The 141010-nt window shown below is 45.6% G+C and overlaps 8 protein-coding genes and 1 long non-coding RNA gene across 24 annotated transcripts in view; 3 read left to right on the top strand and 6 right to left on the bottom strand.

Annotated features, from left to right (window-relative positions):
• Nucleotides 1–34970: 34970 nt before the first annotated feature.
• On the bottom strand, nucleotides 34971–35542 carry LOC120442629. The gene is made up of 3 exons (XR_005614830.1): nucleotides 35450–35542; nucleotides 35285–35376; nucleotides 34971–35202 (listed from the first exon to the last, which is right to left on the bottom strand). It is a non-coding gene; the product is annotated as an uncharacterized LOC120442629 (long non-coding RNA).
• A 7032-nt stretch (nucleotides 35543–42574) lies between these two features.
• iqgap3 (IQ motif containing GTPase activating protein 3) lies at nucleotides 42575–69497 on the bottom strand. Of its 2 annotated transcripts, none has more exons than XM_031749128.2 (38): nucleotides 69312–69497; nucleotides 67659–67746; nucleotides 67431–67587; nucleotides 67250–67327; nucleotides 67092–67168; nucleotides 66937–67004; nucleotides 66638–66751; nucleotides 66360–66538; nucleotides 66176–66257; nucleotides 65929–66092; nucleotides 65763–65850; nucleotides 65509–65672; nucleotides 55668–55828; nucleotides 55468–55583; nucleotides 55185–55348; nucleotides 54942–55032; nucleotides 54502–54669; nucleotides 54268–54410; nucleotides 53976–54146; nucleotides 53811–53894; nucleotides 53643–53714; nucleotides 49731–49800; nucleotides 49436–49644; nucleotides 49172–49324; nucleotides 48670–48833; nucleotides 48371–48595; nucleotides 48146–48286; nucleotides 47987–48071; nucleotides 47329–47561; nucleotides 47120–47252; nucleotides 46915–47017; nucleotides 46717–46840; nucleotides 46495–46582; nucleotides 44828–45040; nucleotides 44484–44644; nucleotides 43710–43835; nucleotides 43526–43634; nucleotides 42575–43417 (listed from the first exon to the last, which is right to left on the bottom strand). In XM_031749128.2, exons 1-38 carry the CDS (start codon nucleotides 69337–69339, stop codon nucleotides 43304–43306), a joined length of 4908 nt encoding a protein of 1635 aa, XP_031604988.1. In that variant the 5' UTR covers nucleotides 69340–69497; the 3' UTR covers nucleotides 42575–43303. The 2 variants fall into 2 exon arrangements, with proteins under 2 accessions (XP_031604988.1, XP_031604997.1); XM_031749137.2 differs by having other exon boundaries at nucleotides 66176–66254.
• Nucleotides 69498–69666: 169 nt separating this feature from the next.
• Nucleotides 69667–78507, top strand: LOC116327520 (tetratricopeptide repeat protein 24). Of its 9 annotated transcripts, XM_031749171.2 has the most exons (15): nucleotides 69667–69864; nucleotides 70151–70343; nucleotides 70424–70717; nucleotides 70793–70994; nucleotides 71546–71752; nucleotides 71899–72027; nucleotides 72124–72245; nucleotides 75056–75133; nucleotides 76126–76196; nucleotides 76263–76336; nucleotides 76432–76489; nucleotides 76576–76604; nucleotides 77555–77689; nucleotides 78003–78064; nucleotides 78178–78507. In XM_031749171.2, exons 2-14 carry the CDS (start codon nucleotides 70158–70160, stop codon nucleotides 78038–78040), a joined length of 1623 nt encoding a protein of 540 aa, XP_031605031.2. In that variant the 5' UTR covers nucleotides 69667–69864; nucleotides 70151–70157; the 3' UTR covers nucleotides 78041–78064; nucleotides 78178–78507. The 9 variants fall into 9 exon arrangements, 8 of the variants coding, with proteins under 8 accessions (XP_031605031.2, XP_039475435.1, XP_039475434.1 ...); XR_004200006.2 differs by lacking the exon at nucleotides 77555–77689 and having other exon boundaries at nucleotides 69712–69864; nucleotides 78003–78104; nucleotides 78178–78281; XM_039619501.1 differs by lacking the exons at nucleotides 77555–77689; nucleotides 78003–78064 and adding an exon at nucleotides 78065–78104 and having other exon boundaries at nucleotides 69712–69864; nucleotides 78197–78507.
• Nucleotides 78508–81148: 2641 nt separating this feature from the next.
• LOC116327576 (gonadotropin-releasing hormone II receptor-like) lies at nucleotides 81149–95263 on the top strand. Its single transcript, XM_031749190.2, has 3 exons — nucleotides 81149–81640; nucleotides 94309–94510; nucleotides 94618–95263. The coding sequence occupies exons 1-3, from the start codon at nucleotides 81164–81166 to the stop codon at nucleotides 95052–95054; spliced, it is 1116 nt and encodes a 371-aa protein (XP_031605050.1). The 5' UTR covers nucleotides 81149–81163; the 3' UTR covers nucleotides 95055–95263.
• Nucleotides 95264–101309: 6046 nt separating this feature from the next.
• On the bottom strand, nucleotides 101310–114411 carry LOC116327265 (immunoglobulin superfamily DCC subclass member 3-like). The gene is made up of 16 exons (XM_039619911.1): nucleotides 114344–114411; nucleotides 112375–112479; nucleotides 112147–112289; nucleotides 111759–112064; nucleotides 111510–111654; nucleotides 111299–111429; nucleotides 111001–111138; nucleotides 110749–110907; nucleotides 107132–107297; nucleotides 106788–107038; nucleotides 106382–106546; nucleotides 105513–105701; nucleotides 105322–105429; nucleotides 104915–105244; nucleotides 101581–101680; nucleotides 101310–101391 (listed from the first exon to the last, which is right to left on the bottom strand). Exons 1-14 carry the CDS (start codon nucleotides 114409–114411, stop codon nucleotides 105117–105119), a joined length of 2202 nt encoding a protein of 733 aa, XP_039475845.1. The 3' UTR covers nucleotides 101310–101391; nucleotides 101581–101680; nucleotides 104915–105116.
• Nucleotides 114412–119890: 5479 nt separating this feature from the next.
• Nucleotides 119891–123249, top strand: polr3glb (RNA polymerase III subunit GL b). 6 transcript variants are annotated; one of them, XM_031749208.2, is made up of 9 exons: nucleotides 119895–120226; nucleotides 120334–120497; nucleotides 120882–121033; nucleotides 121592–121721; nucleotides 121813–121902; nucleotides 122149–122205; nucleotides 122289–122377; nucleotides 122539–122658; nucleotides 122968–123248. In XM_031749208.2, exons 3-9 carry the CDS (start codon nucleotides 120929–120931, stop codon nucleotides 123052–123054), a joined length of 678 nt encoding a protein of 225 aa, XP_031605068.1. In that variant the 5' UTR covers nucleotides 119895–120226; nucleotides 120334–120497; nucleotides 120882–120928; the 3' UTR covers nucleotides 123055–123248. The 6 variants fall into 6 exon arrangements, with proteins under 6 accessions (XP_039476050.1, XP_039476051.1, XP_039476048.1 ...); XM_039620114.1 differs by lacking the exon at nucleotides 120334–120497 and having other exon boundaries at nucleotides 119893–120226; nucleotides 122968–123249; XM_031749213.2 differs by lacking the exon at nucleotides 120334–120497 and having other exon boundaries at nucleotides 119896–120098; nucleotides 122968–123247.
• Nucleotides 123250–123426: 177 nt separating this feature from the next.
• LOC116327614 (hereditary hemochromatosis protein homolog) lies at nucleotides 123427–125540 on the bottom strand (the record flags this gene model as incomplete). Its single annotated transcript, XM_031749243.2, has 1 exon — nucleotides 123427–125540. A coding segment is annotated over one exon (1026 nt), but the record flags the coding sequence as incomplete, so codon positions are not given.
• A 5639-nt stretch (nucleotides 125541–131179) lies between these two features.
• On the bottom strand, nucleotides 131180–133823 carry LOC116327623 (thioredoxin-interacting protein-like). The gene is made up of 7 exons (XM_031749255.2): nucleotides 133565–133823; nucleotides 132933–133008; nucleotides 132710–132857; nucleotides 132323–132535; nucleotides 132093–132239; nucleotides 131701–132003; nucleotides 131180–131564 (listed from the first exon to the last, which is right to left on the bottom strand). Exons 1-7 carry the CDS (start codon nucleotides 133821–133823, stop codon nucleotides 131517–131519), a joined length of 1194 nt encoding a protein of 397 aa, XP_031605115.1. The 3' UTR covers nucleotides 131180–131516.
• Nucleotides 133824–137169: 3346 nt separating this feature from the next.
• Nucleotides 137170–141010, bottom strand: part of bnipl (BCL2 interacting protein like) — a 15198-nt gene continuing 11357 nt past the window's right edge. For both annotated transcript variants that reach the window (XM_031749267.2, XM_039619002.1), the window contains exons 9-10: nucleotides 140799–140897; nucleotides 137170–137643 (exon numbers count right to left, since the gene is read on the bottom strand). In XM_031749267.2, coding sequence (XP_031605127.1) covers nucleotides 137619–137643; nucleotides 140799–140897 — 124 coding nt within the window. In that variant the 3' untranslated portion in view covers nucleotides 137170–137618. The remainder of the gene's footprint in view (nucleotides 137644–140798; nucleotides 140898–141010) is intronic.

Genomic DNA, 141010 nt, shown 5'->3' with positions numbered 1-141010 from the left:
ACAAACCGGTTCAGGAAATCACGGAGCACGTCGTTGACCAGGTTCTGAAAGACAGCGGGGGCATTGGTTAACCCAAACGGCATGACCAAATACTCAAAATGACCTAGGGGCGTATTGAAAGCCGTTTTCCATTCGTCCCCCTCCCTAATGCGGACAAGGTGGTAGGCATTTCGGAGATCCAGTTTGGTGAATATGGTGGCTCCATGGAGGGGTTCAAAGGCTGAGCTGATAAGGGGTAAAGGATATTTGTTTTTAATGGTGATTTCATTTAACCCTCTGTAGTCAATGCATGGACGGAGTGATTTATCTTTCTTTTCCACAAAAAAGAAGCCGGCGCCTACTGGAGAGGAGGATGGCCGGATGATACCTGCAGCTAGTGACTCGTGGATATACTTTTCCATCGACTCTCTTTCAGGTCTGGAGATGTTGAATAGCCGGCTAGAGGGAAGCGGAGCACCAGGTAGAAGGTCGATAGCGCAGTCATAAGGTCTGTGAGGTGGCAAAGATGATGCTTTGTCTTTACTGAAAACTTCCTGAAGGTCATGATACTCAGGTGGGACGAGGGTGAGATCGACCGGATCTGTGTCTGAGGTGTTAGTGTCAGGGGTACCTGGCGGTAGGGCGGACGTGAGGCAGTGAGCTAGACAAAAAAGGCTCCAACTAGCGATTTTACTCCCAGACCAGTCTATGTGAGGGTTGTGTTTCTTTAGCCAGGGGTAGCCTAGGATGAGTGGTGAATCGGGAGAGGAGGTGGTGAACAAAGTGATGGCTTCACGGTGGTTTCCAGAGGTGACGAGGGTTACCGGGTCAGCCTGATGGGTTATCTGAGAAAATATTTGATTGTTTAATGCAGTAACAGGGATGGCGTCTAGCGAGAGCTAAATCTATTAAATTTTGCTCCGCTCCGGAATCAACGAGAACGTGGAGAGGGTGAGAAACCTGATTTAGACAAAGGGTGACTGGTAGAATTAACCGGGGTTTGGAACTGAAAGAGGATCCGCCCACCTGTATCCCCGAAATTACCAGCGGGCCGAGTCTTTTGGCCGAACCGGGCACTGTGCTAACCTATGCTCCACTGAGCCGCAGTAAAAACACGCACCTGACCGGAGCCGTCGCTCTCTCTCCTCAGGTGTGAGACGAGAGCGGCCGATTTGCATAGGCTCCGGAGCGGCGTCCGTTTCTACGGAAACAGGGGCGGACGTGGACACTGGACGTGATGGCGGAGGAAGTGAAAAAGTACGAGGCGCGGGTTTCCGATGTGTATGACTCTTTTCAGCCTCCCTTTCCCTCAAACGATTATCTATCCTAAGGGAAAGGGAGACCAGGTCTTCAAAAGACTTGGGCTCATCGCGAGAAGCTAGCTGGTCTTTGAGCTCATTGCTTAAGGCGCGACGGAACACTCCCCGAAGGGCATGATCGGGCCAATCGGCCTCAGCGGCTGCGGTACGGAAGTCAATAATGAACTCTGCGACGCTCCGGCTCCCCTGCTGTAACCTTAGCAACCTTTCATCAGAACTGCCCTCAGATTCTGGATGAGTAAAGGTCTTTTTAAACTCACACAGAAAATCATCGTACGAGCAGGTTGGGAGTGGATGAGCCGACAGGTAAGCCTCAGCCCATAACAGTGCCTTGCCCTGAAGCTTAGCCACCAAATATGCTACCCGAGCAGAATCGCTAGCAAAAGAACGGGGAGAATGCGTGAATGCGAGAGAACATTTTAGTAGAAAGGCAGTACAGCGACCCTGCTCCCCGGAGTAAGGCTCGGGTTCTGGGAATGCAGCATCGCGGAAAACGGAGCCTGAAGGGGTTGGAGCTGGGGAAGACTGGGGAGGTTCGGCCACGGGTGCAGGAGACGCAGAGGATGGGTACGGAGCTGTGGAAAGAGCTGACTGAATTTCCTGCAGGGAAGCTAAGATCTTAGCCTGAGTCTCGCCTATGGCTTGGCACCGGGTGTCGAGGGCCTGCAACGCTTGCTCATGAGCCCCTAAAATGGCTCCCTGCTTGGAGACTGCTGCACGTACTGGGTCTGCTGAGTCCATTTTCTGGCCAGTTCGTACTGTCAGGTGACTTGGAGGAGAGAGACCTAATATTTAATAATCCACATTTCACTGTTTTACTCTTTGGTTCAGATGTGGATACTGTATTGTTCTTTCTTTGTGATTTTTTATGTTTAAGTTGTTTATTGCTGGTTTTTAGTTTGTTTTTTGTCTTTTTGGGAGCTGACACAGTCTCAATGGAGATGGGTTTTTGGGGGGGTAGCAGGAGGAGAGAAGCTGCAGAGAGGCGTGTAAGACTGCAACTCTGCTTCCTGGTCCCAACTCTGGATAGTCATATTATTTTTACTTATAAGAACAAGTAAAAAAGAATATTACCAAACATTATTGGAGCAAAATAGAAGTAACACACAAGAAACATGGAGGATATTAAATAGTATAATCAAAAAGGGCTCAAAAAATAAGAATTATCCAGACTATTTTAAAAAAAGATAAAGATATTGTGCTTGATAAAACTAAAGACATTGCAAATGAATTTAATGATTTCTTTGTAAATGTTGGCTTTAATTTAGCAAAAGAAATTCCAGAGTCAAGAAATAATAACGACCTAAATAAACATATTACTCAGAATGTGTCCTCCATGTTTATTGGTGCTGTAACTCATAGAGAAATAATTAACATTGTGAAAACATTTAAAAATAAAAAGTCCACTGACTGTTTTGGTATTGACATGATATTAGTTAAAAGTATTATAGAATATATAGTGAAACCTTTCGCATACATTTGTAATCTGTCCTTTCGAACCGTTTCCCTCAAAAATGAAAATAGCAAAAGTTATTCCAATCCATAAACACGGAGAGAGATGTCAGTTTACCAATTACAGGCCAATATCACTACTCCCACAGTTCTCAAAAATTTTAGAAAAGTTATTTGTTAATAGACTTGATAAATATATTGAGAAGTATAATCTCCTAAGTGATAACCAATATGGCTTTAGAGTGAAAAGGTCCACTTTGATGGCAGTGATGGAACTTGTAGAAGGGATATCTAATGCAATAGATAATAAGGAATATACTGTTGGTGTTTTTATAGACTTAAAAAAGGCGTTTGATACAATTGATCATTCTATATTAATGAATAAACTAGAGAGATATGGCATAAGATGGATAGCATACAAGTGGATGAAAAGTTACCTGGATGACAGATATCAATATGTCGAAATCAATAATGTAAAATCTAATCAGTTGAAGGTAACTTGTGGTGTTCCTCAGGGCTCTGTGCTGGGCCCTAAATTATTCATATATAAATGACATATGTAGTGTTTCCAAACTGTTAAAATGTGTATTGTTTGCTGATGATACCACTCTGTATTGCTCAGGTAAAAACCTACAACAGCTTCTGACTAGGGCTGCTCGATTATGGCAAAAATGATAATCACGATTATTTTCACTGAAATTGAGATCTCGATTATTTGACAATATTTATTTAACAATAACAATGTATTGAATAATGGCTTCAAAAAATAATATAAAATAGTGTGCAAATACTGATAACAGCGCAAATGTTTGCAATATAAAAAATAAATGAAAATGTAAACATCTATGTTTAGTGAACTTCAAAATACTGCACAATATTTGATCCACGCCTGACTCATGAACCCATAATGTTTCCCCAATGTTCCCTCAAATCTTTCATGTGTCTGAGCGAACACACAAACTCCCTGAGCGTCCCTTGGAGCACTGTGAGCGACATCAGACATGTGCACTGTGGTCACGCCAGCATCTAATCCATCCAAGTCACATGGTTTATTAAAATAATCAAATTACAGCATTTACATTTATGTTAGACTACTTTTAATTAACTGCTTTAGCCCACTTACAATGAAAATGTAAAAATCCTGTTCATGACCTGTGTAGGATGTTAACACTATTGGAAGTAAAATAACTTGAACTCCAATTTTGAAAACACAACTTTCTTTCTTTTCTTTTTTTTCATAAAGCTCTGACTTGTATTATGAGTCTGTGGTCTGGGAGAGAGTCTGTAACTCTCTGTCTGCAAAATACAGCATATAATGACCAATGCTGGGCAATTAATTATATAGTTACTACTTCAAAAAAGTAACTGAGTTTGGCAAACAACAAAGTTTTTTGCAGCTATTTTTTTTTTTAATGCAGCCAAGGCGTTTTTAAATAAACATTTCAAACTATTTACAGAACAATCAGCTGTTCTGCATCAAATCTGATGCCACACAAATTATTTGTGCCACTCCAAAAACTAATTTCTGTCCACTATGAGATAAAGGAGAACAACAGCCTGATACCTGCAGGCCTGACAACAGGAGATGTATCACTGCTGTAACACCTGTAACATTCAGCAGCCGCCTCATTGTTCTGACACACACAACAAAACTATTGACTACACTACACACTAACTACACACTAACTACACACTAACTACACACTAACTACACAAGATTTGCGCTAAACGTCTCAAATCTCTCACATCTCAGAACACCGCCGTCACTCCTAAAACTTCCCCCCGTTTCTTAACAACTAGATGCCACGTTGCCATATCATTTTTTGATTGGTCGACACGGTACTTTTTTCGACCAATAGGAAAGGGTGGGGGGTTTGGTTTTGTTTTTGCTCACAGGCGGAGAGCGCTTTCGAGCGTTTTTCTTATAAAACGCCGTTTTTACCGTTTCTTCCCGCAGTAAATATAAACAACGACAGTATTCAGGAAGAAAACCAGACATTGTATATATTTTTATCATAACTCTGGTTTTACGTGGCCGATCAACACAATTTAAAAACTGGTATAAAGTCCACACTTTTTCCGTCAATTGTTCCGTCTGTCCTGCTCACATCTCCAATGGTTGGACACGTTGTCACTAATGTGGCTTCACCGCACATCAGCCACGCCGCTTTGCCAGGTAAAACTCCGGTGTCGGCACATAAGGACGCTGTCATAGCCTGTCAACGACGTTGATTGGCTGCGTATATACGAATGTGAATCGCATTATTGGCTGGACTACAGGATAAGGTGGCATCGTTCTAATCTCATACAGGAGCAGCCAGTCACTCACTGACTAACACTGCAAAACAGAATTGTTAAAGTTTTAATTTTAATTTCAATTCAGGTTAGATTTTTTTTGTGCGCAACGCAGATTTTCTGTGCGCAGAGACCGTGCCAGCAGTGCGCAATTGCGCACGTGCGCAGCTTAGAGGGAACATTGGTTTCCACACCACTGAAGTCGTTTTACCTCTCTTTTCAACCAACGGCATTCTTTCTTCAGCAGCCATTATCCTCTCCTCTCCAAATAACTTCTGCTTAGCTTTCCGAGCTTTCCGAGCTTCCCTCGGGTCCTCTTAATTGTTGTGACGCATGTTCGAAACGCAGAGAGGTGCGCTCGATTTGCCACACGGAGCAGCGCGAGATTAAAGCACGAGGGAGGTGCTAATAATCGGCTCAGTAATTTTTAATGATCGTTGAAAACCCAGATCGTAATCGAGATTAAAATTCGATTAATTGAGCAGCCCTACTTCTGACTACAGTGGAAAAGGAGTTAAATATATTAAAAAACTGGTTTGATACAAATAAGTTATTGTTAAATATAAACAAAACAAAATTGATTATTTTTGGCACTAGACAAATGAAAAATGTATCTAAAATCAGGGTTAATGGAATTGAAATTGAAAGAGTGTACGAAAATAAATTTCTTGGAGTGATAATTGATGATAAGCTGAGCTGGAAGTCTCATATAAACCATGTGAAGACAAAAATGTCAAAAACCATTGCTATTCTCTACAAAACAAAGCATGTCCTGAACAAGAAATCATTATACACACTTTATTGTACTTTGTTGCTTCCATATTGTCTGGAGATAGCTGCATACCCCAGTAATGCATATAAAACAAATACTCTTCCTATTTTCAAGTTACAAAAAAGAGCTATAAGAATTATACATCAATCAAACTATATAGAACCAACTAACATTTTGTTTATTAATCTGAATACCCTGAAATTTTATGATTTAGTTGAATATAAAATGGCACAGATAATGTATAAAGCACAAAATAACTTTGCCGCAGTATTCAGAAGCTGTTTAAAGTCAGAGAGAGTCAATATGACTTAAGGGGAACAGATGTGTTTAAAAAAAACAAGATAAGGACAAACATAAAGCAGAGATGTGTTTCTGTTAGAGGAGTTAACCTGTGGAATAGTTATGACAGTGATTTAAAAAGGTGTAGTTCATTTTCCTTGTTTAAAAACATGTTTAAAAATAGAGTATTAGAAAAATATATTAATCAAGAATGAAAAGAGCAAAAATAATAATACTGAAACTCTTGATTGTTTTGCTTTGATGTAGTTACTTATCTAAGGTGGAAAGTTTTTTTGTTTTGTTTTGTTTTGTTTTGTTTGTTTGTTTGTTTGTTTTTGCTTTGCTTTGTTTTATTCGTTGCTTCGTGTACAGGAGCTGCATGCAAAAAGATATTTTGTTAAAAGGGTTGGCGTAATAAGATAATGCTTCAGCCAATACCTTTTGATTAGCCTTGTCTCATGATTTCTTGCTTTGTGGTAATCTTTATTCTGTATTCACTGAGATATTTGAATGCTAATCAATAAATCAATTTTAAAAAAAGAAAAAAAAAGATAGCTTGCACCCTACTTGAACATCGAGGTAAGTCCAGTAATGTCCTTATCACGTTAGAGTGTGTAATTCCAATTTAAATAGTGTTTTTCAAACAGCACAGTACAAATAGTACTTTGTAAACACTTTCAGATAAGACCTTTCTTAAAGTCTAATGAAAAAGATTCAGGAGAAGTATTTTCGGAAAAAATGTACTACTATTTTTTTATTATTCGAGAAATGATGTTTGAATAACAGCAAATGGCCATGAATGTGTTTTAGGGAACGCTGAGGTCTACTGCATTGTTTGCTGTATGTTAGATGCTGATGCAGACCGCAGCATGACTGAAATATTAAAAACAAAACACATAAGTCTTATTATCATTACTTGCTAATCATGTTTAAAATGTTATATAATAGTGTTACGGCCGGTCTAGGAAACCCGACCGCAACAGGAAGAGTGATCCATGCCCTGCTCGACCCCAAGCAGCACATCACACCATAATTAAAACATGAAATAGTTTATTTACAAACACGAAACGAAAAATGGGTTCACAGGAGTCACTCAGGCTTCGGGGTGGACCCACGCCAAAATAACAAACAAAAGGGAAACTAACTCAGAGGAGCGATTGCTTACCTAACAACAATCACTTACCTCCCTGACTAACTAAACATGAGAAAACTGTACCCAACTGAAAAGGCGATCCACCCCTACTTCCTCCTGGACCAGCAAAGCAACACAGGGCATGTCGCAGCCCCAGCCGGTTGGGGTAAAACCGAGGATGGATGATTGCCATCCTCAACCGTGCCGTCTTATACTCCGCCTCCAGAGCAGCATCCAGTCCTGGCGCACCATCTTCGGGATCCACCACTCCTGGAGGCGCACCTGCACACTCACATTTGCATGTCATAAACCCAACCCACGACGGCAGCCGTAACAATAGTATTTACCAAAAAGAATATGAGCTATTTATTTTTCCTTTCCAGGTGCCGTGTGATCTTTGCCAAAGATGGGCACATTTTGAATGTGCAAAATACAAGGAGCGCAACTGAGAATACAAATGCAAAAAATGTGAGGAAACAGGTAACAACTTCTAATAAAAACAGCTGTCTTTTCCTCTCCGTTTCTCCTTGTACTCTTTCAGTTAACATTAGATGAATGTGTGCTGGAAGCATGTTTTGATAGTGTGATTTGGCCATCAGAGCCTCCGACCTTTAGATATGTACAATGGAGGCATAAAAGCACTTCCAGCACAAGGCAGAGTAAATCGATTAGTTGATCAGTTATTAAGTCATGTACTAACAGAGACTTGGAAGAGAGAGACCTAATGTTTAATAATCCACATTTCACTGTTTTACTTTTTGGTGCTGTTGAGGATACTGTATTGTGTACATATAAAACTGATATAACTTTGGTTTAGAAACCTGCTATAGAAAACTGTTGCAGGAACTGCAAACAGCTTGTACTGGATCATTTTCATGGCTGATGTGCCAAAATATAAATAAATGTTTACCAAAAATGAAGCTCAAGTGAGTAAAAAGCCTTTCTTTGGGATAAATATAGAAAGACCAGCCTTAGTCAGACATTTCACTTGAAGGAGCAGGGATCCAGTGAAAAAAGCAGTAGGAATGAGTCAGACAACTGACGTCAGGGAAGACCCACCCCAGAGTTTATCTGCTACCAGCTTGACTCTCCTGAGCTCAGACATGCAGCAATCTTCATCAGCAGGGGCGGCATCGGGCACCGTGGTCATAGTTTTACGCCGGGACCAAGTTTATCCCATTTATCTGCATGTGAAAATGTTTGGTGTGTTAGTTCAGACTTCCTCTCAGCAGAAAGTTGAATGGTACTCATGGCCATTGATAAATGGTTTTTGATCAGTAGTTGTTGATCAATGGTCGTCACAATTTCCATATTAATGATCAAGGAACTGACCTCACAGCCCATTGTTCATTCAGTGGTGCTAGTTTCAGTCATTGAACAAATGTACTGTTTATAATGTTGGAAACCTGCAGAAGTCACTTCTTGATGAAACGTTTGTCCCACTGAAAATGCTATGTCTAGTCACGTATGTCGTCTTTGGCATCACTTGTTCTTACAAAGGTTGAATGAGCCAAAGGCTCTGAATGTTTCCTCTGAGACTTTATGTCTTCCTGCAGGTGATTCAGATCATGGTTGCTCTGACTGTCATGGTCTTTGGGATCCTGAGGGCAACACGGTCCAAAGGTCTGGTGTCTGATTCCTTGGTGTACATCTGGGGACCAGTGTTGGTGAGTATTATTGTAGGGTCTTTGAATTGAACTGAACTGAGTCAGCTAAGACTTCTTTCTGCTCTCTCTTTCAGTTCATCATAGCTGGATGTATGAACATATATGATGGGACTTCAGAGAGACGATCAGGAACTCATCTCTGTGATATCACCATACCTGTACTTCAGGTGAGTCTCTGCAAATTTGTAGTCCTGCTGGAACACACTGGAGTGAGGCTCGACCTGATTTTTCTCCAACTGAGGAAACAGAAATTTAACATTTAGTGTAATCTGACTGAAATCCAGTCAGTAAAAACAAACTGAGGCCATAGCTCATTGTGAATGTTTAGAGCCAAACAACTCAATAATATCACAGCTCAGTTAACAAAGTCAGTTCAGTCCCATAAATGCTGTATTTCACTTTCCAGTGACTGATTATTTTGGACCTCAGCTGCTGGAGATACACGGTCTGTTCTTCCTTGATCTTTCTGAGATGGTCTGATAGTCCATCCATTAGAGTTTCTTCAGAACTCTTACACTGTTACAGTGATTGCATGACCTGCTACCCACTCTAAAGTTTCAGTGGAAAGAAACACTTCATTTCCTAAACAGGCTCTAACCTGTGATGGAAAACAAACCAGATAAATGATACCTGAGTATGTCTGTAGACAAGGAGAGCAAACACATCCAGAGAAATGAGAGAAAAACTTAGAGTGTGATTAAGATTGTCAGATGAATATGACTTTATGGTCAATTCGTAAAGTCAAACTAGCCTGTGATCATGGAGTGATACCCCTGGACCCCAATCAGACCAGGAGTGACATGTTTAGAAATCTGCCCAAATTTATTAAACCCCCCAAAATATGACTATCCAGAGTTGGGACCAGGAAGCAGAGTTGCAGTCTTACACGCCTCTCTGCAGCTTCTCTCCTCCTGCTACCCCCCCCCCCCAAAACCCATCTCCATTGAGACTGTGTCAGCTCCCAAACAGACAAAAAAAAAACCTAAAAACCAGCAATAAACAACTTAAACATAAAAAAATCCCAAAGAAAGAACAATACAGTATCCACATCTGAACCAAAGAGTAAAACAGTGAAATGTGGATTATTAAATATTAGGTCTCTCTCCTCCAAGTCTCTGCACTGTAAAATGTAATATTGTGTTTAATTAAAAATATTAAATAGGCTGAACTCAATTTTTATCAATTTGTTATTAGAACTCAATTTAAATAAGTTACCAGTACTTTTTATGCAAAAAACACTGATAAACTCGATTAATTTGAGTTGTCCTAACTTAGAAAAACTAAGTAAGCTTGAAGTCTGCATGTTCACGGTGCATTTTTTATGGAATATGTTGAGCAAACCTGGAGAAGCGTCAGCTCAAGATATTATTGTTGTCATTGCTGTGGATCTTTACCTGATACACTGACTTGGTGAGTAAATGTTTACTGTTATTCAAACTGATTTTGTGGCTTCTCTTAGTTTAGCACCAGGTTTAAAATCTTGCTAGCTAGTTAGTGTTAGCCTAGCGTTGCTGCTGTCGCTGGGCTCATGTTACTTAAAAATTAACACCACAGCCTTAAAAACCTTACATAAAACTATGTCGGTGAAATTTTCTGTTGATTGTTTGAAATAAATAAGTGAGATAAGAGCCCAGACAAAATTCTTCGGAAGGTGCAGCCGTTAGGGGTGGGGTAGGTGTGGGATGTGGGGGGTGGATAACAGAGCTCTCCGAAAACGTGGAAGCACTTTTGCAAATATGTGATATTTTGATAAATTAAGTAGATATTTGAGCATTACATAGCTACATTGTCGCCTGAAAATATCTTAAAAGGTTATTTTGTGACCCAGAAAGGGTAGTCTGGGGAAAAGGAGGATCGCATTTGTCGCCGCGGTTGTCGGAGCCTGTGCGTACTTGTAAGCGCGGCAATGGCGGAGGAGCGCGGCTAAAAAACTTATTACTTTTTCTGGGTCACAAAATAAACTAGATACCACTGATTTCCTTTCCGATATCAAGTAAAATTCAGGGTGGTATCGACGATACTGATCCGATACCGATACTTTGTACAAAAACATGTTTTATTGTATTTCAAATTATAGCTTCATAATGATTACAGGACATCAGACTACTTGTTCATATTGCTTAAAAATGCAGAATTATCACATAGAAATAAAAAACCTGAAGTTGTGAATAGAGCAGGGCGATATGACCAAAAATATTTATCACGATATACATTTGAAAATTTGCAATAACGATATAACTGACGATATAATTGAAACTACACAAAATACTTTACAACTCCACAACTTTATTAGTGCAAAAAAAAACCCTCCCCAAAAAAAACATCAATGTATTTTCACTTAAACAAGCAGCTTTTTTATCTGCATTAAAGTTATATAAAAATGTAACAGTGCAAATTCCTGACAGTTTAACCAAAAGGCATTTCCAGTGGAAACTGGCCGACATATCCTGAGCATAACCATGTATAATATCCACAAAACTTAAAAAGAGGTTATACACACACAATACGGTAATATTATGTTGAAGCACAGTACGTATCACTCCGCGAGGCTCCTGCCTACGATAGCCGTAATGCTCCGACAATCCATCAAGTGGTGCGGCTTCGTAGCTTAGCAAAGTCGTAGTAAAACATTTGACAGATTTTCGAGCGCCGTGTACATAAAATCGTTTCGAGGTCAGTAAACACAACCAGAATTCATACATAAGGCACGCGGGATTATAAGGGGCACTGTAGATTTTCAGAAAAATCAAAGGATTGATTTTAAGTGCGCCGTATTTTCCAAACAACACGGTAATAACGACGGCCCGCTAGCATGCGCTACCAAAAATAGTGCTTTGTTGTGTATCTGACGGATGAAAGCTAAACCAGTTCCACACCATTGAAGTTGCAGCATTTTTACAAACCAGTTCTGGTTCATCTGTTTCATTCAACGATCCACTTTCGCTCTTCTCATTCTGCGTCGCCGCCATGCTTTTTCCTCCGTGTGCGTATGAAAACAAAGGCACTGCGCATGCGCGTTTTACCCATATTCTATCGCCATATTTCATTTTCTTATCGTTGCCCAACATTATACCAGTGTTACTGTGAACGGTATGATATGGCCCAGCCCTAATTGTGAAGTTTGAACACTTTGCCTGCCTGCAGCACTAAAGGACTCCGTCAGAGACGTCTGTCTCTCGCTTCCTTCCAAGCTTGCCAATCCGAATGAAATAGTTTCTTTTCACTGTGTTCCTGTTAATAATAAACTACAAATTGATCCCAGATTAGTACAATATCGATATTTTAATATGAGAATCGATTCTAGAACATAAATAACTGGTATCGGAGGAATCAATATTTCAATATCGATCCTCACACCACTACTGGTTACAGCCGGATGATTATGTTAGTTTAAATGAATCAACACCCCCGAGTCATTCTAACTACCAGAAACCTCGAAGCACAGGCCGAGGGGGCGGTGTGGCAGCAATTTTTCACACCAGCCTATTAATTAACGAAAGACCCAGACAGACTTTTAATTCATTTGAAAGCCTGATGCTTAGCCTCGTCCACCCCAGCTGTAAAACTCAGAAACCAGTCTTACTTGTTATCATCTATCGTCCACCTGGGCCTTACACAGAGTTTCTCTCTGATTTCTCAGACTTTTTATCTGATTTAGTGCTCAGCTCAGATAAAATAATTATTGTGGGTGATTTTAACATCCATGTAGATGCTAAAAATGACAGCCTCAACATGGCATTTAATCTGTTATTAGACTCAATTGGCGTCTCTCAAAATGTAAAAGAACCCACCCACCACTTTAATCACACTCTAGATCCTGTTTTAACTGTAAGGAGTAGGAGGATATTTTGCTGCTATTATTTGCTGCTATTTTTATAATCATCATTACCATTTCATGTTAATAGTGATGTTGCATTCAGAGGCATTCAGATGTTCAAATATATTGGTATCATATTAGCCTTTATTACAGGTTCAGTGAGAACCACTTTAAACTGTGGAGTTGAATCTATAACCCGAAATGCTTTTGAATCTATAATCTTAAATGTTTATATGCAGACTGCATTGTAAAAGAAAGGCCCTAACGTTGAGTATACTCTGTGCCAAAATGAGACAGGAAACTGCAGGCTGACAGGAAACGCCATGCTTTGCAAAAGTGAAACCAAAAGCAGAGTCTGAGTGCAAGTATTTTGAGCAGTTTATGAACAATCAGGTTATTCTTTATTATCTTTTATTCATTTATATCTTTTGATTAAGCTTTGAGTAGAGGTTCTTGATTAAAACATTTATTCAACATATTACATATATAGTTCCAGTTAGGTTATTACATGTAAGGATGAGCCTCTGTTCTGGTGAAAGGTCAGAAGTGCAACGGGTGAGATGAGAGAGCATTTAAGGACGAGACACACATACAGCTAGTGGGTTCAGTTGTAGGTGAAAGTTAAAGCATGCTTTGCTAGGGTTGCAGTTTTATGTTGGTGTACGTGACTGTTTGATGAAGAAGCAGGTGCACGATGTGAGAGCTGAGCTGGCTTGCGGGAAACCACTGGGGAGAAGATGGAAGCCAGTGTTCTTTTAATTGTGTCACGAGTTGTCAAATAGAACATATGTGGTTTTGAGTTGACGTATCCATGTAATTTACACAAGAGGGGGCGTTCTAATACCCCGATGTATAAAACTGTGTTCTGACGTTTTGGAGAGGAGATCTGATACTGTCTGGGTACAGATCTCCACACGCTGCGTGTGTTTCATTAAAATCTTCGTTGACTCCAACTGACAGAGTCAGTGTCTTATTCCGATCTCCACCATCTCTCTCTCCTCTAAAATGAACCTTAACATAACATATGGCATAGAAACTGAACATTTAACAGTATTTCCTGAAAACCCTCTGCTGTCTGATCATTTCCTGATAACATTTACATTTACAATAATTGATTACACAGCAGTGGAGAGTAGACTTTATCACAGTAGATGTCTTTCTGAAAGTGCTGTAACTAAGTTTAAGAATATAATCCACCCACTGTTATCATCTTCAATGCCCTGTACCAACATAGAGCAGAGCAGCTATCTGAACGCTACTCCAACAGAGGTCGATTAGATATAATAATTACTAGAGATGGACCGATCCGATATTACGTATCGGTATCGGTCCGATACTGACCTAAATTACTGGATCGGATATCGGCGAAAAATAAAAAATGTAATCCGATCCATTAAGTATCAAAAAAAGCATCTCACAAAACTTGCAACACGGCGTAACTCGGCTCATAACCGTAGCACGTTGCAGCAGTATGCCTCACACGATAGAGCGGCTGTGTGTATTTGTAGCCTCGCTACCAAACCAGCATTTCATCTCCGAGGAAGTTATCCCAGAGAGAAGTAAAGCAAGTGTGTAAGTTCATCTCTGAATGTTTGTAAAGCATTCCCACGTTAAGCTTAACAACCGATATATGGAGCGACTGCCTCTCTCTCTCCCTCACCTTCCTGCCGCTACTTCAATCGTGAAACTGCTTAATGATCAGCTGATCGGCTTTTCTGTCGCGAGTCCGTCTCTCTTCTTTGTTTTTGGCCCACTTTGCACCAGAAAGAGGAAACCAGCGGCTGAACAACAGCAGCACCTTTAAGCTTGATAAGCTGTTGTTAGAATTTATTTAATATTACTTTCTACACCAGGATCCTTTTCTACGTAGCTGACGGCTGGTAACTGTGCAGGGGCGGATCTAGCAAAGTGCAGCCAGGGGGGCCGATAGGGCATGAACAGGGAAAAGGGGGCACAAAGACATACTTTTCTTTCTTATTCTCATTTAAAATATGTAGCTTTTAATAAATAATTATCTGAATCTTACACCCAAAGTTTTAATCTGATGTAAAATGTATAGAAGTCCATTACTATATATAGTAACTCTTAAGTCTATATACCCTAGTAAGCTATAGTACTTTTTCCTTTGGGAAGGTACCATCTGTGAATTCTGCAATTCTGTTGAAGAAAGATGTTGAATCTATTTAATTATTCTTGAAAAATAATTTGTTTCTGTGCATTTTTTTCCACCCTGCATCAAATTAAAGTTGATTACATCGATTAAGCATCATGAGGTGGAGGGTGGGTGGTTCCCTATTTTTTTTTTTTTTTTTTTTTTTTTTTGCTGGGAGTTTGCAACCCTATTAGTTAGGTTGCTTAATATTTCTGCTAAGTACTCTTTAAAATACCAGAATAGGGAGGATGGAGCAGGTTTAAGTTTATTAGATTGATCAGTGTTGCTGAACTATGAAATATTTTGGGTGCAGTGTATTTTTTACACACAGGTATAACAGAATAGCTTTAGTGTTGTTGTTTATTTAAACTTGAGTATGAACTTATACAAAATGCAGCAAGATATTAAAAAAAACAGTTTTATTGATTAAAAAACACACTATATCAGATTCATATCGGTATCGGCAGATATCCAAATTTATGATATCGGTATCGGTATCGGACATAAAAAAGTGGTATCGTGCCATCTCTAATAATTACGCACACCCCACTTTGCAGTTATTTATTTGTAAAAAAAATTTGGAGTCATGTATGATTTTTGTTCCACTTCTCACGTGTACACCACTTTGTATTGGTCTTTCACCTGGAATTCCAATAACATTGTGGAAACGTTCAAGGGAGCTGAATACTTTTGCAAGCCACTGTATGCTGCAATAGACGTAGGCTGCCGGGGATTCCCATGATGCATTGAGTTTTTCCTTTCCAGTCACCTTTCTCACTCACTATGTGTTAATAGACCTCTCTGCATCGAATCATACCTGTTATTAATCTCTGTCTCTCTTCCACAGCATGTCTTTATCCTGTCTTCCTCACCCCAACCAATCACAGCAGATGGCCCCGCCCCTCCCTGATCCTGGTTCTGTTGGAGGTTTCTTCCTGTTAAAAGGGAGTTTTTCCTTCCCACTGTCACCAAAGTGCTTGCTCATAGGGGTCCCCTATGTGTCCCCTCTGTACAGGTTAAAAGCGTCGTGGCTTTAAATGTCGCCGCTGGCGGGGCTTCATTTGTTGCCGCACTCATCTTCTTCCTAGACGTATTTCAAACGGTGAGCTGCTTTTCTTTCATGTTGTACAAAATGAGAATGTGTATGTGGTGGGGGCATGGTCTGTGGTGCCGTGTGGACGCACCTGCACAGCATCTGCAGATCACGCCCGTGGTGTTAAATCACGGGGAAGCAGGGTTGAGAGGGTTGTTGTGGTGAGAAGTGCTCAATAAAATGTCTCAAACCACAGATCTGTGGTCCCGTTGTGCCTTATTCTCACCACAGTGTATTCAGAGCACAGGTGAATGTGGCATGTGAACCAGCTCCAGAGGTCTTTGGTTTCACCAGCTTGCGGTAGAAAAGAAACAGTTTCGAGTTTTTAGTTAAGGTGAGGAAACTTCAGCAGCCTGTTTTTCTCTCTTTCAGTTCAACGGTCCATTTTCAGGATTTTCAGCCATTCTGTGCTTGTTTGAGCTGACCTTGTGTGGCTTTTCTCTAGGAGTAGGGGACTCTAATGGCAGTTACAATCCCACATTTCAGGTGAGTCCATCTGCAGAGTCCTCCTCAGACCAGTGTGTACACCTGCCTAATAAATAATGAAGTTAATATTTATCTGTGTAGCCAATTTAATTAAAAAGATATGAAGTTTTTTTTAATAGTTTGATCTTAACATGCTTTATCTGAGGCACCCTCTCTGTTTATTCAAGTGCTAATTTATTTTTGCAGTATTCACTCACTGTGCCTTTAGGCATTTGCTAGCTTAACTTAGCCGTAGCCGACTCGCTAGCAGCATGGCCTCATTACCTGTCCCTCCTGCACTTTCCTGCTCATTATGTCAGATGTTTAGTTACTCCTCGGCTGCCTGATAGATTACATTTGCCCTTGTGTTGTCCTTGGGTCATTTTTGTCCCTGAGGACTACAGGCATATGGAAATCGGGAGGACATTGTGAGGGTTAATAAAATGGGACCAAACGGAGTAGCAAACTGAGATTAAACCTTTATCTCCATAAAACAAACAGTCCAAACACCACTGGATGACATCACAGTGGCTTCATCCATCTTTTACATACTAAACAAATTCACGTGTGATGAATTTAACCCTGTCCTCCCATAATGTCCTCCCGATTTCCAGTGTATGTGTGTATGAGGGTGGGAATGTACGTTTGTGTCTGTTTTTCTATGTTGATGTGTCAGGTCGCTTCTTAGACTCCACCAGATGTGTGGTCTCATGACCTCTGGATAACATCCAGAGGTCACCACACTTAGTGTTGTGTCACTCCTCGACCTACACAGCCACTTCCATGTCCATTAATGGCATCATGGGCCCCGGAACCACTGCTCCCAGGTCCACTGCCCTCGCTCTGACCCTCTCAAGCCGTCCTCTGGCTCAGGGAAGAGTCAACAACCTCAGGTGTTCGAAGAGGCGTTCTCACCCCCTTACCCCGGTGAAATCCCCCTTGCACTCGTCAGACACGTTGTCTGCTGTCCGTTCCTTTCTCTGTAAGAGACAGAAAACCAAAACACCTCCCTGCCTAATCTTCATAATCTAATGTTGTTATCCATTGTTCCTCTAGTGATTCAAAATCGGTTTAGCACATCATGTTCAGGACTTCCTGACCAGTGACTTATTCTAATCATAATCTATGTGTGTGTAAGCGTGTTTGCATTCACCCCTCTGCACTCAAAGCCAATACCTACAATATATCAGTCCGGACAATCACGCCGAACGAAGCTTATGACCTTCAAAAGACCGAGCGCCAACTCATCATGAGCACATTTGCAATGTGTGTATGAAAATTATTATCAAAACAAATCAACCATTTATACTTCTAACATTTGCCCCCTTTTCACAAAAATCATGTGTTTCCTTCAGCCTACCGTCCCACGGTCTCCTCTCCGGTGTGGTACTCAGCTTCTCGTGAACACAGGCATGTTATCTTCTAAACGCTATTCAGTTTATTTCAATAATTAATGCTTAAACATGGAAATAATGATTTATGCTTCTCACTAGTTCTCTAAAAAAGTCTGGGATCTTTTGGGTCATTATAAGCTTAAGTTTTACCATACCTAAATTATTAAACACACAAATAAAGTCATAAAAATTTTCATATAACCCTTGTTTGATGTTAAAAGTCAACTGCCCCCCCTTTTGACACACTCCCTTGTGTCAATTCATCCGAGCTAGAAAATTAAAAGAAAAGGTTAGTGACATCATATCTCAGAAAGTATCAGAATTCTCCTCTCCCGTGTCGTTGCTCCAGCCTTGTGTTCCTGTGCTAGGGAATGAAATCAATTTAGTTATCATATCATTTTGAACCAAGGTCCCAAGTCATTGGCAGGTGCCACCTGGGATAACCTCATGCCGGAGGACCCTTTCCCACGTCTGGAAAAGGGAGGGGGCTCCCACCCCTGAACTTTGGTGCAGTCCTAGGAGCCCCGCTCCCGTCCTAAGAAAATTTAATTAATTTGAAAACACCCCATAAAATCACACCAGCAATTCTATTGATGTCCAAGCCCGGCTTTATATTCAATTGAGACTTAACTGTCAACTTTCACCAATTACCTATCTTCTACGTGAGACTCGAACTCACTTTCACTGTTTTCCTTTTCCTTATTCACTTTACTCAATACTTGGGACTTGAACCCATTTAAAAACTTCCATTATCCTTATTTCAACTTCAACTTCTCATGAGATTTTCACCAAAATCAAAACAGACATTCACCAGTAATTTCAGTGAGCAGACTTTTAATTTTGTCAATGTTCAATTTGGCACACTTCGGAGATAATTCAACAGGTAGTGCCTCACCTTTTAGATGTGCCGGCTTGCCCACTCACTTCAGACCACTGGCTCGCGCCTGTCCGTTCGACCACCTCGGACTGTCCAAGCCTCCAGATTCAATTTCCACCCCAATACCACAGGACGAGCCCCCAAACTGTCACGAGTTCAAAATATTGGGGATGGATACAGGAGAAAAACCAAAATAACAACACTGGTCCGGCCGGGTCAAGTCAAACGATGATTTTAATGAACACACGTGTGGGAGATGAACACTGCACGCAGACAGCATAAGATCTCTCACCAAAAATCACACAACAATAGTTTTTATGAAAATCAGGGTATTGGAACGCCCCCTCATGCGTAAAGTAGGTACAATACAATCAATGTTGACAACTTTTAACACATTAAAAGAACATCTTCTTCTTCCCGAGGCCAGATCCTTCCCGGTAATCTTCTAACTCTGCTTATCCCCTGGAACAAACAGTCTCTCCTGCAAGCATAATCAAACAGCTACAAGGCCTTGCAAACTATTATTTAAATATTTGAACTCTCCCCTACACATGAGTCTAACTGCTGCTTGTATGTGTGCGTGTGTGCCTCGACCTCAGCATTCACTCTGTCTATAAGGACAGAGGCCAACTCTTCATGTGTGCAATAACCCAACTGAAACCATACATGTAATAAATGTTCTAATCAAATGCCACTACTCAAAGCTTAATAAAAGAATATAAATGAATAAAGGATAATGATGAATAACATGGTATATGTGTTTTGTAAGCATGTGCGGCCTTCTACGCTCTACGTCACTTCCCTCAATAGATCAGCCAGACATCCCGCTGACTGTAGCTTTTAACCCTTACCGACTTAAGCACAACTCCATAATAAGCACCAAGCGGTAATATGTATAAAGATGATCATGGTTACACCTGTAATGAAAGATTATATGATTATACCAACACCTGTAAATAGAAGATTAACATGAGGTTATAACAATCACTGTAATACAAACGTTAATGTAATGTCAATAGCTTCAATAAATGCTTTAATGCAACGCTTATTATATGATTCTAATGCAGTGACAAAATAACAGTTAAATATCCCTTCTCAGGGGCAATGCCGACAATGCATATCGTGCATTGTCGGTCTTGCATGCTGCTCAGTAACATTCAATGTTTATTATTTACTGTTACTTACAGTTATCTAGGTTGTTGCTGTGATTTCCCTACTGTTGTTCTCTTTTTTTTTCTTCCAGCAGGTGATCCAGTGGACATGTCTTTTCTCTCTATCCCCCTTCCCCTCTCCTTTTCCCGAACTTCTTTTGTCTTTGTCTTTCCCTTTACTATCCCCCTGTCATATCTGTTCCATTTGTAAAGTAAAAACTGAAAAGTAAAAACTAAAAGAAAAGAAAAGAAAAGAAAGAAGGAAAGTCCCCCAGCAGCCAGGGAAACAGGATGGCTGGGTGACGGTGAGGAGGAAGCATAGTCCTAAACAGAAGCCACAGGTACACCACCAACCTGTTCATGTGTCTAAGTGTTTTTCCCCACTTGGGAAAAGTCCCAGTTCATCCGCCAGGGGTCAAACTCTGGTAATGTGAAGCTAGAGACACCAGCAACCATAATCAGTTGTCTTCCAGGGGCCAGAGCAGGCGACATTGAGGGAAATTTGAAACTGCTGGCTAAGGGTAAACGTAAATTCAGTTAAATCATAATTCACGTCGGCAGTAATGACACCCGGTTACGCCAATCGGAGGTCACTAAAATCAATATTGAATCGGTGTGTAACTTTGCCAAAACAATGTCGGACTCTGTAGTTTTCTCTGCTCTCTGAGTGGTGTCCAAAAAAATGACATGGGCTTCATAGATACATGAAAAACTTTTGGGGTTTATTAAACCCCCCAAAATATGACTATCCAGAGATGGGACCAGGAAGCAGAGTTGCAGTCTTACACGCCTCTCTGCAGCTTCTCTCCTCCTGTTACCCCCCCAAAACTCCATCTCCATAGAGGCTGTGTCAGCTCCCAAACAGACAAAAAAAACAAACAAAAACAAACAACACAAATCCAAAAATTAGCAAAAAATGATTTAAACACACAGAAAAAAAATCACACAGAAAGAACAATATCTACAAATCCACAACTAAACCAAAGAATAAAACAGTGCAACTGTTGTTCCATGTATTATTGTAGGGTCTTTACCTTACAATATAAAGCACCTTGAGGCAACTGTTCTTGTGATAAGTTGCTATTTAAATAAACTCGAATTGTAAGGCCCGAGAACAAAAATGTAAATTTCACAGGGTAAACTTTATTCTTCTGGAAATCTTTGTATTTTTCATCTGAACAAAATACAAAAATCCTTTCCCATTAGAGATGTCACAGCACCACAAGCCACTTTAGACTGTGCTCCATTTTTATTTGAGGCACGAAACAAGGAGCACACTCCTGATAATGTCACGTTCAACCACCAGAACTAGCCGTTTCTTGTACTATTTTTTTCACACGTTTGTGATGCATCACGTTTCTGATGCTCTTGGACCCAAGTGTGCACAGGCCCTTGTGTGGGTTCCTCTATTCGGCCTAACAGGAAGTCAGTTGGGAGCTGGGGCTCTTGGCCAAACATAAGAAAATAGGGTGACTCATCTGTAGTTTGATGGATCGTGGTATTGTAGGCAAACGTAAGCTGCTGTAAATACATGGGCCAATGACGCTTTTGCTCAGGGGGCAAGGTTCTCAACAGATCATGCAAAGTCTGATTAAAACGCTCACAGTGGCCATTACCTTGTGGGTGGTATGGAGTGGTGCGAGTCTTTTCCACACCATATAACTGGCACAGCTGCTGAACTACTGCTCCTTCAAAACTCCTCCCCTGATCAGAGTGCATCCTAGAGGGGACACCAAAGTGATAAAACCACTCATAAACCAAAACACTACAGTAGTTGCCTTTTGATCCTTAGTAGAAATGGCCTGAGTGAACTTGAAAACACATAAGTAAGAATCAATACATTTTCACGGTCATCAACAGGGGTTCAAGGCATGAGAAATCAATTGCCAGAATCTGATTGGGCCTCGCAGCCATGAGGTTACCCATGGTTGTTTTAGGTTTGGGATAAACTGCTTTAGCCTGTGCACAACATTCACATTGCTGACAGTAATCCTGAACCTCTTTAAACATACCTGGCCAATAACACCTCTTGTGTATCAAGTCTGCAGTCCTGTCAGTTCCCTGGTGACCATGGTCATTATGCAAGCCATGTAAAACCTCATTCTTGAGACTCTGAGGGACCACTAATTGAAAAACCTACCGATAGAGGACCCCCTCCTTCTCTACCAGCTTCCTCAACTGGCGCAACATTTCTAGCACTGCTGCTGGCAAATCTCTCCTCTCCTGGCGAGTAGGTCAGAAAGCCACTAATCGTGGGGTCATCTCTCTGCAAGGTAGCAAGGTCTGCAAGTGAATGAGAGGGTAAAACCAAAATCATAGATTGGATTACTTGCTGGGGTGGTAAAACGGCACTATCGGGACAAAGCATCTGCATTGCCATTTATACGGCCTGGACGATACAATTTATTACCCAGCAAATATTCCCTAAATTTTTCAGTCATAGCCCATTTCCAGGCTAGGGATTCAAGTTTCATGGAGCTGTAGTTGGACATGCTACGCTCTGTGGGCTTTAGTTCTATAGCATAAGCTATAGGACGCACCTTGCCATGTGTTTGCTGTTGTGAAAGCACTGCACCCAGTGCAAAAATTAGCATAAGCCAATACCGGGGAATTCACCAACCGAGCCTTCAACTCTTGAAAGCTATTTTCACACTGCTCTGTCCAAACTTCCTGTAGTGCACATTTGGAGGGGCATTTGTGCTTAGTCCCAGCCAGCTCGGCCACCAGCTGGTGAAGCAGAGCAGCTAGGGATGCAAAACCTGGAACAAAGCGGCGATAGTAATTAGCAAACCCTAAGAATGACCTCAATTCAGCAACAGAGCTAGGAGTTTGCCAATTAGACACAGCAGATATTTTGTCTGGGTCCGTGGCTACCCTGTCCTTGGAGATCACATGCCCAAGGTACTTTACCTCTGTCTGCAGAAAACAGCATTTTTCCAACTTGGCCTTCAAGTTTTGTACCCGCAAGGTCTCCAGTACTGCTCCTAAGCGCTGAATATGCTCATCTACTGTGGTAGAGGAGACAATCAGATCATCCAGATACAACAACAATGATTGGTTATTCTGGGAACCAAACATTCGCTCCATCAATCTCTGAAAGGTGCTTGGTGCATTACAGAGGCCAAACTGCATGCGGTTGAACTCAAATAACCCGAAAGGAGTGCAGAAAGCAGTTTTCTTTTTGTCTGGCTCAGCAACAGGGACTTGATTGTAGCCACTAGCCAAGTCCATGGTGGAGAACCAGCATGCACCTGACAACACGTCTAAGGACTCCTCGATTCAGGGCAAGGGAAAAGCATCCTTCCTAGTCCTTAAGTTCAACAAACGGTAATCCACACAAAGCCTGATACTGGAGTCCTTCTTTCTTACTACCGCAATTGGAGATGCAAAAGGGCTACAACTTTCTCTGATCACCTGACTCTCCAACAGGTGTTGAATATGGGCTTTAACGCTCTCATACTCTGAAGGTGGAATGCGTCGATACCGCTGGCGGACTGGAGTCTCATCTAAGAGTGGGATCTCATGAGTAATTAAATTGGTACACCCCAAATCACCATCATGAGAAGAAAAAACATATTGGTAGTCACACAAGAGGGATCTTACCCTGTCCTGATCCTGTACAGTGAGGGCTGACAGATCAATTGCATCAATTGCAGTTTTCAGAGGGTTGGGTTCCACACTCTGAGTTGCCATGGTAACACATTTTTCCTCTCCCAAATCTTCCAACAGACTGGTCAAGCCATCCGATTGGCTGACAATTTCAACTTGGCACAAGGTGCCAAGCTGACTGCGAGGTGGCAAAATGGCCTCAGTTAATCCCACATTGGTAACAGGGATAAATGCAGTGCCACTGACCACTTGGACCAAAGCTGGAGAAGAAAGGAGACCATGAGGCAAACCGGCATCTAATGGTTCTAAAAGCGATGTTCCAGTGTGTGCTGAATGAAGGGGCTTTTCAACATATGGTAGGTACAAATTTTATTGTGCCTGCGGGGATGCAAAGTTTTCTTCTACCCTTAACTCTCACTGGGCCAATAACCTGTGCTTCGGGCTGTAGCTGGGCTGTATGGCAACGCTGCAACACCTGCTGCCAAGGATCTTCCTGCACTAAAGGAAGGTCAAAAAGAGCAGAGCCATGTTCCAAAAACAGCTCCCTATAACACTTGCTGATCACATTCATGCCAAGTACTCCACATATTTCTGAGATGGGGCTGGGCTCCAAAGGATCTCTAACAACTAACACACCACGCTTAGGTATTTGCCTCCCTAACACCTGGCAATCAAGCTCCGGGTAGACAACACAGGGAATATCTAGCACATTAGCTGCCTGTAACCGCAGCCAATGGCATGCTTTCAGTTTCTCTGGATCCCAGTTCTTAAAATGTTTGGCAAAAAAACTCTCCGTGATGGTAGTGGCCATGGACCCAGTGTCTAATAAACAGGAGACATCTACCCCTCCCATATTAATGGTAACCTTTGGACAGGATCCTACCAACTTGGGTGGGGGACCAGACTTTTGAGCACTGCAACTGTTGGAGCCAGTTATGTCCCCATCTGATATGTGGCTCAGCATAACAGAGGGTGCTAGTTTTCCGTCTGCATGGAAAACATGCCCTGACCAGATGAGCTCCTGCTAGGGGCCGTAGACTCAAAGGCAGTAGCCTTCTCATTATCTACCTTCTCATTATCACAGTCTTTAGCAAAATGGCCAGGTTTCTGACACCGTCTGCAAATAACCTGTCTTCCTCTCTGCGTGAACCTAGGTTTACTTGATGTATGGGCAACTCTCAACTCATGTGTAAGCTGATCAATCTGGGCCTGCTGCTGTTTTAACATTTCCTTAACCTCTGCTAATTCTGACCCAAAAGTATCTATTGGCACCCTTGCGTGTCCTGTATGCTGAATGCTGTATACTGACAGGACAGAATAAGTCCTGAACCTGGTTCTATTCCTACTCTGCCTTCCCACTCCCACCCGAGGGCTTCATCTCTTAAAGTATGGAGGTCATAATCTGGATGTTTGCGAACAAACCTTATAAGCTCGCGGCTCAAATTTCCATCCCTGACACACTCTACAAACTGATCAGAAAGCAGTCTAGCAGCCTCAGGAATTCGCCTCTCTGGACAACTTTGAATCATTTTATCCATGAGAGAGAACAATGCATGGGAGAATTCCCTCAATGACCCCTTCTTGCTGCCTTCTTGCATAAAAAGCTTCCTTAACAGCAATAAAAGACATGGGGCAACCATACTGGCTAAGGAGAATCTCAAGAATGCAATCTGGATCTTCTCTTACTTGCTAGGACCTATATTTTATTTCTTCACGAGCATCACCAGTCAAATGATCATAAATATAATAGGCTCTATCAATAGGGGCAAGTCTACGAGTGCGCATCACAGATTTTATTTCCTCCACCCAACTCTGCAGGGAACCTGTTAAAAACAAATCAACATATCACACACGTTAAAAGAGATGGCAACTCACACTGAACCCCAACTGGGCAAAACACTATAAACAGGCGAATCTTCAGTGCCGTCTTCACTCAGGCTCACCGCAGTGCATGCAAAAAGCGGCAAGACAAAAAAAGGATTGGTTTCCACACAGCGCCTTCACTGTCTGCAACGAAATCGATCGCTCACTCGATCAATAGATCGATATAAAAAAGGTAAAACACGGACTTCCGCTGAGCGCTCCAAGATGGCGGATTAACTTTTTGACCACTCCTGATCATAAGTGAGGAAAACTCCACAAACCCGATACAATAAACGTATTCACACTGACAATGATATACAATGTGTGGAGGCAGATGTAAAAAGACACAGGGGGGCTCCAAAAGTTACAGAGAGGCAAAAGACACCTTACAGGATGACGACAGCGACGGAGCTAGCATGAAGAGGAGCACGGAGCAAAGCGAGGAAAACGAGCTAACAATGGCTAAAGCAATACAAAATTTGAGCAATAACATCTGAGAGATGAGGAAAGAAATCAAAGAAGATCTGAATAACCTAAAGGCTGAAATGAACCAGAAGCTACAAGATGTCATCGTGGATATTCGTAATCATGCCACTAGGTCAACTGAAGCAGAACAACGTGTGAACGAACTTGAGACAGTGAATGTGGACCTGAGAGATGCGCTAATTCACTGTCTGGACCAGCAGAAAACTCTCCAGAACAAAGTCACGGACTTGGAAGGAAGATCGCGCCGCAACAACCTCCGTATATACGGAATTAAGGAAGGTGCTGAGGGGAATGATATGATGGCATTCATTAACAACTTTATAAAGAAAGAACTTGCCCTTCCCGAAGATGATGAGTTGCAGATTCGGCGCGCTCACCGATCACTGGGACCAAAGCCACAAGACATAGCAATTGCAAGGTCTATTGTGGTTAATTTCCAGAGGTATGACATATAAGACAAAATCCTGAGAGCAGCTTGGGCTAAGAAAATTTCGTATGAGGGCAAAACTATCATATTTACACACGACTTACCGACTGAGATTAACAACAAGCTCAAAGAATACAAGGACATTAAGAAGATCCTCAAAGAGCAAAAAATACGTTTCCAGACACCATACCCAGCTAAGATGAGAATTCACTGGGAGAGCGCTCCATGCCTGTACAAGAGTGCATCAGAAGCAGCAGAGGATATGAAGAAGCAGGGTTACGCTGTGGAGATGCCACGCTGCGGGGACTGGGAACAGGTTCTCACCCGAAGTGCACACTGGGAGAAAATGGATAGCTCACACTCCGAACGTGTCCGTGGAAGGCTTCGTGGATTTCTCAGACAACAAGTATAAACTATCTTGTGTTAAGCCTCACTGGACTAAGCAGCTAAAATACCTGTTTTTGCTCTGTAAGTACTGTTTCCTAATCTCATCCATCCATCCATCCATTCGCTTCCGCTTATCCTTTTCAGGGTCGCGGGGGGCGCTGGAGCCTATCCCAGCTGTCATAGGGCGAGAGGCGGGGTACGCCCTGGACAGGTCGCCAGTCTGTCACAGGGCTAACACACAGGGACGGACAACCATTTGCACTCACATTCACTCGCACATTTACACCTAGTGGCAATTTGGATTATCCAATTAACCTATCCCCACAAGCTGCATGTCTTTGGACGGTGGGAGGAAGCCGGAGTACCGGAGAGAACCCACGCAAACACGGGAGAACATGCAAACTCCACACAGAAAGACCCCGGCCTGATGGTGGAATTGAACTCAGGACCTTCTTGCTGTGCGGCAACAGTGCTAACCACCGTGCCACCGTGCTGCCTGTTTATTATAATAGAGGAAGAGGTGTTTAGCCTTTCTATTACATCTTATTTAGGATTTATAAAGAAATGCCTCTACCATATGCTGGGATTGTACGCATTGCTCCCATAACGTATTTACTTTTTACTTTATACCATTTTTTTTGTGTTAGACCTGTGTCATGTAAAATATGTTGATCAATGTTGATCAGGACTGAGAGAGAGAGATACTTAAAATGTTCAGAGACAAGAGAAAGCTGCTGGATGCAGCGATGGAGCTCCTACATATGGTAGGATTTTTTCTCCAATATTGTAAGAATGGACACTATAGAATGACGGGGCACTATAAAGCCCCAGGAGTGGAAGTCAAAGTTTTTGTGGTTATTTTGTTCTTATAGTTCTAACTATGTTCAGAGCGTCGACATAAGTGGTTGGAAATACCGGTATGAGTAACTGTGACTTTAGAGCAGCTTCATGGAATGTAAATGGACTTAACAACCCTGTTAAGAGGAGTGGAGTCATGTCTAAGATAAAGCGGGAAAAAATACAGATTATGTTTCTCCAAGAAACTCATTTATCTCAAGCAGAGCATGAGAAGTTAAAGAAGTTTGGATTCACAAATACATTTTACAGCTCTTTTAAAACAGGTAACAAAAGAGGAGTTGCGGTATTGATACACAACTCCCTACATTTCGAACTTACCAGACAAGTAAAGGATAATGAAGGCAGATATGTGTTAATTCAAGGTAAAATAGAGGGCAAAATGGTAACTCTTCTTTCAGTCTACTTACTACCAAATTATGATTTGAAATTTCTTAAGAAAATCCTTGAATTGATCTCCTCGGAGTCTCAGGGTGTGTTAATATGCGCAGGGGACTTTAATACAATCATGCATAAGGATGATACCTCTAATAATAAGAGGATAGTGACTTCACAGAGTAAATTGCTAAGAAAGGGCCTGGATGACTTGGGCTTATTGGATATTTGGCGAGAAATGCATCCAAAGCATAAAGATTTTACTTACTTTTCACCCCCCCCCATGCCGTATATTCAAGAATAGATCTTTTCTTTGTCTTTAGAAATGATAGACATATAAGAATATGTCAGACCATTCACCAATTTATCTAACAATTAACCTAGAGACTAGACCAAAAAAACTATATGGAGGCTAAATACAGGTCTACTTAACAATAAGACTATTATAAAAGAGATAAAAGCCGAACTAAAACATTTTCTAAAAATAAATGATAATGGACAGGTAAATCCTAATATTTATGGGACACCTTAAAGGCAGTTGTTAGGGGCAAATTTATATCACTAAGTGCAGCTCTGAAGAAAGCTAAGGAGAGCCAGCTAAATTGACTTGAAAATACATTAAAAGATTTAGAAAACAGACACAAAAAGACTCAATCTGACCAGACCTTGAAACAAATTCAGGAAATTAGTCCTTGATCCTCAAACTGGGAAATTACAAAGTGACCTGGAGGGAATTGACTTGGCATTCCAAACCTATTACAAAATGTTATAAACACAACCTGCACAAGCCAATACAGAAGATATAAAAATGTTTCTTAACTCATTAGATTTGCCATCAATTGGTGAGTGTCAAAATGAATGCCTAACCAAACAGATTCAGAAAGAAGAATTGGAAATGGCCTTAAAGAAACAAAAAAATAACAAAACACCAGGTACAGACGGCCTGCCGGCTGAGTGGTATAAAGCATTTGAGGTGGAGGTGCTTCCAGTTTTGCTAAGGTCATTGAACTGGACATTAGAGAATATGTCCACCCCTCCATCATGGTCTGAGGCAACAGTTATAACAATTAACAATTATACCTAAAGACGGTAAGAACAAAATGCTGTGCAGCTCATATAGGCCGATATCAGTCCTAAACCAAGATTATAAGCTTTACGCCTCAATTATATCTAATAGGCTAAACTCGTTCATCCCAGACTTGATTGATGAAGATCAAACTGGATTTGCTGGGGGCCGGCAAACCCAAGACAACATAAGATGCTCTCTCCACATAATCAATAATATAAGAGAAAATAATCATAAAACGGTACTAATTAGTCTGGACGCTGAAAAAGCCTTTGATTGCATCAGCTGGACGTATTTGTTTTTGGTCCTAGAAAGATTTGGTTTTGCTGAAAACTCCATTAACAGTATTAAGACATTATATTCAATGCCTACCGCGAGAGTCAAGATAAATGGACGAGTCACGGACCGTATAAAGTTGGAAAGATCTACTCGTCAAGGTTGTCCCTTGTCTCCGACTCTTTTCGCTCTTTACATTGAACCTTTAGCACAGGCAATAAGAGAAAATAATAGTATTCATGGGGTCATAGTTTCAAGAGAACACATAATAGCATTATATGCTGATGATGTCCTCTTGTACTTGTCAAATCCAGACCAGTCCATCCGGACCCTTTTAGATTTGCTGGGAAGTGTAGAAATGTTTAGCTTATTTTAGAGTTTAGACATGTAGGAATGTTTAGTTTGTTTTAGAGTTTAGAAATGTGTTAAGATAGAATGTAGAATTATGGTAGAGACACTGACACTGCCCTGGATATGAATAAAGGCCTGACTGTGTCATGAACTTAGGAGTAGATCTTAGGAGACCCTCCCCAGTTGAACTGTGAAAGTAAGACAAAGAGGAGTTAATGCTGAGTGGAAATTCCCCAGAGGATACCTGTGTGGGGGTCTCAACATTTAACTTGATAACTGTGGTCTGGAGGGGAGATGGTATTTATGGCCCCTAGGAAGAGACACACACCCACAGTGTTTTAACTGATATACTCACACATCCACATGCACACTCACTCACGTGCACTCACATAGACACGTGGGTACGTGCACACACAGGCACTCACGTGCAGGTGCATACACACACAGACAGAGTTTGGAGCACATTATGGGGATTTATGATGGGGTCGCCTCTATAAAGCTGGCTGTGACTAACAAAGGGGTGAAGATTGTTTCAGAGGGACACCGGCCTCGTCTTCCCTTCTAGAAGTGCATGCTTAAATGAAGATGAATAAAGATGAATAAAGATTTTGTAAAAATAACTACTGAGTTCCGGTGCCATCTTTGGATCCCTCGACGAATAAAAGAACCGGGGTAAAACTGATTTCGCAACAGAAGGTTTGTGATGTATTCTGGTTACAAACTCAACATGGGAAAAACACAAATTTTAAGTTTTAACTATAGCCCGTTGAGTGAAGTTAAAAAAAAAAAATTTCTGTTGATTGGTCTCTGAAAGCAATTAGATTTTAAGGAGCAGTGTTGGTCAAGTTACTTGAAAAAAGTAATCAGTTACTAATTACTGATTACTTCCCCCCAAAAGTAATCCCGTTACTTTACTGAATACTTATTTTCAAAAGTAATGAATTACTTAGTTACTTAGTTACTTTTTAAAAACACGATTTACAACCTGAATAGGTAATAAAGTTTAGTTGAACTAAATTCATGTTTCTCTTCTAATTTTCTTAAACTCAATAGTAATAAATCCGAGCTCCTCTTGGTAGGCACTAAATCAACATTATCCAGAACCAACAGTTTCTCTATTACTATCAATAACTCGCCGGTCTCCATTTCTTCCTCTGTGAAAAGTTTGGGTGTCATCCTCGACAGTACTCTATCTTTCAATTCACACATTAATAATGTCACTCGGTCTGCATATTTTCAATTGCGCAACATTAATCGTCTCCGTCCTTTTCTCACCTCACATGCCACTGCCATCCTTGTCCATAGCCTTGTTACTTCCCGGATTGATTATTGTAATTCACTTCTTTTTGGTCTTACTCAAAAATCCATCCATAAGCTTCAACGCATCCAGAACTCTGCTGCCCGTATCATCACCAGGACTCCTTCTATCCACCACATCACTCCTGTTCTGCAGCAGCTTCATTGGCTCCCGGTCAAGTATCGTATCAATTTCAAAATACTCTTGTACGCATTTAAAGCTATTCATCATCTCTCTCCTCCATATCTCTCTGATCTGGTTAACATCACCGCCCATCTCGTTGTCTCAGATCTTCTTCTTCCTTTTCACTCTCCGTCCCCTCCCCTGTCTTGTCACCATGGGGAGCAGGGCTTTCAGCTGCTCTGCTCCTCGACTCTGGAATTCCCTAGCTCCTGATTTAAGAAATATCTCTACCTTCTCTCTCTTTAAGTCCCAACTCAAAACCCACTTGTTCAAAATAGCTTATCCCACATAACCTCTCCACTCTGCTATTTTAAATTTGTTTATGTTTTATGATTGTGTAAACTCCTAGCTTTTATGTTGCTTTTTACTCTACTGTGTACAGCGGCCTTGAGTGTTTTGAAAGGCGCTTTCAAATAAAATGTATTATTATTATTATTATCTTTCAGCCCAATTCTACTTTTTGCATAATCCATCATACAAAATGTAATCAAATGGAAACGTCTCTTTTTAAAACTTTAAATCTTTTAACTTTATGCATCAAGCAAAAATTTAATTATATGCAACATTCTCTGACTGGAAGAAATTTGTTTAACATTTAAACCTATTTTCTTCACATTCCAGCACATAAAATAAAATATTTTTTTCTGTTTACACTCAGTAAAACACAGCAGAAAATAAATAAAATCAAAGACTCAGCGGTCCTGTTGCTCTATTTTCACCTGTAAAGCAGGACTGGGGTAGGCGGAGGTTTACCCTGGTGCAGGTGTGCCGCAGCGGTCAGTGGAAGAATCCGCGAGTTTCTCTGTGAGTTTCCCATTACGTCGTAGCGCACTCGCTGCTTGCTTGGAAGTTTAGGGGGTTTTTTTCACTGTAAAAAGAAGTTTTCTTCTCAAGCACAACGGACACTAATGTTTTTGTCACTTTTTATGGAATCAAACTCAAAGTAAGGTCAGTACTTCCACGCTTTAAACGCTGCACGCTCATACTCTCTCCCGCACTCGATATATGATCCATTGTTGATCTGCACACAGCTGTTGTCAGGAACGTCGCACTCGCTTACGTCACTGTCATGAGACACTCTCGCAAAAAATCACGGTTTTAGTAACGCAGTAACGCAGCGTTCCTACGTGAAAGTAACGGTAATCTAATTACTGTTTTTGCAATAGTAATCCCTTACATTACTCGTTTCTTGAAAAAAGTAATCAGATTACAGTAATGCGTTACAAGTAACGCGTTACTGCCCATCTCTGTTTAGGAGTATGGCTGACTAAATCGTTAGATGACTTGTATAAAAAAAACTTTGAGCCTGTGGTCAACACTTGTTTTTGATTTTAGTGCGAGAATGGAGGTCATTAAAATGTCTGTCCTACCCAGACTACTGTATCTGTTTATGTCTCTACCTATCAAAATCCCCAAATCTCAGTTCCATGACTGGGACAAACAAATATCTCGATTTATTTGGAGGGGGCGGAAACCTAGAATTAAATATAGCACATTATTAATCCATAAAGATAAAGGTGGCTTCTCCCTCCCTAGTGTAGGGTATAGGAATATTTTGCTGCTATTATTTGCTGCTATTTTTTATAATCATCATTACCATTTCATTAATAACAGTATTGATATTGCATTCAGATGTTCAAACATATTGGTATCATATTAGCCTTTATTAAAGGAGCAGTTATGACCACTTTAAACTGTTGAGTTGAATCTATAATCTTAAATGTTTATATGCAGACTGCATTGTAAAAGAAAGGCCCTAACGTTGAGTATACTCTGTGCCAAAATGAGACAGGAAACTACATGTTTGCTGGGCATGCTTTTGCAGGAAGTGAAACCGAAAGCAGAGTCTGTGTGCAAGTTATTTTGAGCAGGTTATAAATAACCAGGTTATTCTTTATTATCTTTATTCATTTATATCTTTTGATTAAGCTTTTAGTAGAGGTTCTTGATTAAAACATTTATTCAACATATTACCTATATAGTTCCAGTTAGGTTATTACATGTAAGGATGAGCCTCTGTTCTGGTGAAAGGTCAGAAGTGCAACGGGTGAGATGAGAGAGCATTTAAGGGCGAGACACACATACAGTTAGTGGGTTCGTTTATAGGTGAAAGTTTAATCATGTTTTGCTTGTGGCTGCAAAATTGTGCCTACGTAACATACGTGACAGTTTGTTGCAGAGCTGAGCTTGATGTTCCAGAGAGATAAGCGAGCGTCCGGTGACAACAGGAAGACACCTGGGATGGACGAGGCGATGTTCTTTTCAAACTGTGTTAAAAGTTGTCAACAGAACATTGGTGGTTTTGAAACTGATGCATGTACTGACGTAGAGAGGGCGTCATTAAAATTACCTCGATGATATAAAAGCATTGCTGTGTCATTGCTGGGCGGAGATCTGATGCTGTTTGCATACATCTCCCCACGCGTGCGTTTCATTAAAAATCATCGTTTGACTCCACCTGGCAGGGTCAGTGTGTTATTCCGATTTGCTCCATCTCTCCTTGACCTAAAATGAACCTTAACACTAGTCTCCGAGATTACTACCTTGCTGCTCAACTCAAAATAATTATACAATGGTGTGATGACACTTATGGGGCCCGATGGAAAGACATTGAGAATATGTGTGGGGTCATTCCAATACAAGCCTTGGTAGGAGATCAGAAGCTGGCAACAGCCTACCAGAAAGAACTGAACCCCTTTGCATCTTTTACATTGCTTATCTGGTTTGAGTTAGTGAAAGAACTAAATCTAAGGAACCACACTCAAGTACTTAAATGGGTGGTTTATGACTCTGAGTTTAAACCAAACCATTTGGATTTACAATTTAAGAACTGGTCACGTAAAGGCATTAATGTATACTGTAAAATACTGGATAAGAATGGCCTGCAAAGTTTTCAAACATTACAAGAAAAATATGAGCTAGGAAAAAGTGATTTTTTCAGATACCTACAATTACAGCAATATTTGTCCTCAAAAGTGACTAAAGAAATTAATACACAACCCAATGAAATAATTAATCTGATTTCACAAACATACTTTAAGGGATGCAAGTCAGTTATCTCTAAACTCTACCAGGGCATATTGAAAAGTAGGGAACTTAAACAGATTATATAAAGGAAAGATGGGAGAGAGAGTTGTCCTCAGTTATAACTTCTGAGCAATGGGACAACGTGTGAGACTGCTACTTCAACCTCATCCTCTGCATACTGGCGAGAAGTTAGTTGGAAAAACTTGGTGCGATTTTTCATAACACTAAAACAACAAACACGGGGAAATTCTTCATGCTGGAGGAGCTGTGGGGAAACTGTTGCAAACCATACCCACATATTCTGGTCGTGTCGAAAACTTTCTAAATTTTGGGAAGATGTTATATCAAAGATAGAACAGACTATAGGCTTTAAATCAAAACAACGGCCTGTCATAACATTTTATTTAGGAGACCTACCCGAAGAATTAACAAGCAATGACAAATATCTCCTGAAGATTCTTACTGCTGCAGCAAAAAAAAGCAATTACTCGTAAGTGGCTCTGTACTTACCCCCCTGTTCTGGACGACTGGTTGAGCGTTGTTGAGGAGATTCATAAAATGGAAAAACTTACCTTTTTGTTAAGGTTCCAAACTAATATTTATACCATAAAATGGGACAAGTGGTTGAAATCTATCCGAAATTAGAATGCGTTTTTTAAATTTATTTATTCTTTCTTTCTCCTGTCTGTGCCTACTCACATCTATATAAACTTCTGTATGCCTCTCCTAGGCTGCTCTTACATCTGTAGATGTGCTGTCAATTCATGAATATAAAGTCATGTTCTCACTACCAGAATTGCTTTGTGGGAAAAAGCTGTGCTTTTCAGTCGACTGCTTGTTTGGTTATTGTTGTTTTTGGTTGTTTGTTGTTTTCCTTTATGTAAAACCTTTATTAAAAACTAAGTAATAAAAAAGGAAAAAAAAAAAAGAAAAAGAAAAAAAAAAGGTAAAACACTAAAAGACAATCAATATCTGCGGTGTCTACTGATACACAACAATATAATAAAATAAAAAATAAAACAAATAAGGCAAACAAACTCAACAGCTGCCACAATCTGTTGAGTCACACCAGGTTAAAACAAATTAAAATACAGTGATGTGTCGGGTCCTTTGCCCACAGCCAGAAATCCACCCGGCAAAGCAGCAGCTCGGTACTCTGTAAATGAAAGCGGGAGATGACTTACACTGGACAGTAAAACACAGCACGAGTATCCCTCCAACTGTATTGTTTTAGTTACCTGTCCACAAGTTCACGTCACACCCTAATAAATATTGGTCAGTGGCGGTGGAGTCCACTACACGTTTCTCACAGGAACGCAATGTTTCCCACCTACAAGGGTGCAAATAACTTTAAATCTCTGCCAAACAGCCAGAAATCAAGTGGTACATTTTCTATGACCTACCGTTCTAACAGAAGGCTAGGGGGCCCGCATCAAGCTTTCATAAAAGAAGTTAAAAGTGCCAACTTGCCCAGCTTGGACCAAGCACTCACAGCTGCAGGTTTGCTCCAGAGAACACCTAATTGCCTACACCTGAGCTTATGAAAGGGACAAAAACCAGCTCCGCCTACCAGGGGCGGTTCCCAGACTCAGGTCTCACCTGTCACACAATTAATTACACTGCTAACATCTGCTACAGTTTGCAGACAGGTGCCATCGAGGGAAGATGACCCATCCTAAATCCATGTTACCAGTCAGCAAGCATTAATAGCATGCTAGTGTATTCTGATAAAAATCATCTTAATTAGGAGAAAAAGTGAAGGAAGAAGAGTGGTTTTATCCAGGCTGGAAATTAAAATCAAAATGTTTTGTCCAAAGGCACGTGGAATTCTTTATTTTACCCGTTTAGCTTCATTCGCATTCATTAAGTACTAGCTGAGAGTGTCCCCCTGCTGCAAACCTGACCTATGACTAAATTAATAAAGCTTTATAAGCTTTAAATTATTTTAGTGTCTAATAACTGATATTTTTGTTGTTTAGATGCCAGGTACCATCACAAACCAGCATGACGGAACTGCCTCAGTGACTGCACAGGGTCCTGCCACGTAGACTCTGCCCACATACCTGAACCCACCTGCAGCAATGGCTCTGCCCTGCCCTTATCCATAGCTCACATTTATTTGGTTCTTTTATCCAAGCTTTACACCAGTGACCGATAGTTCCGCTCAAAGGAGTGATTGGTCAACATCGTCAGTCATGTAATCGTCTTACTGTTGAATAATAATACTCCAGATTTACCTTTATGTTGCCGTGACACTTAAGGTGCTTTGCAGCTCTGAAAGATCCAAAGAATCAATAAACTGAAGCTGAAAAATTAATCCATGTATGGAGAGGTGTATCATCATCATCATTAATGTTGCTTACAGTTCAGTGCAGAGAGATCATTAGAAGGAATTGAACATGATTTATTTAAGTACAGAATTTAATTTGAGGTATTTGGTGGTTAGACACCAGCGGCCCATCACAGCAGAACAGAATCCCAGCGGCAATGACGATAAGTGAGAAAACAGAGGTCCAGAGAGCAAAGGCAGAATAGAGACTGAGCCTGCAACAAAGCTTGAGGGCCATCAGAGGCCAGGAGGGTGCAGAGACACTGAGATAAGACCAGTGTTGGTCAAGTTACTTGAAAAAAGTAATTAGTTACTGATTACTTCTCCAAAGATTTAATCACAACACTTTACTGATTATTTATTTTAAAAAGTAATTAGTTACTTAGTTACTTTTCAAAAACATGATACACAAACTGAATAGGTAATAACGCAATAGACCTTTCAGCCCACTTCTATTTTTTCTGCGTAATCCATCATATAACTATGATGGATAGTTATATGATGTAACTAATACCACAGTATTAGTTGCTGTTTACCGTCCACCTAAACAAATCTTTCTCACTGAAATCCTACTCTTATCTCCACTCCATACTACTGCTGTGTGATTTTAACATCCACATGGACAGAACATCGAATTCATCCACAAGAGATTTTATATCCTGTCTGGACAATTTTGGCTTACACCAATATATGGACGTTTCCTACACACTCCAAAGGACATATTTTGGATCTTGTTTGCTGTACTGGTGTCACTCCAAAGAACTATGCTGTATTGGACATGTGTAATGCTTCCACCTGGAAGAAAGTTACAAGCTGGCCATCGAAAACTCTGAAAAGGTGATGAAACATAACAAAACCAGATGTGATAAGAATGTCACTGCTTCACAGCTGAATGTTGGAGACAGAGTTATGGTGAGGAATTGTTAAGATTCAGAAGTTCTTTTATTGCTACCATATAATCTGCCTTATGATAAATGCATTAATAACATGTTTTACAGCATTATTTTATCAGTAATATTTCTTACAGGGTTCATATTGTATTGAAGATGTTTGTCATCACAGTGACCTTTCTAGTCACAGGTTTAGTTCATTTTATACACATTGCATATCTGTGCTTGTTTAGAGTTGATGTTCCGTCCAAGAGGGTTTTAAGCTTCACTGGTGAGAGTTTCCAGGTGATACATGTTGAGGGAAGATGAGAACATAGCAGGTTGATTGCATGCATGCTTACAATACACATAAATCTAGCAACAGGCCTGAGCGAAGGCCCAAGTGTCTTCTGCTTCTCTTTGAGACCTGCTGCACTTTAGTTTACTTAGTGATTGATGACGAGGGTCAATAATTAGCCCTTAGAGACCCTGAAGCTTGAAGGTTATTACCTTAAAAGGCAAGTGTTATAGAAAAGAGAAGTTATATGTCCGTTTATAGTTATTAAGATGTACAAGATGTACCCTTGTCTGTAAACAATGTATTTTTGACCTGTAATTGACGTACGTGGGGGCGTAAATCCTCTATGCTATAAAACCAGCATTCAGTGTATTTTTGTCAGAAGACTCATGCTGATATTTCTTCTCCTGTGTTAATAAACTCATCGTTTGATTGCACTTTTCTGGAGCCTCCGTCGTTTGTTTTCTGGTCTGCAGTTGATTGATCTCGCATCAGAATGTGCGGGTAAAAGGTGAAACACAAACTTGCAGATAAATGGGAATCATCTGTGTCCATTGTAGTAAAGAAAGCCGTCAATCTTCCTGTGTATACGGTCAGACCTGAAGGCCAAAACAAGCCCCTGAGAACCTCCGAGACCTCCTACTGCATGTGGGTATTTACCACCCTCTGAAAAGGAAATACTTACTCAGCAAAAGAGGAAACCGCCTGTGTTACCTGCGTCTCCTGTACATGATGATGATGATGAAGAAGAGAAGAACTCATCTCATACCTACCTGCTCCTTTCTCTGCTGAACCTGTCGCCTTCACAACAAGCAATGACAATCAATAAACCAATAACAAAACAAATCATTACCAGTACCGTGAAAGAGAGGAGTAATAATGAGATTACCAAAACAGAAAATGCTATTGCATGCTACATTTAGGCTGTTAATTCAGTTTCATTTTGTGGCAACCCTGAAAAAGACCTGCGTTTTATTGTTTTCTTTAGGACTTGTTCGGTAAAGCAGTTTCACCCCGGTTCTTTTTATTCCTCGGGCATCCAGAGACGGCACTGGACTCAGTAGTCATTTCATAAAACCTTAATTCATCTTCAGTTATGCATGCATCTTCTAGAAGGGGAGATGTGCCAGGCCGGTGTCCCTCTGCAGATCTTCACTTCTTTGTTACAACCAGTTTTATAGAAGCGACCCCATCATAAAACCCACATGGTGTGTTATAAACTCTGTGTTTGTGTATGTATGCGCGAGCACGTGAGTGAATGTGTGTGCGCGTACCTGTGCGTAGGTGTGAGTGCACGTGAGTGAGTGTGTGTGTCTCTATATATGTGACTTCCTGCCAGTCATAAAGAGGGCCATCTCCCCTCACCCAAGCTACACCAAATTCCTCTACAAAACATAGTTAACAGATTACAAGCACTGAGACCCCCACTCTGCATCCACTGGGCCATTATCCTCTTGTTGTCTTACTTTTACAGCTAAGCATGTGGAGAGTCTTCTGCAAACCTACTTCTAAGTTATGACAATTATGCACTTTTATTACATTCAGGGACAAGCATCAGCATCCCCCAACTGTAGCTTCCTGTCTCCTTTTATGACAGGCAGACCCCCAGTGTCCATAAATTCATTCAAGGGAATTGTGATATTCTGGAAATGGCCTCATACAGGGAATTCCACCTTGTGGATGTGAGTACCCTTAGCTTCCTGCACCTGTTCAGAGGCTAATGTTGACCGACTTGCTTTAGTCCAAAGAGCAGAACATTTTGCAATGCTACTCCTACCCGTCTTGGCCTTGGTGTCTGCACAGGAATTTAGATGTTTATCAAGATCGCTTGTTGGAATCAGGTTAATTGTGTAGGATGCACATCTGTAGTATGGAGGGAGGCTAAACTGTGCATCACCAGATGCGGTTGAGCTTCTATTACATTAGTAAAAGTCGGTTCCTCATCATCACCTTCGTCATTTTCAGATTCAGACTCCAGATCACAGAGCTGACATACTCTGAATGCGTTGGCAAAATTGGATGCATTATCCGTTACAGTGGCAACAACTTTAGCTTTTAGTCCATATGATAAATGGATTTCTTCAATCTCTGCTCTAATTACATCATCGGTATGGCTGCCTCTAATTCTCTTGCATGCTAGGGCAGCCTTGTTGCGCTGTAAAGTGGAGACCCATAAAACATTTATTATTTACCGTCCAGATGCCAGCAGTGGTGGAAACAAAGTTTACCTCTTCGAGTGTAGCCTTCAAGTTAGATTTCATTTGGTCGTATTTTCTCTCAGGGTATCCTACCAATTTCTTTCTCTGGGGCAGCTTGTCACCACTTTTAGTCGGCATTTTTTCTACGATGCGTCGCAATGATTCAGAATCTACAGTGCACGATCGTACTCTCTCTCTCTGTTGAGCCAACCATCCCTTTAACGTTAACTAGTAATGACTTCATGAACTTCTTCACAAATAGAATTTTTATCATTAGAGAAAAAATGACCAATAATCATCCCACAGATGTAATATTATCTACAGCTACTTTTAGTACCATCGATGTTAAGTTACTGTTTTTCTCCAATTGATCTTTCTGAGTTAACTTCAATAATTACTTCCTCCAAACCATCAACGTGTCTTTTAGACCCCATTCCTACAAAACTGCTCAAAGAAGTCCTGCCATTAATTAATTCTTCAGTCTTAAATGTAATCAGTTTTCAACACCATCGACCATAATATCCTATTAGAGTGATTAGAACATGCTGTAGGTATTACAGGTACGGCACTGCAGTGGTTTGTATCATATCTCAAATTCAAATTCAAATTTTATTTGTCACATACACAGTCATACACAGTACGATATGCAGTGAAATGCTTACACAACTGCTCGTGACCTAAGGAAAAAAGAAAAGGCTATGAATAAGATAGGAAATAAATATGAAAATTAAAAAGGGTAAATTTAACTAGGAAGGAATAAAATAAAATATATATATGAATTTGTTGAAAATAAAATAAAATAACTGTACAACACAAATTAGAATGAAGGGTAAATTTAGCTGGGAAGGAATAGATAAAATATGTATGAATTAAAGTTTAAAATAAAATAACTGTACAGCAAAATACACAATACACAGTATAGAAATATATAAGAATGTATGAAGAAATATAAATATATATACAATAACAGCAGCATTTTACAAGTATTAAATGGAAATGGAGAAATATAATGTCCAGTGTTGTGCAAACCACATTGTAGGTGTCTTGTGCAGTGCAAATATGCTTAAAGTGATTAAGTGTAAACAAAGTCCAGACTGTCCAGTGTGTGTGTGTAAGAACCATATGTGTGGGTCCGTTCTATGTGGTGGTGTGATGATTGAGAGACCGTATCGCCTGCGGGAAGAAGCTCCTCCTCAGTCTCTCTCTAATAGACTCCAATTTGTTCATGTAAATGGAGAGTCCTCTTCACACACTGAGGTCAATTATGGAGTTCCACAGGGTTCAGTGCTAGGACCAATTCTGTTTACATTATACATGCTTCCCTTAGGCAGCATCATTAGAAGACATAGTATACATTTTCACTGCTATGCAGATGACACGCAGCTCTATCTGTCCATGAAGCCAGGTAACACACACCAATGAGTTAAACTGCAGGAATGTCTTAAAGACATAAAGACCTGGATGGCCGCTAACTTTCTGCTTCTTAATTCAGATCAAACTGAGGTTATTGTACTCGGCCCTGAAAATCTTAGAAATATGGTATCTAAGCAGATTCTTACTCTGGATGGCATTACCTTGGCCTCCAGTAACACTGTGAGGAACCTTGGAGTCATTTTCACCCTGTCATCATGGTTCCAAATGGTTAGATGTCTTTAACGTCCTCCATTGAGATAGTTCCCAGGCACGCGACAAGCAATCCATTGTGTATCCGGCAACTAGGGATGGGTATCGTTTAGGTTTTATCTGATACTGATACTTGTCCAAACACCTCTCACGTTTAGCCGTTTTTTGTAAAAAGATAACAATGTTAGCCTTTTCTGCAGCTATAGGGCATATATGGTATGGCTCTTGGCTGGAAGCAGTGCTTAAACAATGGAAAAAACACAAACTTTGTCCAAAAACCTCTCATGTTTAACTGTTTCCCACTTTTTCTTTGGTCATTTTAGCCTTTTTGGCCAGGGTGAAGGGAGCATCTGCCATCAAACAAGAAGACAGCCGCATGTAACTACGACAGTGTTTGCTAGTTCATCTTACATGCATTAATGTAATAATGTGGTTAACCTACTCAACGTTAATTACACACGAACAACATTAAGCTACTCACGCAGAGAAGAACGGCTGCTGCTGCCATCATCATCCTCATCATTTCTGCTACACTGACAGGGCTAGGGGCCAGGACTTTACTCTTCGGGTTCTTGGGGGATGTTACTAACTCCGGGTCCGATAACAGGCACCACACCCGCAGTAGATGTGCACGGTGTGAGGTCTCGCAGCAAGCTATCAAATACGGCTTTTAAAAAAACGCTATGTGTCGCCAGGTGTTTCATCAGATTTGAGGTGTTACCTCCTTTGACAGTATCACAGTATCAGCTTAAAGCACTTGTTGCAGGCTGCTGAGTTTGCATCTTTTGCTGTGAAGTACAGCCAGACTTTTGACCGCTTCGCCTTGGGCATTTTTAATCTGTAGCTCTGCTCTAAAAGAGCGCATGTACCTGGGCCCGCCTACTACGCTTGCAAAGGTAAAATGATTGGCTAGAATCCAAAGTGTGTGACATCTCAGGAAAAAAAAGAAAAGAAAAAAAAAGCAATATTCAGCTTGTTTGTGGCCATCATCAGTTTTTATCGCGCGCGCACACACACACACACACACACACACACACACACACACACACACACACACACACACACACACACACACACACACACACACACACACACACACACACACACACACACACACACACACACACACACACACACACACACACACACACACACACACACACACACACACTTAGTCTTTTAACTTTTAAATTAAAAATAGAAATAATGACTGAAATGTTCAAGTTTATTTATTGTAGCAAAGACAAAAGAAGAAGGAAATGATAGGAAATATTTACAGGTATTGATCAGCTGGTATTGATTGGTCAAACCTCAGTGCAGCTAAACATTACAACCAGACAAGTGACCAATGAGCCACTACGGAGTCCTGAAAGGGTCAAACCTTTCAAAAGAAGATAGCTTAGTGTAGTTTGAATCCCGAGAAACAAACCAAGATAGGACAAAAACACTGACGCGTCACTCCTCCAAATTAAACTGAAACACACATGTTCCCATACAAAGAGAGACACTAAGGTAAGATGCCTCACTCTGCACCGCATCCAGATACTGTAGTGAGATATTAAAACAGGTGTAGGGAGAGGATGTCCCATTAAAGTGTTACAGAGAGGGAGACAGGCGACTCACTCTGCTTGATTAGTATCATACAAACATGCATAAAAATGTCACGTGAAATAAAAAAGAATCACTTTTGTTAAATTATACGGACATAAAAACAGACAGCACTGCAGACAGAGCACTAACTCAGTGATTACAGCACAGACAGGAGTGTATAGGGACGTCCCACTGAGCGAGATATAAAGTCAGTCAAATTTAGTGAGATTCAAAGATGCCTCAAAAGTTGCATCCTGATCATTTGGTATAAAACGCCGTTCAGTTTCCTGATTATAGACAGGAGTGTGGGATGAGGCCACGCCGCAGAAGCCGAGTGAGTGCCGCTCCTCTCACTTCTTGAAGAACTTCTTGTTGAGGAGGAAGATGAGGAGGTTCACATTGACTTTGGCCTTATTGAACATCTTCATCACAGCCACACCCTCATACTGCAGCTGCAGCAGGTCCTAACACACACACACACACACACACACACACACACACACACACACACGTTAAACTCGTATCACCTGGTTTATGTGGCCCAGTTCGACGTGGTCTGGCCTCGGTCCTACCTGGTATTTGAGCAGGAACTCCTCCATCTCCACGCCGAGAAATCGAGCTTTTACTTTGAAACTTCCTCTCTCGGGCCCGGCAGCAATCTCAAACATGACGTTCTTAAACCTGGAAACAGAGAGAACGTGAGCACGCGTCCTCGCCGCGTGTCATACATGTGCCGTCTGTGTGTTCCGCGCTCACTGCGTGACTGGCAGGTCTTCGATCTCCAGCAGAACGCCCTTCTCGTGCAGCCGGGTGGCGCTGTAGCTCAGAGCAGGAAGCTTGTTCCTCCCTTTGCCGTCTGCCACCTTCTGATTGGTCGATTTGCTGCAAGAACAAGCCAATCAGTGATGGACCTTACTGACAGGCCTATCGCCTCACTGACAGCATCGTGACGTGCACCTTCAGGACACAAGCGGTCTATGCACCTCTTTCCTGTTTCAGGAGCTGTTGGTGGATATTTAAGATCAGCTGATGGCAGGTCGGCGTGGATGCCGGCTCAGCTCGTGACGCCAACGCTCTTGGTGATGTTTGAACTTTTCATGCAAACATTCAGCTCGTACCTCAGCGAGCTTCTCTTCACTCAGATTTCGAACGCACAGTTTAAAGCTCTCGTATTCTGGCGCCTCTGATAGAGCTTCCTGTACCCGGGGCTCGTGGTCAACCTCGGCTCACCTGTTCCCGAATAACTTTATTTGTTTGTTGTACTTGAGTTTATCCCTTCTGTTGTTGATTGTGTGACAAACGTTTGTTCGTCCCACCCCAAAACCGACGTCACAGCTCTCGAGGTGAAAATGCCTGGTTCACACCACAGCCGTGTGATGTCACCACAGCCCCGCCCCATCACCATTCATTGCTGCGGTACTTCTAAACGTTTGGCGCCACCACGTCCGAGAACAGAAAGTTATATCTGATGCTAATGGCCTGAGATGAGAAAAACTAGGTCGTTACCCAAAAACACCTGCGTATGCATACCTGGCGGTGAGGTTGTCCAGACAGGAAGTGATGTAATGCCTGTAAAAGTCCACCTGCTCACTGTGGAAGCTGCTCTTAGCCTGCAGGCTGCTGAGAGTCTGATGGAGCTTCAGGAGCTCCGCCCCTCGGCGCTGGCGGTGGAGACGTTGCTGACGGATGTCCTGGTGGGGAAACGTGCAGTGACATCATAGTCAGGGATGTTTTCAAAAACATGCAGGCAACAGGCCACTGGTGCATTCTGGGTAAAGCAGTTTGCACACGTGCAGAGGAGGGAGGGAGCTTGCAGTCAGGATGTAGCGAAGGAGGACGCTGGAATAGGAGGAGATGGAGGCAGGTCTCGTTACCTTGGCGATCATCTGCAGGATCTGGTTTTCGCTGTCTGGCGGTTTCAGGGTGCCGAGTCCCTCCAGACGACGAAGACTCCTCAGGATCTTCCTCTTCTTCTCCTCCAGGCTCAGGTTGCCATTGGCGACCAGCGACTGGTTCCGCTTCATCTTCTCAGGAGTCCGAGCATCCTGCTGGGCGCGGCGCTGCATCAGCCAATCGTGACACACTTCCTGTTTGAAGAGATCAGATGACATGATTAGAGATGGGCCGATCTGATATTACGTATCGGTATCGGTCCGATACTGACCTAAAATACTGGATCGGATATCAGAGAGAAATAAAAAATGAAATCCGATCCATTAAATATCATAAAAGCACCTCACAAAACTTGCGACATGGCGTAACTCCACTCTTAACCTTAGCATGTCGGAGCAGTGTGCGTCACATGATAGAGCGCTGTGGCGTGCGAGACCTCTCAGCGGTCTGGTTAAAAGAGGAAACCAGCGGCTGAACAACAGCAGCACGTTTAAGCTTGATAAGCTGTTGTTAGAATGTATTTAATATTACTTTCTACACCAGGATCCTTTTCTACGTAGCTGACGGCTGGTAACTGTGCAGGGGCGGATCTAGCAAAGTTTAGCCAGGGGGGCTGATAGGGCATTAACAAGGAAAGGGGGCACAAAGACATACTTTTCTTTCGTATTCTCATGTCTAGCTTTTAATAAATAATTATCTGAATCTTACAACCAGGGAGGGAGGGAGAGAGAGAGAGAGAGAGAGAGAGAGAGAGAGAGAGAGAGAGAGAGAGAGAGAGTGAGAGAGAGTGAGAGAGAGAGAGAGAGAGAGAGAGAGAGAGAGAGAGAGAGAGAGAGAGAGAGAGAGAGAGAGAGAGAGAGAGAGAGAGAGAGAGAGAGAGAGAGAGAGTGAGAGAGAGAGAGAGAGAGAGAGAGAGAGAGAGAGAGAGAGAGAGAGATCTATAGATAGATACAGATATATAGATATCTATCTATTGATTTTAAGTTATTGTGTATCTGACGGACGAAAGCTAAACCAGTTCCACACCACTGAAGTTGCAGCATTTTTACAAACCAGTTCTGGTTCATCCGTTTCATTCAACGATCCGCTTTCGCCCTTCTCATTCTCCGTCGCCGCCATGCTTTTTCCACCATGTGCGTATGAAAACAAAGGCACTGCGCATGCGCGTTTTACCCATATTCTATCGCCATATTTCATTTTCTTATCGTTGCCCAACATTATACCGGTATTACCGTGAACGGTATGATATGGCCCAGCACTAGGTGGTTCCCTGTGTTTTTTTTGCTGGGAGTTTGCAACCCTAATAGTTAGGTTGTTTAATATTTCTGCTAAGTACTCTTTAAAACACCAGAATAAGGAGGATGGAGGATTTAAGTTTATTATATTGATCAGTTTTGCTGAACTATGAAATATTTTGGGTGCAGTGTATTACTTGCATACAGGTATAACAGAATAACTTTAGTTTTAAACAACAAAACAAAAAACGTTTTATTGATTATAAAATACACTATATCGGATTCATATCGGTATCGACAGATATCAAAATTTATGATATCGGTCATGAAACAGTGGTATCGTGCCATCTCTAGACATCATCAAGACTGCAGCGGGTGCCGGTCACTGACCAACCTATTAGTGCGAGTTTTACCTGGTCGCGTGACGGTGTCGTCCTTAGGACGTCACGCAGAGAGTCACCTGACTGCGTCCTGATGACGTCGATGATCAGCTGCTTGGTGCTGGAAAAAAACCCAAAACAACAACAACAACCCACAAATATTTTCTGTGAACACGGGGTTCTTCTTAATGTTCAGGTAAACAAACCCTGACAGACACTGAGCAGGTGAGGCTAATGGCTTAGAGGTGGGGCTACCTGAGCAGAAGTCCTCTGGCGTCCGGTTTGTCGTCGTCGAAGATGTCAAACTTGTTGGTCAGGGTCAGAGAGACCTCCATCTTGCTACTCTGAGAGTCTGATCCTGGATCAGCTGCGGACTCACCTGAAGGACAGAAAACAGTCAGACTCGGACCGGCTCAGACCAGATGGCGACAGCAGAGCATCGGTTGGCTGTACCCATGAGTTCCTGCAGGCCGGGAACCGGACCGAGATCCTTCAAAATCAGGCCGAGGGGGTCTGAGGGGTCCGGGCACAAAACCTCCTGATGCTCCAGCAGCAGCTGCAGAGAGACATGTGAGAGGTTCACGGGTTTATGTAGACCAGGTACAGGTGCGCATGCAGCGAAAAGATGACGGTACAGCTGGAGGCGGAGCTTCCCGACCTTGTGTGTGTTGAGCAGCTCGCTCACAGAGATGTAGATCACGGGTCTGTTCACGATCAGCAGCTCCGAGTACTCATCCATGCTGAATCTGTCCTCCGGTTCAGGAACGTCGCAGACGGACTGCAGGAACCTCCTGAGACACACAACACCGTCAGGAGAACCTCCACCTCCCCGACACCTCAGAACGGAGCGAGGTCACTGAAACCCACCTGAACCTGCTGTGAGTCTGGCTGATGTACTGGTTCAGGGCTCTGATGTGGTAGCCACTTCCATGGAAGTGTTTGTTGGCAGCGGCGTGCTGCAGCACGCGGGCAATGGAGCCCAAGATGTGGCGCTGTTCGGGCTGCAGAGCAGAGCCGGCCGAACGGTCCACCACATCGAAGCCGTCCGGGGCCACGATGGCCGGGTTCATGTAGCGGTAGTAGACCAGGTTACCAACAATCTGCGGGGAGTAGGGCAGACTCAGCGTTAGCGGTTCAATTCAGGTCACAGCGTCAGAGCCACGTGGTTCTGACTTCAAGACCCGCCGCTATACAGAGCACAAGCTTCACGTCGAGCAACCAATCAAATCTCAGCTCCGGCCTGCAAGCTGTGATTTATGTAGACCTCCTCACGCATCCTCCATCATCAGTCTGAGCTCACCTGAGTGCAGCGGGAGCAGAAATTCACGTGAAACACAGCCCACCTTCACCACCTGCAGCACAGGTGTCCAACTCCAGGTCTGGAGTCCTGCAGGTTTTAGATGCATCCTTGATCCAACACAGCTGCTTTAAATGACTAAATGACCTCCTTTACATGTCTTGAATTCTCCAGAGGCCTGGTAATGAACTAATCATGTGATTCAGGTGTGTTGATCTGTGTTCTTACCTTGTAGAGCTCGTCCTCACCGGCTTCAGGAAACTTTGCCTTTAGGGCGTCTCTGAGGACCTTGGCGGTGTAACGCAGACCATACCTGCGACAACACAGAAAACCGGTCAGCAAAGAAGAGACAGGTTACGCGAGGTGCGGCAGCAGGCAGAGACGTACGGCAGCTTGTGGAGGTTGGCGGTGATGGCTTTGAGGACTCGGTCCGTCAGGTTCTTCAGGTTGATGATGGAGATGTCGATGCGTCTCTGGACTTCAGGCTGAGCCAGAGCGTCTTCGGGAGAAACCTCATAGGGCAGTGAGCTGGGTGAGACAGGTGAGATGCACAACACAAGTGAGACACACAAGACAGGTGAGACGCACAACGCAGGAGAGGCGCGCTCTGACCTCTTGTGTCCGGTCTGCGTCTCGGTCTGATTTATCCAGGTCTTGTAGACGTCCACGGGGTCGGTCCTGATGCTGAGCGTGCGGTCCTGCAGGACGTCCTGTAGAGCCGGACCCAGCACCTCACGCAGGGCATTCTGACCACGAGCGTGGCGATAGAAGTTCACCAGCATCTTGATGATGGTGGGGTTTCCTGTGATCACGTCCTGAGGCTGCTCCACCTTCAGCCTGACATCACACACACAGGTAAGCAGTGACAACACGTTACAGCTCAGATACAGGTACAGTGACATCATCGTTACCTGATCTCATAGCAGAGCGCTTCTGTGAAGAGCTGCAGCAGCAGAAAGGCCTCGCGGCGGTCGGAGCCGTAGTTAAACAGACTGAACACCACCATCTCCATGAAGGAGGTGGAGCGACTCTGAGGCATCAGGAAGATCAGCTGAGCCAGGTAAAGGGGCTGTGTCTGCCACACACACACACACACACACACACACACACACACACACACACACACACACACACACACACACACACACACACACACACACACACACACACACACACACACACACACACACACACACACACACACACACACACACGTTATAACTGGCCTGCTGCAGATAAAAATGTAATCATCTGTTCCACTTGCAGTTGCTCAATATCACCACCAGGTGGAGCCCCTGCCTTATTGGTGAGGCAGAGATGACCGCACGAATCAGGCAGGTACAGTAATGTGTTGCCATGGACCTGCTCAGGTCAGCTCGAGGTAAGCGAGCAGCGGGCAGGTGTGCGTTTTACCTGCAGCAGGTAGAAGAGGTGCTGGTAGGCCTCCAGTCTCTCCCTCCTGTCTCGGCTCAGAGCCTTCAGGCCTTTACTCCTCTCCACGTCCATCATGTCTGACAGCTGCTCCTTGTTCTTCTTTGTCAGTTTCTTACAGTGAGACACCACTTCCTGTTCACAGACGGCACTTTGTTAACGAGGACAACGAGGAGCCAATCAGTGTGTGTCTGTGTGTGTGCATGTGCGTGTGTGTGGCGATGAGCTGAGGGGGCGGGGTCGTACCTGCAGCGTAGCGCGGTTGCGGACCAGCAGCCCGATCTTCAGGTCCATCAGGTCCAGGTCGGCCTCCAGCTGTCGGTTGAAGCGAATACTTCTCACCACCTCCTCCCTCAGACGCAGCAGCTCCGCCTCCTCTCTGATGTCACCATCCCCGAGGTCGAGGAGGTGAACAAACTTCCTGACCACAGATAGAGGGGGAGTGGCCGAGTGCACTAAAACAGGTGAGGGGGAAGAGGTCTTATTAATCAGTCATCGGTGACACAGCAGCCTGACCAATCAGAAGCGTCTGTGAACTCACCAAGCATCCTGTACTGCTCGCGAGCTCGGTTAGCTCTGAAGAAGGCCTGGATCTTTATGACAGCGCCCACCTGTGGACACAAACTGTTACTGTGGAAATAGGAGATTTTGTCTGATTGGCTGACACAGTTGTACACACCGTCCTAAGTACTGCATCAGGACCTCACAGGTGGATCTTGATTACCGAGACGCTGACAGTTCACCTGAGTTCATGAGTCATGTGAGAGTGACATCAGCAAAACTCACGTTACTCTAAACTAGAATGTAGTAACTATCACCCAATTAGTGTACTGAATATTGATTATAAGTTGTTCACATCCATTATCTCTAAGAGACTAGAAACAATATTACCTGGGTTAATACATAATGATCTAACGGGTTTCATCAAACAGGACAGGACAGGCCCAGGACAACATCAGAAAGGTTTTGCACATAATGAGGCAGGTCGATAAACAAAAATTAGAGACCTTAGTGTTAAGTCTAGATGCCGAAAAGGCATTTGATTCAGTGAGGTGGTCCTTTTTATGTAAGGTGCTTGAGAATTTTGGTTTTGATAAATCTGGAATTGATATTATTTCAGAGCTATACAATAAACCAACAGCTTAAATCAAAATAAGTGGAGACCTCACCGAACCATTTATATTGGAACGTGGGACACGACAGGGCTGCAATAGGGCTGCAATATTTCACCACTGCTTTTTGCTTGTTTATAGAACCATTAAGTCAGTGGATCAGGGACAGACAGGATATAACTGGAGTAAGAACGGCAGGAGGGGAAAATAAATTAGAACTATTTGCGGACGACTTACTATTAACAATATCCTATCCCTCACAGGCACTCCCCAAAATCATGGAAATGCTATCAGAGTACAGTAGCAAGTATTAACTTTAAACTATGAACCACCAGTTGAAATTAAGAATCGCTATAAATGGAAGTGGGATGCAGATAGCATTAGGTACCTAGGGGTGGTACTACATCGTGACTTCACCAAAATGTTCAATGCCAACTATGCCCCGCTAAACGAATCTATAAAATCAGATATACAAAGATGGAATACCACTGTGTTTCTAGACCTACCCTCCAGGATCGAATCAATTAGATTAAATTTTCTTCCCCGACTGCTGTATTTGTTTCAGTCTTTACTGACTGCCATACCACAAAAACAGTTTGTGGTATGGGATACGATGTTCTCAAAATACATCCGGAACGGGAAAAAAGCTAGAGTTAAATATAAAACCCTCCAACTAAAGAAAGAAAAAGGAGGTCGTGGGCTTCCTTGTCTACGAGAATAAATGGCCTGTGATAGGTTTGTAGCTTGAACCTATTCGCTGGAACGTTGAAGACAATGTAATTCCACAGCAAGCAAGACACGAAGTAGGCAAAGTTCTTTATGTTTCACGTGCACGGCTGAGAACTGAACAAACGCTGTTCCTTCACTTGACCCCAGTTGCTCTCGTCCGCTCTCCCGTAACACTGCTCTTTTATTGTGGTTACATGAATATGCATAGGTTCATTAACATATGACATCTTACATAGGTATGCATGTGAACAAAGAATACCCTGTGTGTGTGTGTGTGTGTGTGTGTGTGTGTGTGTGTGTGTGTGTGTGTGTGTGTGTGTGTGTGTGTGTGTGTGTGTGTGTGTGTGTGTGTGTGTGTGTGTGTGTGTGTGTGTGTGTGTGGGGTCAAAGCATGACCCCATATATGACTTCTCTAAACCTGCTGGCCTGGAAGTCCAGCAGTTCAGCTAAACAAAAGGCACTTAGACTACAACACGTTTATCCTACCATAAAACAATAAGACAAGGTACGACCTCTCCCATGCTCCTAAAATGTGGGTGTGAAAGTCAAAGAGCTCTGGAATGCACACAAAGCCTTTTACAGCCTACTAAAGATCACACATCCTATCACTACACAATCAATTATACACCTCTAAGCATATATGGGTGGATATTTCTAAGCATAAATGACAAACCTAACAGCCTGTATTTGTATAGCGCTTTTACTAGTCCCCAAGGACCCCAAAGTGCTTTACACGTTCAGTCATCCACACATTCACACACTGGTGATGGCAAGCTACATTGTAGCCACAGCCACCCTGGAGCACACTGACAGAGGCGAGGCTGCCGGACACTGGCGCCACCGGGCCCTCTGACCACCACCAGTAGGCAACGGGTGAAGTGTCTTGCCCAAGGACACAACAACCGAGACTGTCCGAGCCGGGGCTCGCACTGGCAACCTTCCGATTACAAGGCGAACACCCAACTCTTGAGCCACGATCGAATATTACTATGCAACTCAGTTAAGACCATTGATATGTCTCTGCTGTCTAGATTACACCGCCGGATGGAAAGATGTTGAAGGAACAATCGTTAAAGGAATACCAGTTACAGCTTTAATATCGAATATACAATTACAGAACAAAATACACATGGCAGACGAAACCATACTACAAATAATGATATCTGCTTGGAAAGAAGTAATAAGAATTTGTGGTTTGGAAAATGCCTCTAAGGTATTAAGATGGTGCGCATATGATTCAGATTTTACTCTGAATCGGTACGATAATAGATTCAAGAACTGGATTTCAAAAGGTATAACTAATTACTATTCATTTGTCCACAAGGAGGCATTTCAAAGCTTTGAATTCTTAAGGAGTAAACATGATTTAGGCGACTTCTTTAGATATCTACAGGTCAGGAATTATTTTAATCAAAACTTAGAAGTGAAACTAAACGATTTAAAATTTGTAGAAACATTTTTATCATTAACTAAATCTGGAGCGCAACGCAAAATTATTTCCAAACTATATAACAGCATCCTGCAGTGTAAAAACAACAGCACTGTCTATATTGCGTCTCATTTTATTTCTCTATCTGATAAGAAAACAATTCAATCAGATAGCTATTTATTGTGAATGAAATACAGTTACATTTTCAAGCACTTTTAAGCACCACATCTGAAATTCAAGCACTTTTCAAACCTTGAAAAGACGACATTAGAATTCAAGCATTTTCAAGGATTTCAAGCACCCGTACGAACCCTGATATTAAAGCGATGTGGGAAAAAGAAGGTAATCTGACAATTACAGAGGAGTGTTGGGGCCATGCATGCAAGATACAGTGGGCTACCACTGGGTCCAATGTTTGGCGTGAATTCTGCTGGAAAATCATCATGAAATTTTTCATCACCCGTGCTCAACAAAGACACCGGGGAACTGGTGACACTTGTTGGAGATGTGGGGGAGATGGAGCTAACCATTTCCGTATCTTTTGGGATTGCAAAGTTATTCGCCAGTACTGGTCTCTAATCCATGAACATCAAAGACAAACAAAAAAAATGCTTTTTCATTTCTTTTCCCTTTAACCTTTGAAACCATATTTTTGTGTAACACACCAGTGGATAAATTGAATTCTAATGATAGAAGACTTTTGTATATCCTACTGGCCGCGAGTAAAAAGCCTCTTACGAGGAGATGGCTTAAGCCCAAACCACCAACGATGGAAGACTGGATACATTCTGAACAAGAGATCTATACGATGGAAAAATTTTCTCTTAAACTTCAGAGGGACACCTTCTTCAGAATGGTCTAAATGGACAGAATATGTTAAGCCTGTGAGGTTATTTTTTATGAACCATGCTTTTTTTCCCCGTCAAAGCCCTGAGTTAAATTCCCATGTCAATATTAAGATGCTAACTTGCCTACCCTGGTACCCCCTTACCCAAAGTTTTTTTTTTCCCCTTTCTTTCGTTCTCTTTTTTCTCTTGATTTTTCTGTTTTTTTCCCTCTTTTTCTTCTCAATTACAAGTTTAAAAATGTGAAAGCAAAGACAGTGTAAAAAGTAATACTACTGTTATGTTCAATTGCTTTCTCAATAAAAGAGAATGTTAAAAACACAAAAAAACAAACTCACGTTACGTCTTAAGAAACTCAGCCGAGCGCAATATCGTCTCCTCGCCAACCACATCCTCGCAAACGCCTGGATCTGTTCACACAAGCAGACGACATAAATAACGCTCATCAGGTGAGCTGCACCTGCTAATCTAATCTCAGTCACATGATTAGGAACAGCAGCTGTTACCTTGACGACAGCTCTCCAGTTCATGTAAAGGAACTGCAGGCGCCGTCTGTAGACCCTCTGCTCGACGAACCTCCTCCAGTGAGACTGAACACAGAGCAGAGCACACCTGTGACACACCTGTAACTCCCCGTCGAGCCTCGGCTCTCCAAGGGGGCTCACGCTCACCTGGATGACAATGATGGCGGCCGTCTGATTCATGAGGAAGTGACGTCGTGCCGCCATCCGCCGTCTGATCAGGAAGCCTCGACAGAGCGCCTGCAGGCGAACGACGAGGGCCTCGCTGTTCCGCCACAGCACGCCGCGACTGTACTCGGCCGAAACGCTGCTAACCACTTCCTGCAGGGGGGGAAAGTGAAACGGCGAGCTGGTAGCCAATCGCAGATCAAACTTTCCAAGCACAGAAACACTGTTCCGGTTTAACAAGGAAGTGAGCAGGTGAGCCTCAGGTGTGTCTCACCTGTATGTCGTGGCGATCCAAGAATACGCTGTTGTGCACGAAGCCAGGGGGCCGCTCCCAGCTGCCCTCCAGTCTGCTCAGGTGGAAGAAATAAACGGAACCGTCTTGCAGGCGGACTCGAACCCAGGGACTGCGGTTATCTCCTGAACACACACACACACACACACACACGTGATTCTCTCTGTATATGCGCGCGCGTGCGTGCGTGCGTGCGTGCGTGCGTGCGTGCGTCACCTGTGCACATGCGGCGTGCCATCAGGGCGCTCAGCTCTCTCTGATATTCCGCAGCACAGTCAGGTAGAACTCTGTGAAGCTCCGCCTCCGGCAGAGACAGCACCCGCAGCGTCTGCTTCGCCCTGTTCTCCTTCACGGCCTGATTCACCGCGGCAACGGACAGACACACTGACGGACACACAATCAATAATCAATACACGGATCAATAATCAACACGCTGACAGGAAGTTCTGTCCTTCAGTCGTTTCTTCTCGTGCGACTCGGAGCGATGTTCACACCTGTCTCCAAGCACACCTTCAGTGATGTCACTGCTGAAAGCTAACAGGTAAAGATAAAGACGTTTCGCTCTTTGCGGTCCAGCCTCTGATCATTTCTAACCCACATGCTTAAACACTGAACAGGTGTGGTTACTTGTGCAGGTAAATGAATCTGTGACTCACACTTTAGAGCTCTCTGACTCTGCTGATTGGCCGTCCTCACGGCCTCCTGGATATCAGCCAACCACAGCTCGGCTCCCGGGTCTCTGCTCACCTGGTTGGACAGGAGGAGGACATGTGACTGAAAGTTTAAACCTCACCTGGATTCTACCTGCAGAGGGTCATGATCAAGACTAAAGTCACAGTTTCTGAGGGACTGTTGAGGTGATGGCTCGGTTACCTGAGCAGTTACACCTGAGCAGTTACCTGAGCTTTGATCTGCCTGGCTTGGCTCAGCAGGGTCAGGTACCTGCAGGCATCGACAGGTGAAACCTCGTCCACACCGCAGGAGGGCAGCAACAGGGAGGAGATAAGCCGCTGAGGATCTCCGCTCATCACGGCCTTGTTTATCAGGCCGACAGCCAGGAGCTCTGAGGGTCACAGGGGTCAGAGGTCGCAGGGTCAGCTCAACAGAATTCAAAGAAATTAATGTTTGTTGCTTATAATGACATCATTGTGTGTTTGTAACAATGTCATCGCGTTGTCGTACGCTGTTGTTCGTCCTGCGCCGAGCCGTTCGCAGCGGCGATTCCTTCCTGCAGCTGGTTCCAGGTAAGCAGGTCTCGGCCCACCTGTTGTTTCACACCAACCAGAGTCTCAAAGTACCTGTACGACAGTGACATCATCATTATCAGGGACGTCATTATCAACAGTGACATCATCGGCAGGTAAATGGGTAAGAGGCGGTACCTGTCAAGCAGTGCGGGGTCTACATCAGAGAGCCCTGCAGACAAACTGACCAATGAGGAGCTGAACTGCTGTAGGTGTCCCGCCTCCAGACCCTGATTGATGAGAACAACGGCTGATAGCATCTCCACGGCAACAAAGAGCTCCTCCTCCTGCAGTTCCCCCTGGAGGAGACAACAGGAAGTTCCAGTTGAATGACAGTGACGCCAGGGGCGGATCTAAAGAAGTTTTCTTAGGGTGGCAAAATCAAAGGTTTTTTTGGCAGGTGGTTACATGTGGTTAAAATGATTCAAATGCAGTAAGTATACACATTTTTCGTATAAATATAGTCTGTAACTTAATTATTTTCTGTAGCCGACATAATTAAACACTTTAGTGACATAAAACTTGAGTTTTGATTTTATGTACTGTATAACCTGTATAATAAATAAATATGGAGCCCAATAAGTATAAAAACCAGAAAGCTACACAACATGGGGCGGTTCATTTACAAACAAGTCTAACTTGAGTTTCACCCTTTTTTGTTAGAAAATAATCAAATTGTTACAGCTTAAATTACACACAATGTCAGAAATCTGCACTGTCATGAACAGAAATTGAAACCTAATTTTTCATGATTTGTTGGATTAACCCTCCAAAACATTACCGGCCATTTTTGACTCCCTTTGATTTTACATTTGTATTTCACCTTCAAATTTTGTCATTTCATTCTTTTCCCCCCGACTTTCTTTACAGATAAACCTCACGTGTCTGAATTTAGTTGTTTTTTCATTGACAAACTGTATTAATATTACTGATCTGAAATCACACACAAAAAACCTTAAAATCCTTGTAGCATCTTTTTTTTACTGTAAAAAAAAAAAAAAAAATACGGACATGTTGAGTAAGTTATTTTTATAACTTGAAATGCAAATATAAATTGTACATTTTGAAAACTTATGCACACATTTTGTAAACATATGCAACCATTTATCTAAAAATGCAGCCAATGCACCTGCCGGGTTTTTTTTTTTTTTTTTGTAGAACCATTTAAAAATATTACTATAACTAAAATGAGAGAATAATCAGGTCTTGCAATAAGCTGCCCCACAAATTATGTCTGCCAGTAAAAAGAAATTGTTTGTCCACCACAAGACAGGAGAACAGGAGGTACATCGGGGGCTTCCGGTTGGGCGTTGTAGCAAATGGCTGCTTGAAAGTTTCGGCTCCTTGCTGGTTGGAAATAATCCCCTTGGAAGAATATTCAGACACAAAGAACAGTATCTAAACTTGACATGGATGGGGATAAACAAAAAAAGACTAAAGGTAAATCAAGCTCGGGACGGGAAAGGGGAGAGTTAGTCGAGGAAACTTGCAGCGGAGAGGAGAATAATGGCGATGCTAAAGTGGAGGCGGCTAGCCGATTCATGCTAGCTATCCACGATGAGATTCGGGCTCTGAGGTCAGACCTTAAAAGTGAAATGAGTGAGTTTCGACTTTCTTTTCGCAATGATATGAAAAAGGAACTGAACGAGTTCAGAGGAGAAAGAAGGATGTCCGCTATGAAGGGAAAAGGATACTTTGACCAAGATTATCCCCCAGACATCCTTAAGAAAAGAAAGGCGTACGTGGGGATCCTGAGAGAGCTTAAAGCCAAAGGAATCCGCTTCCAAACGCCACATCCAGCTAAGCTGAGGGTGTTCTTCGACAGCGGCACCAAACTCTATGAGAATGCAACAGAGGCGGCCAATGATCTGAAGAAGAGAGGACTCGGTCAAATCCTTCTGCTCACCGGACCTGGAGTACCTGATGATTAAGTGCCGGCCATTCTGGCTACCGAGGGAATTTACAGCAGTGATTATTACGGCTGTTTACATTCCCCCACAAGCCGACACTGACCGAGCACTCAGGGAACTGTACAGCGCGATCAGCAGTGAGGAAACCGCACATCCAGAGGCGGCGTTTATCACGAACGGGGACTTTAACAAAGGAAACCTGAAGAAAGTTTCACCAAAACTCCACCAACACATCCATTTCAACACTCGTGGAGACCGGCTACTTGACCACTGCTACACCCCTTTCCGGGATGCGTACAAAGCCCTCCCCCGCGCCCCATTCGGCCAATCAGATCACCGCTCCATCCTGCTCCTGCCCGCCTACAGGCAGAAGCTGAAACAGGAAGCTCCAACCCTGAGGGCGGTGGACCGGTGGTCGGACCAATCGGAGTCTACGCTGCGGGACTGTTTTGATCACGCGGACTGGGAAATGTTTCACGTGGCTGCTAATGACATTGATGAGTACACGGACTCAGTCTGCGGATTTATCAGGAAATGCGTGGAAGATGTCGTCCCATCCAGAACAGTTAAATCTTTCCCAAATCAAAAACCCTGGATTAACGGAGATGTTCGCACGGTACTGACGGCACGGAGCACCGCTTTTGCCTCCGCGAACACATCGGACTACAAACATGCACATTACCAACTCCGGAAGACGATCAAAGCAGCCAAACGTGAGTACAGGGACAGGGTGGAGCAACAGTTTGACAACCCTCGGAGTATGTGGCAGGGACTAAACACAATCGCAGACTTTAGAGGGAAAACCAGCACACCGCAGACCACGGCCTCTCTGTGTGAGGATCTAAACGTATTCTACACTAGATTCCACACAGCGAACACCATGAGACCGGACAGTGTGCGCACCCTGGATGACGTCAGTGCGCACACTGTGTCTGAGGAGGATGTGCGGAAGTGCTTCAGGAAGGTGAACGCACGCAAAGCTACTGGTCCGGATGGGATTCCCGGCCGTGTCCTCAACTCATGCGCGGCTCAGCTGGCTGGAGTGTTTACACAAATCTTCAACCTTTCCCTCTCTCTGTCTGTAGTCCCAGCCTGCTTCAAAATGGCCACCATCGTCCCTGTACCCAAATCCTCCACCATCTCCTCATTGAATGACTGGCGACCCGTAGCCCTGACCCCCATCGTGAGCAAATGCTTCGAGAAGCTGGTCAGGGACTTCATCTGCTCTGCACTACCCGACTCACTGGACCCTCTACAGTTCGCATACCGCCACAACAGGTCCACTGATGATGCCATAGCCCTGACACTACATACTGCCCTGTCACACCTGGAGAAGAGAGACACGTATGTGAGAATACTGTTTGTAGATTACAGCTCAGCATTCAACACCATCGTTCCCTCGAAGCTGGACAGGAAACTGCAGGATCTAGGACTGAGCAGCACCGTCTGCAGCTGGATCCTTAACTTCCTGTCTGACAGACGCCAAGTAGTCAGGCTGGGCAGCATCACCTCATCCCCCATCACACTGAACACTGGTGCTCCACAGGGGTGTGTACTGAGCCCTCTCCTGTACTCACTCTACACCTACGACTGCACGGCCACTAGAAACTCCAACATCATTGTGAAGTTTGCGGACGACACTACAGTGGTGGGTCTTATCACCAACGGTGATGAGACGGCCTACAGGGAGGAGGTCAGCACCCTGACCCACTGGTGTCAAGACAACCATCTCACCCTCAACGTCGCAAAGACAAAGGAGTTGATAGTGGACTTCGGAGGTGCAGAGAAGTACACACCCCATCACCATCAACGGCGCCGCTGTGGAGAGAGTGAGCAGCTTCCGCTTCCTTGGTGTACATCTGGCTGAGGATCTTACGTGGTCAGTACACATAAACAAAACAGTGAAGAAGGCGCAGCAGCGCCTCTTCTTTCTCAGGAGGCTGAAAAGATTCGGCATGAGCCCCCGCATCCTCAGGACCTTCTATTGCTGTGCCATTGAGAGCATCCTCACTGGATGCATCACCACCTGGTACGGCAACAGCACCGCTTACAACCGCAAAAGCTCTCCAGAGAGTAGTGCGGTGTGCTGAACGGATAATTGGAGGTGAGCTTCCTCCTCCAGGACATCTACAGGAAGCGGTGCCTGAGAAAAGCGGGGAGGATCATCAAGGACTCCAGTCACCCCAGCCATAAACTCTTCAGACTACTTCCATCAGGAAGGAGGTTCTGCAGCATCCGGTCCCGAACCAGCAGACTGAGAGACAGCTTTTTCCACCAGGCCATCAGACTGCTGAACACGTCATAGACACCTCACCCTCACTACTTGAATTTCAACATTATGCACTCCACACTGTACATTAATGCCACTGTTTTGCACATGTCCAACTACCAACCTCTGTATATTTTATATATTCTGTTTACTCTATTTAATCTGTAAAATATGTACACACACACACACACACACACACACACACACACACACACACACACACACACACACACACACACACACACACACACACACACACACACACACACACACACACACACACACACACACACACACACACACACACACACACACACATAAAAAACCAAAAAAATTTAGTATACACATCCAGTAATGCATACACTCTTATATTGTACATGTATTTATTACACTCAGATTTAGCCATTCTTATATTTTGCTTGTTTTACGTTATTGTATTTTTGCACAACTCTGTTGCTTGTGAAGCTCGCACACAAGAATTTCATTCGCATGTACTGTACCAATGTACCTGCACATGTGACGTGACAATAAAAGTGATTTGATTTGATTTGACTCTGCCTGGATGATATCAAGAAATCAGGCTCCACGGCGCCGAAACGGCAGAGATTAGCAACGTGGCAGACAGCCGGCGCAGATCGCCGCAGACAGGCGGTGGACCAGCGGCAGATAAGAGAGAAGCTACGGAGCTTCCATCGGGCCCCACCGGGACCGTCCGACTCTTGTGAGTGAAATCAAGAGGGTCATCACGTCTCCACTGGAGCTTTAAAGTGAGGCATCCTGCTCGCATGCAGAGAGGAGGACTTAATATTACTCCTTAGTAAATCTACCAAGAATTTGAAAACTGTTTTGCTCAGGACTGTTTAAGCTGAATTCTATATTTAGGAAATAAATATTTTATTGTTACTATTTCTACCAGTTCATCAAGCGCTCCAATTATGAGCCTGCCTAAAGTGATTATTTTACTTTTATTTTCACCTGAGATGAATACACTTAGGCCAGTGGTTCTTAACCTTGTTGGAGGTACCGAACCCCACCAGTTTCATATGCGCATTCACTGAACCCCTCTTTAGTGAAAAATAAAATGGGATTTTTTCAAATTCAAGACATAGATATGTTTTTACTGGTGCACAAAATGAGCCGTGCATGTCACGGCGGAGGCTCTGCTGAACCCCTGAGACCGACTCACCGAACCCCGAGGGTTCGATCGAACCCAGGTTAAGAACCACTGACTTAGGCTTTGGAGTGCTCAAATGACACGTGTTCCAACACATGCTTACAGAACTGTGTTTGATTGATGTGTGGAGAGCCTCTCATCCAGGGATAAACAATTTACCTATTATTCTGCGTGCCATTCAGTATATACTCGAATTGACTACTTTTTATGTATAAATCAGACTGGCATAAGGTTGAGGATTGTAAAATAGGGGTCAGAGATTTATCTGATCATTCAGGTGTGTACCTAACCCTGCACCGTGCTAAACAATGGAAAAATACACTTTGGAGACTCAACACCAGTATTTTGAATGAGAAATCAGTACACACACACCAACAGGAATTTGAAACATATCTACAAAATAACGACAATGGTGAGGGGTCTCCAAATATTCTATGGGACGCAGCAAAAGTCGTCATTAGAGGTAAGGTTATGGCCCTCACAGCTCATCGGAAAAAAGAAAAACAGAAAAGACTTGAGAAGCTACAGGAGGAATTGAAATCATTAGAGACTAGACACACTGAACAAAAAGATCCCCAGATACTATCGAGAATAAATAAAATTAAACAAGATTTAAATGGCATTTATGATGAGGAAATTGAAAGAAAACTTAAATTTACTAAACAAAAGTATTATGAGATGGAGCCTAGGGCGATGAAGCTTCTTTCATGGAGGTTACGAAAATAACAGGAAAAGAACAGAATTCATAAAATCAGGAACCCTGAGTCACAAATTATCTGCAGTAAACTAGACGATATTCAACAGGCTTTTGAACAATATTACAAAGACCTATATACCCAACCTCCCATAGCAGAAATTACAATGATAGATGCCTTTCTAAATTCACCAGACCTACCATCTATAGGAGAATTACAAAACAAAAAACTGGCTGGCTGAAATAACGGCAGAAGAACTGCATAAAGCCTAAAGCATTTAGAACACAAGTAACACCAGTGCTGCTTAATTGCTTTAATCATACATTAAGAACAGGAGTAGCCCCACAATCTTGGAAAGAAGCAGTTATCTCAATTATCCCAAAAGAAGGCAAAGATAAAAAAAAGAATGCAGCTCATATAGGCCAATATCCCTCCTTAATGTGGACTAAATTATTTGCTTCAATATTATCTAAGAGACTGGAATCGATTTTTCCGGAGCTGATAGACTGAGATCAGACAGGTTTTGTTTCAAATAGACAGACTCAAGATAACTTAAGGAGAACATTACAAGTGATGAACCACATAACATCAGAAAATATTAGTGCAATGTTGATTAGCTTAGATGCCGAAAAGGCTTTTGATTCGGTGGGTTGGGAATATCTATTTAGGGTACTAGCAAGATTCGGATTCAAGGATGGCTTCATTAAATGTATTAAAGTGCTGTATTACTCCCCAACAGCCAGGATCAGGTTTAATGGACACCGGTCTCAAAATATTTGCTTGAAGAGAGGGACACGCCAGGGCTGTCCCTTGAGCTCGTCCCGCTTGTTTTGTGCATTGAGCCTCTGGCTCAGGCTATTAGAGAAAACTCTGAAATAAAAGGAATTATGATCAGAGGAGAAGAACATAAGACTTGTATGTTTGCGGATGATGTTCTACTTTTTATTACAAATCCTGAATCAAGCTTGTTCAAATTGATGGCCTTGCTAAAAGTCTATAATCAATATTCTGGCTATAAGCTAAATATTCAAAAAACTCAATCCCTTACATTCAATTATACACCTCTACCGGAAACTAAAAGAAATTTAACTTCAAATGGGACTCTCCACAATAAAATATTTGGGAGTAAACCTAACAAAAGACATGTCTAAACTTTATGAAAATAATTATGGCCCCATCAATAAAGAGATCAAATCTGACATGTCTCGGTGGTCTCTCCTCCCCCTAGATATGAGTAATAGGATAGAAATAATTAAAATGAACGTACTACCTCGAATTCTCTATCTCTTCCAGTCATTGCCCCTGGAGATACCCCAAAAACAATTTGACGAATGGGATAGATGGATCTCACGGTTCATCTGGAACAGCAGAAGACCGAGAGTCCAGTATAAAACGTTGCAGCTGAAAAAAGAGAAGGGAGGGAGAGCTTTGCCGTGCTTACAGGATTACTATTATGCCGCACAACTGAAACCCCTGGTAAACTGGTGTTCCCCAAATTATGAGGCTAAATGGAAAACCATGGAAATTACTTAATTAGACGTTCCATTACAGTCCCTCTTAGGAAATAAAAGCCAAGCTGAAAAGTTTTACAGAAGTTTGAATCAATTGACCCAGTTCTTCCTGAAACTATGGTTCAAGGTATTGAGGAAACTACAAATAGAAAAACAGGCTAGGATCTTGAATTGGATAGCTTATGATCCAGAATTTGAGCCCGCCAGGCTGGATGGGACCTTTAAACAGTGGACTCTGAGAGGAATTACTTCTTTCTGTTCACTGGCAACAAACGGGGGATTTCAAAGCTATAAAACTATTTCAGATACATTCGGATTGGAAAAGCATGACTTCTATAGATATCTGCAAGTTAGAGACTATTATAACAAGACGTTACTATTCAAAGAGGAAAACAAATACAACCTAATTTATATCTTTCATGATGCATACAAAAAAAAAAAAAAAAAAGGACTCTAAAAAGTTGGTCTCAAAAATATATGGAAGTATACAAGCCTCTAAAAACCACTCTACATTATATATCAAGCAAAAATGGGAGAGGGATTCAGGATCACAAATATCAGAGGAGAGCTGGATGGAAATGCAAATTCAAGGTCTTTGAGAGAGTTTGGTTGGAAAAATGTAGTGAGATTTTTTATCACTCCTAAATTAACAGCTCGGCAAACAGGCTTACAGAGTCAGGGCCTATGTTGGAGAGGTTGTGGTACCCCCATGGCAAACCATTTCCATGTCTTCTGGGCCTGCCCAAGAATCCAGCCCACTCACATCCCGGGCCATCTGACCTCAGGAATTCACATGACAAGGTGGGGCCAGGTTTCACAATGAGCTCACCCGAAACCCTGGCTGATTAGGTCCCACACCCGCTTTCACACCTTGGCTCATGTGATTAGAGGATCACCAGGGGGTCCTTTGTCCCTCTTTGGGGGTATACTCCCACTGGGTTTAAATCTGGGACTCTCGGCCATTTGACCTTAGAACTGAAGAAGCTTCTCGGATGAGAGGTGAAACGTCTTCAAGAAACTCAAAGAAGTCCAGAACGCTTTTCTTTGCAAATTCCTTTGAATAATTATTTATTGAAAAAACTTTTGGCTAGCAGCAGAAAGGCTATAACCTGAAGAAAGCTAAAGGCCAATCCTCCAACTCTGGCCCAGTGGCGTGGGATAGTGAAAGAAATTTTTGGAATGGAGAGGCTTACTTTTGTCCTTAGACTTGAGCTGGGGAAATTCAAGAAGCTCTGGAAAAAATGGATTGTGTACACCCTTTGTACGGAATAATTATAAATTACCATGATGTATGTAGATATTAATGTTGAGACTGTGTATGGCATCCATGCTGACCTAATGTTTTGTATTCTCATACTGTAAAGAAATAAATAAATAAAAAGTTAAAAAAAAAGAAAGAAAAAAAGAACAGGAGGTATATCACTCTGCTGGCTTTCTACCTGGTGACAGTGCAATCTGCCTTTGTGACATTCATTAGTGCCCTCACTGACACACAAAACAAAACAATGACTACACAACAGACTAACTACATAAGACAACACACTAACTATACACTCAACTCTAAACGTCACAAATCTCCCACATCTAAAAACTCTCTCTCACTCTCTCGCTGCCGTTACCGTCACTCCCAAAACTTTCCCCTTTTCCAAAACAACCAAACCCTACGTGACTTTTTTTTTTTTTTTTTTTTTTTTAAATTGGTCGACATGGTACATTTTTCCACCGATAGGGAAGAGGCTTTTTTTCTTTCTTGACTGTTTTCGTGCTGTCCTTAGAAGTTTTTTTTTTTTTTAAACAAAAAAACGTGACGACAGTATTTAGAAAAAAGCATGCCTTATATATATTTTTTATCATAACTCTGGATTTACTGGCCTGTAATTAAAATTAAAACGCGGTGTATACTTTGAAGACCAAACTTCAACAGGGACTGAAAGACTCAGCGTGGCTGCAGCTTGTTGCTATGTCAGCTTAAATCAGTCATGTGATTTGGAGGTGCAGCGTGTCCGTGGACCACAGAGGGTTAATAACACTCACCTTCATTTCATTTCCAGAGTGTAACAACCAACCACCTGTGTGAAATCTGAAATTCCCATGGTGTTGTTCATAATCTGCTCTGGCACAATCATAGACATCGCTTGCTACTGAAAACAAGAAAAAAGCCAGTCTGCGCTATGGGCTGAACCACTTGTTACTGGTGTAGGGGGGTAACACTATGCAATATATTCAGTATTATCATTTATATTCACTGTTAACTGTAACTACGCTCAAACTGTTAATACCATCTTATTTTAATAAACAGCATGTTTATCATGCTGTCATATGCAAAACTAGGGTGGCATTTGCCACCCTTCTACATCCGCCCCTGAGTGACGGTCACTCATCTCCAGGTAAACCCGCTGTTCCACCTGTGCCGTGGATACCTGTGCCGTCTGCCTCTGCAGCAGCTGCAGCTCTCGGTGATAAAATGTCGCCGCAAACGGAAACACTTCAGGAAGCTGGAGGTCAGAGGTCATCAGGCAGCTGACGGTGCGTCTGGGGTCATTTCCACGCAGTGCCGCATTAACGCTCCGGAGGGCCGCCTCCACTGAAACACACAAACACACACACATATATTGAGGAGAGGTCAGAGGTCAAAAGGTGAGCCTGGTTCGGGCATGGGCAGAAAACGACGTACTGTTTCTGGCGCTCTGAGCTTCCTGGTTGGCAGCGGTGACACCTTCCTGCAGCTCGTCATGCTCCAGAGGATCCACAGAGCCCTGATTCTGGGGTCAGAGGTCACAGAGAGGTCAGAGGTCACAGAGAGGTGAAAAAGAGGTCAGAGGCCGCACTTGTTAGTTTACCTGGGCCTTCTGCTGGCGGTCTGCGGTCAGCTGATCCAGGTACCAGGGCCCATTGTCAGTACGGAGGCCCCTAAGGGCCAAACACGGCAGCTGGAGTGCCGACAGCAAAGCGAGCTCGTCGACGGCGTCTAGAGCCTCGTCCACCTGCTCCACCGCCGCCCGCACTGACCCCCAAAGTGACATCATCGTTAGGTCATCAATACCAGCATTAATGCCATCAGAACAGGGGGAGGGGCTTATTTCTCACCATTGACGGCATTGATATTGTCCTGGATCTCCCTCTGAGTCAGATACTCCTCGTACATGTCTTTGTCCTCTCCCACAGCCTGCTGACATACACGCACGAGCACATGCACACGCACGCACACACGTCAACAGTCTGCTCACCTGAGTGGACGGACACAAATCTCTTTAACCAATCAAATTTTTACCCTGCCAGCAGCCCGTTCAGCCTTCCTTCTCCTCGCTTGTTGCAGCATCTCCTGGTAGATGCTCATCAGCACCTCCTGCAGGTCAGTGAGGAGAGCAGCAGGGTTCCTCAGAGCCGCCGCCGTCACACTCACGTCCCCTTGGTCCACGGCCTCATTAATGGCTACCACCGCCGCATGGACTGTTGGCAGAATGCAGGGTCAGTACCCCCAGCAGCCAATCAGAGTCTTTTCCTACCTGCAGCTTCCTCCTCTATCAACCAATCAGAGTCTGGTCCTACCTGCAGCCTCATCCACTGACAGCTCATTGGCCAGGATTCCTCCGATCTTGTTGAAGGCGGGCATCTGGATCCCGTATTTGTCGAGCTCCAGCTTCATATTGTTGATCTCTTCCTCTGAACAGAGTTACAGGTCAGCAAAACTGACTGTGATTGGTCCAAACATCTCAGCACCCACCCCCGGGTTTCTTAAACATTTTTCAAAGTCAAAGCCCCTTCCAAACCTTCCCAGCACCAACTTCTGTGAAAGTCAACTAAATCCAAACTAATCCCAAATTATTAGTTACCTATGTGGTGTTTACCTGTGAACTTGACTTTTCCATACAGGTCGTGAATCTGTGGAGCCAAACCAAGTCTGTACAAATACAGGCTGCAGAGAGACAGGTGAGCACAGGTGAGCACAGGTGAGCATAGGTGAGCACAGAGGATAGATGATCAGACGAGCAACGAGGCATACCTGAGCGCGTGGATGCAGTACACGGCTCTCGGCATGTTCTTCTTGTCATACACGTCGGTCGTTTCAGGATGGAAGATCTGGAAACAACAACAGGTGATCAGCCCAGCCTCAAACCAATCAGCTAATCAATACTCTGATCTGTCGATGTGTTCACTGACTGCTGGCAGCCCAAGCGCCGTCATGGCGTTCCTCCAGTGGTTGATGTTGTCAGTGTGGCGAAACTGAAGACCGACAGCCTGCAGGGATCAATACAGAGCTGATCATCGATTTGATCGGTAGCCCCGCCCCCCAAAGAGCGGTAGACCGATCAGACTGGTTCTAGCTGATGTGTGTTGTGACCTGGTATCGCAGCTGCTCCGGGTCGTAGATCTTCTTCAGAGGAACAGTGCTCGGAGCGAAGCGATGACCCAGTTTGGCGAGAATAACGCCGTTCCTCAGCGCCTCCTCCAGCTCCGTGGGAGCAGGAAGCTCCTCCCCCAGACACGCCTCCATCCACCTGAAGAAGAAACTGGTTCTGTTAACAAAAGTGAGCAAACACTTGAGGTGCTCCCGGTCCTGGTCACTGACCTCTTGGCCTCCTCCAGCCTGCACAGGTACTGATAGGCCACGTTCTGGATCCTCTGTTCGTCCATCTGCTCAGCGGTCAGACGCTCATCTGCAACACGCCGGGAAACATGACATCACACCCATGCCGCTCCTTTAACCCCAGATCAATATTGTGCTCTCAGTTTGTTTAAATTACGTTGAGACCATTTCTAACACTACATCAGATCAAACTATTGATTATGTTCCCGAAAGGTCGACTGTGTTCATCTGAAGTGGGAGAAACGTTTCACCCTCATCAGCTGACCAACGACGGGCTGTGAGGACAGTTCCTGGACCGTCGGTCCGTAGCCTGGTTTCAAATGTCCGGCTTATAAGGTTGGAAACCTGCAGTCAGCTAAGACTGAAGAAGTCACCTGATGATGATGATGGTGAAATGTTTCTCCCTCTGAAAACGCTTCAGATGAACAGATGCAACTTTTCCTTACCTGGATGATCGATCATGCATTTATTGCCCTTTATCAATGAATGTGATCAGCACCAAGTTACAGACAAAAACACATCATTAAAACCAGCTGGACTCCTGATGCTTCCCTCACACCTGAAAAAAATTCCAGCTCAAAGATTGTCTTCTCACAGGAAGTATGGAATATTCAGCTTCCTGCCATCATCAGTTTAAAGTCCCGTAGGTGATGAAGGTCAGCAGTGTTTCAAGGTCTCGGAGCTCCTTCAGGTGAGCTCGGGCTGATGATGATGGAGGATGTGACACACGTTTGATCCACAATCTTTGAATCGGTCTGAAGCAGCTGAAGCTCAGAAAGCAGTCAGTAATAATAATAATCAATGTAAACTCCGAGTCTTGCAAAGGCTGCTTTACTCTGATCCCAATCACAGAGGAGCCACAAGGGACCGTCCTCTCATACTATAAAGTTACAAACATAAGAAATAGCTCTAATATTCACAAACGGCTCAATTATAAATATCCAGAATATTACAGAGGTGAAATATATATAATTGATATTTAACGTGTGAAACTTTATTTCACATTGCTTCACTGGTTCAGCGTGTTGCTCTTATTGTCTTGGAGTGACTGTAAACACGTCATTTCACTAATAAAGTCTTCTGATGAGTTTGCAAACTTCGGTTTGTTTTCACACAGAGAAAAACTCCGATGTCAACAACAGTAACTGGACTGTTGGACAACACCAGAGTTTACGCGGCTCTGTGCTAGCCTGTACACACCTGTTGAAATTGTGCAGTACGTGGGGCTACGGGACTTCTTTTTTTTTTTTTAGCTCAAACCTGTGACATACACCTGGTTCTTGGTTCGGATCACCTTCACGCCAGAAACTAACCAGACCGAGAATGCCTCCTCCACAGGTTGTTTCACACCAGCGGCGTCCACCTGTACAGGTGAACCAGAACACCGCATGTGTGAAAACGCTTAGATCTTAGGCTGAGACCCGGATCATAAGGAGCCCACCTGGACAGGTGTCCATCCATCACCGGACCTGTGACAGATGACTCACCTGTCGTGGTTTTAATGATGTGGCTGATCGGTACAGCTCCTCTCAATAACCCCACAGACGCAGAAAATCACGGAGTGTGACACCGAGTTAATTTCATATTAATCTGATTGACCCTGCGGTCATTCCGGACTCTCTGACCGACACTCACAGCGGCCGTTCGCGGCTAAATCCGCCATGTTGTTCCCCCTCTCGGTGTCCCGGGTCTGTGGCGGATCGTTACGGGTGTCTCGGTGTCCCGGTCCGGGTCCTCTCGGAGCCTGAATGTGTCCCAAAGTCTCGGTAAAAACACAGAAACCACAGCGGAGCTCCAACCGTCCTCCGACTGTTTCCTGCTTGGAGTTTCAAAGCTCCCGCCGCTCTCTGATTGGTCGAGCCGTCATCCGTGCCTCCTATTGGCTAGAACCTCATCGCGGTGGATTGTGGTCTATGGAGTTCACTGTCGTAATAGCTGAATCGAAAACTGTCTTCGCGCAAACATTTACATGTTATAACTCGCCTGGCGTGACGTCATAATGCAAACAGCTTACTTGCGAAGTCTTCTTCTGTTGCTGCCGTTTTTACCGACCGCTTCCGCGTTACCATAGCAACGAGTCAACCTGCAGGTCGAAGCGGTTTAGCAGAGGGGCTAGCTGCTTCAAATGTTCGGTTTCAGGGGACAGGTGAGCAGTGAGGAGGAGGAGCTTCATCTTCACCTGCAGGCTGTGAGTGTTTGTTATCGGCAGCAGTTCAGTGAGGTACTCTGTTGTAGCTGATTCAGCCCTTTAATAACCTCAGTAAGCTCTTACTGATTGATCAGACCTTTCCTCACGGATCAATAATGACGTAGATAATCACTGATATTGATTTGTCTCACTTACCTGCGCCTGATCCTGAGGATGGATCTGACTGATTGGTCCACACACCTGAACCTGCAGGTTCTCCAGTGGTCGGCTGGTTCATTGATGAAAGCAGCAGGTTAGCACATCTGCATGACTCTTCCTCCTTTAGGTCGAGCATGACGTCCCACACAGCCCCTTCAGGTAAAGAAGCTGTGAAGGTAAAGAGGAGGAGTGGAAGCGTGGGGCGGAAGCAGACAGCAGACATCGAGGAATTTACATTTTCTGGGCACAAAGCGCTGCAGGAGGGACGCCCACAGGAGGCGCTGGGGTGCTTCAGAGATGCCCTGAAGGCCGCAGACCAGGTGAGGAGGTTACAAGAACAGATGCGGTGTCAGCAGTGTTAGTGGCACTCCTGGCACTACATTTCATATCATGCTCTCAGCTCCAGGACTCGCGGGTCCTGCGGGCCTGTTCCTTTAACCTTGGGGCTGCCTACGTGGAGGTAGGACGACCTCGGAAAGGTCTGGACTTCCTGCAGCGTGCTCAGCCCGGTCCCAAGGCCGACCGCCTCCCTGACCTCCAGTTCAACCTTGCCCTGGCCCATGATGCACTGGGGCAGAGCCGGAAGGCCGCCACCTACTTCCTGCAAGCTGCCCAGCTGTATAGGTCACAAGGAGACGGCCGCAGCGAGGGGGACGCCTGCGTGGAGATGAGCCGCTGTTACGGCAGGACACGGGTCAGGACCAAAACCTGAATCTGACCCAGAACAGGTGAGCCAGGTCACTCAGGTGTGTCTGTCTGTGTGTCACAGGACTGGACGCTGGCGGCTCAGGGTTACCTGCGAGCTGCAGAGAGTTACCGAGTGGCCAACATGTTGGACTATGCAGCCACCGCCCTGTCAGAAGCAGGAAGTCACATGTTCCAATCGGATCAGTGCAACCAGGATGACATCATCGGTGTACTGTCAGAGTGTCTGAGTTTGATGGGCAGCATTACGGACCCGAGGACTCTGGGTAATCACCTGAAGGAAGGTTGACTGATTCAGAATAGAACAGAATAGAAAAGGCCTTTAGTGTCATTGTACAATCAAACTGTAGTGCTCCACGGTGACCGTGCAGGAATAAGTAACACACAGGAGACACAAGAGAAAGCCATTAGAGAAAAAACTCGCAAAATGCTTGGAGGTGGTGCAGACACTTGTTCTGAGTAGAGTCCGTGTGTGAGTGACCTGAGTGACGAGGGTTCAGATTGGTGGGTGGCCAGGGTGGGGTGTGGGGGGATAGTGTTTGTTAACCGTCCGAATGGCCCAGGGGAAGAGGTGAGTCTGGAGGTGTGGGACCTGATGGACCTGTGGCACCCACCAGAGAGCCGCGGGTCAAACGGGTTTGTGGGCGGGATGTGAGGGGTCACATGGCCCTGGTTTACCTGAGACAGGAGCCTCCGAGGCGGTGATAATGACCATCTGTGCAGCCTTCCTGTTCTCAGTCGTGGGTCCTGTGTACCAAACACCCAGGCAGGAGGAGAGCACATGCTAGTCATTTGTAATCGCTTCTCTGTCACTCAGGTGAGCTGTACCTGTCGGTGGGCGTGTCTTACTGCCGGCTCAGGTCTTTCCAGGAGGCAGTGCAGTGTTTCCAGAAGGCTCTGAGCCCCACGGCTAAGTGGCCCCCCCTGCTGGCCAAAGTCTTGAACAACCTGGGAGCGGCGCTGAACTCCATGGGCCAGTTCAGGTCCGCCGTGGACTACCACAGGCTGGCCGCTGGACTGTACGGTGAGGTGCAAACCTGCGGCTCACCTGTTTAAGCAGTTCACCTTTGACCCTCACAAACACTTGCCACATCTGTGACCTTTAACACTGATCAGGAGTGTGAGAGGAAAATCAGTTTAGCTATAACAATGTTCTGTGTTTGTGTATAGGCTCTCAGGGTTGCCGTGGCAACCAGGCTCGGTGTTTCAGTAACCTGGCGTTTGCCTTCAGTCGGATCGGTGAGGAAGAGGAGGCTGCAGAGAGCTTCATCCTCGCCCTGCAGGGATTCAGAGACACAGGTAACACCAGCAATGTCTGTGTACGTCGGACAGGTGAGACCCCTGTGCTCACCTGTGTGTGTGTGTGTGTGTGTGTGTGTGTGTGTGTGTGTGTAGGGGACTACCTGGCACAGGCTCAGGTGTGCGAGGCGCTGGCTGAGTGTTACCTGGTGCAGAGGAAGCAGCACAAAGCGGTTCAGCTCTACAAACAGGCTCTGAGCGCGCTCTCTCACTGCCAGGTAAGTACGGTGGTAATGTGAGGTCGGCAGGAGTGTGTACTCACCTGTTGGAGGTTGTTTGATCAGTGAGAGCGATCAGAGCATAAAAGAGTCGCCACAGAGCAGCGTCGTCATGTCTCTGTTCAAACCATTGACTGTAGAAAACATCTTTTCTACAGTCAATGGTTCAAACTGTCGATGCAAACTTTATTCATACAGCATTTCATCACAAACATCAACTCTACACACTTCACACAAAACAAAACTACACAAAAAAACACAGACACACACACTCGGAGCAGTTCAAGGTTCAAGGTTCTTTATTTGTCACATGCATAGTTATACAAGTATAACACACAGTGAAATGTAACCTGACACGCTCCTCGACTTGTGCAAAAATGGGGGGGGTAGAGGAAGGACATTATATATATAATATATACATAGTATATACATTAGCTGAATGTGCAGTAGTAGCATGTATGCAGCAAGCAGGTGAATTCTGTACATAAAGTGAATTAAATACGAATAGACAATCTGACTATTTTACAGAATAGACAATATAAACATATTTAAAATTAAAGGAATTTGAAATGTGATAGCCCTGCGACAGACTGGCGACCTGTCCAGGGCGTACCCCGCCTCTCGCTCTATGACAGCTGGGATAGGCTCCAGCGCCCCCTGCGACCCTGAAAAGGATAAGCGGAAGCGAAGGATGGATGGAGGATGGAATTTGAAATGTACATTGTGCCAATGGGTTTAGAGAGTCTGGAAGAGAATCCTGTCTCAGTCAATTATAGATGATGTGAGAGGGCGGGTGTGTGTGTGTATGTGGGAGGGGTGGGGGGTTGGTTTAGGGCCCGGATGGCTTGGGGATAGAAGCTTCTCTTGAGTCTCTCTGTCCTTCTGCGCTTCTCTAGTCCGGCATCTCCTGGTGTAGGTGTCCTGAAGCGGGGGGAGAACAATCCTGCAGCAGCGTTCTGCTGTACGGATCACTCTCTGGAGAGCTTTTTGGTCCTTAACACAGCTGTTCCCAAACCACGATGTGATGTTCTGGGTGAGGATGCTCTCCACAGCGCCTGTATAGAAAATCCTGAGGCTCTTTGGAGAGACCCTGAACTTCCTCAGTTGTCGTAGATGGTACAGGTGCTGCCTAGCCTTCTTGGTCTGGACCTGAATGTGGGCAGCCCATGTCAGGTCTGAGGAGATGTGGACACCGAGATATTTGAAGGACTGCACCCTCTCCACTGGAGCTCCATTGATGAAAATGGGCTTGTAGTCTCTGTGCTGACTCCTTCTGAAGTCCACCACCAGCTCCTTGGTCTTGCTGACGTTCAGCTGGAGATGGTTGTCCTGGCACCGTGATGCCAGATTCTTCACTTCGTCCATGTAGGCCGCCTCATCGTTGTTGGAGATGGCGCCCAACACCACTGTGTCATCAGCAAACTTCACAATGGTGTTGGAGCCGTGGGTGGCCACACAGTCTGAAGTGTAGCGGGAGTAGAGCAGTGGCGAGAGGCTCGGACATCATGCTCCGCGATGCTGATCACCGGTCTCTCGCTGATGACGTACGTCACTGTCCTCGGTAGTCAGGTGGTAGATAGCATTAGCCGCCTGGCTAACCTCGAAACGGGCGTAGAACTGGTTCAACCCGTTGGTGAATGCAGAGTCAGCGTTGATCGGCGCAGTGTCCCTGGCTTTGTAGTCCGTAATGGTGCGTAGTCCGTGCCACATACTCTGTGTGTCGCCCTTGTGGAAACAAGACTCCACGCGCTCCCGGTACCGGCATTTGGCATCTCTCACCGCGCGCCGCACGCCGTATGAGGCCGCTTTGTAGGTGCTCATATCGCCAGTGGCGAGACCCGCGTTGTAGGTGGCGGTCCTGGCGTTTACTGCAGCGCGGATCGATCTGTCCATCCACGGTTTCTGGTTCGGGAATGTGGTGACTCTCGCAGTGGGGATAATCTCCTCCACTAGCATGTTGACGAAGCTTACTGCTACTTCCGTAAACTCGTTGATGTCGACTGCGCATGCTCTCAACATGTCCCAGTCTACGTAGTTGAGCGCGTCCTGTAGCGTAGCTTCTGATTGGGCAGACCACCGTTTCACCTCCCTTGTGGTTACTTCTTCCCTCCGTATGTTTTGTTTATACTGGGGAATGAGGAAGATGGCGTTGTGGTCAGACTTCCCAAAAGCCGGGTGTGAGACAGCTTTGTAGCCCTGCTTGTATGGCGTGTAGCAGTGATCCAAAATTCGGTCCCCCCTCGTCGGACACGAGACATGCTGGTAAAAGTTTGGCATGACTTGTCCGAGGTTCGCTTTATTAAAGTCTCCTGCTACAATGAGGGCTGCGCCCGGGTCCTTGTTTTGAAGCGAACTCAGCACATCATGTAGTTCGGACAAAGCCATACCTGTGTCCGCTTGGGGTGGGATGTAGACCACCGTGGCGATGACCGAGGTGAACTCATGGGGCAGATAGAAAGGGCGGCACTTAATGCTCAGGAATTCCAGATGTTGCGAGCAGCTGCTGGAAAGAGTAGAAATGCTCCTGGCATCACACCACTTTCTGTTTACCATGAAACAGTCAAGTCAACAGTCATGAAAGTTCAAATATCTGCCGCTGAGCTGAGCAGGTCAGAGCTGTATGACAGTGTCAGGAACCAGAGGATGGATTTAAAGGTCATTTTGTGCTGACCCGTGAGCTGATGCAGTGACTTCAGAATTCTGCATACCCCTGAGGACTTTGATAGAAGAGTTCTGATGGCCGTCTTGTCCATTAAGATCTCTGTCAGATGTTACACTGGAGCATCAAACCTCGTGTTCTTCACTTTCAGGACAGCAGCGGCGTCCAGGACCAACTGGTGGAGCGACTGACTGCCACGCTGCAGCAGAGTCTGACCGTCGGTCCTCAGGTCTGACCACAACACCCATTCACTAAACCCATCAGTGTTCATAAAGCCCAATAACCTCAGTTTGATCTGAATTAAGAAGCAGAAAGTTAGCGGCCATCCAGGTCTTTATGTCTTTAAGACATTCCTGCAGTTTAACTAATTGGTGTGTGTTACCTGGCTTCATGGACAGATAGAGCTGCGTGTCATTTGCATAGCAGTGAAAATTTATGCTATGTCTTCTAATGATGCTGCCTAAGGGAAGCATGTATAATGTAAACAGAATTGGTCCTAGCACTGAACCCTGTGGAACTCCATAATTGACCTTAGTGTGTGAAGAGGACTCTCCATTTACATGTACAAATTGGAGTCTATTAGATAGATATGATACAAACCACTGCAGTGCAGTACCTGTAATACCTACAGCATGTTCTAATCGCTCTAATAGGATATTATGGTCAACAGTATCGAACGCAGCACTGAGGTCTAGCAGGACAAGCACAGAGATGAGTCCACTGTCAGAGGCCATAAGAAGATCATTTGTAACCTTCACTAAAGCTGTTTCTGTGCTGTGATGAGCTCTGAAACCTGACTGAAACTCTTCAAATAAGCCATTCCTCTGCAGATGATCTGTTAGCTGTTTGACAACTACTCTTTCAAGGATGTTTGATATGAAAGGAAGGTTGGAGATTGGCCTATAATTAGCTAAGACTGCTGGGTCTAGAGATGCTTTTTAAGTAAAGGTTTAACTACAGCCACCTTGAAGGCCTGTGGTACATAACCGATTATTAGAGATAGGTTGATCATATTTAAGATTGAAGCATTAATTAATGGCAGGACTTCTTTGAGCAGTTTTGTAGGAATGGACACGTTGATGGTTTGGAGGAAGAGAGTAGTGTCGTTAGTTCAAAGAGATCAATAAGAGAGGCTGGCTTCAATAAATATAAGCATGTCACATGACAGGTGATTATTGTCCTGACAGCAGTATAATATGTCCTCCTGTTTAAATGACTCAGAAGCCTCACCCACCGGCACCACACAGCCTCAGGCCACATCAACACAGCCTACCTATTGGACCTCACGTCAGGTGAGTCCCACTGTTACACGCTACACCAAAGGTCAGATAGATCACTGATCAGCTTTGGCGTCACAGGAAGAGTGACATCACAAACAGCCCGGGCACAGCAGCAAATCAGCAACCAAATGCTCCAGAAACTGACGCCCCAGGTGAGTCTCACCTGTTCAAGCTAGAAACAGGCTTGTGTAGGACTTCATAGTTTGTGTGATTCACGTTGCGTGTGTGTGTGTGTGTGTGTGAACAGGATCTCAGCAGGAGGCCTCTGAAACACCTGAATACATGAGCACAGTACCTGGACAGAGGTAAGACCAACACAGCCCAAATCTGGACCTCAGGTGGGCACCTGTTTCCTCTAAACAAACCACAGTGTTTGTATTTCTGTTTCCAGCTCAGACCAGTTAGACAAGCGGCAGCACAGTGAGTCTCCACCACCTCATACACATCACAGCACACCTGGGGAACACCTGTGGGACATGTGGACAGTATCATCCTATTAGAGCACTTCGCTCTCACACTGCAGGCCTACTTGTTGTTCCTAGAGTATTTAAAAGTAGAATGGGAGGCAGAGCCTTCAGTTTTCAGGCCCCTCTTCTGTGGAACCAGCTTCCAGTTTGGATTCAGGAGACAGACACTATCTCTACTTTCAAGATTAGGCTTCAAACTTTCCTTTTTGCTAAAGCATATAGTTAGGGCTGGACCAGGTGACCCTGAATCCTCCCTTAGTTATGCTGCAATAGACGTAGGCTGCCGGGGATTCCCATGATGCACTGGGTGTTTCTTCTTCACTCACTGTGTTAATAGACCTCTCTGCACTGAATCATTTGGCTCTCTTCCACGGCGTGTCTTTGTGTCGTCTTCCTCCCCTCACCCCCACCTTCCCTGAGCCTGGTTCTGCTGGAGGTTTCTTCCTGTTAAAAGGGAGTTTTTCCTTCCCACTGTCACCAAGTGCTTGCTCACAGGGGGTCATCATATGATTGTTGGCATTACTCTGTGTTATTGTAGGCTACACCTTAAAATACAAAGCATCTTGAGGCGACTGTTGTGATTTGAATTGAAATTGAAGTTGATGAAGAGCTGGGGTGCACCTGTTGCTTTGAGGCAGATTTATAAAGGTGTGCACAAACATGTTGTCTGATGTCTGTCTGCACCTGAACACCACAGGAAGAGGAAGGCAGGCTGTCACTGCCGGAGTCAGTTCAAAGCTGAAGCTGTGTGAGGAAGAAGAGAAGCTATTCAAAGCTTCACAGTCACTGTGAATAATAAGAAGCCTGATGAATTATTCACTTTGTACCCATGAATATATTTATATGTGAAAGCATGTGCACACCTGCAGTGAGGTCTATGTCAGGTTATTATTCCATCTGCAGCGATCTATATTTGGAGCTGCACCTCCCCTTCGGGGACCTCCGAGCATCTCCGTGAGCAAACAGCAGCAGAGTCTGAAAGCCTCCTGCTGATTGGATCAGAGAGAGCAGGCAGACCGATGCAGGCTGGAGTTCTGTGTGAGTGAGCTGCTGAGGATGGAGCCACCTTCCTGACAGTGCTGTCTGTCAAACAGGGCTGGCTTTAAAAAATTGATTTTAATTTGAATAATGCAATATTGATTCATTAAATCCTGAACCGGCCTGGTTCTGCTGAAGGTTTCTTCCTGTTAAAAGGGAGTTTTTCCTTCCCCCTGTCACCAAAGTGCTTGCTCACAGGGGCTGTTGAGGTTTCTCTGTATTATTGTAGGTGTTTACAGGATCAGGGTGACTGCTGATATAAATAAAGCTGAATTGAACTGAAAGATGATTCGGTGATCACCTTGTCAAACAGGTGTGCTTTGCTTTGAATGCGACAGGAAGTGGAGCTGATAACGTACCTGTGTGTGTTTCCAGGTGAGTTGTGGTTGGACAGAGGGAACCCTCGCACTGACAGGTGACACATCCATTAATCAAACTTTATTAATCAATTTTTTTTAAAAGTCAATAAATAAACCTTTTTTTTCTAGCAATGCTTCGCTGGCTCAGGACAGTGAGACCCCGCCCAGCAGCCCAGGTGACATCAGAGAGCAGTCGTCCCTCGTGTCCAGTTGGAGGTCTCAGTTTTGTTTGCTGATGTAAGCTTGCACTGTCTCCTGATTGGACAGTCGGTAATCGGAGAGGACCTGTCAGCGTCACGTGGTCTCTGAAGTCCCTAGAGCTTCAGTCAGCTGATGCTGGGGCAGCGTTGCCGTGGCTCAGACCGAGAATCAGAGCTGATCCGTCACATTGTGCTGCTCACGCTGACCCGAGACTTTGACAACAGAAAACCTAAAAAAAAATAAAAACACACAACCATCCGTCTGTCTCCAGGCAGAATTCTTTGGACTGTTTTTCTGTGTAAAACATTTATTATTTAATTATTATTAAATTATTAGTGATGAAACTGTTGAAACAATGATTTTGACTCCGCAGGAAGCACACACACACACACACACACACACACAGGGCTGTAGCTCCTCCCCCTCCTCCTCCTCCTCCTTGCTGCAGCCTGTCTGAGTCTCAGTGGTTCTCCTCACTGCTGCAGCTGAGGATCAGGATCAGAGGTGGTTCTGTGGGTTCCTCTGGGTTCTGCTGTGCTGGAGTGCAGAAAGAACATGAGAAGGAGAGGAGGAGAACAGAGGAGTCCGACCTGAGGCAGAGAAATGATCCAGAGCTGCTGAGCAGGTAGAAACAAACCCTTTCACAATAAAAGCCTCAGTGAAGGTGCTTTGATGTGACTGTGAACTGAGCTTAGTCTGTTGCTTGGCTCTTTGATCAAACTCAACCTGATCAAATCATCCTGAGGGGCAGGGCTAACCTGTCGGAGGATCATCTGACAGCACTGAGCCCCGAACAGCTGTTTGATGATGTCATCTTGTTATTTCCTGTTTTATTTCTAACACTGCAGAGAGGAGACACCCTTCTTTTTCTTTGAGCAGGTCAGCTTGAGCTGCAGGTGAAAGGTGGATGTGTGGGGGGAGTTAGAAGCTGGGGCTAATTTACATATTCAAAACGGAGGTGAAGTAAGAGGGGCTGGGTTTGATGGCGTAGAAGAAGGGCTTTAACAGGAAGTTCGTGCTCTAGTTCACCATCGTCGCCCCTGGCGTGGCACACGGCGGTGCAGGTTGTTGGTTATTGTTCACCTCCATCGTCTGGACTGAGCGAGCAGCTCGAGCTGTACAGGACCGTCACCATAGTGTGTGTACCTAGGCGTCATCTGACTTTGTATCACTGTAAAATCTTTACAATACTAAGGACCTTCAGGCGACTGGTCAGTGCTGAAGGTCAGGCACTCTGAATCACATGTTTATGGAGACTTGGTTTAGTTAACAGGTTGTATTCACTCACACATATACACACACGCACACACACTCGTTCATTGTTCAACACACTGATATTTCCCACCCAGCCCTCTGATTGATGGAGGCTCTGCCTCTCTAGCATCAGACACAAACATGCCGACCAAAGAGTTCAGCCAGTCAGACGTAGAGGGCGGAGTCTGAACCTTTGCAGTGACAGAGGTGGAGGTTGCCAAGGTGGTATAATGAACACCCACAAACACACACACACTGATCCTGGAGCCAAAATTAGCTGCAGACCTCTCTGAGCTGTAACCTGACCTCTGTGTGTGTGTGTGTGTGTGTGTGTGTGTGTGTGGTGGGGACCAAAATCCAGGTCCCCACAAGTTTAAAGGCATTTTTCACACTCAAAATGTGGTTTTAGTGTCAGGGTTACAATTGGGTTATGGTTAGGTTTACGGTTAGGATAAGCGGCTAGGGAAAACATTATGTCAATGGGATGTCCCCACTAGGATAGCAACATCTGATGTGTCTCTGTGTGTGTGACGGTGACAGTGACGGGCAGCAGACGTCACACCGTGAACAACGAAACAGGACAGTCGTGGTGCTGAAACAGATGTGAAGGACCAGATGTGTTTCCCTTAGAGACAGTTTTCATATGGTCATATTTACCATTAGACTAAATCCACTCTGAGAGCACATTCACCTCCATCTACCTGTGAGCATCATCTGCTGACAGCAGCCCAGACAGATTTCAGCTGCTTCTCCATCAGAAGCCTGAAGGTTCATTCCACCAATCAGTTGAAAGCGTGACAGATTTATGTTCCCGATTGTCTGGGATTTATCGTCTGCATTATTGATCGCTGATTGATTATTTTTAATGAACCAACACTTAAAGGCCTTGGGCTTCCTGCTGGAGCTATTTTTATCTTTAACAGGTGAACCTGAGTCAGCTGACTCCCCAGTTACCATGGTAACCCCATCCCCTTCTCCTCAGCCTTTAGGGAGATTCTTATCTGTGACAGATAGGAAGTCTATTACACAATAAGAGCTGTTGGGCTACAGGTTGGTAGACAAAGAGAGAAACAGACAGGTGGTCTGGAATATCCAATCAAAGGTCAGCAAGTGAATCATCTTCTGTGATTTAGGAACGGATTAAACCTAAAGAAAACACCTGTACACCAAGTCTCTGTGACAGCTCTGAAAACTGAGGTTCAGTGACCCCCAGAAGCCTCGCATCACAATGCAGAGAAGGTCCACTGGTTATAAGATACAGAAGAAGAAGAACATCCCAAACGATAACATGAAGAAGAACATACTAATGTGACCCCAGGAAAATATTTTAACTGTCAGACAACCCTGAGGGCACAGGTACACAAATGTACCTGCTATGAATGCTCAGCATCCAATCAATACACTGCTTAATGACTAAAAGAACATGGGTATAAGAAGGTTTTTGCTAAGCTAACAGTTTCAGATTGCTTTTATAGTTTGTGCTAAGGTAAGCTAACAGTTTGTACCTGCTGCTAGTGTCTGTGCAAAGCTAACTAAAAGGAGTTAGTAATTTTTCAGAATCTGATTGTGATTCTTAAACTTCATTTTTCTTATTCTGTACAGGATAGCAGGTAACTGGTCCATCCTGAGGTTGTCTTTACTAAGTCCCCCCACCAGTTCTATGGCCACGACCCTTCACAACACCTCCCAGTACCCTCCTCTACCAGACTGGGAGGCTCCCAGCTTCACCCGGGCTGCTCAGTTCCGAGTTGGAGCCACCTTTGTCCTCTTCTTGTTTGCTGCCTGCAGTAATCTTGCCCTATTGGTCAGTGTGTGGCGAGGGCAGCGTTTGGCATCTCACCTGCGCCCATTAATGCTGAGCCTGGCATCAGCCGACCTGATGATGACATTTGTGGTGATGCCTCTGGATGCAGTGTGGAACATGACAGTGCAGTGGTATGGTGGTGACGCGCTCTGCAAGCTGCTCTGCTTCCTGAAGCTATTCGCCATGCACGCCTCTGCCTTCATCCTTGTCGTCATCGGCCTAGATCGCCAGCATGCAATTCTGCACCCACTGGATGCTCTGAGTGCGCACAGCAGGAACCGACGCATGTTGCTACTGGCTTGGACCCTCAGCCTTCTGCTTGCATCACCACAGGTAACTCTGAGCAGAAGTAACTGTGAGCAAAGTAACTGTCAGCAGAGGTAACTGTCAGCAGAAGTAACTGTGAGCTGAAGTAACTCAGCAGAGGTAACTGTCAGCGGAGGCAACTGTCAGCAGAGGCAACTGTCAGCAGAGGTAACTGTCAGCAGAGGTAACTGTCAGCAGAAGTAACTCAGCAGAGGTAACTGTGAGCAGAAGTAACTCAGCAGAGGTAACTGTGAGCAGAGGCAACTGTCAGCAGAGGCAACTGTCAGCAGAGGTGACTGTCAGCAGAGGTAACTGTGAGCAGAAGTAACTCAGCAGAGGTAACTGTGAGCAGAAGTAACTGTAAGCAGAGGTAACTGTGAGCAGAGGTAACTGTGAGCAGAAGTAACTCAGCAGAGGTAACTGTGAGCAGAGGTGACTGTCAGCAGAGGTAACTCAGCAGAGGTAACTGTGAGCAGAGGCAACTGTCAGCAGAGGCAACTGTCAGCACAGGCAACTGTCAGCAGAGGTAACTGTGAGCAGAAGTAACTCAGCAGAGGTAACTGTGAGCAGAAGTAACTGTCAGCAGAGGTAACTGTGAGCAGAGGTAACTGTGAGCAGAGGTAACTGTGAGCAGAGGTAACTGTGAGCAGAGGCAACTGTGAGCAGAAGTAACTGTGAGCAGAAGTAACTGTAAGCAGAAGTAACTGTCAGCAGAGGTAACTGTGAGCAGAGGTAACTGTGAGCAGAGGCAACTGTGAGCAGAGGCAACTGTCAGCAGAGGTAACTGTGAGCAGAAGTAACTCAGCAGAGGTAACTGTGAGCAGAGGTAACTGTGAGCAGAGGCAACTGTCAGCAGAGGCAACTGTCAGCAGAGGCAACTGTGAGCAGAGGTAACTGTGAGCAGAAGTAACTCAGCAGAGGTAACTGTGAGCAGAAGTAACTCAGCAGAGGTAACTGTGAGCAGAAGTAACTCAGCAGAGGTAACTGTGAGCAGAAGTAACTCAGCAGAGGTAACTGTGAGCAGAAGTAACTGTCAGCAGAGGCAACTGTCAGCAGAGGCAACTGTCAGCAGAGGTAACTGTGAGCAGAAGTAACTCAGCAGAGGTAACTGTGAGCAGAAGTAACTCAGCAGAGGTAACTGTGAGCAGAAGTAACTGTGAGCAGAGGCAACTGTGAGCAGAGGTAACTGTGAGCAGAAGTAACTGTCAGCAGAGGCAACTGTGAGCAGAGGTAACTGTGAGCAGAGGTAACTGTGAGCAGAAGTAACTGTGAGCAGAGGCAACTGTAAGCAGAAGTAACTGTCAGCAGAGGTAACTGTGAGCAGAACTAACTGTCAGCAGAAGTAACTGTGAGCAGAGGTAACTGTGAGCAGAAGTAACTGTCAGCAGAAGTAACTGTGAGCAGAGGTAACTGTGAGCAGAACTAACTGTCAGCAGAAGTAACTGTGAGCAGAGGTAACTGTGAGCAGAAGTAACTGTGAGCAGAGGCAACTGTAAGCAGAAGTAACTGTGAGCAGAGGCAACTGTCAGCAGAGGTAACTGTGAGCAGAACTAACTGTCAGCAGAAGTAACTGTGAGCAGAAGTAACTGTGAGCAGAAGTAACTGTGAGAGTAACAGAGAGGTAACTGTGAGCAGAGGTAACTGTGAGCAGAAGTAACTGTGAGCAGAAGTAACTGTGAGCAGAAGTAACTGTGAGCAGAGTAACTGTGAGCAGAGGTAACTGTGAGCAGAGGTAACTGTGAGCAGAGGTAACTGTGAGCAGAAGTAACTGTGAGCAGAGGTAACTGTGAGCAGAAGTAACTGTGAGCAGAGGTAACTGTGAGCAGAAGTAACTGTGAGCAGAAGTAACTGTGAGCAGAAGTAACTGTGAGCAGAGGTAACTGTGAGCAGAAGTAACTGTGAGCAGAGGTAACTGTGAGCAGAGGTAACTGTGAGCAGAAGTAACTGTGAGCAGAGGTAACTGTGAGCAGAGGTAACTGTGAGCAGAGGTAACTGTGAGCAGAGGTAACTGTGAGCAGAGGTAACTGTGAGCAGAGGTAACTGTGAGCAGAGGTAACTGTGAGCAGAGGTAACTGTGAGCAGAGTAACTGTGAGCAGAGGTAACTGTGAGCAGAGGTAACTGTGAGCAGAAGTAACTGTGAGCAGAGTAACTGTGAGCAGAAGTAACTGTGTCAGCAGAGGTAACTGTGAGCAGAAGTAACTGTGAGCAGAGGTAACTGTGAGCAGAAGTAACTGTCAGCAGAGGTAACTGTGAGCAGAAGTAACTGTCAGCAGAGGTAACTGTGAGCAGAAGTAACTGTCAGCAGAGGTAACTGTGAGCAGAGGTAACTGTGAGCAGAGGTAACTGTGAGCAGAGGTAACTGTCAGCAGAGGTAACTGTGAGCAGAGGTAACTGTGAGCAGAGGTAACTGTGAGCAGAGGTAACTGTGAGCAGAGGTAACTGTGAGCAGAAGTAACTCAGCAGAGGTAACTGTGAGCAGAGGTAACTGTCAGCAGAGGTAACTGTGAGCAGAGGTAACAGAGGTAACTGTGAGCAGAGGTAACTGTCAGCAGAGGTAACTGTCAGCAGAGGCAACTGTCAGCAGAGGTAACTGTCAGCAGAGGTAACTGTGAGCAGAGGTAACTGTCAGCAGAGGCAACTGTCAGCAGAGGTAACTGTGAGCAGAGGTAACTGTGAGCAGAGGGTCAGCAGAGGTAACTGTGAGCAGAAGTAACTCAGCAGAGGTAACTGTGAGCAGAGGTAACTGTCAGCAGAGGTAACTGTGAGCAGAGGTAACTGTCAGCAGAGGTAACTGTGAGCAGAAGTAACTGTCAGCAGAGTAACTGTGAGCAGAGGTAACAGCAGAGCAGAGGACTGTGAGCAGAGGTAACTGTGAGCAGAGGTAACTGTGAGCAGAGGTAACTGTGAGCAGAGGTAACTGTGAGCAGAGGTAACTGTGTGAGCAGAGGTAACTGTGAGCAGAGGTAACTGTGAGCAGAGGTAACTGTGAGCAGAGGTAACTGTGAGCAGAGGTAACTGTGAGCAGAGGTAACTGTGAGCAGAGGTAACTGTGAGCAGAGGTAACTGTGAGCAGAGGTAACTGTGAGCAGAGGTAACTGTGAGCAGAGGTAACTGTGAGCAGAGGTAACTGTGAGCAGAAGTAACTGTGAGCAGAGGTAACTGTGAGCAGAGGTAACTGTGAGCAGAGGTAACTGTGAGCAGAGGTAACTGTGAGCAGAAGTAACTGTGAGCAGAGGTAACTGTGAGCAGAGGTAACTGTGAGCAGAAGTAACTGTGAGCAGAAGTAACTGTGAGCAGAGGTAACTGTGAGCAGAGGTAACTGTGAGCAGAGGTAACTGTGAGCAGAGGTAACTGTGAGCAGAGGTAACTGTGAGCAGAGGTAACTGTGAGCAGAAGTAACTGTGAGCAGAGGTAGTGAGCAGAAGTAACTGTGAGCAGAAGTAACTGTGAGCAGAGTAACTGTGAGCAGAGGTAACTGTGAGCAGAAGTAACTGTGAGCAGAGGTAACTGTGAGCAGAAGTAACTGTGAGCAGAGGTAACTGTGAGCAGAAGTAACTGTGAGCAGAGGTAACTGTGAGCAGAAGTAACTGTGAGCAGAGGTAACTGTGAGCAGAAGTAACTGTGAGCAGAGGTAACTGTGAGCAGAGGTAACTGTGAGCAGAGGTAACTGTGAGCAGAAGTAACTGTGAGCAGAAGTAACTGTGAGCAGAAGTAACTGTGAGCAGAGGTAACTGTGAGCAGAAGTAACTGTGAGCAGAGGTAACTGTGAGCAGAGGCAACTGTGAGCAGAAGTAACTGTGAGCAGAAGTAACTGTCAGCAGAGGTAACTGTGAGCAGAGGTAACTGTGAGCAGAGGTAACTGTGAGCAGAGGTAACTGTGAGCAGAGGTAACTGTGAGCAGAAGTAACTGTGAGCAGAGGTAACTGTGAGCAGAGTAACTGTGAGCAGAGGTAACTGTGAGCAGAGGTAACTGTGAGCAGAAGTAACTGTGAGCAGAAGTAACTGTGAGCAGAGGTGAGCAGAGGTAACTGTGAGCAGAAGTAACTGTGAGCAGAAGTAACTGTGAGCAGAGGTAACTGTGAGCAGAGGTAACTGTGAGCAGAGGTAACTGTGAGCAGAAGTAACTGTGAGCAGAGGTAACTGTGAGCAGAGGTAACTGTCAGCAGAGGTAACTGTGAGCAGAAGTAACTGTGAGCAGAGGTAACTGTGAGCAGAAGTAACTGTGAGCAGAGGTAACTGTGAGCAGAGGTAACTGTGAGCAGAGGTAACTGTGAGCAGAAGTAACTGTGAGCAGAGGTAACTGTGAGCAGAAGTAACTGTGAGCAGAGGTAACTGTGAGCAGAAGTAACTGTGAGCAGAGGTAACTGTGAGCAGAGGTAACTGTGAGCAGAGGTAACTGTGAGCAGAGGTAACTGTGAGCAGAGGTAACTGTGAGCAGAAGTAACTGTGAGCAGAGGTAACTGTGAGCAGAAGTAACTGTGAGCAGAGGTAACTGTGAGCAGAAGTAACTGTGAGCAGAGGTAACTGTGAGCAGAAGTAACTGTGAGCAGAGGTAACTGTGAGCAGAAGTAACTGTGAGCAGAGGTAACTGTGAGCAGAGTAACTGTGAGCAGAAATGTAACTGTGAGCAGAGGTAACTGTGAGCAGAAGTAACTGTGAGCAGAGGTAACTGTGAGCAGAGGTAACTGTGAGCAGAGGTAACTGTGAGCAGAGGTAACTGTGAGCAGAGGTAACTGTGAGCAGAGGTAACTGTGAGCAGAAGTAACTGTGAGCAGAGGTAACTGTGAGCAGAGGTAACTGTGAGCAGAGGTAACTGTGAGCAGAAGTAACTGTGAGCAGAGGTAACTGTGAGCAGAGGTAACTGTGAGCAGAGGTAACTGTGAGCAGAGGTAACTGTGAGCAGAGGTAACTGTGAGCAGAGGTAACTGTGAGCAGAGGTAACTGTGAGCAGAGGTAACTGTGAGCAGAGGTAACTGTGAGCAGAGGTAACTGTGAGCAGAGGTAACTGTGAGCAGAAGTAACTGTGAGCAGAGGTAACTGTGAGCAGAGGTAACTGTGAGCAGAGGTAACTGTGAGCAGAGGTAACTGTGAGCAGAGGTAACTGTGAGAGCAGAGGTAACTGTGAGCAGAGGTAACTGTGAGCAGAGGTAACTGTGAGCAGAGGTAACTGTGAGCAGAGGTAACTGTGAGCAGAGGTAACTGTGAGCAGAGGTAACTGTGAGCAGAGTAACTGTGAGCAGAGGCAGAGCAGAGGTAACTGTGAGCAGAGGTAACTGTGAGCAGAGTAACTGTGTGAGCAGAGGTAACTGTGAGCAGAGGTAACTGTGAGCAGAGGTAACTGTGAGCAGAGGTAACTGTGAGCAGAGGCAACTGTGAGCAGAAGTAACTGTGAGCAGAGGCAACTGTGAGCAGAGAGTAACTGTGAGCAGAGGTAACTGTGAGCAGAGGCAACTGTGAGCAGAGGTAACTGTGAGCAGAAGTAACTGTGAGCAGAGGTAACTGTGAGCAGAGGTAACTGTGAGCAGAGGCAACTGTCAGCAGAAGTAACTGTGAGCAGAAGTAACTGTGAGCAGAGGCAACTGTGAGCAGAAGTAACTGTGAGCAGAAGTAACTGTGAGCAGAGGCAACTGTGAGCAGAAGTAACTGTGAGCAGAAGTAACTGTGAGCAGAAGTAACTGTGAGCAGAAGTAACTGTGAGCAGAGGTAACTGTGAGCAGAAGTAACTGTGAGCAGAGGTAACTGTGAGCAGAAGTAACTGTGAGCAGAGGTAACTGTGAGCAGAGGTAACTGTGAGCAGAGGTAACTGTGAGCAGAGGTAACTGTGAGCAGAGGTAACTGTGAGCAGAGGTAACTGTGAGCAGAGGTAACTGTGAGCAGAGGTAACTGTGAGCAGAGGTAACTGTGAGCAGAAGTAACTGTGAGCAGAGGTAACTGTGAGCAGAGGTAACTGTGAGCAGAGGTAACTGTGAGCAGAAGTAACTGTGAGCAGAGGTAACTGTGAGCAGAGGTAACTGTGAGCAGAGGTAACTGTGAGCAGAGGTAACTGTGAGCAGAAGTAACTGTGAGCAGAGGTAACTGTGAGCAGAGGTAACTGTGAGCAGAGGTAACTGTGAGCAGAGTAACTGTGAGCAGAGGTAACTGTGAGCAGAGGTAACTGTGAGCAGAGGTAACTGTGAGCAGAGGTAACTGTGAGCAGAGGTAACTGTGAGCAGAGGTAACTGTGAGCAGAAGTAACTGTGAGCAGAGGTAACTGTGAGCAGAGGTAACTGTGAGCAGAGGTAACTGTGAGCAGAAGTAACTGTGAGCAGAGGTAACTGTGAGCAGAGGTAACTGTGAGCAGAGGTAACTGTGAGCAGAGGTAACTGTGAGCAGAGGTAACTGTGAGCAGAAGTAACTGTGAGCAGAGGTAACTGTGAGCAGAGGTAACTGTGAGCAGAGTAACTGTGAGCAGAGGTAACTGTGAGCAGAAGTAACTGTGAGCAGAAGTAACTGTGAGCAGAGAGTAACTGTGAGCAGAGGTAACTGTGAGCAGAGGTAACTGTGAGCAGAAGTAACTGTGAGCAGAGGTAACTGTGAGCAGAGGTAACTGTGAGCAGAGGTAACTGTGAGCAGAAGTAACTGTGAGCAGAGGTAACTGTGAAGGTAACTGAGCAGAAGTAACTGTGAGCAGAAGTAACTGTGAGCAGAGGTAACTGTGAGCAGAGGCAACTGTGAGCAGAGGTAACTGTGAGCAGAAGTAACTGTGAGCAGAGGTAACTGTGAGCAGAGGTAACTGTGAGCAGAGGTAACTGTGAGCAGAAGTAACTGTGAGCAGAGGTAACTGTGAGCAGAGGTAACTGTGAGCAGAGAGTAACTGTGAGCAGAGGTAACTGTGAGCAGAAGTAACTGTGAGCAGAGGTAACTGTGAGCAGAGGTAACTGTGAGCAGAGGTAACTGTGAGCAGAGGTAACTGTGAGCAGAGGTAACTGTGAGCAGAAGTAACTGTGAGCAGAGGTAACTGTGAGCAGAGGTAACTGTGAGCAGAGGTAACTGTGAGCAGAAGTAACTGTGAGCAGAGGTAACTGTGAGCAGAAGTAACTGTGAGCAGAGGTAACTGTGAGCAGAGGTAACTGTGAGCAGAGGTAACTGTGAGCAGAAGTAACTGTGAGCAGAGTAACTGTGAGCAGAGGTAACTGTGAGCAGAGGTAACTGTGAGCAGAGGTAACTGTGAGCAGAGGTAACTGTGAGCAGAGGTAACTGTGAGCAGAAGTAACTGTGAGCAGAGGTAACTGTGAGCAGAGGTAACTGTGAGCAGAGGTAACTGTGAGCAGAGGTAACTGTGAGCAGAAGTAACTGTGAGCAGAGGTAACTGTGAGCAGAGGTAACTGTGAGCAGAGGTAACTGTGAGCAGAGGTAACTGTGAGCAGAGGTAACTGTGAGCAGAGGTAACTGTGAGCAGAGGTAACTGTGAGCAGAGGTAACTGTGAGCAGAGGTAACTGTGAGCAGAAGTAACTGTGAGCAGAGGTAACTGTGAGCAGAAGTAACTGTGAGCAGAGGTAACTGTGAGCAGAGGTAACTGTGAGCAGAGGTAACTGTGAGCAGAGGTAACTGTGAGCAGAGGTAACTCAGAGCAGAGGTAACTGTGAGCAGAGGTAACTGTCAGCAGAGGTAACTGTGAGCAGAAGTAACTGTGAGCAGAGGTAACTGTGAGCAGAAGTAACTGTCAGCAGAGGTAACTGTGAGCAGAAGTAACTCAGCAGAGGTAACTGTGAGCAGAGGTAACTGTGAGCAGAGGTAACTGTGAGCAGAAGAGCAGAGGTAACTGTGAGCAGAGGTAACTGTGAGCAGAGAGGTAACTGTGAGCAGAAGTAACTGTGAGCAGAGGTAACTGTGAGCAGAGGTAACTGTCAGCAGAGGTAACTGTGAGCAGAGGTAACTGTGAGCAGAGGTAACTGTGAGCAGAGGTAACTGTGAGCAGAGGTAACTGTGAGCAGAGTAACTGTGAGCAGAGGTAACTGTGAGCAGAGGTAACTGTGAGCAGAGGTAACTGTGAGCAGAGGTAACTGTGAGCAGAGGTAACTGTCAGCAGAGGTAACTGTGAGCAGAGGTAACTGTGAGCAGAGGTAACTGTGAGCAGAGGTAACTGTGAGCAGAAGTAACTGTGAGCAGAAGTAACTGTGAGCAGAGGTAACTGTGAGCAGAGGTAACTGTGAGCAGAAGTAACTGTGAGCAGAAGTAACTGTGAGCAGAGGTAACTGTGCAGCAGAGAGTAACTGTGAGCAGAGGTAACTGTGAGCAGAGGTAACTGTGAGCAGAGGTAACTGTGAGCAGAGGTAACTGTGAGCAGAAGTAACTCAGCAGAGGTAACTGTGAGCAGAAGTAACTGTCAGCAGAGGTAACTGTGAGCAGAAGTAACTCAGCAGAGGTAACTGTGAGCAGAAGTAACTGTCAGCAGAGGTAACTGTGAGCAGAGGTAACTGTGAGCAGAGGTAACTGTGAGCAGAAGTAACTGTGAGCAGAGGTAACTGTGAGCAGAACTGTCAGAGGTAACTGTGAGCAGAAGTAACTGTGAGCAGAGGTAACTGTGAGCAGAAGTAACTGTCAGCAGAGGTAACTGTGAGCAGAAGTAACTCAGCAGAGGTAACTGTGAGCAGAAGTAACTGTGAGCAGAGGTAACTGTGAGCAGAAGTAACTGTGAGCAGAGGTAACTGTGAGCAGAAGTAACTGTGAGCAGAGGTAACTGTGAGCAGAAGTAACTCAGCAGAGGTAACTGTGAGCAGAAGTAACTGTGAGCAGAGGTAACTGTGAGCAGAAGTAACTGTGAGCAGAGGAGTAACTGTGAGCAGAAGTAACTGTGAGCAGAGGTAACTGTGAGCAGAAGTAACTGTGAGCAACTGAGGTAACTGTGAGCAGAGGTAACTGTGAGCAGAGAACTGTGAGCAGAAGTAACTGTGAGCAGAGGTAACTGTGAGCAGAAGTAACTGTGAGCAGAGGTAACTGTGAGCAGAGGTAACTGTGAGCAGAAGTAACTGTGAGCAGAGGTAACTGTGAGCAGAGGTAACTGTGAGCAGAGGTAACTGTGAGCAGAGTAACTAACTAACTGAGCAGAGGTAACTGTGAGCAGAAGTAACTGTGAGCAGAGGTAACTGTGATCAGAAGTAACTGTGAGCAGAAGTAACTGTGAGCAGAGGTAACTGTGAGCAGAAGTAACTGTGAGCAGAGGTAACTGTGATCAGAAGTAACTCAGCAGAGGTAACTGTGAGCAGAAGTAACTGTGAGCAGAGGTAACTGTGAGCAGAGGTAACTGTGAGCAGAGGTAACTGTGAGCAGAGGTAACTGTGAGCAGAGGTAACTGTGAGCAGAGGTAACTGTGAGCAGAAGTAACTGTGAGCAGAGGTAACTGTGAGCAGAGGTAACTGTGAGCAGAGGCAACTGTGAGCAGAAGTAACTGTGAGCAGAGGTAACTGTGAGCAGAGGTAACTGTGAGCAGAAGTAACTCAGCAGAGGTAACTGTGATCAGAAGTAACTCAGAAGAGGCAACTGTGAGCAGAGGCAACTGTGAGCAGAAGTAACTGTGAGCAGAGGTAACTGTGAGCAGAGGTAACTGTGAGCAGAGGTAACTGTGAGCAGAGTAACTGTGAGCAGAGGCAACTGTGAGCAGAGGTAACTGTGAGCAGAAGTAACTGTGAGCAGAGGTAACTGTCAGCAGAAGTAACTGTGAGCAGAGGTAACTGTGAGCAGAAGTAACTGTGAGCAGAGGCAACTGTGAGCAGAGGTAACTGTCAGCAGAAGTAACTGTGAGCAGAGGTAACTGTAACTGTGAGCAGAGGTAACTGTGAGCAGAGGTAACTGTGAGCAGAGTAACTGTGAGCAGAGGTAACTGTGAGCAGAGGTAACTGTGAGCAGAGGTGAGCAGAAGTAACTGTGAGCAGAGGTAACTGTGAGCAGAGGTAACTGTGAGCAGAGGTAACTGTGAGCAGAGGCAACTGTGAGCAGAGGTAACTGTGAGCAGAGGTAACTGTGAGCAGAGGTAACTGTGAGCAGAGGTAACTGTGAGCAGAGGTAACTGTGAGCAGAGGTAACTGTGAGCAGAGGTAACTGTGAGCAGAGGTAACTGTGAGCAGAGGTAACTGTGAGCAGAGGTAACTGTGAGCAGAGGCAACTGTGAGCAGAGGCAACTGTGAGAGGTAACTGTGAGCAGAGGTAACTGTGAGCAGAGGTAACTGTGAGCAGAGGTAACTGTGAGCAGAGGCAACTGTGAGCAGAGGCAACTGTGAGCAGAGGCAACTGTGAGCAGAGGCAACTGTGAGCAGAGGCAACTGTGAGCAGAGGCAACTGTGAGCAGAGTAACTGTGAGCAGAGGCAACTGTCAGCAGAGGCAACTGTGAGCAGAGGCAACTGTGAGCAGAGTAACTGTGAGCAGAGGCAACTGTGAGCAGAGGTAACTGTGAGCAGAAGTAACTGTGAGCAGAGGCAACTGTCAGCAGAGGCAACTGTGAGCAGAAGTAACTGTGAGCAGAGGCAACTGTCAGCAGAGGCAACTGTGAGCAGAGGCAACTGTGAGCAGAAGTAACTGTGAGCAGAGGCAACTGTCAGCAGAGGTAACTGTGAGCAGAAGTAACTGTGAGCAGAGGCAACTGTCAGCAGAGGCAACTGTAAGCAGAAGTAACTGTGAGCAGAGGCAACTGTGAGCAGAGGCAACTGTGAGCAGAGGTAACTGTGAGCAGAGGTAACTGTGAGCAGAGGCAACTGTCAGCAGAGGCAACTGTGAGCAGAAGTAACTGTGAGCAGAGGCAACTGTCAGCAGAGGCAACTGTGAGCAGAGGTAACTGTGAGCAGAGGCAACTGTGAGCAGAGGCAACTGTGAGCAGAGGCAACTGTGAGCAGAGGTAACTGTGAGCAGAGGTAACTGTGAGCAGAGGTAACTGTGAGCAGAAGTAACTGTGAGCAGAGGTAACTGTGAGCAGAAGTAACTGTGAGCAGAAGTAACTGTGAGCAGAGGTAACTGTGAGCAGAGGTAACTGTGAGCAGAGGTAACTGTGAGCAGAGGTAACTGTGAGCAGAGGTAACTGTGAGCAGAAGTAACTGTGAGCAGAGGCAACTGTGAGCAGAGGTAACTGTGAGCAGAAGTAACTGTGAGCAGAGGTAACTGTGAGCAGAAGTAACTGTGAGCAGAGGTAACTGTGAGCAGAGGTAACTGTGAGCAGAGGTAACTGTGAGCAGAGGCAACTGTGAGCAGAGGTAACTGTGAGCAGAGGCAACTGTGAGCAGAGGTAACTGTGAGCAGAGGTAACTGTGAGCAGAGGTAACTGTGAGCAGAGGTAACTGTGAGCAGAGGCAACTGTGAGCAGAGGCAACTGTGAGCAGAGGCAACTGTGAGCAGAGCAACTGTGAGCAGAGGCAACTGTGAGCAGAGGCAACTGTGAGCAGAGGCAACTGTGAGCAGAGGTAACTGTGAGCAGAGGCAACTGTGAGCAGAGAGTGACTGTGAGCAGAGGTAACTGTGAGCAGAAGTAACTGAGCAGAAGTAACTGTGAGAGGCAACTGTGAGCAGAGGGCAACTGTGAGCAGAGGTAACTGTGAGCAGAGGTAACTGTGAGCAGAAGTAACTGTGAGCAGAAGTAACTGTGAGCAGAGGCAACTGTGAGCAGAGGTAACTGTGAGCAGAAGTAACTGTGAGCAGAGGCAACTGTGAGCAGAGGTAACTGTGAGCAGAGGTAACTGTGAGCAGAAGTAACTGTGAGCAGAAGTAACTGTGAGCAGAGGTAACTGTGAGCAGAGGCAACTGTGAGCAGAGGTAACTGTGAGCAGAGGTAACTGTGAGCAGAAGTAACTGTGAGCAGAAGTAACTGTGAGCAGAGGCAACTGTGAGCAGAGGCAACTGTCAGCAGAAGTAACTGTGAGCAGAAGTAACTGTGAGCAGAGGCAACTGTGAGCAGAAGTAACTGTGAGCAGAGGTAACTGTGAGCAGAAGTAACTGTGAGCAGAGGCAACTGTGAGCAGAGGTAACTGTGAGCAGAGGTAACTGTGAGCACAGATAACTATCAGCAGAGGTAACTGTGAGCAGAAGTAATTTTCAGCAGAGGTAACGGTGAGCACAGGTAACTCACGGTTCGAGTTTTGTCTCTGACGTGTACTTAAAAAATAAAACACTTGGAGATGACTCGCTTTGTTATGAATGACATGAGTTTGTTCCACAGCTGAAAAGTGATCCCAGCAGTCTGTCAGTAACATAACATTAAGTTGTGTGTCGCTGCCACCTGTGCACCTGCTGCTCGCTCTGCACCCACATGTATGAGTCGACAAGAAGCTTGATTTTATTAAAGCAGGTCAAATGATCACATCTTTTCTTGTTAGAGATCCTCCTGCCTGAGCAGTGAGCAGCTTCTCCACCTGTCAGCAGCTCACATGCAGCTGATCCAGGTGAAAGTTCCTGCAGTAAATTCTGACTGAGTGTTAATCCCGGCAGGAATGCTCTGGATTATCCATGCACAACCTCCTGCTGATAGCTCAGGCTAACTGCTCCCCTTTGTTTCTATAAGGCATGCTACCAATGCTAAGACGTCAATAGCTAGTTCAAAGTAAGAGCAGCTTCAGAGCAGAACTGAAACTCAGACCAGGACATCACATCTGGATTTTTATCTAATGAACTGTTGTTTATTGGTAGAAATACTAATGTGAGGCCTCCAAAGTGTGACTCTGTCCGTCCATTAGCTGTTTATCTTCAGGACCATCAGGGTGGACTCGGTGGACTTCACTCAATGTGTGTCTCACGGTAGCTTCAGCCACCGCTGGCAGGAAACTGTTTACAACATGTTTCACTTCACCACGCTGTATGTCATCCCCCTGCTGGTGATGAGCTGCTGCTACAGCCGCATCCTGCTGCACATCCACCAGCAGCACCTGAGAGACAAAGGTAACACACCTATGAACGACACCTGTAACGCACGTCAACCACACCTGTTCTCAGCCATCACAGCTGATTTGTTGTATGATCACCAATGTACCCACTCCCTCTTTCAGCAGGTGAGTCGCCCCTGCGTCGCAGTGGCACCGACATCATCCCAAAGGCTCGGATGAAGACTCTAAAGATGACGTTGGTCATCGTGCTGTCCTTTGTCGTGTGCTGGACGCCATACTACCTGCTGGGGATTTGGTACTGGTTCCAGCCCGACATGCTACGCATCACACCGGAGTACGTCCACCACGCCCTCTTTGTGTTCGGGAACCTGAACACCTGCTGCGACCCCATCATCTACGGCTTCTACACGCCGTCCTTTAGGGCCGACCTCGCCACCTGCTGCCGCTGGGTGAGGAGTGATACGGACACTTCGCCCCAATACATAGACCGACTGTCCACCAGAGGGGGTCCTCACAGCAGGGAGCACGAGCCGCAGCCCTCCACCAACATCCAGACTGCAGCAGACCAGCCAGTCAAAGCACGGGACTTTAGCATGTGACTTATGCTTTGTGTCAGGTGATTTTTATTTGCAGGCGCCTGAGCAGAGTTGTTGCCACAGAATCAGAAAAACGTGGTCATTTTGTCTGCATGTTGGTTTTATCAGTTTAGATCACATGGTGTCACGCCCTCCACAGATAATGCTCAGAGTGAAGGCACTGACCTCTGACCCTTGTGTCAAGCCTTAAAGAGAGGTGACTGCAGTCAAACAGCAGCAGCATGCTGATGCCTCCTGACTACAAATTAAAGTGCAGCTTTTTTTCTCATTAATCTAAATCAATCGTTAATCTCATCTAAATCCACAGAGCAGCTTCTAGTCTCTGGATGACCTCGTCAGGGACACCTCCAAACATGGACATGCCCACTCTGTGAACCACAGGGTGGAGCTCAAAGACAACAATTCAATTTTCAATTCAATTTTATTTATATAGCGCCAAATCACAACAAAAGTCGCCTCAAGGCGCTTTATATTGTACAGTAGATAGCACAATAATAAATACAGAGAAAAACCCAACAATCATATGACCCCCTATGAGACAACAGGATGTGTCTGCATCCACAGGCTGTATAGGGATGGCATACAACAACAGTAGATTGTTGTAACAGATCCAGTTCAGCCAACCGGACAGCAAGCAGCTACAGCTGCCTGTGTCACCATCCACTTGTCAGTCAAGGAGGCCACACCCCTAATGATCCAAGCTTTAAGCCTTAATCCAGTTTAAACAGGTGAGTTATAAAAACGCTCTCCCCCCACACTGTTATAATCTTTGACATGGAAGTCTCTGGGGACTGACTCACTGGTACTTCTGCTGGATGTTAGAGGAACTGCAGCTATGGAGGTTCAAATGTGACCATACCCATGATGCTCTGCTCTTGCTGCGATGGAGAAGCATTGATGTGACTCATGCATGTTTGTTTGTGTTTCAGGTTTTTAGCAGTGTTGGGGTAGTTACTCAAGAAAAGTAATGGATCACACATTAGTTTTTACTTTTCTTAAAAGTAATGTAGTAATTTATTTAATTCCTCGCTGGAGATGTTGTCAGACTACTGGTTACATGACTTTCTAATTTCTCCACAAAATAACCTGAAATCCATTGCTACCAGTTACCTACAGGCTACAGTCCCACACACCAACTCAAACCCCTAATGACCGCACACATATGAACTTTCTTTGGTTTTTAGGCTCTGGATGCTGGGCCAGCGTCTGCTTTAACAACACTCTGGGTTCTTGGCTAGCTTAGCGTTAGCATGCTACCCGTGCAGATGTTAGCAAAGTGTCTGTAATGTGGGTTGTATTCAGTGGTTGAGAGGAGGCAGCCGACACACTCAAGACAGGACAGTCAAAAGCTTGCAGCCACACTGGCAGTGGGAATTCCACAGTGCTTGTCCTTTAATAAACACCAGCCTTACAAGCCCGGCTGAATGGCTGCGGTCTCATCATACATGAAGCAAGCAGAGTTCATACAACCCGTAACGTTACTTTGAGTTAGTGAGGTAACGACATGAGTTCCATGTGCGAGCACGCTTCTCCCACACTCAACAGAGGGCAGTGGTGAATACTCGTGACATCACTAAACATCAACTTAAGCTGTCTTAAGGAGACACCGCACTATTACGACTGTTACAAGTCAAAGTTGTGTTAGTAGAAAAGTCTGGTTGTTTGTGTCCTGGCTGCACTTTCAACTCTACAGTTATCTTCCTGTCCTTTTGTGTAGTAAAAATAAATGTCCACATCTCCACTCCTCGAAAGCTATCGCTGTACCACTCCACCATTGTCCTCCTCCTGCACATGAACTGAATCAGCTGACTGTACCATACAAGAATGTTTCTTTAATATTTGGGTTTTTTTCTGTCCAGCTGGCACTAACTGAAGAACTTTTTCAATCAAAGTAATTACATAATTGCAACTGTAATGTGATTACTGAATTTAGTAAAGTACCATTACATTACTGCATTACTGAAATGTAATGTGATTACAGTAACTTGTTACTTTGTAATCCCTAACACCCACAACTGGCCATGGAGTTCCTCAGGAGTTCCTCACTCACTGGTCCCAACCAGTGATCTTAATGTATGCTTCCCTTATTTAATACTATTAGAAAACACTGCATGCATTTTTACTGCTATGCAGATGATACCCAGGTGATATCCAGGTGTTAAGGTGAGGTACAAAAGTACTTCACGTCACACCTGTACAAGCTGCTCGGCCATCAATCTCTCGCTGCACAGTTTTAGTGCTGATGCACTTCTGCAGTCACTGAGTCAGCCGAGCGTTGGTGACCTCACCACTCGGTGACCCACATGACACAAATTGGTTTAACGTGTCATCTTTATCGGCAGGTCACATGACTGTACATTAAACTCACCTTGTCAAACCTCAGGTGTCGCTGCATGAGCAGCTCGTTCGCTAAATAAATGATGATCTGAGACATGTTTTCTACTTCAGCTTTATTTGGTTTTTATGTGTCTGAACAGCAGAAGTAAGGACAGAGAAACATTCTGTGGAGAGAATCTGCAGCACAAACAGGAGGCTCTGAACACGAGAGCTCAGAGCTCGGTTCGCTTTAAAAAGCAGTTCAAAGCTTTGGGTGCTTTTATTTTTGTGACACATTATTCAAACATCTTTATAGAGAAAACAGAATCATTAAAGCATCATTTTTCTCATTGGTTCTAGCCTTCAGTCACTACGATCGCTACATCTCAGGTTTAGTTTCTACAGCGTGTCGACAGCAGGAGGTGGACTCAGCTCGGACAAACAATAAAACAGGTTTTTATGCACAGCATGGCTTTGACATCACGTATGGCTTATGGGTAAATATGGCTGTTTAATCAGAGGCTCTACCTTCAGCTGGGAACAGCTTTTACAATCCTACAAATATCTTCACATCAGCTACAAACATAAAGAATCAGAAAAACAGAGTCAAACGAGAAGAATCATAATATTATTAGAATAAAAATACAAATTTTAACGTCTTTATTTTGGCAGCTTTCCTCTTTGCTGCCAAACGGCAGCGACGGAAAGATAAGAATGAACGGAAAGCGGAAAGTTCTAGAAAAAGAACAGCCAAACTCAACAAAACGTCTCAAAACTTTACTTTTAGAAACAATCGTCTCGTTTCGGAGCATAGTCAAGGCAGTGGAGCTCTGCGACCTCTGACCTTTGACCCTGAGAACAGCAAGGAGGGTGTTTTGTTGAACTGGGGGAGGAGGTCAAAGGTCCAAAATCAAAGACACTCTAACACAAAGATGGCTCACGACAGTTTTCACCTACGCCAGGGGTGTCCAACTCCAGGCCTCGAGGACCCTGCAGGTTTTAGACGTGTCCTTGATCCAACACAGCTGATTTAAATGCCTAAATGACCTCCTCAATATGTTGTGATGTTCTGCAGAGGCCTGGTATCATGTGGTTCAGGTGTGTTGACCGTGAGATCCAAAACCTGTGGGACACCGGCCCTTGGAGTTCCCCACCCTGACCTACACTTTGGCACAGTTTACACTCTGGTCTATTAAGTCTGGGCTTTAAGGAGGAGCACTGGCTCCAGGAAAAAGTTTAGATTCTCTTCTTTTCTGCATCAGTGCGACTTAAAACATCCTAAAAGGTTTTAAACAGAAAGCAGTTCAAAAGCATTCAAATATGAGCCTTTATTTATGGGTGAAAACGATATTTGAAACAGGTGTTTTCAGGTAAAGATCTCCGCATGTTCTGGGAAGTGAGTCCTGAACAGATGAGAAGTGTGAGGACTTCAGAAAACGATCACCACTGCCTGTAACGCAGGTGATGAAAGTTCTTTAGAGGACGGAGGAGAGCGGCGTGAGTAGAAAGAAAGCAGTGAGGACCAGAACTTTGTCTCAGCCAAGGACCACAAAGTGCTTTCACATAAACTGTTTTGTTATAGTGAGGCTGCAATTAATGAGGGTGGAGGTGAGCCCAGAGAAGAACAGAGTTCACTGTCGGTCCTGTTCTCCATGGTTTCTGCCATTTGTAGAGCTAACTGTCGATTACACTGTTTTAAATGGCGTCTGATGGTGGTGCACCAATCAGCATGCACTTTGTCACTCAGAGAGTAAAATTCCTGAATTAGCAGCTAAGAACCAAAAACAGGTTCCAAGAACTTTGGCAGTTTGTGCTTCCTGCAGCGTGGAGTGACCACAACTACGAAAATGTTCCCACAGTCCAAAAGCATCTATGGTAGTGTGATGGTTTGGGACTGCTTCAGTGCATATGGACCAGAACAGCTCAGCATCACTGAAGAATGATGGATTTTGACTGAGAAGCAGGACATCTGCCTGTGGATTGAATCGTGCAGCAGAGACAACAACCCTCAGCTCACAAAGGAGAACGTTAAAGAAACGTTCATGTGAGGAGGCCACAAACACCCCAAACGTGAAGCTCAGAGTCCTCGGGGCTGATGGCCGAGCACAGTGTTCATGTACTCGAGGTGATACCGGATCATTTTCATCAGCAAATCCAATCTTTTCATTCTGTTTTTCTACTCTTTTAACTTGTTTTAAGTAGCACCGATGCTAAAATATCAAAAACCTAAAACAGTTCAACGTTCCCTGCAGAGAGAAAATATCATTTATGAGTTAAATTTGAAGAACGTATGTTTGGAAGAAGGACACGTTTCTAAAACATGGACAATTTTTCTCTGTTGGTCTGAAAAATGTTTCTACACATACTGAAAGCACGGATCAGACGCGGGACCTGGTCCCGGTCACAGAGCGCTACAGTAAAGTCCTCAGGATCAGGAGGTCAGGGGGTCGGAGGTCACTCATAGAGACATTAATCCGCACAGAGTGAGCATGCTCTGTGGCGTAAATACAAATATAATATCTGGATATTTCTGAGCTTTTGGTCAGCGCGGTTTTATCCTTCATTTATTTGGTTTTCCGGACAGCTCATCCTACGACGACATAAGAAAATATATTTTCACTTTCACTCCTTTTTGTTTGTGTGAGATATAAAATGTGATGGCGAGGAATTATTTTGGTTTTGTTTGTTCTTCGACTCGGACAGGAAGCGGCGTGAAAACAAACAGGAAATGCAGGAAAACTAGCTTTTCTTTTCTTTGGAAGGCGTTCAGCTCGTTTTAAAAAATATTTGGCTGAATTCTACAGAAAGCTGCTCTTCATCTATATGAATTCATTTGATACATTAAAATACATCAGAGGTCAGTTTAGACATGGCTCATGAGGCTGTACACACCTGTGGGCAGGTAACAGGAAGTGGAAGCCCTTGAAAACATAAATAAAAATTCATTGAAATCGGGACAGAAAAGGCCAGAGATGTCCCACACTTCCCTATCTCACTTCCCCAGGTGAAGCAGTCAGATCTTCTCAGGTATGGAGATGCCCTCCCTCATCAGCAGAAGCAAAGACGTCTACAGACAGCGAGGGACGGATCCAGAACAGCAAAGGTCTCGTGGTGACGGTTGGGCAAAAAGGTTAAAACATGGAAAAGGCCCCAGAGGAGGCATTTGGTTTGAGGTAGGTTAGCTTGACCAGCAGCGGGAGGCTAACAGCAATTTAGAGGTTTGGCATGAAGCCTGAGGTAGCTCTCTTTGGAGGGAAACAGTTTGGCGGAGGAGTTGGAGAGAGGGATGGAGGGAGGGTAGGAGCAGCCAGCTGACCGTGGGCCTCGTCTACATCCTGACTGGAGGCGAACTCGCCAAGACAGACAAACACCGAAAGGCTAAAGCGGAGCAGAGGAGCGTTAGCGTCCTCTAAGGTTACCTGCTGACCAGAGAAACAATCATTCCCTTTGGCTCTGGGCCTCTGAGGACCGGCAAACGGCAGGTAGAACACTTTCTCAGGTGCATCTCAGAGGCCCGTCTCTGGTCAAGCCGGCAAAAGGCTTCATCGTCTCTGGAAACAAAATGAGCCCAAACTGAAGAAAAAAGCTTTTGGTTTCAGCAGGCAAGCATCAGCATCTGAACACACAGGGGGAGGAGCCAGAGTCATGTGACCAACAATTTGTGTGTATACAGGTGAAGAATTCTGCTTTGGTTTCAATCTGGAGACGATTTCATTTGGAATTGGTGTCACAGCAGTGAAGTTCAACGGGTTCAGTCTCCCTGTGGGATCAGACGCTACCTGGAGCGTCCTCAGACAAATCATCATCATCATCATCATTATAATCTCTATGTTAATCTCTCATCCTGAATGCGGTAAGGCTGTCAGGAGGAGAGAAGGTGCCACAGGCCGGCGTTCAGAGGGAGGGGTGGGGGGGTGGGGGTATTCGGGTAATGTGTGGTGTTTTATCTGGTGCCTGTGTCCAGGTGAACAGGTAGAGCAGGTTCAACCATGACCATCACTGGAGGAAGGGTGGAATCACATGTCTGTAGGTGGAGCAAGGGAGAAGGAGGTCATAGACAGGAAGGTGTTTCCTCAGGCAGGTATTTGACCTGAACTCTGGATCAGGACCATCACTTAATAATCATCCAGAAGGGGTGTGTGTGTGTGTGTGTGTGTGTGTGTGTGTGTGTGTGTGTGTGTGTGTGTGTGTGTGTGTGTGTGTGTGTGTTTACCTGGCTGAGCTCGAAGCTCTCCGGTGTGTGACCTTTAGGACCACTGACGCCATTCAGAGTGGGTGGAGTCTCCCAGCTCTCCCCCCTCCTGCAGAAAAAACTGAGCAAAGAGAACACGGTGAGGATGATGATGATAATGATGATGACGATGATGATGATGACGATGACGATGATGACAATGATAGTGATGGTTGTGGAGTCTGATTGAGCAGCTGCAGCTTTTTTGGGATAATCAGGTGACTCCCTTTTTAAGAGATGCCAGGACCTGAGACAAGCGGAGTCGGCTGAGCAGTGACGGCGAATAGAAACACTGTGAGAAACCTGCCCGTGTTCGCAGTGCCGGAGCTGCCCCAGGCCTCCACGGGATTTTCTCCCTTTGAACTGCTATTTGGCTGGAAGCTGCGAGGGGTGCTCGACCTGATTAAAGAAAGCTGGGAGGAAGGTCCAAGCCCAGCGAAAAATGAGATTCAGTAAGTCCTGGACCTGAGAGCAAAGCTGCACACTTTGGGGAGGTTGTCAAACTGAAAATTTTGCACAGGCCCAGGAATGGCAACAGCGCCTATACAACAGAGGGGCTAGACTCAGGCAGAGATACTCAGCTGTCCATCTGCATCTAAAGGTTAAAGGTCACTCTTTCGAGGATGCCAATGTTCATATGTTGGACAGAGAAGACAGATGGTTTGAAAGGGGAGTGAAATAAGCATCTATATCCACTGTGAACGACCATCTTTGAACAGAGGGCGGGGCTTACGACACCAACTGTCTGCCATCTATAATTAGGGCCCGAGCACTGAGAAGGCCCTATTGTATCTGCTCCGTTTCTTCTTCTTCTTCTTCTCATTTTTATTATTCAGGCAAAACAAGGGCCTTTTTGAGGGCCTAAACATGCTCAAAAACTCATGAAATTTTGCACACATGCCAGGTCTGGTGAAAAATTTTGTATTTTAATGGTTTTACATATGAGCATTGGAGATTGGCTCTAGAGCGCCCCCTATGCCTTGTTAAATGAAGCCCTACGAACGCATCGTTTGAGCTACATGTATGAAATTTGGCACACATGTCTATCATGCTGAGACAAACAAAAAAGTCAGTGGGACCACTGACACAAACCCAACAGGAAGTCCGCCATTTTAGATTGAAGGTGACATTTTGGCTCTGATTTTTCCATTTCCAGGCCTCGTACTTTTGCGAACTCCTCCTTGGGATTTGATTGTATAAGCTTCATCTTTGGTCAGTGTCAACTACACACCTGGGCCATGTTAAATTGCGGAGCTTTTGAGTTTTCGGGATACGGTGTGACCATGGCGGCACGGCGAATTTCAATGATTCGCCATGAAAATCTTATTGCCTCTCATTCCGTCATACATTGTCCGACCTGGACCGAAGAGCACACATATGATAAGGCTCCACCCCTGAACATATTTCAACTGCCATATTTGACATCAGGGAGTGCGCCACCTAGTGGGAACAGGAAATGTCATGTTTTAGACTTTGGGGTACAGTATAGAGATGGGTGACGTCTGCAGCCTCAAATTTCTCCAGGAAAGCCTTAAGGAGTTGGTCTTTGCAATACATTGAAAAGTGTGACTTTTTGCGAAAGGGCACGACCCCAGCAGCATGGCGAATATTGATGTCTCGCCATGAAGAAACAAATTGCTATAATTCAATGCAATCAAGTCTGATCACTACCAAACTTTACACACATGATAACACTCATGCCCTGAACAGATTGATATGCCCATTGTCAGGAATACGCAGAGCGCCACCTAGTGGGAACAGGAAATGTCATGTCTTTCACTTTGATATGCTGATTATCACATGTTCATCAGGTCCACCTCAAAAGCGGTGAATATTAACATCAGTCCTTCATGATGCTTCAGTGAGAAAATTGTGAGTTTAAAGTGAACGGCGCACCCTGGTAGCAACGCGGTTCACCATGAAAGATGAAGTGGCTTTTGAGGGGCTTGGAAAGCTCAAAAACTCTTGAAGTTTGGCCCACACCTCCAATGTGATGAAGGCTTTCTTGTTATCTGATCATTTTTCATGGAAAATTGCAAAATGGCTCCATAGCGCCCCCTACAAAATTTTAAAACATCAGCCCCTGCTCTGTGTTTCATCTATGAGTTTGAAACCTGGTCAGCTTATGGAAGATATCAACATGTACAAAAAAGTCTCTTGGAGCAATATCCCAAATCCAACAGGAAGTCAGCCATTTTAAAATTAAAGTGTAATTTTGGCGACATTTTCACCTCTTATCAGGCCTAATACTTTGACGAACTCCTCCAATGGATTTCATCAGAACAACATGATCTCCATCGCAGGGAATCTAAAGACCTTGCGAAGCTTTTTACATATAGGGAAATAAGGTGGTCATGGCAGCACGTGGAGTTTCAATCACTCGCCTAGAAGCAGCAATCTGCTGTCACTCAAAAACACAATGTCTAATCTCTACCAACCAAACTTCGCAGGCATGAGTCAAGAGTCGAGCTCGGAAAAATATTGATATGCCATTTGTCAGTAATGGTTTTAGCACCACCTAGTGGGACAACTATAATAATCATTGAACGAGATGAAATTTCAGCTGGTGGTTCTACGCATGATTTCCATCAATGTGACATCAGATCACACATGCTGGGTGTAGGTGTTGGGCGTGGCTCGACGCACAGGGGTGTGAGGGCCCTCATAACGCTGCTTGCAGCTTTAATTCAATTTTGAGATCCTTCCCAGACACCTTAACGCCCACTCACATCTCTCATGATAGGGTGGGGCTAGTTTTCACAGCGGGTTCACCCGAAACCTTGGCTGACTGTGACCTACACCTGTTTTCACACCTTGGCTGACGTGATTAGGCAGAGGATCAACAGGCGGTTCATGACCCTCCCAATAGGTCTTAAAAATCTGGGACTCTGCACCAGTTGGTTTTAGACTTAAGAAGCTTCTCGGATGAAACAGCTTCAATAAACTTAAAGAAGTCCGGAGGCTTTTCCGTCCAAGCTCCTTAAATCACCATGACCTGCATGACTGAAAACCTTCACAGACAACCTAACTTTTATCCTGCAGATGAACGCCTCAAACAGGGACTGGGGCTGTTTTGTCCCAGCAGGTCGACCACCTGATCATGTACATCAGCCAGAAGCTGACGGAGCATGAAACCGAGCAAAGCACCGTGGAAAAACTGCCTGATATCAACCAATCGGGTGTGAGTGTTGCAGGTAAACAGTTCACATGGAAAGAAGTGAAGATTAGATTTATACAGAGATTTATCTGCAGGAGTCGAGTCACCTGGTTACATCTGAAACCTCATACTGTCCCAGAGTCTGTCAGCAGACTGCACCTGTCTGATGAAGACGATGACGGCGGTGGTGGTTGTGAAGACGATGACGGCGCTGGTGGTTGTGAGGACAATGAAGACGATGACGGCGGTGATGGTTGTGAGGATGATGAAGACGATGATGGCGGTGGTGGTTGTGAGGACGATGAGGACGATGATGGTTGTGGTGGCTGTGAGGACGATGAAGACGATGATAGTGAAGGCCTTACTTGCGTCTGTATGCCAGCAGGACGAGCAGCAGGCAGCAGAGGATGCAGGCGAGGCCACTGTGAAGGCCGACCAGCAGAGCGGATGTCGAGCCGTCAGACTGATCGCAGTTACAGCTTGAACCAGCTGAGGGCGACAAACATCACATGTTACACTGCTTTCATTGGTGACGGTGTGCAAGAGGTCAGAGGTCAGGCTCCTACCTGCTGCAGCTCTCTCTCCGTCTGCCAGAGATACGAGGCGGCGGTTGGACGGACTGTCTCCGTTCCCGTTAAACGCCACCAGCTGGATTTCATAAATGGCCGCCGGCTCTGCAGGAAGTAAACAAACAGATTATCAGAACGCTGTATTCACTTCCTGTCTGGTTGCCCGTAAACACCAGCCTCATACTCACCCAGGTGGGAGATGGTGTGGGTATTGATGTGTGCTGGGAAGGTTTCCTGCCCCTGCACTTCTGGGTTGGAAACACTGCGGTACTCCAGTCTAAAGCCCTCCAGCTTCCCCGGCTTGCTGGGCAGCTCCCAGTACACCTGCATGGCAGTCTGGTTCAGGACCTTAGTGAAGAAACTGGGAGGACTTGGAACTGTGGGGCAGACAGAGCCTGCAGTCATTTACAGAGACGGCATCTCCAAAATGTTTAAACATGGTTTTTATTCAGAGCGATCAGAGCAGGTGTACCCCACCCCAGCCTGCACCTCTGAGGTCAAACCCTGTTTATGATGTCAACACATCAAACAGTGACAATGTGTTTCTGCATTCATCCTCTGAAACATAAAGATGATGCTTAAAGCCTCAGGCTGAGTGGGCGTGCCCTCTGCTGGCAGAAGTGTGGAGCTGCAGCTTCCTTCTATCAAACGTCTGATCAGATTACTGTTCATTTATCTGAACCCAATCCTCCTCTTTGTGTGTGGTAGGAAGCGCTGCCCTTACACTGATGGATCTTTACCAGAACTTCAGTTTGCTACAGCAGGGTCTCATTTCCTACAAATCTACAGCTTCATCAGCTCCAATCAGGACCAAGCTGCAGACCTTCAAAACAGACCTCTGAGCTTCAGAAAGGTGGTGACCTCATTCAGCTAATGTTTTCAAGCCATTGTGAGTAGACCTGAATCACCTTGTGAACTCAGACCCAGGTGATTAGTTTTAGGTGGAGGTCCTTCTTTGAGGCTGGAATGCTGAGGCGCCACCTTCAGATGGCGAGGTTTTATACTATATTAGATATAGTGTGAGTGTTTTCAGTGTTATCAGTCACAGGTGACCTACCGCCGCCCAGCGTGCTGGCCATGATGCTGTCAGACTGCTGGCTACCTCCCAGTGCCGAGTACGCCTTCAGGTAGATGGAGTAGGTGGTGGCAGCTTCCAGGTTGCTGAATTCGTGTTTGAAGGTGGTTTTACTGACGGCCTCCTGCAGCTCTGCACTGTCCGGCTCTGAGGAGGTCACAGATCAAAGGTCAAACAGGTGAAAGCAACCACAGTCGGTGATAGTGCTGCAGACTGATTGATTGGCATTATCATTTACACGCAGCAATCAGTCTCCAGCCAATCAGGAACCAGTAATTTTGCCCCCACAGAGAAAGTTCATATCAGGTCATTACCCTTTAATCTCATTTCTAATCTCCTCACACGGACAATCTCAGGCTTAAAAACACCACCCCCACCCCTCTCTCACCGCCCAGTTTCCTGATGTGCAGGACGTATCCGATGATCTGCTGGCTCACGTGCTCTGCCGGCTGGTCCCAGGTGAGCTGCAGGCTGCTGGAGCTCAGCGGCGCCGCCTGGAGGCCAGTGGGGGCCTCGGGCAGCTCTGAGCCCTGGCTGATGGCAAGGCGAGCGCTGGCCTGATTGGTGCCGGCGCTATTTTCGGCGATGCACTGGTAGATGGCCTCATCATCAGGGGTGATGCGGGTGATGGCGAGCGTCCTGCAGGGGGTGGCAGAGAAGAGGTGGGGCGTTAAACCGTGCAGTAACCTCACAGAGAGAAAGACCTTCTGAGCGTAAACAGTAGGATCTCACGTGTTCCCGTTGGTGAGCTTGACGTTGCCGATGGGCGTCAGCAGTTTGCCGTTCTTCAGCCAGATTAGGTGGGGGTCGGGGACGCCGGACGCCGTGCAGCTGAAGACAGCGCTGGCCCCTGCTGGTCTGGAGACAGACTGTGGCCACTGAACAAATTCTGGAGGAGCTGCGGGCCAGAAGACAGAGCGTTACAATTTCACCACAGGGCAAACCTGAGTTGGTGGTTTATCCTCTGAGAACTTATTCTCTGTTTGGCCTGTGGGGGGCGCCGCAGCACCAACACATGTGGAGACGAACCAGGAACTGTAAAACTGTCAGAATCAGACGGACGTGCTCATTTTATCTAAAGAACCTCAGAAATACCACGAGTGACAAACGCTATCAGACATCGTAGCGGCGCAAAAAGCATGAGCCCAAGGTCAAAACGTTAACATGTATTTCATTTGTATTTGTATTTAATGTAACTGTAACAGAGGTTTACACGTCTTCAAAGGTGATATTGCTCATGTGAGTTGTTGGAGCCACCTGGTGGATGAATAATATCACTACATAAAACCGATCAGTGTAAAAACTCATCATGTTATCATCACACACATGTCCACGCCGTGTCCTCAGAGTGGAAACTTGTGGAAGCTTGTTTCTTTGTTTGAACACCACTTTGACCTTTGACCCCGCCCCACCACCACACACACACACAGACAGCTGTCTGTCTCCACCCGCTTCATCTCCACGGCAACAGGGGAACCTTACACACACATCTCTGTCACCCCACAAGAGCCCCGCCCCCTCCCACTCTAAATGGAAAGAGGGGGAGGTCAGGGGTCACAGGTCACAGAGGAGGGGAGAGAGTTCGGGGATGAATAGGAGTCATTTATAAAAGTGTGTGTGTGTGTGTGTGTGTGTGTGTGTGTGTGTGTGTGTGTGTGTGTGTGTGTGTGTGTGTGTGTGTGTGTGTGTGTTGCTCTTGAACTTGGGGTTCTGTATCTTACGGGGTGAAATGTCATTATCCCTCCACAAATAAAATGTGTTTATATTTCCACCCCCATATCTCACACACACACTCGTTTTCATTGACTTAATGCTTACTCTAACCATAACCTAATTATAACCCCGACACTAAAACCACATTTTGAACCTCAAACATGTCTTCAAACTCGTGGGGATGGACACTTTGTCAAAGCCAGTTTCCTGTCCTCACAAAGCAGTCTAGACATGCACACACACACACACACACACACACACACACACACACACACACACACATTTTTCTATCGTTTTTAGCAGAAATGTATTTTGTGTATTTGTACTTTCCTATTTTCTGTTCTGTTTCTGTTGTGTTGTTGTGTGGGCTGTACGCTAGCCTGAACGATGCACAGCAACAATAAAAGGCTTTATCTTTAAAAACTCTTCTGATTGTTTTTTATTAAACTAGTCAGAATATTTTTGTTCATATTATTGATGATTATCAATTATTACTATTACTATGGGACTGCTCTGCCGTGTGGATGATTTTATGCTTAGTGATGATCAGCTTCGTGTTTCTGAAGGTGCTGTCGTGTTAATCCTGACTGAAACTGAAACGGCAACGTCAGCACATCCCGTCTCCTCACTTTTATTTTAGCGTCTCTGATTGACATGTTTGTCACGCGTGCTTTTTGTTTGCAGTTAGTTTCACAGCGGCACACGTGTAAAACAATGAAGCTGTCTTTGTAAAAACAACTCAGATGTGATAAAACAATAACTCACACCAGCTACAGACAAGGAAACGACGTACCCTGAAACTAATAACAGAAATAAGCTGAATTAAACACAACAATAATGATAATAATAATAGAAGAAATGATTTGTGATGTTAACGCGGCTGTCTCTGATGGGAGTCACGTGGACATGTCGGTGAGAAGAAGGTCGTTACGATGGCTTCTTCTTACTACTGCTTAGGTCTCTGTGGGCGCTGCCGCTGATGTGTGAGCCATCATCTCCTCTGGATGCTGTTGTGTAACAACATGTTCTTCACATACTGTGTGAGTGGAAAGCACTTTGGGTGGTTTTACTTGTGCGTTGAGTCAAATTGACTTCATCTGGGTGCATGAGGAATGAACCCTTTCATGGAGGACAAGGAAAGCTGGATCATCACACAGAGCAGGAGCCACAGTCGGGTTTAGACCGAGGCCGTCTGTCGTGGTCTTGCCCGTTTGTGCGCTTGCGTTTTTGTGGCGAGGACAGTCTGCAAGTCTGAGTGTCAGAGTGACAGACGGAGTTTCAGTGGGAATAAAGTCCTCATTGTGAAGTGGGGCTCTTCTCATGCTAATCCAGATTCTAATGAAGCTCTCAGTCACACACACGCTCACAATGGGCCTGTGTGACCTCTGACCCCTCCTTCTACGTGACCTCTGACTGAGCTGCAGCTGAGCGAGAAGGACGGGAGTCCCTGAACATCTCACACGTCTGCGTGGAGCTGCAGAGAAAACTCTGGTCGGAACCACTGGCCCTCTGGGCTGTGTGCTGGTCTTTCCACTGTGTGTGGGAAAACTGTGACTGCTCTGCAGACAACACGCGGCTGCATTCAAAAACTGCAGGAAAAGATGCAGCTAGAGCGTTTTTCTCCCAAAAACTCACATATAAGATCATCAACACCTCACAGTTTCAGAAACAAACGCGTCTGATGCGCTCACGTTAACAGAGGTGCTGCTGTCACCTCTCTCTGATTTAGAGAGGGCCAGAGGTCACAGGTCGGGGGTGAAGAGTCCAACAGCAGCAGGCTGAACTGAACTTGACACACAACCAGTCAAGTTCAAGAGCTGACAGATGAACACACACACACGCACACTGCATGTGTGTTTATACACTCGACATGATGAGGTGGAGCTGAACAGATGGAGCGGTCGCTCTGCAGCTGCTCGCCGCCGTGTTCACAGGAAGTCTGCCTCAGGCTGGTTGTGAGGATCTTATTGGTCAGTGGTCGCGTTCTTTCCTGCTCCACCTGAGTGCTCGAAGCACTGCCTCATTCACACATCACACCAGCACTTTTTTCTGCACCTGTACTTCCTGTCTGACATCCTCACTCTGGTGGATGCATCTGAGGGCATCTTTCCCGGGAATATTTGGGACTGAACCACCGATCTTCCGATTAGTGGATGATTTGCTCTACATCCTCCCCACTTTCAGGGAGAGGTGTCAGTGACGAAGGAGCAGCAGGTTTGTTTCAGTCTGTACACCAGTCATCGGTGAGAGGCAAGCAAATCAGACTCCCTGCCCGCCATCAGAGTCACTTCAATACCAACAGCTGCTCCTTCAGGAGCACCAGAACCAGCGCTCGCTTTGAAAGGAGGACAGAGAGTGACCCATTTTCAACCAGCAGCAATTCCTTCATCGCTGTGCCTGACAGACTTTCTCTGATAACCACAATCGGTCAGAGTGGATTTGTCTGAAACTTAGTGTGAATAGAAATAAAGGTTTATCCAAACAGTACAGACCCCGTACATCCATAAACGTTCCTCAGTCTGAAGATCAAAGATCTGACCTGCAGGACTTCTAAGGTGAAAAGTTTGAATGTTTAAGGTGAGGACAGCTCGGTCGTGTTTGGCCAGCTGACGTGTTGTTGCTGTGTGCAAGCGTACCTTGTACAACGAGGCGTCCAAGTGCCGTCCTCCTGGACCTGCTGCCCGGTCTGTTGGCCGAACAAACGTAAACGCCTGAGTGCTGCAGAGTGGCATCAGAGATCATCAGGTTTCCTGTTCCCAGAACCTGGATCCCCTCCACGCCGATGGACCGGCCATCTGACCGCACACAAACACCCTCATTAACACAGCTGATCTTTACAGGTAATCAATGCGAGTGACTGGATCAATGAGTGCAGGAGGAGGCGTTACCGAGGCGACTCCAGGACACGATGGGTCGGGGGTTTCCTGTGGCAACACACTCCAGGATGGCGGTCTGGTGGACATTGATGGTGAGGTTCTGAGGGCCGGACAGGATGACGGGCTCCTTGTAGATCCTGGATCGTGCAGCTGTGGCCAGAAGAACAGAAACCTTCAAAAACACCCTGAGACTTTTTCTACACTCAGTCTGGACTCTTTTTACCGTCAGATGGGACATTCAGGCTTTAAATATGTGAGTTTTCTCACCTGAGTTTTGCCTTACAGAACCTTGCCCTCAGTTTTGTCTTACCGGTGACAGTCAGCTGGGCTTCGTGGCTGTAGCGAGTGTTGGCGATGTTTGAGGCGATGCAGCGAAACAAACCACCGTCAGTCTGCTGAACGCCGGTGATCTGCAGCACGCCGTTAGGAAGCAAGGTGTACCTGTACAGAAAGCATATACAAACAGGCTTGAATCCTTATACGTTAAAACTTCACTACATCACACTTCACTGAAGACATACCTGTGGTCATCGGTGCTCAGTGAGCGTCGGTCTTTCTGCCAGGTGATGTTGGCCTCTGGGATACCATTCACCTGACAGGTGAGTCTGGCCACACCCCCTACGTCCACATTCATGGACTCTGGGTGAGAGAGGAACTTAGGGAGGGCTGGTGGGAGGTGGAGTAGAGACTGTTAGTACAGGTGGGTCACCTGTGTGTTACTGTGAGGTTTGTTTGATGTTTTTCGTGTGTTTGGGTCGACGGCAACTCACATGCGAGCTGGACGCGGGCCTTGCGGCTCACCAGCATGCCGTAGCGGTTCTGCGCTGCGCACTCGTACTCTCCGGCGTCCGTCTCGTTGCTCTCTCGTCTCTTGGAGAAATTTCTGATGAGCAGCGTGCCATTGATGAGCACTGTTGCTCTGGTGCCAGTCGCTATGGGAACCCCGTTGCGTCTCCAGGTGATAGTGATAGGCCCCTCCCCCTCCACCTGACAGTCCAGCATCAGGGGACGGTCCCTGACCGCAATGATATCACCAGGCTGCTTCAAGAAGGCCAACTCCAATGCTCCGAGCACACCTAAGGGGAAGCAAAAGGTCAGGGGCGGAGCCTCAGTGGACGTTTCTGATGGTGAAGCAGGTTTAAAAACACAAACACTCACTGACAGGAGGCGGCTGTGGAGATGAGGGTAATGATGATGATAAGGGCGAGGAGGTGGCGATGATGATGACTGGAAACACCTGCCCAAAGCAGTATCCAGGTGACACCGGCAGGCAGAACTCAGGGCTCGGGTTGACCCACAGGCTATGATGAACACATGAATGTACAATGGCGATGATGTATATATACTGAAAGAATCAGAACCAGTGTTTGTTATAAATCGGCTCACGGGCGCTGGTTTAGCTCAGTGGGATGAGCAGCGTGGATGGAGAGCAGCAGGCCCGGGTTCGAGTCCAACCCCCGGCCCTTTGCTGCATGTCTGTCCACAGTGTCTCTATCAAATAAAGGCCAAAAAAATAATTTAAATCAGCCTGAGAATGTTAGAAGACCGCATGCACCCAATTATAATCAATCAGGTCAGTCACACAGACTGAGGTCTTTAAATCTCATCATCTGAAGGACTGAACAAGCAGCCAGGCTCAGGTCTGCAGTGTGTTGTTTCCATCACGTGGTGAACGAACGGCTAGCTGCTTTCCTGTTCCACCTCAGAGCAATTTATACCACACATTATTTCTACAGAATGCTTTCTGTGATGGATGTGTCGGAGAGCAAAGTGGACCTATCTTGTCCAGGGATATTTGGCATGCTGGAGCAGCAAACTGAACCGCCACCTGCTCTCCAGCCACCCCTCAAACACAGGCAAGATCAGCCTCTCTGCAGGCCCCCTCACATAAAGACCAATGCAGGTCTTGTGTCTGTTTATTATGCTGTTCAGTGAATGCATCGTTCCTCCTCCTCCCTCCTCTGGCCCTTTTCAACTTGAACTTGGTTGAGGTGACTTTCCCAGGCTCCCCCCCTCCTCCCCATCGCCTCTTTGAGAGGATGCTGTGGGAGGAGAGACTGAAACCAGCAGCAGGACCAAATCCTTTAGTGTGAACGACAACAATAAAGAAACAAAAGTTAACCCAGACACAACACCCCACCCCACCCCCAAAGGATCCCCACAAACAACCAAACACACCAAACCCTGCAGCTGCTGGACCCCAGGACGCCTCCAGGCCTGCAGCTCCTCATAAACATCCATCACTTCAGCCTCTTTATACAGCTTCACGCTTGTTTCCGCAGACTCTGAGGGTCATTTCGCCGTTTAAATCAGGGGACACTTCTAAAACCTGCAGGACACCAGCCCTCGAGGCCTGGAGTTGCCCACCCCTGCTTTATGCTCCTGCCAACTTTCTTCCCTAAAGTCAGACTGAGACTAAATAAAGAAGCCGATGCAGTTCTGACCGCGGCCCGCTCATGATCGCAAACCTCGATTCACGGAGGCACCGTTTTTGTTCTACGGGGTCGACCCAGAGGCGTCTTTATTCTGGAGGACGTCAGTGGACACAGACAAATAACCTCCTGGATCGTGGGCACTGTTGTGTCTCGTGTTCAGGTGTGTAAACGGCAGTGGGCGGCCCACCTGAAGCAACTCTGCTGTGTAATCACCTGAGTCAGAAACACATCAGCTGATGTTTCAAACTATCGAGCTGCTCAAGTGAAACATCTGATGATGATGATGATGATGATGATGATGATGATGATGATGATGATGATGATGATGATGATGAGGAGGAGGAGGAGGAGGAGGAGGAGGACAGCTGTCTGATCAGCTGACGATGTCACGTCTCCTCCTACAGAATTTAATCCTTCACCTCCCATCTGGGTCCTCGCCATGGGGGGTGGGGTTTTTAAGACACTGGAGCAGACAGTCTGCCCCCCAACCCTACCCCCAGTTTAACCCCGACCTGCCCCCTAAATCCCCTGAACTGAACTGAACCCCCGAGGCCCCTGCAGGTCATGAGAGCTGCCCCCCGCCCCCATTCTGCGGTGTGATGTCACACGCCGCTCTGACCGTGAACTTCACGGTTTCATGGTGTTGACAATGGATTCCCCACAGACATGGGAGGTCTGAGCCCTGAGAACCAGACTGCCGCCCTGCCCACCCCCTCCCAGGTCACATGTCTGCATCTGCCCCCGACCCCCCCCCCCCACTACTGCTAATCACGCCAATTAACAAGCTGGTGAGTCACTTCCTGTCCAGTAGCTTGTTAACCTAAGAAGGTTCAGGTGTTTCAGTTTCCTTTACCAGCTCAATTTTTACCACAGTGGTCAGGTGTGCCAATCAGACCTGCACAGAGCCCCACAGACCTCACATCAGCTCTCGGGCGCTCTGGGTCGTCAGCTGACTGACAGTCTGGAGAGTTTCTCGCTCTTGACACATCGTCAAGTTCAACAACAAAACACACTGAGCGCGCTCAGTCTGCTGCATGGAAATGAGTCTGATGAATATGAATGTGACCTTCTGTCCTCATCTCACACACACACACTGTGGTTTCATAGAGACTCACTGGGATCAGTTAAAAATAGTTTATTATGTTTTACTGTCCAGTAAGGAGCCAAGAAAACACCTGAGAGACTGTAAACAAACAAAGAGAGAAACAAGATGATGGAAGAAATGAAGGCGTGGTCAAAGGTATAAAGAAGAAAGGAAGGAATAATAGGTGAGCTAAAGTTAAAGGAAGAAACAAAAGGAAGCATTAAAGGAAACAGGAAAAGGAAAGGAAGGATCACAGAGAATTACAAGGAATGAACAAAATCAAACTTTTATTGCTGACAGAGGTTTTCATTTTACTGTTTTTTACTGTTCATTTTACTGTCACATGACGTCTTCTCATTCTGAGCTATGAAATTTTTTCAGATCTTTAATTTGTGGTTTTCTGAATGAGCTCTGCCTCATTACACGCCATACTGTGATCTAACTAGTTTAGTCAGTGTGAGTGTGAGTCTGACCTGAGCAGCAGAGTCCCTCCAGCAGCAGCAGCAGTGTCCAGCTCCACGTCTTCTTCATGCTTTAGGTTAAATCCAGAACATCAGACGCACGCAGGTCTCAGCGCTGCTTTTCTTCCTCTGCACCTTCTTCTTCTGAATCTGAAACCCGTGCACCTCACAGGCGCTGCTGAACTCTTCAAGTCTGACTTCAAACTGAGCCTGCACTCAGGGGCTGAGGGGGAGGAGCCTACAACGGGGGGTGGGCAGGGAGGAGAGAGGAGGTGGGAGGAGGGGAGTAAGGGAGAGGATTGAAATCAGGAAACCAGACCAAGGAAATGAAGGAAGGGGTTCTGCTGGCTTTATTATAGTAAAAGTCTGAATTGACTCGGGCGTGCAGGTGTGCTGCAGGCAGGTCCTCACCTGTACCTGCTGCTGAGGTGCAGACGCTGCGTGTTTGAAGACAGCAGCTGATAGGGCGGCACTGACAGCGGTAGCGATGATATCACAATTACAGGTGTTCTTTGGTTCAGTCTAAACACCTATGTCCTTCAGCTCAAACATCCTGATGTGGTCTCACTCGGTCCAAACGAGTACTTTAACAGGACAGAGTACAGGTGGAGGTGGGGGAGTCAGCGAGTGTAAGAATTCAGAGAACTGAAATTTAAACAGAAACTGGAACACAGGGTCAAAGGTCAGACACTCATGTAATAACAAGAGAAAGTGGGGCAAAGAAAAGCAGCTGGAGGAAACAGAAAGGAGGAAGTAATCACAGGGTTAGACACGCAGCCAATAGGAGAGCAGATCCCGGGCAGCCTGGCAGGTGTCTCAGTGAAGACGGACACATCCGAGAGCTTCCAGCTTTAATCCCACAGGTGAGCTGATCAATCTATTCAATTCAATTTTATTTATATAGCGCCAAATCACAACAACAGTCGCCTCAAGGCACTTTACATTGCACAGTAGATCGTACAATAATAGATACAGAGAAAAACCCAACAATCATATGACCCCCTATGAGCAAGCACTTTGGCGACAGTGGGAAGGAAAAACTCCCTTTTAACAGGAAGAAACCTCCGCCAGAACCAGGCTCAGGGAGGGGCGGGGCCATCTGCTGCGACCGGTTGGGGTGAGAGAAGGAAGACAGGATAAAGACATGCTGTGGAAGAGAGACAGAGATTAATAACAGATATGATTCAATGCAGAGAGGTCTATTAACCCCCGGCAGCCTACGTCTATTGCAGCATAACTAAGGGAGGATTCAGGGTCACCTGGTCCAGCCCTAACTATATGCTTTAGCAAAAAGGAAAGTTTGAAGCCTAATCTTGAAAGTAGAGATAGTGTCTGTCTCCTGAATCCAAACTGGAAGCTGGTTCCACAGAAGAGGGGCCTGAAAACTGAAGGCTCTGCCTCCCATTCTACTTTTAAATACTCTAGGAACAGCAAGTAGGCCTGCAGTGTGAGAGCGAAGTGCTCTAATGGGGTGATATGGTACTACAAGGTCATTAAGATAAGATGGGGCCTGATTATTTAAGACCTTGTATGTGAGGAGCAGGATTTTGAATTCAATTCTGCATTTAACAGGAAGCCAATGAAGGGAAGCCAAAACAGGAGAAATCTGCTCTCTCTTTCTAGTCCCTGTCAGGACTCTTGCTGCAGCATTTTGGATTAACTGAAGGCTTTTTCAGGGAGTTTTAGGACATCCTGATAATAAAGAATTACAGTAGTCCAGCCTGGAAGTAATAAATGCATGAACTAGTTTTTCAGCATCACTCTGAGACAGGATATTTCTAACTTTAGAGATGTTGCACAAATGGAAGAAAGCAGTCTTACATATTTGTTTAATATGTGCATTGAAGGACATGTCCTGGTCAAAAATGACTCCAAGGTTCCTCATAGCATTACTGGAGGCCAAGGTAATGCCATCCAGAGTAAGAATCTGCTTAGATACCATATTTCTAAGATTCTCAGGGCCGAGTACAATAACCTCAGTTTTATCTGAATTAAGAAGCAGAAAGTTAGCGGCCATCCAGGTCTTTATGTCTTTAAGACATTCCTGCAGTTTAACTAATTGGTGTGTGTTACCTGGCTTCATGGATAGATAGAGCTGGGTGTCATCTGCATAGCAGTGAAAGTTTATGCTATGTCTTCTAATGATGCTGCCTAAGGGAAGCATGTATAATGTAAACAGAATTGGTCCTAGCACTGAACCCTGTGGAACTCCATAATTGACCTTAGTGTGTGAAGAGGACTCTCCATTTACATGTACAAATTGGAGTCTATTAGATAGATAGTTAGCTGTTTGACAACTACTCTTTCAAGGATGTTTGATATGAAAGGAAGGTTGGAGATTGGCCTATAATTAGCTAAGACAGCTGGGTCTAGAGATGCTTTTTAAGTAAAGGTTTAACTACAGCCACCTTGAAGGCCTGTGGTACATAGCCGATTATTAGAGATAGGTTGATCATATTTAAGATTGAAGCATTAATTAATGTCAGGACTTCTTTGAGCAGTTTTGTAGGAATGGGGTCTAAAAGACACGTTGATGGTTTGGAGGAAGTAATTATTGAAGTTAACTCAGAAAGATCAATTGGAGAAAAAGAGTCTAACTTAACATCGATGGTACTAAAAGTAGCTGTAGATAATATTACATCTGTGGGATGATTATTGGTAATTTTTTCTCTAATGATAAAAATTTTATTTGTGAAGAAGTTCATGAAGTCATTACTAGTTAACGTTAAAGGGATTGTTGGCTCAGTAGAGCTCTGACTGTTTGTCAGCCTGGCTACAGTGCTGAAGAGAAACCTGGGGTTGTTCTTATTTTCTTCAATCAGTGACGAATAGTAAGATGTTCTGGCTTTATGGAGGGCTTTCTTATAAAGCAGCAAACTATTTCTCCAGGCTAAATGATGATCCTCTAAATTTGTGACACGCCATTTCCTCTCCAGCTTACGAGTTATCTGCTTTAGGCTACGTGTTTGAGAATTATACCACGGAGTCAGGTACTTCTGATTTGAGGCCTTAGTTTTCACAGGAGCTACAGTATCCAGAGTCGCACGTAGTGAGGAGGTAAAATTATTAACAAGATAATCGACCTCTGTTGGAGTAGCGTTCAGATAGCTGCTCTGCTCTATGTTGGTACAGGGCATTGAAGATGATAACAGTGGGTGGATTATATTCTTAAACTGAGTTACAGCACTTTCAGAAAGACATCTACTGTGATAAAGTCTACTCTCCACTGCTGTGTAATCAATTATTGTAAATGTGAATGTTATCAGGAAATGATCAGACAGCAGAGGGTTTTCAGGAAACACTGTTAAATGTTCAGTTTCTATGCCATATGTTAAAACAAGATCTAGAGTGTGATTAAAGTGGTGGGTGGGTTCTTTTACATTTTGAGAGAAGCCAATTAAGTCTAATAACAGATTAAATGCGATGTTGAGGCTGTCATTTTAGCATCTACATGGATGTTAAAATCACCCACAATAATTATTTTATCTGAGCTGAGCACTAAATCAGATAAAAAGTCTGAGAAATCAGAGAGAAACTCTGTGTAAGGCCCAGGTGGACGATAGATGATAACAAGTAAGACTGGTTTCTGAGTTTTACAGCTGGGGTGGACGAGGCTAAGCATCAGGCTTTCAAATGAATTAAAAGTCTGTCTGGGTCTTTGGTTAATTAATAGGCTGGTGTGAAAAATTGCTGCCACACCGCCCCTCGGCCTGTGCTTCGAGGTTTCTGGTAGTTAGAATGACTCGGGGTGTTGATTCATTTAAACTAACATACTCATCCTGCTGCAACCAGGTTTCTGTAAGGCAGAGTAAATCGATTTGTTGATCAATTATTAAGTCATGTACTAACAGAGACTTGGAGGAGAGAGACCTAATATTTAATAATCCACATTTCACTGTTTTACTCTTTGGTTCAGATGTGGATACTGTATTGTTCTTTCTTTGTGATTTTTTATGTTTAAGTTGTTTATTGCTGGTTTTAGTTTGTTTTTGTCTGTTTGGGAGCTGACACAGTCTCAATGGAGATGGGTTTTTGGGGGTAGCAGGAGGAGAGAAGCTGCAGAGAGGCGTGTAAGACTGCAACTCTGCTTCCTGGTCCCAACTCTGGATAGTCATATTTTGGGGGGTTTAATAAATTTGTCCATATTTCTAGAAATGAGAGCTGCTCCATCCAAAGTGGGATGGATGCCATCTACAGGTGAGTGTTACACTGTTATTGTGGCAATATCACGTCTGTGCTGCTGATTCTCAAACCTTCACCCAGCTCAGTGGGCGGTGCTAATACACCTGACTGTTGGTGTCAGCCACCAAAGAAAAAGAAGAAGAAGAAAATAAACCAGGGGTCTCAAACTTGAAAGAGCGGGCTGGCACTGGAGGGCCACCTTAATGTTCAAAGAGTACAAAGTGTTTGGTTTTAACCCTGTAAGACCCAGCTCATCAAAAAATAACCAGAAAATTCTGATGGAATTGAGATGGTTATCAACCCTTATCCAATTTTTTTTCCTGCTGCATCATGTTGTGTATGATATATTTTTACGATATATTTTTTATCGCATCTGATATATTGTGCATTTATGGCAACTTTTTGTTAACAACAATGTTAATTTTAAACAAAAAAAAGAGTTTTGTCCATTTTGAAATTATGGCACGTATTGATCATGATAGGTAGGCATTATGGGTTTAATTTCAAACATTGCATAATAATAAAAACTGCAAAAGTGAGTACAAATCCTTTTTCCTCGGTCTTGTCTCACAACAAACAAATCCTCCTAACAAAAAAGGAACTTCCAGGACCAAACAGCATTTTATGTTTTACATTATTCTATGGTCCGGAAGTAGAGGTGACACAGGCCGGAAGAACCCCCTGGGCAGGGAGTTTGAGACCCCTGAGATAAACCGTCGGAAACACTTCTGACCTGCAGGTGGCGATGGCGGACCGCAGCTGCAGCACACCGCAGAAGAAGAAGAAGCTGCGATGGCGCGGAGCAGCACGTAAACAGATGTGAACAGATGTTTTAGCCCCTTGAAACGGGACTGCTGCTCCGACAGAGACCCGAAGAGGAGATGAGAGAGAGCGGAGTCAGAAGGCGCGACAGGACGGACTGAGGCCGCAGAGAGAGGCGCACTGACGGTTAGGGAGCTCCGCTAACACCGCTGCTAACAGCTAACACTGCTAACACATGCTAACAGCGGCTAACAGAGCTACAACCCGCTGCTGGAGGTCCGCCTCACCAGGTGTCCAGGTGTGGAGGTGTTCAGGTGGGGACTGTCCCCGTTACCGTGTGTGGCCTCGCTCTCTGTCTCCATACACACAGAAAGACATGACATGCACATAATGTGCTGTTTATCTGTTTTCATTCAAACAGGTTTTCCTTTTTAATCCGGCTAGTCGGGTTTACTTGAGTCATGCAAATCATCAGTCATGTATCGTCTCACCCCGATACATGTGACAGACTAAACACGTTAACCTGACCTGAGCATCGAGTTAAAGACAGTCCTGATCATTGATCACCAGCTGACGTGTGAACAGGTAAGTGCAGGCAGAGGACAGGTACAGGTCGGGTGGTACTGTCTTTAATCTTTGGGTCAGTTCTGCTGTTGGTCTGCAGACAAACATGTGCAACATGCAGAGGAGCTAAATGAGCACGATGTCCAGGTAGACTGGAACACCTGAGCCAGCAGGCGGAGTTTGTTCCTCTCAGGTGTGATCCTGAGGCAGGTGTGTCCTCTCATCGATGAAGCAGAGGACCGTTCTGTCACGTGTCTGTTTTGATAAAGACGTTTGTTTGCAGACGTCCCCCCCCCCCACACGCATACACACACACACACACACACTGTTAGACCCGCCTCCACTTCAGCCTCGCGTTTTGGAGAGGGGCAGAATTCTAATTGTGTTCCGTTGGTTCTGATCCAGGTTCCGCTCTAACTGCTGAGAGGATCTGTGTGACCCATCCATCAGCGATGGCGGCGCATGGGCGGGGCCAGAGGACACTGAGTTTCACTATGGAAACAGTCAAAGGAGATGCTCCACCTCCATCGGTGCAGCAGCCCACACCTGTGTTTCCTGTAAGAGACTCACCTGCACCACTCAGAGGTGTGGGGGAAGCGTCAGACTAGGTGTGACCTAATGATGTCACTCAGTGACACGGTTCCCGCCTACCTGCTGATAATAAAACGCCGTGTTATTATTGGCTCAGACTATGGTTGTAAATATTTTGCACTTGTAACTCAGACGGTGTAGTTGTGTGTTTGTAAAAAGTATTTACACAAGTTACAATTTATTTATGTTTTGATAAGGCTGTTCGCAGATACAAAGACCTGCAGGCACAACAAACACACAAATCCTCGTCTATAGGTGCACAACATTTTCAGATATTTTGGTTACAAGGTTACAAACACGACAATCTGAGCCACATGTTATCTCAAACACTCAGCTTCCTGTCCTCTCAGATTATTAAATATTGATGTGTTCAGGAGTTTGACAGAGGTCTGTCTTCCATCATTGATCAATAATCTGATCAATACACACAGACAGGCTGTAATTTAAAAGTCTGAAATGAAGTCATAAAAGTGGTGAAACCAATCCTTGCTGGAACATGGAGTTAATGCCCTGCTGTCGTCCAGGTGATGGAGCAGAAGCCCCTCCCCCTGACAGGTGGGGAGGAGGCGGAGTATCTGTTGGCCCTGAAGCAGGATTTCAGAGGCGCCATGAGGAGTCTCCCCTGCTTCATCCAGCCGCTGGTGACTAACAGAGGTCAGAGGTCACACGTCACGCTCGGCTCGTCAGCTGATGTTTTGGAGCTTTATTGTGAAAGTCTCACCTGTGCTTCCTGTTTCCTGTCCAGATGTGGAGCGTTACTCTGATAAGTACAACAGGAGCGAGCAGATGGACAAGCTGCTGGACTGGGCTCCAGGTGAGGCTCCGCCCACAGCAGGTGACCGATCAAAAGCCAGCAGTGTTCAAAGTTTTTTCTGATTTATCCAATCAGAAACCAGGTGAATTTCTGCACATGCTCAGTAGAAGAATTTAGGATAAAAAATTTTCAGGTATAAAATAAATATAAATACAGGAATGCAGTAGCAGTACACAGTCATACTATACAGTAATACTGCACAATAACAGTACACAGTAACTGTACACAGTAGCAGTACACTGCTGTTAACCACTCCTTGTTCTCCAGACTGGAAGAGATTCCCCAGAGAGCTCAGAGTCCACGTCAGGAAACCTGCCAGAGACAGTCAGTACACCCTGTACTCTGATTACACTCCGTGTAACCAGGTGATGGTTCGGTGTTTACTGGTGTGCTGTGTGTGTGTTCAGGTGTATCAGCTGCCGTTCAGTCTCCTCCTCCTCCTCAGATGAAGAAGAAGGGTGTGAAGGATAAAGAGGAGGTGCTGCTCAAACTGGAGGTGAGTCTGGATTTAGTCTCGCTGTCAGTAACTGTTCCTAAAGCTGTTCTTGAAGATGTTCCTAATAAAGTGTCACAGAGTTGGGTTTTATTGATCCAAGTTTAGTTTCGGCTTCCTGCTGGTTCCACCTTAAACTAACGAGTCCACCTTAACTGTGCCAGAGCCTGGAGAAGAAGGAGGAGCAGGAGACATCAGAGGACGAGGAGGGAGAGACGAAAAAGAAGCAGGAGGAGGAGGAGGCAGAGGGAGAGGAGGAGTACGACGAGGAGGAGTTTGAGGAGGTGAGACCAGATCAATCAGCTTAGTCTAACAGGAAGTGAAATCAATCGTCCGTCAGCAACTCGCTCCTCTAACGAGAGTGTAACCAGATAATCCCAGATAATCTCTAAAGGTAGTGAATCTCATCTTCAGTCATGTCACTGGGACTTCCTGTTATAATCACACCTACAGGATGTCTTCTGCTCTAAACTGGGATTAACTGGTTTAAAATGCAGCTCATCAGAGACCAATCTGGGTTTAATCTGTTAATAATATGGGTTTGATCTCGTGGATTTTCTGAGGCTCTAACTGATGTTTTCTTGGCACCGCAGGAGACGGATTACATCATGTCATACTTTGATAACGGCGAGGATTTTGGTGGCGACAGCGACGACAACATGGACGAGGCTATTTACTGAAGCACCAGCACACATGACTTCCTGTCACATGTTCCTCCAGTCTGACCGAAGTTGAGTCAGACCGATGACGATGATGATGATGATTAGGAGACTTTTTCTGATTGTTTTTAAACTTTTGTACAAAATGTGATCAGTTTTATTTTCTGCTGCTGGGTCAATAAAAACATGTCAACAACACGTCCCACACACGCTCTGTAAGCGTTTTAGGGAACGTTCCTCCTGGAACCAGCTGATCGTGACAGGAAGCAGCAGCTGGTCTGAGGAGGACCATCATTTACACTGGTGCCTGTGGTAAAACAAAAACTAGTAACACACAGCAACAACAACAACAGCATCTAGTAACATCTAGTACCCAGGCCCAGAGCGTCGTATGAACCAGCTGTACACCTCCCACAGGCTTCAGACCAGGTGTTTCAGCCTGGCTCAGATTCAGCAGATGAAGATGGAGTTTAGCTTTCATGGACGTAGCTCCAAATGATTTTGTTGTGCATACAACAGGGTCACCGTGGAAATACAAACCTCTGCAGCTGTGGCCAATCACCTGCTTTCTTTCTGTGAACTGGTGACCTTTGCCCTCTGAGCATTCCTCCTGGCTCTGATCTTTAAATTTGTTTTCCTTTGCACATGTTCGTGGTGTGTGCTGCAGCAGGCAGGGACCCAAACGCAGGACTTGTACACGGAATGAAAACTTAAAGTGGCAGCTTTATTCCTGGGAAGACTCTCCATAAGAATAAACTCACAAAAACAAACCAAAACCCTGAACATGAGAACTAGAAATAAACCAAACTAGGAACCGAGAACTAGAACTTGGCGAGGAACACGAAGGGAGAAACAGCACAGCGAGGGTATAACGTGACAGAGGAAAACACAGCAGGACAACGAGAGGATGGGGAACACAGCTGGGACACATCAGACCTAACGAGACAGAGGGAAGCAAAACTAGATACACTGCACACAGGACAGGAAGTATCAAAATAAAACAGGAAACACACAGACTCAGGACACAGCATACAAAGTCTGAAATACAAAGCATCCATCAACAGATAAATATGACATAAATAAAATCATGACTTTATTATAAATAACAGACGGACATTTCTGTTTCATCTACTAAACAGAAGTGAAGAAGTTAGAGAATTGAAAAGGGAGGGTGGGGCACGTAATCGAGAGTGAACAGCTTGCAGAACTGGGGGAACATATAGAGATGAGAATCAGGAGCGTGTTTGGAGGCATGGTCACACTCCTGAAATTCTGGAAACTGGAGCTCCGCCTCCACAGATGCTCTGTTAGTACAGAGTTCATGATGGAAATATGTTATATGCAAATATATTTTTGTACATGTGAATATTTCATACATGTTACTATGTTCTGTTTGCAGCACGAGCAAAGAGACAAACTGGAGCTCGGTTCCTTCTGTAGGTACACCCATAAAGGTGATTCTGATGTCACACAGAGTCACGTCATGAGGTCACGAGGTCGTCTGACTGCTCACTCTCTCCCACCTGCTCCTGTGTTTCTGTGGCCACGCCCTCTGACCTCTCCTTCCTCCTCTTCCTCCTCAGCACCAGCAGCAGCAGCAGGACGGCAGCGAGCATCAGGACGACCAGAGGCGAGATGGAATGAACTCTGTGAGAGTACGATGACTCCGCCCTCCAGTTTATCCTCAGCCGGTTGTCCAGGCTCAGGTGAAACGCCTCACAGGTGTAGTTGTGTTTCCTCTGCAGCTCCTTTTCGCCGACCATCAGCATCTTCCTCACTTGGTAAAGGCCGTTACCATTGGGCAGCACCGAGCCGACGCGCACCGAGCCTTCGTCCACGGGCTGGCCGTCCCGCAGCAGGCTCAGGTTAATGTGGCGAGGGTAGAAGTCTGTAGCCAGGCAGGTGACCTGACCCCCACTCACCACTTGCCTGGTGATAAAGCGGAGTCGAGGCTTCACTCTTCGCATCACAAGGTGCTTCTCACACTCTAGGAAGTGTTGGAGCGTCCGCACGCAGAACGAAAGATAGATGTTTGAATACAGCATCTGGAAGGATGTTTTCTTTAGGGCGTCCCACTGGATCTCCCAGCCCTCCCTGACAGCATACGTGAAGTGCGTCATGTTGTAGAGCAGGCTGTCGGCGTCCTGCCCATTGGAGCCATCTCTGAACATGATGAGCGCTGGCTGGCCGTCCTCCAGCACCTCGCAGCCCGTCACCCTCTGCTGGACATGAACGCCATCGATGGTCAGGTTAAAGCGATGCTTCACCAGATTCAGCCTCTTCCTCATGCTGGAGTAAATGTCTCGTAGCACATTCACGGGCTCCTGGCCCAGGTTGAGTTCCGCTTTGTGGTCAGATGCCGTGCTCGTCCTCATCACCTGGTTGACCTTTGAGTCATAGTATCCCACCTGGATGTCATCCAACATCAGAACAACAGTGAACTCTGGGATGTAGGAGCCGAGCGCCCAGAGGGAGTGTCGTCCTGTACCTGATGGAACAAATTTACATCAGTGTTACTTAAAAGAATGTAAAGAGTCCACATCAGCTAATGTTCCCCATGCTCCCAACCTCTGGGCTGTACCCTTCCCTCTACTGGCTCCTGCTGAACCCGATTATCATGCCATTGGCTGAGGTCAGAGTCCTGCACCAATGGATGCTCTCCGTGGCCTGTGTAAGCACAGTGGTTGTTGTGTTGGTGTGTTAGCCTTGTTTGAGACGTTTCATCCAAGAAGCTTCATCAGTTCTAAAACCAACTAGTAAAAAGTTCCAGGTATGTCATCATGTGCCTCATCACATGAACCATTGTAAGAAAAAAAGGATGTAGGTCATTATCAGCAGAGGTTTTGGGTGAAACCATTATTTCACTCAATATCACAGGTGTCCAACTCCAGGCCTCGAGGGCCGGTGTCCTGCAGGTTTAGATGTGTCCTTGATCCAACACAGCTGATTTAAATGCCTAAATGACCTCCTCAACATGTCTTGTTTTCCAGAAGCCTGGTAATGAACTAATCATGTGATTCAGGTGTGTTGACACAGGGTGAGATCTAAAATCTGCAGGACACCGGCCCTCAAGGCCTGGAGTTCAACACCCCTGCTCTATATGATGCGAGGTATGAGTGCGGGATGAGGTGCCTAGGAAACTGGATGACAGGTGGCAGACGGTTGGTGTCGTTAGCCAACCCCTCTGTTCAAAGATGGTTATCAGAGTTTTGGCCTCTGCTACTTCAGTCTAAAATGGTAGGAAATTGCGTTATTTTTGTGCTTTTATTCTGAGCTCAGGTAAATAATTTTGCAAGTGCAAATCTTCCATTTTGAGGAGAAAATTATTTTGAACAAAGAAAATTCATTTCTGCATGCAGGAAATGTGTTTCAGTGTTTGCTATCATCCATATACACACTCAATAACGACCCCTCTCGCTCAGCTCTGTATGCTGGCAGACATGTGCAGACCTGCCCCACAGGGCTTAAATCTGGGACCATTTGACCTCAGAACTGAAGAAGCTTCTCGGATGAAATGTCTTCAAGCAACTTAAAGAAGTCTGGACGCTTTTCTTTCCGAGCTCCTTAGACTACTCAGGGATTAATAAAGTATTCTAATTCTTATTTGGTGTTATATAAATAAAATTGATCTGAACTGAATTGAAAGTGTAATATTTTTTTATCAATTATTAAATGATTTAACAGGGACTAATTAGAACTAATGATTAATAATGAACATTTAATAGTTTTAATCTTTGGTGCAGTTGAGGATGGTCTATTGTTCTTGCTTTGTAGATTTTTATGCTTAAATGGTTTCTTTGGTTTGCTGATGGCCCGGGAGCAGACACAGTGTCTATGGGGATTGGAGAGGTTTGGGGTTTTTCAGGGATGACAGGAGGAGAGAAGCTGCAGAGAGATGGGATTTTAGTGGCATTACTGACCATATGAATTACTTCTTCATCCTGGCGTTGTTTCCGCTGGTGCAGGGTCCGCTCTTCAGCAACGGTTTCTCCATTTGGTTCTGTCCAAGGCGTCCTCAGGTGATGCATTGATGGTCTTAATGTCTTTCTTGATTTTGTCCTTCCACCGTTTCTTCGGTCTGCCTCGAGGCCTTCTGGGTCGTTCCTCATAGCCATTTTTGCTACGGAGTTCTCATCGCTTCGAATCACCATACCCCCTCAGGCGGGACTCGAGCATCTTTTCCTTTATTTGGGCTACACCTATGTCCGTATGTCCTCGTTCATAACCCGGTCCCATCTCGTAATTCCCAGGCTCCATCGGCGCATGTGCATCTCCATGGTGTTTAGGAACTGCTCGTGTGTGGTCAATGCAGGCCAACATGTGGAGCCATTTGAGTCGATCTGGTCACAAAGGACACCAGTGACCTGTCGGCATTTTAAACAGGCTGCATTTATTCGTGCTCGGACATCGGAGGTGATATTTCCGTTGTAGCTGATGGCTGAGCCCAGGTAGTGGAACTTCTTCAACTCTGTTATGATGGTGCCATCAGTTTTTCGTATTGAGGCACATACCATATTCATCGAGGCGGGTTTTCCAGAGTTGAGTCGTCGTTTGGGTCTCTTCCCTGACCATATGAAGACAATCTTACCAAACAAAATGAGGCACACCGATGGCTAAATTTCACATCATTTCATTATGTGGCAAATGATGAATACCAGGGGAAGGAGAAGTGTGAAATCTGTCACGGTCCTGAGTCTGTGGACTTTTTCTGTTTGTATTAGTTATCTTTGATTTTTTTGCTCGTCTCTTGGTTTTGATTTCTGTCTCTAGTATTCCTAGCTCCTCAGTTCCTTTGCATTTTTTGTGTTCTAGTTCTTATGTTGTGGTTCTGTGCTCCTTCTGTTTAGTGTACAGTCATCTCTGCCGGTGTGGTCCCTTTGTTCTCTGTCAGCTGTATCCCCTCGTCAAGTCCATCTGTTATGTTTCCTGTTTTACTTTGAAAGTCTGTTTCCTATGTCATTGTATTGAGTTTTGCTTCCCCTGGTCTTGTCATGTCAGATTACGCCCAGCTGTGTTCTCCTCTCATCCCCTCGTCATCCCTCAGTGTAGTTAAGCCCTGTGTTTCTCCCTCATGCTGTGTGTTTCCCTGTGTGCCTCCTCGTATGCTTAGTTTTCCTGATTCCCAGTTTAGGTTTTGTATGGGGGTTTTTTTGTATGGCAGCACGGTGGCACGGTAGTTAGCACTGTTGCCGCACAGCAAGAAGGTCCTGAGTTCAATTCCACCATCAGGCCGGGGTCTTTCTGTGTGGAGTTTGCATGTTCTCCCCGTGTTTGCGTGGGTTCCCTCCGGGTACTCCGGCTTCCTCCCACTGTCCAAAGACATGCAGCTTGTGGGGATAGGTTAATTGGATAATCGAAATTGTCACTAGGTGTGAATGTGAATGGTTGTCTGTCCCTGTGTGTTGGCCCTGCGACAGACTGGCGACCTGTCCAGGGTGTACCCTGCCTCTCGCCCTATGACAGCTGGGATAGGCTCCAGCGCCCCCCGCGACCCTGAAAAGGATAAGCGGAAGCGAATGGATGGATGGATGGATGGATGGTTTTTTGTTCAGCAGTAAAGCTGCTTTTGACTTTCACTTTCGCCTTCGTTGAATCTGCATTTTGGGTCCAATTCCTGCCTGCCACACAGCCGTAACATTACAAAATCCTTTAAAAACTCAACTAAATGCTGTCAAAGTTAGTTTTTTGTTGTTTTTTTCTTCCTTTTCTAAAATCAAGTTTGAGTCCAGTTTACACGATGCCGAGTGACATTTTAAATGTACAGAGAGACTAAAAACCTTGAACCTGTAAAATCAGTCTGACATCACAGGTCTATCGCTGAAATCACTGACCACGTTTTTATCTTTTACCTTCGATTTAAAAATGTGACGTTTGAGTCTCTGAATGATCTAATTAATCAGGACGTCGAATCGAACAGATAACCAATCAGACACTGACGGACACAGGTACAGTCAGACAGGTGAGCACAGCAGCTTTCACTACCTGAGCCCATGGTGTGGTGGAGCAGCAGAGACATCAAAATCTGCTGCAGGACAAACATGTCGATGATGCTGATTGATCCTGATCTATTCCGGTTGGTCCTGATCCGTATTTGATCCGTCTGTGTCTCCGAGAGTTTTCACTTTAATTTTCTGAGCTCTGAGTTCCAGAGGAGTTTAGGCCAATCAGCATCCTTCTTTCACTGTCTCTGGGCAGATTTGAGAATTGTGACCAACCAGAAAAAAATAATAAAAACGATTTGCGTTCCTGCACACGGCTGCAGCTTCACAATCATCACCAGCTGAACCTGGACTGTTTGTCCAGCAGCTGCTTCACTGAGTGGGTCCATGAACACGTTATTAAAAAGTTGTTATTTGACTTCCTGAGTTTGTAAAATGAATTAAATCTGCTATTATAAGGAAACAAGAAGGAACTAAGCCTGTGACTTTATGCCCCAAAAGTGTCAGTGCTGGACTCATGCAGACACAGGTAATCTAGGCCGACACAGGTGAGCTATGAAACAGGCAGAAGGGTTCAGGTCACACTAACTAAAGGTGCAGGTAAATATTAATAAATAACAATCATAATAAAGCAGAGGCTCGTTAGCGACCTGCTGACCTTTTGTCGTTAAGGTGAGGGTGGAGCTGCAGGTGCAGCGTGTGGATTCAGACATTAGGCTGTGCTACTGACCTTTGCCCTGCTTTCTGCCTGCAGGCTCTAAAAGTGGAAGCAGAGCTGGAAACGTGGGTGGCTGACTCAGACGCTGTCACGCTGACCCTCAGCCAATCACACACCACCGCTGACACACACACACACACACACACACACACACTGGTTTTCATATCTTAGTGAGGACATCCCATTCACATAATGCTTTCCCCAGCTGCTTACCCTAACCATCAAAAATGAATGCCTAACCCAGCTGTAACCCTGACACTAAAACCACATTTTGAGCCTCAAAATTACTTTCAAACCCGCGGGGACAGACATGATGTCCCCATAAGGACTGTATAGTATAGTGGCATGCCAATTTTCTGTCCTCACAAAGTCGTCTAAACGTGTACACACACACATACACTTCAGTGAGTCAGTGGTTTCTAAAAACGCCCTTGTCCAGCGTGTCCTCATCTTTCCAGGAAAAACAGGAAGTTAAAAATACAGATGCACCTGTGCTGCTCAGAAATGCATCTGTTTGACCTCTCACCCACTTCAGTACACACACACACACACACACACACACACACATTTGTGGTCCTCTGTGTCAGGCATCACTGGATGTTATGTGTGGACTGTTTTTTCTTGTTTATTTGACATGTTTCAGTCACGTGTTAATTTCTCCTGCCAGCAGGGGGCAGTTCAACTCAATTTTAGCACCGCCACAAGAACAGCCGGCTCAAGGAGCTTTATACTGTCAGGCAAAGACTCTACACTGTAGAGCAGGGGTGTCAAACTCCAGTCCTCGAGGGCCAGTATCCTGCTTGTTTTGAGATATCCCTGAACTACCTGCTGCTGATTACCTGGATCAGGTGTGCTTTGCCAATAAGAAGCTATAAGGGCAGGTTAGTTGGAAAACAAGCAGGACAGCGGCCCTCGAGGCCTGGAGTTTGACACCTGTGCTGTAGAGTCTCTACAGTGTTACACAGAAACTCCATTTAGACGACCACGTGTGTGAGCAAGCACTTTGGCGACAATGGGAAGGAAAAACTCCCTTTTAACAGGAAGAAACCTCTGATGGAACCAGACTAAGGGTGGGCGGGGCCATCTGCCGGAACTGGCTGGGGTGAGGAGAGCTGCACTGACAGTGCTGTCGTGAAGTAAACCTGAACATGTTTAAATCACAGAGCAGGAAGTGCCCCTCTCACCGTCAAACAGGAAGTGGAGAATCCGAGACATTTAAACGTAATTTTCCTCTAAGCTCCTCATCATCATCATCATCATTACAGGAGAACACTTTCAGAAAGTATTTTAATTCTGAAAGCACAAAAAAATTCATCTTACAGCCCTGCTTTGTACTTTATTATGGCGGGGCCAACACTATTTTACTTTGGCGGGGCACTGCACTTTGCCATTGAGGCTGTTTTTTCCAGTTTTTGTACTCATCTTCATTTCATGAAACTGTAGCAATATTTAGTTTCTACAACAAAAAGAAAATGAATAAAAGTCAACATTCTTTATGATTGCTTTATTTTTTGCTGTTTGGGAACAAACTGTGAAAACACCCAAACATTTTCGACTCATTAATCAGATAAAAAAAAAATAAAAATAGGCTCTTATTTACAAAATCTTACACACAGGTTAACTTCCTGTTACTACAGTAAATAATGCAACAACAAATATCTAAAAAAGAACAAAGATTTTCTCTGTTTTCACTGACAGGAAACAGCTGAATCAGAGGGGAATGGCTGTCAGGTCAGGTCTCGATGCAGAGCTGAGGCTCCGCCCTCAGCCAGTGTCCTGATGGAGAGACGGGACAGGCGTTGGACCACTTAAAGGGGACGCTGTCCTCAGAAGATGGGAACCACCTGAGAGGAGTTCTCAGAGTTCTGATCTACCTGAAAAGAGAAAGAAAATGAATGAATGACATCATCAGGACAGGATTAGCCAACAGCATACTGCCAAACGACCCTGCGGCGTCCAAAGTGCTGCTGCTGTCGCTGAGATCACACTAAGCCAAACTGGCGCGCTCACCTCACTGTACACGGGGGGAGGGGGGCAGTGAAGTTCAGGTGCTCTCATTATGAGCCCGCCCTCCTCGTCATCGTCCTCGGTGCCGTCGTAGTCATGGAGCAGCGGCGTGCGGGGGCCGTCCACCCTGAGGTCGCGGTGGATATTGCTGTAGCTGGGTGGGGCCGAGGGGAAGGAGGTCCAGCTGGAGCCGGCCTGGCTGCACATGCTGCTCGTCCGGCTGCCCACACCACTGAACGGGATCGTCCCAATGACCAGTGGCAGCTCCAGGGACAGCTTCTCGCTGCCGGGGATGTGCAGGTATATCTAAAGGGGTGGGGCTACAGGTTAAGCCTGCATCATTCCATTTTACTTATTTTACTTCTGATCTTATGACAACATTAGTGGTCTCTCACCATGAGGGCATAGTCGACCTGGATGATGTCGCAGCCGAGCAGAGAGGGCTTCAGTTTGGGCACCCTGATGGTCCTGCCCTGCCACATGTCGCACATCCCAGAAATGATGTGGTTTCCTCGCACCGCCGACAGCTTCTGACGCAACACCTGCACACAGGAAACCGCACAGGTCACACTTCCTATCCCATGGGACTCATGTCTGAAAGTGAACGTAAAGGTTAGGGCGTCACCTTGGTGCGTCCGTCCATGGCATACGAGTGTTTGGCGATGATGGCGGCCTTCGGCACCACAATGCGGGAGCACGTGTTCTCGAACTTGGCGTTGATGAAGATGTCCTCGCCCTCGCAGAAGCCCTTCCTGTCGATCTGAGCGCTAATGGACACCTGGCCATCAGGGATGAACATGCAGGTGACTTTCTTCTGAGCGGAGGCTGCCACCGGCGCCTAAGGGAGGGGGAGGAGTTAGTGAGCAGCACAGGTGACATCTCACAGCAGAGCTGCGCTGCATGGACTTATGCAAGGATTAGAACAGGAACAGGAACAGGAAGTCAGCGACAGGAGATGCGCATTAACCAGAATCTACTTCCTGTCTGAAGTTTGATTCCGGGCGTTTCGTACCAGCAGGTCGGCTCGGTTCATGTCCAGCGGCTCCTCCACCTCAAACTCCTTCTCACACTGCAGGGCATGCTCGGACGGCCGGCGTAGCTCGGCCCGCACGTAGTACCGCACGGAGCCCAACTTCCCTCTGAAGGACGACACCAGGCGCCTGAAAACAGAGCAGTGGCGATCAGCAGCATGATCAACACGCCATCAGAAAGCAGCGGCAGGACTGGAAGCTCACCCGGGCGGCGGCAGCTCGAAGCCGAACTGGAAGCTGAAAGTTTTACCGGCAGGAAGCAGGAAGCAGCCGTCAGAGTCTGAGACACACAGGAAACACGTAATGAGGAACTTCCTGTTTCACATTAGAGCTCTGACTGCAGAAAATGGAGCTTTTACTCCTTGGGAGTAAAAAGAGCGACTTTCTGTGTTTCTTTTCGTTTTTATCCTGTCTGGGTCTCACATCCTGCAGTTCCTCTGGAGTCCAGCAGAGGCAGCAGTGAGCCAGGCCCCGCAGACTCCCATGTTAAAATGAACATGTTTACAGCCTTGAAGCAGACACTGCTCTGGTCCCTGTAGACCATTTCCTCCTTCGTTCAGTGGTTTTTATAACTACAATTAAAGTTTGTATTATTAGGGGCGTGGCCTCCCTGCTTTTATTCTGTTTTTAATCCTGTTTCTGTTCACATTCATTTCAAAATAAAAGCAGCTGAAGTCTCTGTGAGGCTGTTCAAAAATCAGTGTATCACTGACAGACTGCAGGAAATCCTAAAATCAGGCACATTCAGATTCTTCCGCATGTTTTTTTATGCGAGCTTTGAATCGATACCTGTATTGATAAACTAATTCCTCTACTGTCTGATCTCGGAGCTTCACCTGGGCTAAGCGCCTCCTCCAGCCGCACATCCTCCTCGTATTTCAAGTACTCCACCTCCTGGCTCCTCCCGCGCTTCTTGCGGGGCTGGACGAGCGCGCAGCCAGCGGCTGTGACGCGGAGGCCGGCCACCCTGCAGGGCTGCTCGGCCTCCAGCTGCACGGAGCCGGACAGCTTGTCCCCGCTGCTATAGAAGGCACGGCCGGGCTCGGAAAACACCACCCGGAACAACCGCAGCCTGCTGGCCGAGGACAGAACCATGACGACGGCCGGAACGGACCGGAAGTCAAGGGGTCAGAGTGTCACGGAGCGACGGTGAAATGTCCGGTTAGTGGAGAAACCACCACTGAGGCGCGAAAATAAAATGAAATAGGGGTTTAATGAAACAGGACAGCTGCTAAATTAGAGAACTGGAAGTGCCACCGGCCAGGCTGTCGGTACCGTCTGTGATTCTGTCTGTAAACAACCCCGGCCCGTTTTATACCGCAGGAGGGGCGGGGGTCCCGGTACCCTCCGAGCAGCACGTGAGAACAGCGTGAAGTCGCCAAGCCTCTGCTACAGGGAACTCTGTGATTGGCCAGCCCAGACCGTCAGCCAATCGGAGCGCGAAGTGGACGCGTGAACAGTGCGTGAAATGGACTGTGGGAGGGGCGTCAAGCTGGCGGGCCATAAATGAGAGAGAGCGCCCAAAGAGCGGAGTCATCAGAGTGAGAATAGAAACCTTCAGTAAACAGCACGTATACACAGGCAGCGACACCTCCACCCACAGCTTACACCCATCGCCATACACTACACCTCCACCCACAGCTTACATCCATCACCATACACTACACCTCCACCCACAGCTTACATCCATCGCCATACACCTCACCTCCACCCACAGCTTACATCCATCGCCATACACTACACCTCCACCCACAGCTTACACCCATCGCTATACACCTCACCTCCACCCACAGTTTACACCCATCGCCATACACTACTGTCAGGCTGTCAGGATGCTGACCTCTCTCCCTGCTCTCACACACACCAACTCCAGACCTGCATCCACCTCTTCTCTCTGAACCCATCCATCCATCCATCCGCTTCCACTTCTTATCCTTTTCAGGGTCGTGGGGGGCGCTGGAGCCTATCCCAGCTGTCATAGGGCGAGAGGCGGGGTACACCCTGGACAGGTCGCCAGTCTGACACACAGGGACAGACAACCATTGACACCTATGGGCAATTTAGATTTTTCAATTAACCTATCCCCACAAAGTGCATGTCTTTGGACTGTGGGAGGAAGCCGGAGTACCCGGGGAGAACCCACGCAAACATGAGGAGAGCATGCCAACTCCACACAGAAAGGCCTGAAAACTCTGAACATCCACCATCACCCTTTCACTGACTGCCCCACCCCCCCAACCCACTTGCACACGAACTCTTGCCCACAGTCACTATGATTGTGCTGGACACTGTTGTTCATGAAAGACTGCATTGTGTTGTATATTAAACTTCTATTTTTTTTTATCTTTATATTGTTTTACTGTAACACTGAGGGCTGTGTGTGTTTGAAATTCCTGTGTATGATCTGTACATGTGGTTTTTGACAATAAAGCTGACTTTGACTCCACCCACACATACCTATACACTACACCTCCACCACCAGCTGACACCCATCACCATCCAGCTACAGCTGATCACCACCTACAGGAAACCTATGAGCTGACACACAGCCGGAGCTGGTCCAGGACCCAGAGTTGGTGTTATGGATGGAGGTCCCTCTCAGTTCGATTCATCCAGTTTGGTAATGAAAGGCTGGTCCCATAAGATACTTTCACACTTTTATAACTGTCCATGTACGGTCTCACATGTGCATGGGTTGGTGCTCTTTTTGTGTTTTGCTGAACCCAATGTTAACACCAGAGCACCAAAAACTGCCTCCTGAGACTGGATCCAACCAAAAACACCGTCACCCTCAGCATATTGTTTTCATGTTTCCTGAAGTGACTGTCTTTGGCCCAGCAGTAACATCCAATCAAAATCCTGAAATTTCACACATAAAAGCTCAGCCCTCACAGACAGTTTGTTATGATAACCTGTCAGGTGCAGGTGCAGGTGAAACAGCCCACACTGCTTACACTGCCACACAGCTCAGTGAGATAGTGCTGAAATATGAGGGGAAAAAAACGCTTCAAGGGTTTCATAACGTTCCTCCCAAATAAAGTTTAAAAAGTCGTGCTGTGCAATAACTGTAAATGGGGGTGTCCAAATTCATAGGCTGCATCTTCCTGAGGACCCGGCCTTCGTGGTCTATGTGGGCCGGGTCCTCCGAAGGCCAGGAAGGCCGGAAGTGCGAGGCTGTGAAATGGGACGGTCTAGCCTTCAGATTTGCGTCACCGCTGTCTCGGTGGAGTTTAATAATCTCAGCTGTCTGCTCCTTGCTGTCTAATATATAACAGCACACTGGACTAAACTCTCGACCATCTCACACTTCAGTTTAATCAGTTTTCTGTTTGACGTTTATTCAGCTGTGTGAAAACTAGAACTTTAATCTCAGCCAAACCGATTTACTCAGGAACAAATAAAACACTGAAAAAAAGCCAAATAAAAACATTTTTAAGTTATCTGAGTGACTTATATATCATGTTTAACCTGAGTAACCAAAGACCGCGGGGGGGTTGAAAACGATGTGCTGGGAGTTCACTGTTCTCACCCCGGCTAGCTATCAAGCTGGTGGGTAACAGGCGTCTCTGAAAACGTCGGAGCACTTTTACAAATATGTGATATCTTGATAAACCGAGCAGATATTTGAAGTTTACACAGCTACATTCTCCCCTGAAAATATGTTAAAAGTTTATTTTGTGACACAGAAAGATTAATAAGAGTAATATTAAAACTTAGTAGCGGCTGCCATTGTTGGAAACTGGAATTGGCTGGGCCGCGCTATGAATTCTGAGATATGGTGGGCCACGAAGGATACACCCAACCCACCCTTCAAATCTGGGGAAAAGCTTTTGAATTTGGACAGCCTTCCTCGCATCACTGTGACATAATCGGCCTACAAATGCGGCCTCAGACGGATGCAGCCCATTACTTTTCACAATAACGATTTAACACAACAACTTTGAGCTTTTATTTTGAAACTACGTTTTGGAGAGCTGAACGTAGAGTGCTTGGAGACGAGCACAGGCTGTAAAAAACAAACAAACGTGGGAGTGACCACGGAAAGGTTCGGATGTGTGAGAGAAAAGACGTAAATCGCAGTCACAGCAGGGCGCTCTGACACAGTTCAGTGGGCTGAACTTGCGTTGGTGTCGATACTGTCGATGTTTGGATCGAGCTGTTCCCTGCAGGCCATTCAGAAAGAAGAATACAGGTCACCTGACAATCATTTCAGCCAGTAAGCACTCGCGTTTACACTGTGAGGAAAATGAATAACTCTGTGAACTCAAAACTGAAAAGAGAAAAACTTAAGAAACGTCTCGTCCACAGCTGTCAACATTACCGCGTCACGCCTCAGAGCCCGCTGCTGACCCTGAAACGGCGGTGAGGCCGCAAACCGTGAGGCAGCGTCACGCGTTTTCAGGTAGATGTGACCTCACAATACAAACAGGACGAGTCAGGCTGTTTGATCCATGCTTTTATTACAGGAAGTGAAACACAGTCAGCAACCAATCAGCAGCTTCCTGCAGTGAAGCTCTGCTCACGTGTTTCATCTGGACATGAAACCCAAAACAGATTCAATCACCTGGATTTACAGAGCCCGATTAGCCCCACCCCCCACACGTCTGATCTGAGGCTCAGACAGAAACGTGATGGCGCGACGTGACGGGTGTCTTGCTCTGACCGCCGTCTTAAATACGTCAATAAATAAACAGTAAGTTAGCGTTTGTTCAAGTTTAGAGGAAAGAAGCAGCAGAGTTCCCGTTAGCATGTTCGTCCTCTCCGAGTCCGAACGCCACCAGCACGCAGACGTACAGCAGTCTGCTCATATGTACACGCCACAGGTCAAAGGTCAGCAGGCTTCCTGAACCTGCGGCTTCCTGGGTCCCTCTGATGTGACGTGTGAGAGAGTCATCTGTTCAGCTTCTCATCAAACCTGCAGAGAGACAGGAAGTAGATTCATGAACCGCGCCAACATCAGCAGGCCTTCACGTCTCTGTGAGCGTCTTCATCTTCTCTCTATCGTCCTCGCGTCACAGATCACGTGACATTTCTGCAAGCGTTTCACAATAAAAGCCTCAATGCAAACTGACGGAGGGCTTTTAATTTGGAAATGATACAGGAAGTATGACTCAGTAAAATAGGACTTAGTCAAACAGAAGGAATAAGAAAAGGCTGTTATCACCAGCTGTTAGAGTGAATAGTCAAAGGTCAGTATGGGTTAGGTCTAAAACACATAGAAGTAGCAGCTAAGCCAGCTGTCACCGTAAGCCTTCTTGTTAGGTGTTATAAGTGTTTACTTGCATGTTGTATTTAATCTGTGAGTTCAATCAATCATCAAAGTTACAGTAGAGTCAGATTAGAGTCACAGTAGAGTCCAAGTCAGAGTGGAGCCAAACTGGAGCCAGAGTGGAGTCAGAGTGGAGCCAGAGTAGAGCCAGAGTGGAGTCAGAGTGGAGCCAGAGTGGAGCCAGAGTGGAGTCAGAGTGGAGCCAGAGTGGAGTCAGAGTGGAGTCAGAGTGGAGTCAGAGTGGAGTCAGAGTGGAGTCAGAGTAGAGTCAGACTGGAGTCAGACTGGAGCCAGAGTGGAGCCAGACTGGAGTCAGAGTGGAGTCAGAGTGGAGTCAGAGTGGAGCCAGAGTGGAGTCAGAGTAGAGTCAGACTGGAGTCAGACTGGAGCCAGAGTGGAGTCAGAGTAGAGTCAGACTGGAGTCAGAGTAGAGTCAGACTGGAGTCAGACTGGAGCCAGAGTGGAGTCAGAGTGGAGTCAGAGTGGAGCCAGAGTGGAGCCAGAGTGGAGTCAGAGTGGAGCCAGAGTGGAGTCAGAGTGGAGTCAGAGTGGAGCCAGAGTGGAGCCAGAGTGGAGTCAGAGTGGAGTCAGAGTGGAGTCAGAGTGGAGCCAGAGTGGAGTCAGAGTGGAGCCAGAGTGGAGCCAGAGTGGAGTCAGAGTGGAGTCAGAGTGGAGCCAGAGTGGAGTCAGAGTGGAGCCAGAGTGGAGCCAGAGTGGAGCCAGAGTGGAGCCAGAGTGGAGTCAGAGTGGAGCCAGAGTGGAGCCAGAGTAGAGTCAGACTGGAGTCAGACTGGAGCCAGAGTGGAGTCAGAGTGGAGCCAGAGTGGAGCCAGAGTGGAGTCAGAGTGGAGTCAGAGTGGAGCCAGAGTGGAGTCAGACTGGAGCCAGAGTGGAGTCAGAGTGGAGCCAGAGTGGAGTCAGAGTGGAGTCAGAGTGGAGCCAGAGTGGAGCCAGAGTGGAGCCAGAGTAGAGTCAGAGTGGAGCCAGAGTGGAGCCAGAGTGGAGCCAGAGTGGAGCCAGAGTGGAGTCAGAGTGGAGCCAGAGTGGAGTCAGAGTGGAGCCAGAGTGGAGTCAGAGTGGAGCCAGAGTGGAGCCAGAGTGGAGCCAGAGTAGAGTCAGAGTGGAGCCAGAGTGGAGCCAGAGTGGAGCCAGAGTGGAGCCAGAGTGGAGCCAGAGTGGAGTCAGAGTGGAGCCAGAGTGGAGTCAGAGTGGAGCCAGAGTGGAGCCAGAGTGGAGCCAGAGTGGAGCCAGAGTGGAGCCAGAGTAGAGTCAGACTGGAGTCAGACTGGAGCCAGAGTGGAGTCAGAGTGGAGTCAGAGTGGAGTCAGAGTGGAGTCAGAGTGGAGTCAGAGTGGAGCCAGAGTGGAGTCAGAGTAGAGTCAGACTGGAGCCAGACTGGAGCCAGAGTGGAGTCAGACTGGAGTCAGACTGGAGTCAGAGTGGAGTCAGAGTGGAGTCAGAGTGGAGTCAGACTGGAGCCAGAGTGGAGCCAGAGTGGAGTCAGAGTAGAGTCAGACTTGGGTCAGAGTGGAGTCAGAGTAGAGTCAGACTTGGGTCAGAGTGGAGTCAGAGTGGAGTCAGACTGGAGTCAGACTGGAGCCAGAGTGGAGTCAGAGTAGAGTCAGACTTGGGTCAGAGTGGAGCCAGACTGGAGTCAGAGTGGAGTCAGAGTAGAGTCAGACTTGGGTCAGAGTGGAGTCAGAGTGGAGTCAGACTGGAGCCAGAGTGGAGTCAGACTGGAGCCAGAGTGGAGCCAGAGTGGAGTCAGAGTAGAGTCAGACTTGGGTCAGAGTGGAGCCAGACTGGAGTCAGAGTGGAGTCAGACTGGAGTCAGACTGGAGCCAGAGTGGAGCCAGAGTGGAGTCAGAGTGGAGTCAGAGTGGAGTCAGAGTGGAGTCAGACTTGGGTCAGAGTGGAGTCAGAGTGGAGTCAGACTGGAGCCAGAGTGGAGTCAGACTGGAGCCAGAGTGGAGCCAGAGTGGAGTCAGAGTAGAGTCAGACTTGGGTCAGAGTGGAGCCAGACTGGAGTCAGAGTGGAGTCAGACTGGAGTCAGACTGGAGCCAGAGTGGAGCCAGAGTGGAGTCAGAGTGGAGTCAGAGTGGAGTCAGAGTAGAGTCAGAGTAGAGTCAGACTTGGGTCAGAGTGGAGTCAGAGTGGAGTCAGAGTGGAGTCAGAGTGGAGTCAGAGTGGAGTCAGAGTAGAGTCAGAGTAGAGCCAGAGTGGAGCCAGAGTGGAGCCAGAGTGGAGCCAGAGTGGAGTCAGAGTGGAGTCAGAGTGGAGTCAGAGTGGAGCCAGAGTGGAGTCAGAGTGGAGTCAGAGTGGAGTCAGACTGGAGTCAGACTGGAGCCAGAGTGGAGCCAGAGTGGAGTCAGAGTGGAGTCAGAGTGGAGCCAGAGTGGAGCCAGAGTGGAGTCAGAGTGGAGTCAGAGTGGAGTCAGAGTGGAGTCAGAGTGGAGCCAGAGTGGAGTCAGAGTGGAGTCAGACTTGGGTCAGAGTGGAGCCAGAGTGGAGTCAGAGTAGAGTCAGACTGGAGTCAGACTGGAGCCAGACTGGAGCCAGACTGGAGCCAGAGTGGAGTCAGAGTGGAGTCAGAGTAGAGTCAGAGTAGAGTCAGACTTGGGTCAGAGTGGAGCCAGAGTGGAGCCAGAGTGGAGTCAGAGTGGAGTCAGAGTGGAGCCAGAGTGGAGCCAGAGTGGAGCCAGACTGGAGCCAGAGTGGAGCCAGAGTGGAGTCGGACTGGGGTCAGACTGGGGTCAGACTGGGGTCAGACTGGAGTCAGAGTGGAGTCAGAGGGCCTTACTGGCGGATGGTGTCGGGGATCTGCAGCCTGTCTGTGGGGATGAGCTCGGACAGCTGCTGCAGACTCTGAATGAAGCGGATCTTCCTGCTGAACTTATCGCTGCGGAGAACAGGGTCAAAGGTCACAGGGGAGACAAAAGAAGACAAATCGACTACATCAAGCTAACACAACACATCAGGACCTGGGATAGTTTAACCTGTAAGAGTTCTCAG

The sequence above is a fragment of the Oreochromis aureus genome, linkage group 11, assembly GCF_013358895.1.
Source record: "Oreochromis aureus strain Israel breed Guangdong linkage group 11, ZZ_aureus, whole genome shotgun sequence".
NCBI classification, from domain to species: domain Eukaryota; kingdom Metazoa; phylum Chordata; class Actinopteri; order Cichliformes; family Cichlidae; genus Oreochromis; species Oreochromis aureus.
This window is presented reverse-complemented; position numbering and strand designations above follow the sequence as displayed.

Bases quoted from the DNA above. Each gene is read 5' to 3' on its own strand.
- iqgap3 (XM_031749128.2), bottom strand. From the start codon at position 69,339: ATGGCGGATTTAGCCGCGAACGGCCGCT. The intron at 48,287-48,370 runs GTCAGAGCGCGC...TGTCTCACCCAG, and splicing joins ACGCAGACCGGACACAAGAG to CTCACTGCCCTATGAGGTTT. The intron at 46,841-46,914 runs GTACAGCCAACC...TCTGTCCTTCAG, and splicing joins CGGCCTGCAGGAACTCATGG to GTGAGTCCGCAGCTGATCCA.
- LOC116327520 (XM_031749171.2), top strand. From the start codon at position 70,158: ATGACGTCCCACACAGCCCCTTCAGGTAAAGAAGCTGTGAAGGTAAAG. The intron at 76,337-76,431 runs GTGAGTCTCACC...GTGTGTGAACAG, and splicing joins TCCAGAAACTGACGCCCCAG to GATCTCAGCAGGAGGCCTCT. The intron at 76,605-77,554 runs GTGAGTCTCCAC...TTCCATCTGCAG, and splicing joins GTTAGACAAGCGGCAGCACA to CGATCTATATTTGGAGCTGC.
- LOC116327576 (XM_031749190.2), top strand. From the start codon at position 81,164: ATGGCCACGACCCTTCACAACACCTCCCAGTACCCTCCTCTACCAGAC. The intron at 81,641-94,308 runs GTAACTCTGAGC...TCCGTCCATTAG, and splicing joins TTCTGCTTGCATCACCACAG to CTGTTTATCTTCAGGACCAT. The intron at 94,511-94,617 runs GTAACACACCTA...TCCCTCTTTCAG, and splicing joins GCAGCACCTGAGAGACAAAG to CAGGTGAGTCGCCCCTGCGT.
- LOC116327265 (XM_039619911.1), bottom strand. From the start codon at position 114,411: ATGTGTCAAGAGCGAGAAACTCTCCAGACTGTCAGTCAGCTGACGACC. The intron at 112,065-112,146 runs GTGAGTGTTTGT...GCTTCCCCTTAG, and splicing joins TCCACAGCCGCCTCCTGTCA to GTGTGCTCGGAGCATTGGAG. The intron at 111,139-111,298 runs GTAAGACAAAAC...TTCTGGCCACAG, and splicing joins AGCCCAGCTGACTGTCACCG to CTGCACGATCCAGGATCTAC.
- polr3glb (XM_039620114.1), top strand. From the start codon at position 120,148: ATGCTAACAGCGGCTAACAGAGCTACAACCCGCTGCTGGAGGTCCGCC. The intron at 121,903-122,148 runs GTGACCGATCAA...CTTGTTCTCCAG, and splicing joins TGAGGCTCCGCCCACAGCAG to ACTGGAAGAGATTCCCCAGA. The intron at 122,659-122,967 runs GTGAGACCAGAT...TTGGCACCGCAG, and splicing joins ACGAGGAGGAGTTTGAGGAG to GAGACGGATTACATCATGTC.
- LOC116327623 (XM_031749255.2), bottom strand. From the start codon at position 133,823: ATGGTTCTGTCCTCGGCCAGCAGGCTGCGGTTGTTCCGGGTGGTGTTT. The intron at 133,009-133,564 runs GTGAAGCTCCGA...TGTGTGTCTCAG, and splicing joins GGAGGAGGCGCTTAGCCCAG to ACTCTGACGGCTGCTTCCTG. The intron at 132,240-132,322 runs GTGACGCCCTAA...TCCTGTGTGCAG, and splicing joins CCATGGACGGACGCACCAAG to GTGTTGCGTCAGAAGCTGTC.